Genomic DNA, 144,179 nt, shown 5'->3' with positions numbered 1-144,179 from the left:
CATATCCAACTCTATGTGACCCCGTGGGCTGCCGCATGCCAGGCATCCCTATACATCACCAACTCCCAGAGCTTGCTTAATCATGTCCATCGAGTGGGTGATGCCATCCAACCATCTCATCCTCTGTCATCCCTTTCTCCTCCTATCTTCAATCTTTCCCATCATCAGGGTCTTTTCAAATGAGACAGTTCTTCCCAACAGGTGACCAAAGTATTGGAATTTCAACTTCAGCATCAGTTCTTTCAATGAATATTCAGGACAGATTTCCTTTAAGATGAACCAGTTGGATTTCCTTGCAGTCCAAGGGATTCTCAAGAGTCTTCTTCAACACAACAGTTAAGAGGCATCAGTTCTTTGGTGCTTAGCTTTCTTTATAGTCCAACTCTCACATCCATACATGACTATAGGAAAAACCATAGCTTTGATTATGTGGACTTTTGTTGATAAAGTCTCTGCTTTTTAATATGCTGTCTAGGTTGGTCATAGCTTTTCTTCCAAGGAGCAAGTATCTTTTAATTTCATGGCTGCAGTCGTATTCTACAGTGATTTTGGATCCCCCAAAAATAGTCTCTCACTGTTTTCATTGTTTCCCCATCTATTTGCCATGAAGTGATAGGACTGGGTACCATGATCTTAGTTTTCTGAATGTTGAGTTTTAAGACAACTTTTTCATTCTCGTCTTTCACTTTCACCAAGAGGCTCTTTAGTTCTTCTTTGCTTTCTGCCATAAGTGTGATGTCATCTGCATATCTGAGGCTATTGATATTTCTCCCAGCAATCTTGATTCCAGCCTGTGCTTTATCCAGCCTAATATTTCGCATGATGTACTCTGCATTTATGTTGAATAAGCTCAATCACAATATACGGCCTTGTATATACTCCTTTCCCGATTTGGAACCAGTGTGTTGTTCCAAGTTGGGTTCTAACTGTTGCTTCTTGACCTGCATACAGACTTCTCAGGATGCATGTCAGGTGGTCTGGTATTCCCATCTTTTGAAGAATTTTCCACAGTTTGATGTGATTTACACAGTCATAGGTTTTGGCATAGTCAATAAAGCAGAAGTAGATATTTTTCTGGAATGCATGCTTTTTCGATGATCCAATGGATGTTGGCAATTTGATATCTGGTTCCTCTGTCTTTTCCACAGGGTTACTTTCTTCTGTGAGCAACTCTGGCATGCCCTATATGAAGTGACAATACTTTTACTGTAAGTTTCTTTAGGATGACAGTGTCTTGAATAAAGGCATCTCAAGCACAGAGGACAATGATATGGTGTTTTGAAATCTAGAAAAATATCTTTACCAGGCATATAATAAAAACAGTATGGTATTCTTTTGTCCATTGGAAACAATATTATGTATATATGTAGTCATCCTGGTTAAATTAAACCTTTTAGAGTGTACACTATTTGTCTATATTTATAATCCAGGTGACTCAGTTCAATCACTGGGTCAGGAACATTCCATAGAGAATGAATACTACCCACTCCAGTATTCTTTGCTGCAGAACTCCATGGACATGGGAACCTGGAGGGCTACAATTCACAGGGTTATAAAGAGTCAGACATGACTGAGAGACCAACACATATAAAGTGTTAGTCATTCAGTCGTGTCTGACCCTTTGTGACTCCATAGACTATAGTCCACCAGGCTCCTCTAACCATGGAATTCTTCATGCAAGAATACTCATATGAGTCTCTGTATCTTTCTCCAGGGAATCTTCCTGACCCAGGGATTGAACCTGGGCCTCCCGTGTTGCAGGAAAATTCTTTATCATCTGAGCCACCAAGTTAGCCCAATATAATTTGTATTGGTGATTGGGCTCATCCAACTGATCCTTTTCCTTTCTTTTTTTTTTTTTTCATAATTATGTAGATATCTTTATTCTTGAACCACAAACAACATTCACACAAAGGCTTCTTGGGCAAATTGTGAAAGCATTCTATACTCAGTAATCTCCTTCATATAATTTAAAAGTAAAAATTATGCCAAGAAAATGTGCTTGTATGTATGTCAGAAGAGATAAACATAAAAACTGAAATTATAGTTCAGTTGAAATAAATAAAATTTGACAGTTAAGCATTTATTTTTGTAATATTTCTGCTATAAATTGTATAAATTAGCATAGCTATATTAAACACTTTAAATTATTTCAAAATTGAACATATGTACTGTGAAATTGTCAATTTTTTAATAGTTAATCATATAGTATGACCAATGCAAGCATGTATTTCAGGGAAAATGTACATTTGGATTTTGTTGATATTTGGCAGTATTTTTGGTGGGATGCAGAAATCTGAGATACCCTCTGATTAGTTCCCAGCCTCATCTCTGAATTCAAACTATTTTAAATGTTTAATTTCACCAAAAAATGTTTATTTTAATCATCCTAGTACCACACATGATTGCCATTTTTCCTCCTTTCGAATCTCATATTTTTTGGAAAAAAATCAATCACATGATCACAGCTAACTACAGGGGAGGATGGGAAATATAGTCTAGATGGAATTTCAGAGGATGATGTCATGTTTGGATACACATGGTTTCTGCCTGTGGCAGAAATGCATTATCCAGTTCCCATCTATTTTTCCTGAAGCAACTCAGATCATTTCCCCCTGTTGCTTTTACTTGCAAGAATTTTAGCCTGTATCCCTAATGCTAAACCCATTCTCACCTCAGGTTTTGATACACACTGTTCCTTGGGCATTAACACATTATATCTAACTTCCATCCTTCATGTTACCTCTTAGCTCAAATACTATTTACAGAGATAATTCTATCTTGTCCACCAATAGGTCAATTTCCCCTAATACATGCTTGCAAAGCACTTTGGATTTTTACACATCAATACTTATCATGGTAGAGAACCATATTTTTGTGATTATTTTTATTTATAGTATCCTCCTGCCTTCATTAGATGGTGCTTTAGTTTTCTAGCATTATCATAACAAAATGTCAAGTACTGGTGACTTAACCACAGAAGTGCATTTTCTCAAGGTTCTGCAGACGGGACTTCCAAAGAAAGCTGTCCGGAGGCTTGACTTCTGAGGCTTCATTCCTTGGCTTTCAGATGGCCACTTGCTCTCTCTCACATGGTGTCTCCTATGCGCATGCATACCCCTGGTTCTCTCTGTGTCTCCATACTTCTTCTGGTAAGGACACAGGCCATGTTGGATTAGGGTCTATTAAACTGCCTCTTTTAACTTAATTACCTCTTTAATGGACCCAGATTCAAATGCAGTCATACTCTGAAGGCACTGGGCTATTGGGACCTCAACCAGTGAATTTGTGGGAAACACAATTCTGTGATAAACTCCACAAAGTCTGAATCAGTGATTTGCTTCCAATTGTGTCTCTAGCACTAGTATATCACTCAGCATTTAGTAGGTGCTCAATGTAAATGAATTGAATTAATGAAAAATGTAATGTCTAAATATTTGTGCTATTCACTATTTTTTTGTGTTACACTTTCTTTTTTATCTTATGTATTCACCAAAGGTAATTCTAGGAATCCCTATTATAAGATACATGAAAGACAATGTTATAAAGTTTACTAAGGGCTAAGGATATTTTATAATTTAGTAATTAAATTGATGTGCAAACCAGAATATATATAGAAAACATTCTTTATTAAGAATCAGATTATTTTCATTACAAGTAATACATGGAAGTTCTAGGTACAGTGATTATGAAAAGGGAATGAAAGTAATTAGAGGTCCTGATGGAAAGAAGATCAGTCCTTGGTGTTCACTGGGGGGACTGATGTTGAAGGTAAAACTCCAATACTTTGGTCACCTGATGCAAAGAGCTGACTCATTTGAAAAAATCCTGATGTTGGGAAAGATTGAGGGCAGGAGGAGAAGGGGACGACAAAGGATGAGATGGTTGGACAGCAACACTGACAAAATGGACATGGGTTTGGGTGAACTCTGGGAGTTGGTGATGGACAGGGAGGCCTGGCGTGTTGCAGTTCATGGGATCACAAAGAGTCTGACACGACTGAGCAATGGAACTGAGCTGAACTGAACTTATGGAAAAAATTTACTGTGATAAAACTATAGCCAAATAGGGACAACAGACTTACTCTGGTAACACCTGAAGCTCATTAACAAAATCAGAATTTGGAGAGTTGAGTGAAGAGAGCATTTCCTAAAATTCGTTCAGTTCAGTTGGTCAGTCGTGTCTGAGCAACTCTTTGCAACCCCATGGACTGCAGCACGCCAGGCCTCCCTGTCCATCACCAGCTCCTGGAGTTTACTCAAATTCATGTCCATTGAGTTGGTGATGCCATCCAACCATCTCATCCTCTGCCATTCCCTTCTCCTCCCACTTTCAATTTTTCCCAGCATCAGGGTCTTTTCAAATGAGTCAGCTCTTCACATCAGGTGGCCATAGTATTGAAGTTTCAGCTTCAGCATCAGTTCTTCCAATGAATATTCAGGACAAATTTCCTTTAGGATGGACTGGTTGGATCTCCTTGTTGTCCAAGGGAATTTCAAGAGTCTTCTCCAACACCACAGTTCCAAAGCATCACTTCTTTGGTGCTCAGCTTTCTTTATAGTACAACTCACATTCATACATGACTGGAAAATTCATAGCCTTGACTAGATGGGCTTTTGTTGGCAAAGTAATGTCTCTGCTTTTTAATATGCTGTCTAGGTTGGTCATAACTTTTCTTCCAAGGAGTAAGCATCTTTTAATTTCATAGCTGCAGTCACCATCTGCAGTGATTTTGAAGTATATAAAAATATAAATAAGTATGTTGAACACTTTTTTTTTCTTTTTGATTTTTTTTTAATTGAAGGTTAATTGCTTTACAGAATTTTGTTTTCTGTCAAGCTTCAACATGAATCAGCCATAGGTATACATATATCCCCTCCCTTTTGAGCCTTCCTTCCATCTCCCTCCCCATTCTACCCCTCTAGGTTGATACAGAGCCCTTGTTTGAGTTTTCCAAGTCATACGGCAAATTCCAGTTGACTATCTATTTTACATATGGTAATGTAAGTTTCCATGTTACTCTTTCCATACATCTCACCCTCTCCTCCACTTCTCCCCATATTCATAAGTCTATTCTCTATGTCTGTTTCTCCATTGCTGTCCTGTAAATAAGTTCTTGAATATCATTCTTCTAGATTTTGTATGTATGTGTTAAAATATGATACATGTATTTATCTTTCTCTTGTTGACTCACTTCACTCCATATAATAGGTTCTAGGTTCATCCACCTCATTAGAACTGACTCAAAAGCATTATTTTTATGGCTAACTAACATTCCCCTGGATATATGTACCATTCTTCTTTATCCAGAAATTATAAAGCTCTTAGAGGAAAACTTAGCAGAACAATCAATGATATAAATCAAAGAAAGATCTTTTCTGACCCTCCTCCTAGAGTAACAGAAATAAAAACAAACATAAATAAGTTGGAGCTGATTAAACTTAAAAGCTTTTTCACAGCAAAGCAAACACTAAGCAAGGTGAAAAGACAACACTCAGAATGGGAGAAAACAATAGCAAATGAAACAACTTACAAAGGATTACTTTCCAAAATATACAAGCAGCTCATGAAACTCAATACCAGAAAAACAAATAACCCAATCAAAAAGTGGGAAAAAAACAATTAAACAGATATTTCTCCAAAGAAGACATACAGATGGCTAACAAACACATGAAAAGATGCTCAACATTGCTCAATATAAGAGAAACAAACACGGATTTTGATAGTGAATAATTTTATCTCATTCCTGACAATGAGGAGGGGGGGTTTTCACTATCATTTCATTTCACTCACTCAGTTGTGTCCAGTTCTTTGTGACCTCATGAACTGCAGCACACCAAGCTTCCCTGTCCATCACCTACTCCTGGAGCTTACTCAAGCTCATGTCCATCGAGTTAGTGATGCCATCCAACCATCTCACCCTCTGTCATCCCCTTCTCCTTCTGCCTTCAATCTTTCCCAGCATCAGGGTCATTTCCGATGCATCAGTTCTTTACATCAGGTGGCCAAAGTTTTGGACCTTCAGCTTCAAGATCAGTCCTTCATATGAATATTTAAGGTAGATTTCCTTTAGTAATTATTGGTTGGATTTCCTTGCAGTCCAAGGGACTCTCAAGAGTCTTCTCCAACAACACAGTTCAAAAGCATCAATTCTTTGGCCTCAGTAAGTTTTCTTTGTGATCCAACTCTCACATCCATAAATGAGTACTGGAAAAAACATAACTTTGACTAGATGGATGTTTCTTGGTTAAGTAATGTCTCTGCTTTTTGATATGCTGTTTAGGCTTGTCATAGCTTTGCTTCTAAGAAGCAGGTGTTGTTTAATTTCATGGATGCAGTCACCATCTGCCATGATTCTGGAGCCCACAAAAATAAAGTTTGGGATTGTTTCCACTGTTTCCTCATCTATTTGCCATGAAGTGATGTGGCTGGATGCCAGGATCTTAGTTTTTTGATTGTTGAGTTTTAAGCCAGCGGTTTCACTCTCTTCTTTCACTTTCATCAAGAGGCTCTTTAGTTCCTCCTGGCTTTCTGCAATAAGGGTGGTGTCATCTGCATATCTGAAGTTATTGATATTTCTCCCAACAATCTTGATTCCTGCTTGTGCTTCATCCAGCCTGGCATTTCACATGATGTACTCTGCATATAAGTTAAATAAGCAGAGTGACATAATACAGCCTTGACATACTCCTTTCCTGATTTGGAATCAGTCAGTTGTTCCATGTTCAGTTCTAACTGTTGCTTCTTGATATGCATACAGATTTCTCAAGAGGCAGGTTAGATGGTCTGGTATTCCCATAGCTTGATGGAATTTCTACAGTTTGTTATGATCCACACAGTCAAAGGCTTTGGCATAGTCAATAAAGCAGAAGTAGATGTTTTTCTGGAACTCGCTTGTTTTTTCGATGATCCAGCAGGTACTGGCAATTTGATCTCTGGTTCCTCTGCATTTTCTAAATCAAGCTTGAGTATCTGGAAATTATCAGTTCACCAACTATTGAAGCCTAACTTGGGGAAATTTGAGCATTTCTTTGCTAGTGTGTGAGATGAGTGCAATTGTGTGGTAGTTTGAATATTCTTTGGCATTGCCTTTCTTTGAGAGTGGAGTGAAAATTGACCTTTTTCAGTCATATGGCCACAGCTGAGTTTCCAAATTTGCTGACATATTGAGTGCAGAACTTTAACAGCATCTTCTTTTAGGATTTGAAATAGCTAAACTGAAATTCCATCTCCTCCTCTAACTTTATTCATAGTTTTTCTTCCCAAGGCCCACCTGAATTCGCACTCCTGGATGTCTGGCTCTAGGTGAGTGATCACACCCTTGTAGTTATCTGGGTCATTAAGACCTTTTTGGTAGAGTCCTTCTGTGATTCTTGCTGCCTCTTTTTAATATCTTCTGCTCCTGTTAGGTCCATACATTTTCTGTCCTTTTTTGCGTCCATCTTTTCATGAAATGTCCTTTGGTGTCTCCAGTTTTCCTAAAGAGACCTCTAGTCTTTCCCATTCTAGTGTTTTCCCCTATTTCTTTGCATTGACCACTGAGGAAGGCTTTCTTATCTCTCCATGCTATTTTTTGGAACTCTGCATTCAAATGGGTATATCTTTCCTTTTCTCCTTTGCCTTTCACTTCTCTTCTTTTTTCAGCTATTTGTAAGTCCTCCTCAGACAGCCCTTTTGTCTTTTTGCATTTATTTTTCTTGGGGTTGGTCTTAATCACTGCCTTCTCTACCATGTCATGAACCTCTGTCCACAGTTTTTCAGGCACTCTGTCAGATCTAATCCCTTGAATCTTTACGTCACTTCCAATGTATAATCATAATGGATTTGATTTACTTCATACCTTAACAGTCTAGTGGTTTTCTTACTTTCTTCAGTTCAATTCTGAATTTTGCAATCACGAGTTCATGATCTGATCCACAGTCACTTCTTGGACTTGTTTCTGCTGACTCTACAGATCTTCTCCATCTTTGGCTGGAAAGAATATAATTAATCTGTTTTTGGTATTGACCATCTGTTGATGTCCACATGTAGAGTCTTCTCTTTTCTTTTTGGAAGAAGTTGTTTTTGTCAGTATCATTTAGTATTATGGATTTTAAGGTTTTTATTTTTCCCGTGGAGATGCCTTTTATATACATATATACTTTATCATACTAATGACACATTTTTGAATATCATTTTCTTTTATCAACCATGAGTTGTACATTTACATGCTTTTTCTGTATATGATGATTATATGCTTTTTTGTTTTTATTCTGTTAATACACTGCATGTGCTTAATCATTCAGTTGTGACCCCATGGACTGTGGCCCACCAGCTCCAATGTCGATGGGAATTCCTCAGGCAAGAAAATGAGTGGGTTGCCATTTCCTTTACTAGGGGACCTTCCAAACCCAGGGATCAAACCCAGGTCTTCTGCATTGCAGGCAGAGTCTTTATTCTCTGAGCCACCAGGGAATCCCTAATACACAATAGGGCTTTTCTAAAATGTTTCTAATATTATGTATAATAAATTTCTAGAAAAATATTGACTTTGTTTTGATGCATCATGTTGGAAATATCTGACGTTTTCTTGGGTTGAAGTTCTTAGTAAAAATCCCCTTAATATTTATAAGAACATTCAAATTTTATTTCTTTTTAATTTGATTTTTTCAGTTTGATTTGTCAAGGTATTTGTCCATTTCATCTGACAAATTTTTGTTTATATTATCTTAAATATTAAATATTTAGTGCATGCAAAATATTCTTTTCTGATTTTTAAAAGTTATATTGGATTAGTACTATACTCAGTTTTTTCTTCAGTAGCCATTGTTGGAGTCCATACACACAAAACACATACACATATATTTATACTAATATACTGAAATAATCACTGTTTAGTTTCTTTAAATTTCTTAATTTTATCTATGTGTTTCTTATTATTTACTATATTTTATGAATTATTTTGTGAATTATGAATATTTTGTGAAAGTGCTGCACTCAATATGCCAGCAAATTTAGAAAACTCACCAGTGGCCACAGGACTGGAAAAGGTCAGTTTTCATTCCAATCCCTAAGAAAGGCAATCCCAAAGAATGCTCAAACTACCGCACAATTGCACTCATCTCACACGCTAGTAAAGTAATGCTCAAAATTCTCCAAGCCAGGCTTCAGCAATACATGAACTGTGAACTTCCAGATGTTGAAGCTGGTTTTAGAAAAGGTAGAGGAACCAGAGATCAAATTGCCAATATCCGCTGGATCATCAAAAAAGCAAGAGAGTTTCAGAAAAACATCTACTTCTGCTTTATTGACTACACCAAAGCTTTCGACTGTGTGGATCACAATAAACTGTGGAAAATTCTGAAGGAGATGGGAATACCAGACCACCTGACCTGCCTCTTGAGAAACCTGCATGCAGGTCAGGAAGCAACAATTAGAACTGGACATGGAACCACAGACTGGTTCCAAATAGGGAAAGGAGTACTTCAAGGCTGTATATTGTCACCCTGCTTATTTAACTTATATGCAGACTACATCATGAGAAACGCTGGGCTGGAAGAAGCACAAGTTGGAATCAAGATTGCCAGGAGAAATATCAATAACCTCAGATATGCAGATGACACCACCCTAATGGAAGAAAGTGAAAAGGAACTAAAAAGCCTCTTGATGAAAGTGAAAGAGGAGAGTGAAAAAAATTGGCTTAAAGCTCAACATTCAGAAAACTAAGATCATGGCATCTGGTCCCATCACCTCATGGGAAATAGATGAGGAGACAGTGGAAACAGTGTCAGACTTTATTTTATTTTATTTTATTTTATTTGGACTCCAAAATCACTGCAGATGGTGATTGTAGCCACTAAATTAAAGGATGCTTACTCCTTGGAAGGAAAGTTATGACCAACCTAGAGAGCATATTAAAAAGCAGAGACACTACTTTGTCAACAAAGGTCCATCTGGTCACAGCTATGGTTTTTCCAGTGATCATGTATGGATGTGAAGGTTGGACTGTGAAGAAAGCTGAACGCTGAAAAATTGATGCTTTTGAGCTGTGCTGTTGAAGAAGACTCTTGAGAGTCCTCTGGTCTGCAAGGAGATCCAACCAGTCCATCCTAAAGGAGATTAGTCCTGGGTGTTCATTGGAAGGACTGATGCTGAAGCTGAAACTCCAGTACTTTGGTCACGTCATGCAAAGAGTTGACTCATTGGAAAATACCATGATGCTGGAAGGGACTGGGGGCAGGAGGAGAAGGGAACGTCAGAGGATGAGATGGCTGGATGGCATCACCGACTTGATGGACATGAGTTTGAGTAAACTTCTGGAGTTGGTTATGGACAGGGAGGCCTGGCATGCTGTGATTCATGGGGTCACAAAGAGTTGGACACGACTGAGTGACTGAACTGAACTGAACTGATGGATTATTTTCTAGCTTCTTCAAATTTTACTTATATTAATGTATTTCACATTTCCCTTTTAGTAATATATTCATTACATAATACAAGTTTTATTCTAATAATAGGCTTTGCTACATTCCATGAGTTTTGGTATGCTATATTTTATTATAACTTCATTCAAAATATTCTTAAATTGTATTGATTTTTTATTGAATCATAAGTTCTTTGCAAATGTTTCAATTAATATAAAAAATTGGGGGTTTTCACCTTGAGAATTTTATAACTACTTTAATATATTAAATATATGTACCCATGTATAAAATTTCAATCACTTGAAATAAGATGAGGCATAATGTTAGTAATCAACATGTTGTTAACTTCCGCCCACATGTACATTTGAAAATGCATGCAGTTACAGCTGTTGCATTCAATGTTCTACATATGATACTGATGTTGCATTCATTCATTGGCTTTCAAAATCTTGAATGTTTCTATGAACATTTTATTGTGTAACTGAAATAGCTCTTAAAAATTGCTATGATTACTGAATTTAACAGTAAGTAGTCTCTGCTGCATATATTTTTGAGGCCCTGTTATTACATACAAAAATTTGATCATCACATCATTCATTTGAAAGACTCCTTTTACATTATGAAATATTCCTTTACAAATCTTAACCTTCTTATATTAAAGTCTTTTTGGTACAGTGATTTTGGGAGTTGATCTTTCTTTGATATGTATTGTTCCATGTTTTGTTTTCAATCTTCCTGAATTATTAAATCCAAGGATTTCCTTTTATAGTGTCTGTGCACAGTTTTCTATTGATGCCTGATAAATCTCAGTAGCTCAGTCTGGACATGCTCAGTAGTCTAGACATGCTCACCTGATTTATCTACTTAAAATTGACTAGACTATTGTCAAGATTTTTGGCTGAGATGTATACTAAATTGAAGAATCAACAAAGAAAGAACCTACTTCCAAGCTCATTAAGGTTTTTGGTGGAATCATTCCCTTGCAGTTACAGATCTCAAGGTCCCAGATACTACTTGGTTATTGGTCACTTTCTTTTAAAAATTTCGTTTGTTGATCACAATCTCATAATTGATTATTTAGTTCATTTACATTTAATATAATAATTGATATATCTACAGGGTAGTGTTCCATGTTTCTAATTTTTGTGCTTTTTTTGTTGTTTGTTTTGTTTTGTTTCTACTCAAAATACTCTAGTATTTCTATCTTAATCTTACTATTTGAATATTCTTTTATTAGCTCATTGATATTATATGAATTATATCAGGTATGCTTGACTTCTTGGATTTTATTAGGTATTAGTGTTTTTATACTTTGTGGACAAATTAATGAGCTTACAACAACTTAAGTTTATTTTCATACTCAATTTTTGTGGATTTTTGTCATATTTTATGTATACATACATTTTTGTACATCATATAATGGTATTCTTAGTATTACATGTACAGGAGTATTCACTTTAGTTTGCCCTGATATTTACATCTCCATTCCTATTTTAAGGTAATTTTACTTGGGATTACTTTCCTTCTGCATGAAAATAATTATTCTTTGGAATATGCTTTTATGGAAGTTTACTAGAGGTAAATTCTTTAGTTTGTGTTTGAATGAAAGTGTATGTTTTTAAATGGGATTTTTGTATGCATATAAAAGGCCACACAAATCTGAGTTTTAGTTTTAACAGATTTTATTTTAACAAATTTTAACAAATTTGTGTAAAGTTTGTATCACGCATATGAGGAAGTTTATTGTTTCTTTAAAGGACTGTGGAAATCATTTTTCTTCTAGTTTCTCCTAATAGAGCAAAAATGACTTCTAAATGTTATTTCACTTTGCTTATCTCTTGAGGCCTATTTTCATGATAATAAACACCATAAAATTATAGCTATGAACAGTCACCAAAAATGTATACCAAATAAGAAACACTAAGGAAAAAGAGTGAAGATGAACTCTAGAGGCTATGATTTTTAGGTAAAATAAATTTGGAAAATAATTGAGCTATTCAGAAATTTCATCACACGAAGCATGACAAGATGCAGAATAGAAGCAAACCTTTTAGTTAAAGATATACTCTATTATGAAACATTGACAACTTTGGGACAAATAATATAGAAAATGATTATCCTTCAAAATTGTATCATAATTAAAATTACATGCCACACTTTAATTTCATATTAGCTTTTCTTTTCTTCTGTTGAAACTAGGGTCTATATTTGTATGAAATTTCAAAATGTAAGTGGTCTATGACTCTATCCTTATAGTCATAAAATTTTATGCAGGTTTACTGGAAACAAATGGATGAGTTTAGCAGGTTATTTTAAAATTATCAGAATAGAAGAGTTTTAGGGAAGATGGCAGAGAAATAAGATGGGGAGACCACTTTCTCCCCCACAAATTCATCAAAAGAACATTTGAACGCTGAGCAAATTCCACAAAACAATTTCTGAATGTTGGCAGAGGACATCAGGCACCCAGAAAAGCAGCCCATTGTCTTTTTTTTTTTTTTTTTTTACATTTACATTTCTGTTTTTTATTTATCAGAAACTCTTAAAGAATCCATCACTCTTAACAAATTGGGGATCAAGGGCAACTATCAGATTCTGTCTTAAATCTAAACTTGAGATTATTCTTTTTTTTTTTTCCATTTATTTTTATTAGTTGGAGGCTAATTACTTTACAATATTGTAGTGGTTTTTGCCATACATTGACATGAATCAGCCAAGATAAAAAGAGAGACAAAAGAGGGAAGGATGGAGAGCCATCCTGGGAAGGGAGTCTTAAAAAAGAGAGAAGTTTCCAAACACCAGGAAACACTCTCACCAGTGAATCTATGGCAAGTCTTGGAACCTCAGAGGGCAACATAATGGAGAGGATAAATAAATAAATAAATAAATAAATAATTAAAACCCACAGATTACATGCTTAAAGGCAACTCCCAGTGGAGAAGCAGTGCAGACGCTTGTACCTGCCACTAGCAAGCAGGGACTGGACAGGGAGACACAGGCTGCATTACTTAGGGTAAGGACTGGGCCTGAATGCCCTGAGGGCAATATGAGGGAACTAACTAGAGATTCAACCCAGACTGTGGGATAGCTACCCCGGGAAAAGCTCTAGCATAAGATACTGCCAGGCCCACTCACAGAACAAAGGACTGAGTAGAGATAACCAGCTGCAGACTGGCCCATCCCCCACTGGAGACAGGCAGGTGAAGACAGCCAGAGCCAGAAGGTGGCCCCAGAGAGGCATCATCTACCAAACTGCAAGCAGGCTTCATTGCTAACCAAGACTTCTTGGGATTCCGGATGGTCGACATCTTCCAGGAGGGTCGCAGCCAGAGATCAGCTCCCCAGAAGAGACACAGGGTACCTGAGAAATCACGCCGGTTGAACACCCAGAAAACCAAGCAGCTGGGATGGGGGAGGCTGGGGGCGACTGCGCTCGCCAAGCACCTGGTCACCTGATCTGCTCAACTGGGGAAGGGCACAAAACGCAGGCCCAATCAAATCTGCACCAGAGAACCCGAACATGAACGACTTAGTCCTGGCAAGGGCACTCAACCCAGGGCCCCCCTCAGACAGTTCCCGGCAGAGCAACCTAGAGCCTGAACAGTGTAGACTAGGAAAGCACACACGCCGTGAGCGGGGGCAAACCCAGTGTGGCTGAGACACTGTGCGCACTCCCCACACACGCCAGTGATATTTGTTTGCAGTGTTTCTCCCTCCCCACAGCATGACTGAACAAGTGAGCCTAAAAAAGACACCACCACCACTGTCCCCTTGTGTCAGGGCGGAAATTGCTGAAGAGGTCAGCAAACAGAGGAAGCTGAAATAAACAGAGGGAACCAATTTGGAAGTGACAGGTGCAATAGATTAAAATCCTGCAGTTAGCACTGACTACATAGGAAGGGGCCTATAGATCTTGAGAAGTATAAGCCGGATCAAGGGACTATCTGAAAATGAACTGACCCCACACTGTCAACAACATCAGAGAAAGTCCTAGATATATTTTTACTATTATCATTAAATTTTTTTTAAATTCTTTTTATTTTTAAGTCCTCAATTACTCCTTTAATTTTCATTTTTATAACCTACTATTACTTTGCAAAAAAAAAAAAAAAAAACACCCTATTTTTAGAGCAAACTTCATATATATAAAGCAAACTCTGTGTACCTTCTGGGTGTCACTCACTGTGGAGAAACATTTCATCATTAACCTAGGCGTTTTATCATTGGTGCTGTATAGATGGAGAAGTCTAGAGGCTACTGTAATTTTTGTGACTTTTTCTTTAATATTGTATTTTTGAGAATCTAACCTCTATTCTAGATTTTGAATCTTTGCTTTCTGGTGCTTGTTATCAATTTTGTACCTTTAAGAATCCCATCTTTAGTACCCATTCTTACTTGGGAGTGAGATTTCTGACTGGATTGCTCTCTCCCCCTTTGGACTCTCCTTTTTCTCCACCAGGTCACCTCTATCTCCTCCCTTCCCCCTTCTCTTCTCTATCCAACTCTGTGAATTTCTTTGTGTGTTCCAGACATTGGAGAACACTTAGGAAACTGATTACTGGCTGGATCAGTCTCTCTCCTTTTGATTCCCCCCTTTATCCTGTGGCCACCTCTGTCTTCTTCCTCCCTTTTCTCTTCTTTGTGTAACTCCATGAACATCTCTAAGGAATACAGACTGTGGAAAACACATAAGGAATTGATTACTGGCTAGCTTCTTCTCTCCTCTTTTGATTCCCCCTCTTCTCCTCCTGGTCACCTCTATCTCCCTCCTCCCTCTTCTCTTCTCCATGTAACTCTGTGTACCTTCTGGGTGTCACTCACTGTGGAGAAACATTTCATCATTAACCTAGGTGTTTTATAATTCGTGCTGTATAGATGGAGAAGTCTAGAGGCTACTGTAAGAATAAGCCTGAAAACTAGAGGCAGGAGGCTTAAGTCCAAATCCTGAGAACACCAGAGAACTCTTGACTCCAGGGAATATTAATCAATAGGAGTTCATCAAATGCCTCTATACCTACACTGAAACCAGGCACTACCCAAGGGCCAACAAGTTCCAGAGGAAGACATACCATGCAAATTCTCCATCAACACAGGAACATAACCTTGAGCTTCAATACATAGGCTGCACAAAGTCACACCAAACCCATTGACATCTCAAAACTCACTACTGGACAGTTCAGTGCACTTCAGAGAGAACAAATGCAGCTTCACTCCACCAGAGCACAGACACAAGCTTCCCTAACCAGGAAACCTTGACAAGCCACAAGTCCAACCCCACCCACAGTGAAGAATTTCCACAATAAAGAGAAACCACAAACTGCCGGAATACAGAAAGGTCACCCCAAACACAGCAATATAAATAAGATGAAAAGGCAGAGAAATACCCAGCAGGTAAAAGAACAGGACAAATATCCACCAAACCAAACAAAAGAGGAAAAGATAGGGAATCTGCTTGATAAAGAATTCAGAATAATGATAGTGAAAATGATCCAATATCTTGAAAACAAAATGGAGTTACAGATATATAGCCTGGAGACAAGGATCGAGAAGATGTAAGAAATGTTTGACAAGGACCAAGAAGAAATAAAAAAGTGTCAATATATAATGAATAATGCAATAATTGATAAACAAAAAACACTCTGGAGGGAACCAATAGTAGAATAATGAAGGCAGAAGATAGGATTAGTAAGGTAGAAATAGAATGGTAGAAATAAATGAATCAGAGAGGAAACAAGAAAATAGAATTTAAAGAAATGAGGACAACCTCAGAGACATCTTGGACAATGTTAAATGTCCCAACATTAGAATCATAGGAGTCTCATAAGAAGAAGACAAAAAGAAAGGCCATTAGAAAATACTTGAGAAGATAATAGTTGAAAACTTCTCTAAAATGGGGAAGGAAATAGTCAGCCAAGTCCAAGAAACCCAGAGAGTCCAAAACAGGATAAACCCAAGGCAAAACACCTCAAGATGCATATTAATCAAATTAACAAATATCAAACACAAAGAACAAATATTAAAAGCAGCAAGGGAAAAACAACAAATAACACACAAGGGGATTCCCATAAGGTTAACAGCTGATCTTTCAATACAAAGTCTTCAGGCCAGAAGGGAATGGCAAGACAGACTTAAGGTGATGAATGAAGGAAAAAAAAAAAAAAAAAAAAAACACCAAAAAAACTACAGCCCAGATTACTGTACCCAGCAAGGATCTCATTCAAGTATGAAGGAGAAATAAAAAGCTTTACAGACAAGCAAAAGCTGAGAGAATTCAGCAACACCAAACCAGCTCTCCAACAAATGCTAAAGAATCTTCTCTAGACAGGAAACACAGAAAGGGTATATAAACGTGAACCCAAAACAACAAAGTAAATGGCAATGGGATCATACCTATCAAAAATTACCTTAAATGTAAATGGGTTGACTGCCCCAACCAAAAAACAAAGACTGGTTGAATGAATATAAAAACAAGACCCCTATATATGTTGTCTGCAATAAACCCACCTCGAAACAAGGGACACATAATGTTCCTTGTGACTTTCAGTCTTCACTCACATAGACTGAAAGAGAAGGGCTGGAAAAAGATAGTCCATGCAAATAGAGACCAAAGGAAAGCAGGAGTAGCAATACTCATATTAGATAAAATAGACTTTAAAACAAAGGCTGTGAATAGAGACAAAAAAGGACACCACATAATAAACAAAGGATCAATCCAAGAAGAAGATATAACAATTATAAATATAAATGCACCCAACATAGGAGCAACGAAATATGTAAGAAAAATGCTAACGAGGATGAAAGGGGAAATTAATAATAACACAATAATAGTGGGAGACTTCAATACCCCACTCACACCTATGGATAGATCAACTAAACAGAAAATTAACAAGGAAACACAAACTTTAAATGATGCAATAAATCAGTTAGACCTAATTGATATCTATAGGACATTTTACCCCAGCACAATGAATTTCACCTTTTTCTCAAGCACACATGGAAGCTTCTCCAGGATAGATCACATCCTGGGCCATAAATCTAGCCTTGGTAAATTTAAAAAAAGAAAGAAAGAAAGAAAGAAAGAAAGAAATTATTCCAACCATCTTTTCTGACCACAATGCAGAAAGAGTAGATGTCAATTACAGGAGAAAAACTATTAAAAATTCCAACATATGGAGGCTGAACAACATGCTGCTGAATAATGAACAAATCACAGAAGAAATTAAAAAAAAGAAATCAAAATGTGCATAGAAACGAATGAAAATGAAAACACACCAACCCAAAACCTATGGGACACTGTAAGAGCAGTGCTAAGGGGAAGGTTCACAGCAATACAGGCTTACCTCAAAAAACAAGAAAAAAGTGAAGTAAATAACATAACTCTACACCTAAAGCGACTAGAGAAGGAAGAAATGAAGAACCCCAGGGTTAGTAGAAAGAAAGAAATCTTAAAAATTAGGGCAGAAATAAATGCAAAAGAAACAAAAGAGACAGTAGCCAAAATCAACAAAGCCAAAACCTGGTTCTTTGAGAAGTTAAATAAAATGGGAAGAGATAACATCTACTCTACTCAAACTCTTACATAAAATTGCATAGGAAGGTAAAATTCCAAACTTATTCTATGAGGCCACGATCACCTTAATCCCAAAACCTGACAAAGATGCCACAAAAAAAGAAAACTACAGGCCAATATCGCTGATGAACATAGACGCAAAAATCCTTAACAAAATTCTAGCAAACAGAATCTAACAAATATTAAAAAGATCATACATCATGACTAAGTGGGCTTTATCCCAGGGGTGCAAGGATTCTTCAATATCCACAAGTCAATCAACGTAATACACCACATTAACAAAATGAAAGATAAAAACCATGTCATCTCAATAGATGCAGAGAAAGCCTTTGACAAAATTCAGCATCCATTTATGATAAAAACCCTCCAGAAAGCAGGAGTAGAAGGAACATACCTCAACATAGTAAAAACTATATATGACGAACCCACAGCAAACATTATCCTCAATGGCGAAAAATTGATAGCATTTCACCTAAAGTCAGGAACAAGACAAGGGTGCCCACTCTCACCACTACTATTTAACATAGTTTTGGAAGTTTTGGCCACAGCAATCAGAGCAGAAAAAGAACTAAAAAGAATCCACTTTGGAAAAGAAGAAGTAAAACTCTCACTGTTTGCAGTGAGACTTAAGACTACACCAGAAAATTACTAGATTAATCAATGAATACAGTAAAGTTGCAGGATATAAAATTAACACGCAGAAATCCCTTGCATTTCTATACACTAACAATGAGAAAACAGAAAGAGAAATTAAGGAAATGATTCCATTCACCATTGCAATGAAAAGAATAAAATACTTAGGAATATATCTACCTAAAGAAACAAAAGACCCATATATAGAAAACTATAAAACACTGGTGAAACAAATCAAAGATGACACAAATAGATGGAGAAAAATACCGTGTTCATGGATCAGATGAATCGATATAGTGAAAATGAGTATACTATCCAAAGCAATCTATAGATTCAATGCAATCCCTATCACGTTACCAATGGTATTTTTCAGAGAACTAGAACAAATAATTTCACAATATTTATGGAAATACAAAAAACCTCGAATAGCCAAAGCAATCTTGAGAGAGAAGAATGAAACTGGAGGACTCAACCTGCCTGACTTCAGGCTCTACTACAAAGTCACAGTCATCAAGACAGTATGGTACTGGCACAAAGACCAAAATATAGATCAACAGAACAAAATAGAAAGCCCAGAGATAAACCCAGGCACCTACGGACACCTTATCTTCAACAAAGGAGGCAAGAATATACAATGGAGATAAGACAAACTCTTTAACAAGTGGTGCTGGGAAAACTGGTCAACGACTTGTAATAAAATGAAACTAGAACACTTTCTAACACCATACACAAAAATAAACTCAAAGTGGATTTAAAGATCTAAATGTAAGACCAGAAACTATAAAACTCCTAGAGGAAAACATAGGCAAAACACTCTCTGACATACATCCCAGTAGGATCCTCTATGACCCACTTCCCAGAATATTGGAAATAAAAGCAAAAATAAACAAATGGGACCTAATTAAAATTAAAAGCTTTTGCACAGCAAACGAAACTATAAACAAGGTGAAAAGACAGCCTTCAGAATGGGAGAAAATGATAGCAAATGAAGCAACTGACAAAGGATTAATCTCAAAAATATACAAGCAATTCCTGCAGCTCAATTCCAGAAAAATAAACGACCCAATCAAAAAAATGGGCCAAAGAACTAAACAAACATTTCTCCAAAGAAGGCATACAGATGGCTAACAAACACATGAAAAGAAGCTCAACATCACTCATTATTAGAGAAATGCAAATCAAAACCACAATGAGGCACCATTTCATGCCAGTGAGAATGGCTGCTATCCAAAAGTCTACAAGCAATAAATGCTGGAGAGGGTGTGGAGAAAAGGGAACCCTCTTACACTGTTGGTGGGAATGCAAACTAGTACAGTCATTATGGAGAACAGTGTGGAGATTCCTTAAAAAACTGGAAATAGAACTGCCATATGACCAAGCAATCCCACTCCTGGGCATACATGCCAAAGAAACCAGAATTGCAAGAGACATGTGTACCCCAATGTTCATCACAACACTGTTTATAAGAGCCAGCATATGGAAGCAACCTAGATGTCTATCAGCAGACGAATGGATAAGAAAGCTGTGGTACATACACACAATGGAATATTACTCAGCCATTAAAAATAATACATTTGAAAAAAAAAATAATACATTTGAATCAGTTCTAATGAGGTGGATGAAATTGGAGCATATTATATAGATTGAAGTAAGCAAGAAAGATAAATACCAATACAGTATACCAATGCATATATATGGAATTTAGAAAAATAATAATGATAACCCTGTTTGCAAGACAGCAAAAGAGACAGAGATGTATAGAACAGCCTTTTGGACTCTGTGAGAGAGGGCGAGGGGGGGATGGTTTGGGAGAATGTCATTGAGACATGTATGTTATCATATGTGAAATGGATTGCCAGTCCAGGTTCGATGCATGATGCAGGGTACTCCAGGCTGGTGCACTGGAATGACCCAAAGGGATGCGATAGCAAAGGTGGTGGGAGGGAGGGGATTCAGGATGGGGAACAGATGTATACCCGTGGCTGATTCATGTCAATGTATAGCAAAACCAATACAATATTGTAAAGTAATTAGCCTCAAAAATAAATAAAAAAAAAATAAAATAAATTAAAAAAATAAAATTATCACAAAAGACATCTTACTACTACCAAGAAAAGTAATTATTAGTAAAATAATTAATGTTAACTGATAGTCTACTATTTGTAAAATCTTATGTTGGAGCTTTGCATTAATTAAATTGTTGGATCTTCACTAAAGTTCCATCTGTGAATGTTATTCATTGATTATATTTAAGAGATGATACATATGGATTGAAGTCATTGTCATGGTGGCCAAAGACATTTCTCCTTTTAGTTCCATGAAGCAAAGTGCCTTTGTGGGAGTTGTGCGATCCAACACCATATACCAAGGGGCCTGAGAGTAACCTTGCACCTGTGTATCTGGTATTGAGAACATAGACCTTTCTTCAGACAGTGAAATCAATGGCAAAGCAAATCGGCCCCAATCCCTGTCTGCATAATTGGAAAGAATCCTGGAGAGGATATGCACAAAGACCAGAGAGAAACTGCAAAGTGCAGCCTTCTGGAAGAGATTGGAATAAAAGAAAAAAAAAAAAAAAGTTATAGCATAGCAGAAGAAATCAGAACTTTGTGGTGTTGGCCCTTCTCCAAGGCAACAGTGCAAGTGGCTGAACTATCAGAGAGAGTAGTGACATTTCCTACAGGGGAGAGGAACAGTGAGTAAGTGCCCCACCACCCAACCGGTTTGAGATTTAGCTGGAGTATCCAGTTTCTTTCCAGCAGTATCCAGAGTACTGAATTGGGTTCTCTATCTCTACAAGGTGGGAGGAGACCAGGAAAAGGTCAGATAAGAATATAAAAGGATATTAAAGAGACATGGTTCAAGGGAATGCTCTTGCACTGTTGGTGGGAATGTAAATTGATTCAGTCACTATAGAAGATGGTATGGAGATTCCTGAAAAAACTAGGCATAAAACCACCATATGACCCAGCAATCCCACTCCTAGGCATATACCCTGAGGAAACCAAAACTGAAAGAGACACATATATCCCTTTGTTCACTGCAGCACTATTTACAATAGCTAGAACATGGAAGCAGCCTAGATGTCCATGGATGAATGGATAAAGAAGTTGTAGTACATATACACTATGGAATATTACTCAGCCATGAAAAGGAATGAGTTTGAGTCAGTTCTAATGAGGTGAATGAACCTAGAACCTATTATACAGAATGAAATAAATCAGAAAGAGAAAGATGAATAACATATTCTAATGCATATATATGGAATCTAGAAGAATGGTATTGAAGAATTTACTTACAGGGCAGAAATGGAGAAACAGACATAGAGAATAGACTTGAGGATATGGGAAGAGGAGAGAAGAGGGTGAGATGTATGGAAAGAGTAACATGGAAACTTACATTGCCATATGTAAAATAGATAGTCAACAGGAATTTGCTATATGGCTAAGAAACTCAAACAGGGGCTCTGCATCAACCTGGAGGGGTAGAATGGGGAGGAAGATGGGAGGGAGTTTCAAAAGAGGGGGGATATATGTATACCTATGGCTGACTCATGTTGAGGTTTTGCAGAAAACAACAAAATTCTGTAAAGCTATTATCCTTCAATAAGAAAATTTTTAAAAAAATTAAAGATGCTTAATTAAATTGCTGAAAGTGAACACTGACATTGAATCATTAAGTTCATCATTAAATTGAATCATTAAGTTCAATTGCTCAATTGCTCAATTATCTAAATGGTGTCATGTACACCAAGAAGTAGCTTTCTAAGTTATATTATAAGTAAGCTGTAACATTTTTTATTGTGGAATTTTAAATCAAGAGATTTGACACTGTACCACAGATATGTTAATATTATTGGATAGAAATTTAATGTGAATCAGTAAATGTTAAAGAGAGAGAGAGAGAGAGATGGTTCCAATGAGAAAGAAAGTTGGATTGGGAATCAAAAATCCCACCACAGAAAGTCCCAGAACCAGATGGCTTATCTGCCAACTTCTACCAAACATTTAAAGAAGACTTAATGAGAATCCTTCGAAATATTTTTTTTTTCCAAAAAAAAATTAAAGAAGAGAGAATGCAGTCAAACATTTAAGAAACCCAGCATTCAGTTCAGTTCAGTCACTCAGTCATGTCCGACTCTTTGCAACCCCATGAACTGCAGCACACAAGACCTCCCTGTCCATCACCAACTCCCAGAGTCCACCCAAACCCATGCCCATCGAGTTGGTGATGCCATCCAACCATCTCATCCTCTGTCATCCCCTTCTCCTCCTGCCCTCAATCTTTCCCAGTATCAGGGTTTTTTCAAATGAATCAGCTCTTCGCATCAGGTAGCCAAAGTATTGGAGTTTCAGCTTCAACAGCAGTCCATCCAATTTTACTCTGATACCAAAGCCAGGTAGGCCACTACAAGGAAAAAAAAAAAAAAAAAGAAAGTGAAACTAGAGACCAATCTCTCAAATGAATAGAGATGCAAAGTTTTTCATCAAGCTATGAAAAATCCAACATATTATAAGGATTATACACTGTGGTACACTGTGACCAAGTGAAATTCATACCTTGGATTCAAATAAGCATCAATATATGCAAGCTAATAAATGTGACATACCACTACAATAAGTGAAAAATAAAAATCACACGATAATCTTAACAGAAGCAAAAATAGATCATGAAAACACATTTTTCCATGAAAAGCAAAAATCCTCTCAGTAGATGTGTCTAAAAGGAACATAAATCAGCATAATAAAGACTGCATATGACAAATTCACACCTAACATATTACTCAATGGTAAGAAATTGAAAGCTTTCCTCTAAGCTCAGGAATAAGACAAGGAGGCCTACTCTCATCACTCTTATTCAACATAGTAGTGGAAGTTCTAACTGGAGCAATTAGACAATACAAAGAAATAAAATGCAACCAAAGTTGAAAAAAAAAAAAAAGCAAAGTTGTCATTATTTGCAGATGACAGGGTCTTATATATAGAAAATCCTAAATAGTCAACCAAAAATACTATTGACTCTAATTTAAAAAATCAGCAAAGTTGCAGGATATTAAATCAACAGAGAAATTAGTTGTGTTTCTACAGACTAACACAACTTCTGAAAAAAAAAAAGAAAGAAAGAAAATAATCTGATTTAAAAATGTATCAAAAACAAAAACAAAGTTTTTGGAATAAATTTAAGCAAGGAGGTGAAAATTGCAAGATATTGATGAAAGAACGTGAAAAAGGTACAACTGAACAGAAAGATATTTCATGTTCATGGATAAGAAAAATTAACATTAGTAACATTTCTACACTACACAAAGCCATCTCTGGATTCAATATAATCCCGCAAACATTTCAATCACATTTTTTTGCAGAAATAGAAATTTATCCTACAATTTTTATGGAACTTTAAGAGACTCCAAATAGCCAAAGCAATACTGAGAAAGAAGAAAATTAGAGATATTGCTTTTCTTGATTTCAAGCTTTACTATAAAGCTATAGTAATTAAAGAATATAGTACTGACATAAAAATGTTTTTGTTTTTGATACATTTTTAAATCATAGGACTTCCCTGGTGGCTCAGTGGTAAAGAATCTGCCTGCCAATGCAGGAGACCTGGGTTCGATCCCTGATTTGGGAATATATCACATGATGCCACAGCACAGTTAAACCCATGCACCACAACTATTGAGCCTGTGCTCTAGAGCCCAGGAGCCTCTACTACTGAGTCCATGTGCTGCAGCTACTGAAGTCCACTTGCACTAGAGCACATGCTCCACAACAAGAGAAGCCACCACAATGAGAAGCCCTTGCACCAGAAAAAAGAGTAGCCCTTCATCTCTGCAACTTAAAAAAGCTTGCATAGCAACAAAAAGCCAGCACAGACTAAAGTTAAATAAGTAAAACTTAAAACACACACACACACACACACACACACACACACACAGTTCAAACCAGTGCAACAGAATAGAAAGTCCAGAAATACTCTCCCCTGCCCTAATCACTGATGATTGGTTAATATTTGAAAGCCAAGTCAAGAGCATACAATGGGAAAAGAATAGTCTCTTTAACAAATGGTGTGGAGAAAACTGGATGACCACTTACAGAGAAATGAAGTAGACCCTTTTCTTACACCACTCAAATAAATTAACTCAACGTGGATTAAAGACTTAAACATTTTTACTTAATAGGGTAAGATTCCCAGATGAAAATAAAGGGAAGAAATTCCTTGATTTTCGTCTTAGTAATTTTTTTTTTTTTTTTTTTTTTTTTGAGATGGGTCACTAAAAGCACAAGCAAAACAGCAAAAATCATTAAGTGGGACTAAATCTAGCTAAATACTTCTGTACAGGAAAAAAGACAAACAGTAAAAATAAAAAGAATGTATAAAATGGAAGAAAATATTTAAAACCATATATCAGATAAAGAGTTAACATACAAAATCTATCAAGAACTCATACAACTCAATAACAACAATGATACATCTAGTTAAAGAGTGAAGCAAATTAACTAAATAGGCATTTTTCCAAAGGAGATATCCTGCTAGCTAATAAGTTTGTGAAAAGATGCTCAACATTAATGTTACTCAGGAAAACACTAATTAAAACTACAAAGAAATATTATCTCACAGCTGTGGTTATGATTAAAAAGTCAAGAGATGAGTTTGATGAGGATGTCGAGAAAAGAAAATCATTGTACCTGTCACCGGGAAGTCAAATTGGTTTTGTTGTTTAGTCTCTAAGTCATTTTTGACACTTTTGTGGCTCCATGGCCTGTAGGTCACCAGGCTACTCTGTCCATGGGATTTCTTACACAAGAATACTGGAGCGGGTTGTCACTTCTTACTAGAGGAAACCTAAATTGAGAAAGACACCTGTACTCCAATTTTCCTGGCAGCACTATTTAAAGAGGTAGAACATGCGAACAACCTAAACGTCCATAGACAGTTGAATGGATAAAGAAGCCGTGGTACATATATACAATGGAATATTACTTACTGATAAAAAAGAGCACATTTGAGTCACTACTAATGAAGTGGATGAACCTAGAGCCTATTATACAGAGTGAAATAATTTATTTTTAGTTGGAGGATAATTTCTTTACAATATATGTTGGTTTCTGCCATACATCAATATGGAAATTTGAAATAAGATGCAGGGAGCTCAAAATCGGTTCTCTGTAACAATCTGGAGCCACTCTGTTCCAAAGAACTTTACCAATGTAAGGAAACAGTAATACAAGCAACCTCAAAAACCTGAATGATGACTTTTTGAGAATATGGTTGAAATTGATACAGTAATTTTGATATTTAACAATGTTTGGTCTGTGTGTTATATTTTAAAATTATACAGATTAGTGAAGCAAAAATCTATGCCCTTCTGGAGTTCACTGTACATTAGAGAAAATGGTTGTGTAACTCTAATATGACATGATGTGGGTTTAAATGTACATAACTATGAACTAAATTGGAAGAATTTAAAGTAAATTTTCCTGGGAATTAGATAAATTCTGAGAAAAAGCACAAATAATCTTCTTTTAGGAACACTACCAGAAAATTTCCAGATTAGCAGAAAGTAGATGAATATTTCAGAACTGGGAACAATAATGGTATCATGACCTGAATGTCCAAATTCTGTTTGAGAATTAGCAGAACGTTTATGTGACTAACATGTAAAGAGACAAGCCAAGTGATATGGGAAGAAATGAGAATAACATTTCCTAGGTTTTAAATGCCATTGTGAAATAAGATATGATTAGGGCACAATTTTCTGGAGTTACTGAACAATTTAATCAAAGTATTCTTGTGAATTTTTCTATAAATAAATACCATTTTTCCATACTTACAGTGGATTATGAGTAACACAATTGACAGATCACCGACTGAGACTGCATATATACTCTGGTGATTGAAGGATACATTAATTTCCTACATACCTGAGTTTATTCTTTTTCAATTTTTGAAAATTATTTACTTTTTATTGAAGAATAAATACTTTACAGCATTTTGCTGTTTTCTGTCAAACCTCAGCATGAGCCAGCCATAGGTATACATATATCTCCTGCCTTTTGAACCTCCCTCCCACCTCCCTCCCCAACCCACCCCTCTACGTTGATAATGACCCCCTGTTCTAGTTTCCTGAGCCATACAACAAATTCCCGTTTGGCTATGTATTTTTCATGTGGTAATGTAAGTTTCCATGTTACTCTTTCCATACATCTCACCCTCCCCTCCCCTCTTTCCTGGGGAAAGACAAACTATACTCATTCCTTGTCCATAAGTCTATACTTTATGTCTGTTTTTGCATTGTTGTCCTGTAAATAAATTCTTCAATGCCAATTTTCTAGATTCTGTATATATGTATTAGAATATGATATTTATCTTTCTCTTTCTGACTTACTGCACTCGGTTTAATAGGTTCTAGGTTCATCCACCTCATTAGAGCTGACTTAAAGGCATTCCTTTTTATGGCTGGGTAATTGGAAGGACTGATGTTGAAGCTGAAACCCCAATACTTTGGCCACCTGATGCAAAGAGCTAACTCATTGGAAAAGACCCTGATGCTGGGAAAGATTGAGGGCAAAAAGAGAAGGGGACGACAGAGGATGAGATGGTTGGATGGCATCACCAACTCGATGGGCATGGGTTTGGGTGGACTCTGGGAGTTGGTGATGGACAGGGAGGCCTGGCAGTGCTGCACAGTTCATGGGGTTGCAAAGAGTAAGACATGGCTGAGTGACTGAACTGAACTGAACTGAATATTCCATTGTGTATATGTACTGCAACTTTTTTATCCATTCATCTGTTGATGGACGTCTAGGTTGTTTCATGTTCTAGCTATTGTAAATAATGCTTCAATGAACAATGGGATACACGTTTCTTTTTCAGTTTTGGTTTCCTCAGGGTATATGCCTAGGAGTGGGATTTCTGGATCATATGGTGGTTTTATTCCTACTTTTTAAAGGGATCTTCATAAGGTCTTCCATAGTGACTGTATCAATTTACATTCCTACCAATGGTACAAGAGTGTTTCCTTTTCTCCACACCCTCACCAACATTTATTGTTTGTAGCCTTTTTGATGATAGCCATTCTGACTGGTGTGAGGTGATATCTCATTGTAGTTTTGATTTGCATCTCTCTAATAATGAGCTATGTTGAGTATCTCTTCATGTGTTTGTTAGCCATCTGTATGTCTTCTTTGGAGAAATGCCTGTTTAGGTCTTTCCCCCACTTTTTGATTGGGCTGTTTGTTTTTCTTGTATTGAGTTGTATGACCTGCTTATGTATTTTAGAAATTAATCCTTTGTCAGTTGTTTCATTTGCTGTTATTTTCTCCCATTATGAGGGTTGTCTTTTCACCTGGCTTATAATTTCCTTTGCTGTGCAAAAGCATTTAACTTTAATCAAGTCCCACTTGTTTACTTTTGTTTTTATTTCTGTTACTCTAGGCAGTGAGTCATAGAGGATCTTGCTTTGTATTTCATTGAGTGTTCTGTCTATGTTTTCCTCTAAATTTTAGAGTTTCTGGTCTTATACTTAGGTCTTTAATCCATTTTGAGTTTATCTTTGTGTATGGTGTTAGGAGGTTTTCTAATTTATTCTTTTACATGTAGCTGTCCAGTTACCCTAGCACCATTTATTGCAGAGGCTGTCTTTGCCCCATTGTATATTCTTGCCTCCTTTGTCAAAAATAAGATACCCATAGGTGCATGGACTTTCTATCTTTTTCCACTGGTCTACGTTTATGCTTATGTGCCAGTACCATACTGTCTTGATGACTGTAGCTTTGTAGTATAATCTGAAGTCAGGAAGGTGGATTCTTCCAGCTCCATTCTTCTTTGTCAACACTGCATTGGCTATTAGGGATCTTTTGTGTTTCCATATGCATTGTGAAATTTTTGTTCTAGTTCTGTGAAAAATGTCATTGGTAATTTGATAGGGTTCACATTGAATCTGTAGATTGTGTTTGGAAGTATAGTCATTTTCACAATATTGATTCCTTCTACCCAGGAACATGGAATATCTCTCCATCTATTTATGTCATCTTTGATTTATTTCATCAGTATCTTATAGTTTTTGGTGTACATTTCTTTTGTCTCCATAGGTAAGCTTATTCCTAGATATTTAATACTTTTTGTTGCAATGGTGAATGGGATTGATTCCTTAGTTTGTCTTTCTAATTTTTCATTGCTAGTATATAGAAATGCAAGTGATTTATGCATGTTGATTTTGTATTCTGCAACTTTTCTAGATTCACTGATTAGCTGTAGTAATTTTCTGATACTATCTTTAGGGTTTTCTATGTACAGTATCATGTCATCTGCAAACAGTGAAAGGTTTACTTCTACTTTTCCAATCTGGATTCCTTTTATTTCTTTTTCTTCCCTGATTGCTGTAGCTAGGACTTCCGAACTATGTTGAATAATAGTGGGGAAAGTGGGCACTCTTGACTTGTTCCTAATCTTAGGGGGAATGCTTTCAGGTTTTCACCATTGAGAATAATGTTTGCTGTAGGTTTATCATATATGGCCTTTACTATGTTGAAGTCGGTTCCTTCTATACTCATTTTTGAAGATTTTTAATCAGAAATGGGTGCTGAATTTTGTCAAACTTTTTCTGTCTATTGAGATTATCATATTGTTTTTTTCTTTTAATTTGTTAATATAGTGTATCACATTGGTTGATTTTCATATATATATTTAAATATTTACTTTTGGCTTTGCTGGGTCTTTGTTACTGTGTGATATTTTCTCTAGTTGTGGTAAGCAGGGGCTACTCTCTAGATGCAATGCATGGGATTCTCATTGTGTCAGCCTCTTCTTGTTGTGAAGCAAGGCTCTAGGGTGTGCAGATTTCAGTAGTTGCCATTTCTAGGCTCTAGAGCACAGGGTCAGCAGTTGTGGTCCAAGGCTTAGTTGCTCCATGGCATATGGGATCTTCCCAGACCAGGGATCAACCCTGTGTAACCTGCATTGGCAGGCAACTTCTTCACCACCAGACCACCAGGAAGCCCAGATACCTGAATTTAGATATCTTTACATTAGAAATTGAAAAGATCACCTGTAGGATTGTGGGAGCTCACCCTAAGCCTAAGGAAGAACATTGGACTTAAACACTAACTCAACAAAGTGTGGAAACCATAACTGATTACATGCTAGGCAGGCAAAATCTGTGCATATAGTACTAGCTTGTGTGGTAAATCACTTCAGTCGTGTCTGACTCTATCTGACTGTAGCCCGCCAGGCCCGCCAGGCTCCTTTATTCATGGGATTCTCCAGGCAAGAATACTGGTGTGGATTGCAGTGCCATCCCCCAGAGGGTCTTCCTGACCCGGGGATTGAGCTCATGCTTCATGTCTCCTGCATTGGCAGTCAGGTTCTTTACCACTACCATCACCTGGGAAGCCCAGCACTAGAATGAGGCACACTCTAAAATTAACTTAAACATATATAATGCAGATTAAATGAAGCATTCTTAGGAATAACAGATTTTAATTGCTATTCTTAACATTTATTTTGCAATTTTATATTGCCACAGTTTAGAATTATACATTGGATACCATTATTTTCATATCTCAGAACCTCTGAACAACTTAATACATTTTCAAATGAAGAGGCCTGAAGTGGAGGTTACTAATAAGACCCTTTCTGGATCCTCACAGGAATACTTCTCTTGAGCTTCTGCAGAGAAATTTTAACCAGCTTCCTTCTACAATTATAACTTGAAAAGTCAGTGATTTATTGGTTGATAGAGAGTTCAGTAAGGCACCACCAGTGGCCATCACCTAAAGGGTGCCCAGAAATAAACTATATAGGTGTAATATTCAAATGCCATTCCAAGCTATGGAGAAAAGTCCAGAAGCAGATGCATTGCCATATGAATAATCCCACTGTTTCAGGCTGGGATTCTAACATATCAGGCTATATTGGTCAGGTTACTTGTTAGAAAGAGCCAGAAATGAACAGAGCCAGACACCAGAATCTGATTCTGGCTATGACTGAGTGTAAAGAAGCAAAATCAGAAATGTAGACATTTCAATTCACAGTTCAAATCTGTAACCAGACCAAGAAAATTAAGCTGGTCAGACACTGGTTGCTGAAGCTCTGATAAGATGCTCTACTAAGCTGTTTTAGTAACATGTGGTTCATTCTGTCCCTATGGTATTCTAGGTACATTTTATTATGAACAAATATCTTATTCCATTGTGCTGTCTAATAGAATCAAAGGAAATCACATTTTTTTAGGACACAGAGGCTTTGTTTTATAGTCTAGATATGATTAATTTTAGTAGACAAGCTGGGAGAAATATCAAATATTAACTGAAAGATTATCATAGACTTACACTTGAAAAATAGAATTATGCTATCACATTATATGGAATATAAGATCAAAATATTATTAATAAACAAAATTACTTCTTACTCTAATATATGAATTCAATTTATCATTCAATGTAACTTTCTGCTTTGGGTGAATATTTTACTGAATATGTTTATATAAATGTCCTGCTGAGAAAATATAATGCTATTTTTATCATTCGGATTACTCACTTATCATTTTCATTTCCTGAGTAGATTGATTTCCAATTCTTCAAATTGTTATGATTTTAGAAAACAGAACACTTTTTCATCACATGCATTGATTACTTGAAGTTAGCTGCAGCTTCTAAAAGAGGAAAGATACATTTTCCATATGATTCAAACTTCTGTGGAAAAATTGCCTGCTCACTTTCACCTTCCATTTGATTTGCTGCATATAAACCTCATTAGTAGTCATCTGTGAAGTTTGTTATGAGAAGATAGAACAGGCCAACTTATATGAAACATGAGAACGATGAATGTGGTTTATTTTCAAGTTTCTCTCTTCTACCTGTGCATGAGAAGAATCACTTTGCATTCATTTAATTGTAGAAAAAAAATAAAATGTTCATGTACACAGGCCCACAAGAGGCATTTTGCTCATAATGGTTGAGATTCTATTTCCTATTTGTTTTAGAGACCTCCCTGGTTATAAGTTTTCTAAATCACAATCAAGGAAGAAAAGACCAGAAGAAATTTGAATATAATGGCTGGAACTTAGGTGAAAGAGTTTCAGTATGTATTTGAGTTCCTAATACGTGCAAAGCATTTTAATAAATAAAGTAGCAAATTCATTGTCCTAATAGATATTACACAAGAGGGATGCAGTGTTCTTGCCCCAAGTAGAGATAAACCTTGACTGAGATAATAAAATGGGTGCTAATTAGTCTCATTAATTTATCAATTTATTGAGTAAGTATTGAGTGCCTATTGTGAACACTCTCAGGTACACTCCCAAGGTATTTTTTTTCCTATTTCTGATTTATAATACCCTATCCAAACATGTTGAGATGATCCAGATGTCTTTCCTAAGGGCAGGGGGTATTTATGGTCTCTTGCACACACACAGAAATATACAGTAATGATAACAATAAACATCTAGGCAGGTGCCGGCACGGCTTTACCTTTGTCCCTTCAGACCCCTTTATTACTTTTGTGCACACTAGCCCCAGTGTGATTTCACCTCAAAGAGCCAACAACCATGTCTCTTTGCTGAAGGATAATCCGAGAGTGTTCATCTATCAAGATCAAATGCTATGGGACTTCCCTCGGGCTCCAGGGGTTAAGAATCTGCCTTCCAGTGCAGGGGGCATGGGTTAGACCCCTGCTCAGAGCACTGGGGTCCCACACACAACTAAAGCAACCAAGTCCACACACCACAGCTAGAGAGTAGCCCTTGGCACTGCAATGAAGACCCAACACAGAAAAAAAAAAAAAAACCCACAAAGATCAAATGTTCTTGTTTTCAGATCAACCACTAGTGAGCTTTATGCTATATCCTTCCTTCCTTGTAAGACTTTGATGAAACTTATATACAAATTTATGTTCAAAATTTTTTATATTAAGATCTAGTGTAAGCATATGTTTGAATTCCACATTATAAGATAAGACATGTAAACACATAAGGGAAAAAAATATAACAAGGTTTTTCCAGCTCTAAATGCGGGATTCCTCACTGCCCCACCTCCTCCACTAACTGTATCATTTAAGTGTCTGTTCATCTGTATCAGTTAAAATAGAAGGTCAACTAAATCCATCAATTATCTCATACAATAAGATGTCCAAGTTAATCCCCTTGGGAACTAAGATTCGTGCCAACTGTTCAGATAGATCCTGTGAAGCTGACTGATGGATCTTTCACAAACTAAGAATAGTAGTAAACAAGGTAAAAGAAGAACAAGCAAATAGAAAAATACTTGGTAAAGAGTGATTTAGCAGTGATTGACTTTCAGTTCAAAATGCTTGTTGTAAAGCAGGTTCTAAAAATTTATTTGTTTTAAGGCATTGAACTGTATTACTTCCCAATGTGTTTAACAAAATCTCCTTTCTGAACACTTTCAAATTATAAGGCCTTAAAATACAGAGTATTTTTAAAGATTTTAGCAAAAAGTCATGGCTTATAAAGAAACAATAGATGTCTATGCAAAACAATTTGAGTTTGTATTTTCAAAAAATGCTTGAAAACTTAACATTATGACAAGTGTATTATGCCATAATCTTTCCCATGAGATCTATGTGGGCTAGAGATAGCCCATCAGGCTGGAAAAAACTAAAGTTTCAATCTGGTGATAGAATTCTTAGATTCCTACTCTTGATGTTTTCATTATTGTTATAGAGATCATACTTTTTACTACTTCTAAATTTTCTGCTATTCTTTGATATTACATCTGGAGGATTTTATACTAAGAGAACAACATAATATCACATGCCAGGAAGAAAAATCTAAACTTTTAAAATGCTCATTAAATGCATCTTTCCACTAGTAATTCATACTTTGTTTTTTACTCGAGGGAAAATAATAACATAGAATATTAAAAGAGCAATTTTTAATTTATTCAGCAAGAGATGAGGAGTTCAAAAAATTCTGCAAAATTTATTTATATGTTCATATGCAAAGAAGGAGGGGGAAGAAGCATGGCTAAATAGACATGTCTTTAGTTTAAAAAAATATTGCTTGTTTCATCCTCCTCTGAAAATGTGATAATAAAGAAAATAGAATTGAAAGATTGCAAAGTGGTGTTTTCAAGAATCTTTAGCACTATCTTTATACTAAGGGAAATTTCTTGTTGTTCAGTTACTCAGTCATGCCCAACACTTTGTGATCCCCATGGACTGCAGCATGCCAAGATTCTCTGTCTTTCACCATCTCCTAGAGTTAGCTCAAACCCATTGAGTTGGTGACACCATCCAACCATCTCATCCTCTACTGTCCCCTTCTCCTCCTGCCTTCAATCTTTCTCAGCATCAGGGTCTTTTCTAATTAGTTGATTCTTTGCATCTGATGGCCAAAGTTAGTTTTCTTAAAACTTGAACATGGACAGAATAATGGAATAATGAACATGTGTATGTGTGCACGTGTGTGTGTGTTGAAGACTGTTAAAGTTTATTCTTTGTCAGCATGAACTGCATGATATAGAATATACCAGTGTTTTCAATGTTTATTATTTTTATTAAACTATTGTTTAAAAGTGCTTTGTCAGACCTCTAATCTCCCATCTGCATACTAAAAGCACACAAGCTATGGACCATTTAGTTATTAGCTGTCATAATGAGGTAAAAGTAAATATATTGGATTTTCTTAATCAAAATTACAATTTTTAACATTATTTTTCTATGGCATTTATCTTCAGATTAGCATGGCTCTTTTACATCATCAACTAACTTATTTTAAAATGAACAGATAAATAAAAATAGCTAAATGAGTTCAAGAACATAGAACTTGACATGTTCTATAAGAAATGTTAATCTAAAGTTGATTTTTTCTCATGCAAACAATTAGCAATTATTTATTTTTGATACATAATGCTGTAAGCATAATGATTTTTAAAAATTGATCAAAGACTTGAAATATGTCAGATTGCAATAGTTTAACACTCAGCAAAAACTAAAAAGTAAGAAAAAATTCACAAAAATCATATTTTTAAAGACAGTACAAGACTGAAATGCTTGAGAAGATATCAAGGGTATCTTATCCTACTAATGCATTCACATTTAGCTGTTATAAAATAAATGTATTAAAATACAATGAACAACAAGGAAAATTAGCTTCATGCCAACCAAATTTTGACTTAAAAAGAGTAGCAAAGACTTTTATGCCTTCTTTCACATCACTAAAACAGCCCATGTAAATCATTTAATAATCCTTTATTGAATCCAAGCAATATGTTAACTTAGAAAAGGAATATTTTTCTATTATTTCATGGTACCAGTTTTGATTCCAGCTGTGAAATGATTGTAATAAAAATAATATTATCATTTTGTCTTCAAAATTTGGATATAGTAACACATTATTCTGTATTCTCCCTTAGATATAGATTAAAGGGCAGGTAGAGGAAAAGAACTGGTAAATGTGCCAGATCCTGAGTGAAGTATTTTATGTGCATTTGTCTCGTTTGATCCTGGGAGAGACCTGACTATTAACTGTGAGCATTGCCCTGTAGCTATTAATGATTCTCAAAACCATCAGCAAGGCTGTTTTATAGTATCAATAAAAGTCCTAATTGCAACCATTTATTGAGTCCTCATTATGTGCCAGGCAGTCTACTTAGCATTTTACTTACATTATGTTATTTAAGTCTCAAAAAAAACTCAATATTCTCATAAAAATAGGAAAATAGAATCATAGTGGATAAGTAACTCAAACTAAGAGAAACTGAGATTCTTAGCAAGGCACATTTGACTCAAAAGATTGCTATTAGTTGCCACCCTAGGCCACTGCCCCTTCCAATCTTACCAAAGTCAGATGTAGCTATGACTAATCATGGAGACATGTGGAACTGGTGATGGTCTTATGACAAGCATGCTAGAAGCTATGCTTCTCTTTTAAACCAAGTATGTTAGGTCACTTGTGCACACATGTGTGTTTCTATGTGTAAAGGGTATTTAAATTTTGCAACATAAGAAACTCTTTTGTTGAGGTGATGAATTGTTTGCAGAAGACTGAGGATGAGAGATGAGAAAATCCCAACCAGGAAATGTGTTATCTTCTTCAGAGAGCTCATCAAAGACAAAGCCTAGGAAGAGTTATTTTCTATCTCTATGTATTTAAATATAGAATCAAACATATTTTTTATATATATCTTGTCATTATTAGATTTTATGAGATACCTATCATTTGAATCAGAAGAAATATATAAATATATATACATATATATATATATATACTCCTTGCATATATATACATACTATGCACCATTTATTGAGCCTCATTGTGTTCCATACATACATGCATATACACACATATGTATACACAATGCACATGCATCAAAAGTTTTAATAAACATGGAAATCAAGTATGTAACTTCTGAACTCTTATCCTGGTAAAGGAACAATAACATGAGAAAAATGAAAAAGAGAAGATACAAAATATTTCACTTACAGGAACACTCTTTAATTTTATAACCATTCAGTCAGAGGCAATGAAAAGAACCAAAATATATTAAAACCTTTGTAGTCTTATATTGGAAGTATTGTCCAAATCTCATGGATAAAGAATTTATAGATCACAGTACTGAGTATGTTATTTATATTTTACCCCTCTGTGGCTATTTTCTTATTTATCTAAAAGCCACTCAGTGATATCTCCCACTATCTATAATAATTTTGCCAGTACCACATTGTTGCTGTGAAGATTCAGTGAAACAATCTTGGTAAAATGTGTATAGGACTGTGCCTGCTCACATTAAGTGCAGAAGTACAGAGTGGTAGCTGGATTCTTTATGTTCACAGATTGAGCATAGCATCTGTTATACAGCCAATCTGCAATAAATATCTCCTAGGTCAGTGACTACAGAATCTGTAGGCATCTTACTCCCTTTATTACTTTCTTTTCTTGTCAAGGTCTTTTCTATTGGCCTGCAATCGGAGACAGAAGTTATATCTCTATAGTCTCTCTTTCATAACATAAGTTAAAAGTACTCCATATGTGTAAATATATGTGGGTTGATGAAATTGCAAGCACTTTAGAAATATGAACATTATTTGTAATTTTCTGAAATAATTAAGTGTTCTATTGTGAAACCTCCAGTTTTATATATTCCAGAAATGTTCTTTTCTTCAGATGATATACATAATTTATTAGTTTGTTTAAAGATATTCTATCACTTTAAATGCATTATATTGGCTCAGAAAAGAAACTAAATGAAAGTGATCAGCATAAAGTGTCTCATTCTATGCCATAGCCCTACTGGAAATGAGTGCAGAGGGGGAGAAAATCTGTTTGATCATCCCTGACTACTGGCTTATTCAACAATGATGGATACATGCAACAGAACCAGGGAGGGAGAAATACTGCTGCTTCTTCCATTAACTCTTTTCATATGAAAGGAATAGTTATTTCAACCTTTAAATATTGTCTTTGGGCTCCCCCAGTGGCTCAGCCGTAAAGAATCCACCTACAATGCAGGAGATGCATGTTCAATACCTGTGTTGGGAAGATCCCCTGGAGAAAAAAATGGCAACCCACTCCAGTATTCTTGTCTGGGAAGTGCCATAGACAGAGGAGCCTGATGGGCTACAGTCCATAGGGTCTCCAAAGAATCAGACACGACTTAGCAACTAAACAACAACAACAACAACAATGTTGTCTTTATAAATCTTACACTCTTTACCCATCCAACAGAAGAAAAAAGACATTCACCAAAAAAGCCCTTTATATAGGAGACATGAGCTCAGCAACTTGGTGCAACATTTTTCAGGGTGTTTATCTATGATTCCAGAGACCAGGAGTAAATTTCACCATTGGTATAATCTTGAATGATAGGAAAAGATAAATCAAATAAATGCCAAGTGTATATCTGATTCCTTCCTTAATGGTGTGCATTTCTTAGTGACAAGAGTAAAATTTAAAAATAAATTTTACAAATTTTTCACTTGGACTTCTTTAATATGATGAACCTGACCTACCATTGACCTTAATATTTGCATATTTCAAAGGAAGAAAAGTATTATAGTGGATAGATTCATTACAGCTTAATATCAGGGTTATTTTCATTTCATCAGGCCAATATAATTCTCATAAAAATAATAAATGTTGCATGCTCACCATAACATCATACATACAAATCTATTTACTTCTTCCCAAATGACCCATCACACAAAATTAAATGTTTCCTGTATTAACTGATGTATCACAAAACATTAAATATGACACAAAGTTCAATTTTTTTTTTCTACAAACAATCTATTTTAGGTACAAATTAATATATTGTGTGTGGAAATTATTATACCATATGCTAAATCAGTTAAATTTTATGTAACCTAACTCCTGGAATTTTAGGTATACAATCACCAATGATAAGTTTAGCAATGTTTAAATTTTTGTATTTAACCAAATACATATAGGAAAATAAATATGATGATACAATTCAGTTTTGAATTATACAATCAAAAAATCACAGAAAAATATTATCAAATTGAACTTACTGCCTTCTAAAAGAAAATAAACAATTACCAGGTTAGGGAAGTTGTAAAGCTATCAAATTAATACATCTAAATTGAAATGTAGAAGTAAATTTAAGAAAAAGCATTAATTCTTGATTGTTTTCTTTTTATTAAACATATGTAAAGAATATTTTTCATCACATTATTAAAACTATTACTAATTTACCCTGACAATGATTATACCTGCAAATATAGCACTAGAATTCCAAAATATAGTAATCCAAAATTAGGGAAAAATTATAAGAATATAATAAAAATGATGTATAATGCAATAAAATAATGAATAAACCTAAATATTTCATGTTTGAAAAAATAGGAAAAGAATATAATTGCTTAATTCATTTGTTTAGAAAATTCTTGAGTTACTGTTCTCAATACTGGGAAAATCCCTAATAAAACTAAAATTATATACCTCTAAAACTCAAGAAAAACAGTTAAAAAATCTTTTGAGCCAAGAAAATGATACAGAAAATTGCCTTTTTAGAACAGTAAAACATGAATAGATTCCCTCTACTAAGTGCAAAAAAATAGAGGAAAACAATAGAATGGGAAAGACTAGAGATCTCTTCAAGAAAATTAGAGATACTAAGGGAACATTTCATGCAAAGATGGGCACAATAAAGGACACAAATGGTAGGGACCTAACAGAAGCAGAAGATATTTAGAAGAGATGGCAAGAACACAGAAGAACTATACAAAAAACATCTTCACAACCCAAATAATCACGATGGTGTGATCACTTACCTAGAGCCAGACATCCTGGAATGCAAAGTCAAGTGTGCCTTAGGAAGCATCACTACAAGCAAAAAGCTAGTGGAGGTGATGGAATTCAGTGGAGCTATTTCAAACCTTTAAAGATGATTCTGTGGAAGCCCTGCACTCAATATGCCAGCAAATTTGGAAAACTCAGAAGGGGCCACAGGGCTGGAAAAAGTCAGTTTTCATTCCAATCTCAAAGAAAGGTAATGCCAAAGAATGCTCAAACTACCGCATAATTGCACTCATCTCACATACTAATAAAGTAATACTCAAAATTCTCCAAGCCAGGCTTCAACAATATGTGAACTGTGAATTTCCAGATGTTCAAGCTGAATTTAGATAAGGCAGAGGAACCAGAGATGAAATTGCCAACATCTGTTTGATCATGGAAAAGCAAGAGAGCTCCAGAAAAACACCTACTTTTATTTTATTGACTATGCCAAAGCCTTTGACTGTGTGGATCACAACAAACTGGAAAGTTCTTAAAGAGATGGGAATACCAGACCACCTTACCTGCCTCTTGAGAAACCTGTATGCAGGTCAGGAAGCAACAGTTAGAACTGGGCATGGAACAACAGACTAGTTCCAAATCAGGAAAGGAGTATGTCAAGGCTGTATATTGTCACCCTGCTTATTTAACTTATATGCAGAGTACATCATGATAGATGCTGGGCTGGATGAAGCACAAGGTGGAATCAAGATTGTTGGGGGAAATATCAATAACCTCAGATATGCATAAGATACCACCCTTATGGCAAAAAGCAAAGGATGACTGAAGAGCCTAGTGATGAAAGTGAAAGAGGAGAGTGAAACAGTTGGCATAAAATTCAACATTCAGAAAACTGAGATCATGGTATCTGGTCCCATCACTTCATGGAAAACCAATGGGGAAGCAATAGAAACAGTGACAGTCTTTATTTTGGGGTCCTCTGAAATCACTGCAGATGGTGACTGCAATCATGAAATTAAAAGATGCTTACTCCTTGGAAGAAAATTTATGACCAATCTAGACAGCATATTAAAAAGCAGAGATGTTATTTTGCCAACAAAGGTCCATCTAGTCAAAGTTATGATTTTTCCAGTAGTCATGTATGAATATGAGAGTTGGACAATAAAGAAAGCAGAGCACCGAAGAATTGATGCTTTTGAACGATGGTGTTGGAGACGACTCTTGAGAGTCCCTTGGACTACAAGGAGATCCAACCAGTCCTTCCTAAAGGAAGCCAGTCCTGAATATACACTGGAAGGATTGATGCTGAAGCTGAAGGTCCAATACTTTGGCTACCTGATGCGAAGAGCTGACTCATTTGAAAAGACCCTGATGCTGGGAGGGATTGAAAGCAGGAAGAGAAGGGGATGACAGAGGATGAGATGCTTGGATGGCATCACCAACTCAGTGGACAGGAGTTTGAGTAACCTCCAGGAACTGGTGATGGACAGGGAGACCTGGTGTACTACAGTCCATGGGGTTGCAAAGAGTCAGACACGACTGAACAACTGAGCTGAACTGAACTGATAATAAATGGAAAATAATAAGCTACAGGGAGAGAAATGCCACAAGATAGATGCAAATTCACATTATGGAAACTACTCATTTCAATGAAGGACTTGGGAAAAAAGCAAGAACAAAATAGTTAATGCATGTTTCTCATGTGAAATTAAATGTTTTTCAAAAATAATCAATTCTACTCAAATTAATGTACAATTTCAAAGAAATTGCTGTAACTAATACTCATTTCCATTTTTTTTTTTTTTTGCAGGAACTCTTGGACAAAATTTTCCAAAACTCAACTGCAAGAATAAGTGTCCTGTTTCACTATAGATAATATACATGTTTCGATGCTGTTCTCTCGAAACATCCCACCCTCGCCTTCTCCCACAGAGTCCAAAAGTCTGTTCTGTACATCTGTGTCTCTTTTTCTGTTTTGCATATAGGATTATCATTACCATCTTTCTAAATTCCATATATATGTGTTAGTATGTTGTAATGTTCTTTATCTTTCCGGCTTACTTCACTCTGTATAATAGGCTCCAGTTTCATCCATCTCATTAGAACTGATTCAAATGAATTCTTTTTAATGGCTGAGTAATATTCCATGGTGTATATGTACCACAACTTCCTTATGCATTCATCTGCTGATGGGCAGATCACCAGCCCAGGTTGGATGCATGAGACAAGTGCTCGGGCCTGGTGCACTGGGAAGACTCAGAGGGATTGGGTAGAGAGGGAGGTGGGAGGGGAGATCGGGATGGGGAATACATGTAAATCCATGGCTGATTCATGTCAATGTGTGACAAAACCCACTACAATATTGTAAAGTAATTAGCCTCCAACTAATAAAAATAAATGGAAAAAAAAAAAAGAATAAGTGTCCTGAATTTATCACTGCAATATAGACCTGCATTATTAAACAACACATTCTGCTATAAATTAATAATAACAGTGATAATGAGAAACATGTCCCAAACTCATTTGGGGAAAATCACGTCTAGAAACAAGACTTGAGGGATTTCCAATTTATTATATCACAAATATAGCATCTTCAAGAATGCTTTTAAATGATGCACTATAGTTTTAAATATTTATTTAAAAATTAGAAAATAATGCTATGTTTAAAAGTATAACTTCTCAGGTAAGAAAAAAGTATATATGCATAAAGATATATACTTTCTCTTCACAAACATACAACTAAGAATTAAAGATGCATTAGTTTAAACTCTGTGAAAAATCCCTATTCAGGAAGCTTACTGGGAGGGCTGTGGGGATTAACACTTGCAGGTTAATAATGAAGGTGGGACTATTCAAAAGGGAGAGTTCTATAGTTAAAAGCAAGCCCACAAGGAGCTCTGGGATGTGATGGCACCTGGAAGGCAGACCACTTGGCCTTTCTTCCTGTGTACTGATCAGTCATTGGGTGTGGTTGAAAACTGGGGATCTTAGACAAGGAAATATATTCCACCAAAGCCAGATCCTGGAGAGAGCATATAATCAGACAACAACATTGAATAGATATTTTGCTCTCTATTTCTTAAAACATATTAAATATGTTATCTATCTACCCATCCACCTATCAAACAAGAAATAAAAGTCAGACAAGACATGAGAAGATCTTTAATCATATTTGACAACTAAAATTTAATATGTAACTATGCTCTCAAATCAGTGAAAAGTAGAGAAATGCCATAGAAGAAAAATTGGTCAGGGATACAAACAGTTAATTCACAAAAAACTGGTCAATAAAGATAGGAAAAGACAGTCAAGATCAAAACTAATCAAATATGGGACACTTTTTTTTTTAAAGTGGTAACATGATGTTAGTGGTTGAGAGATGTTTGTAAAATAATTAGGAAACAAAACTGCAAAAAATTACAGAATGTATGATCCAGTATGTACTTAAACAGATAACTACGAAAACTTGAAATGATAACATTGATGACTTTTTATTTCACTGTGCATATTTTAACATTTATTTAATGATATTTTGATTTAAAAATATTTCCACTTTTAGTGACTCTTGATTTCTCTATGATAAGTCAACCAAACCTGTTGGCCTAGCACACTGAATACCAAGGATTCTGAAATCAGGGTTTGGCCTTTTGTTCTTTCTGTCCTGTCTCTTGCCCTCTTCAAGGGCCTTCATTCGTCTGCTGATGGGCATCTAGGTTGCTTCCATGTCCTGGCTATTATAAACAGTGCTGCGATGAACATTGGGGTGCACATGTCTCTTTCAGATCTGGTTTCCTCAGTGTGTATGCCCAGAAGTGGGATTGCTGGGTCATATGGCAGTTCTATTTCCAGAATTACTGTTTTATATGGACTTCCCTGGTGGCTTAGATGGTAAAGCATCTGCCTACAATGTGGGAGGCCTGGGTTCAATCCCTGGGTTGGGAAGATCACCTGGAGAAGGAAATGGCAGCCCACTCCAGTACTCTTGCCTGAAAAATCCCATGGACGGAGGAGCCTGATAGGCTACAGTCCTTGAGTCGCAGAGTCAGACACGACTGAGAGACTTCACTTTCACTTTTCATTTTCATCCTTAGATGACAATGCGCCCCACCCCGGGAAACTTCACCACAATCTACAGCCAAATCATAACTTGTGGCCCTTCATTCTCCAGCTAGTAGCCCTCTTCCTGGGCTATTTCCGATTCCTCAAGGCTGAAGGAGGAGCACCTCATCTTTGAGCTTGTTCACCCACTGACCACACAGTAAAGCAGTTGTCTCTTTACTCTTTGTCTTCTCAACTAGAATGTAAACTTCTGAGCAGTTCCATGACTCCACTTCACAAATGCATTGCATAAAGTTTCCCCTCTCTTCTGTGGAAGGCATTCTTCATTGCCAAGTGAACACACTTCAGACCAAACTCCTTTCCCTCACAGGTAACTGTTTCATAGTCTCTTTCTCTAGATCATTTCTTTGTGTCTCACTGGTATGAATGATAAAGAGGGCAAAAGTAACCCCCCCTCCCAAGATACTTCACTTTTACCCTCTTTATCACTCATACCAATGAGTTTCTGCATAAACCAGTGGCTATACTTTAGAATTCATTGCAGTGATTTAATAAATACTGATGCCTGGGATCTATTTACAGGTCAATTAACTTAGAAGCTCTGGGTATGACCTAGTTCTGCTATCTTTGAAATATTGCAGGTGACACCAAGGGCAGACAGGACTAAGAGGTGGTGCAGTGGTAAAGAATACGCCCACCAACATAGGAGATACAAGAGATGCAGCTTCAACCCCAGGGGCGGGAAGATCCCCTAGAGTAGGAAATGGCAACCTAACACACACTCCAGTGTTCTTTCCTGGAAAATTCCATGGACAGAGACCCTATCGGGCTATAGTCCATTGGGTCACAAGGAGTTGGGCATGACTGAGCAGGCATGAGCAGGTGATACCAGACAGGTTTGGGGATCATTTGATCTTGGTCAAACTCTCATTTCATTCAGTCCCATAGACTCCTTTATACACATATGCTGATTATTTCAATTATCCATTTTCCCTGATCCACATCTAACTGCCATGGGAAATATCCCTTAAAAGTCTAAAAATCTTTACTTTATTAAGATAGAACTCTGATTTACCCACTTAAAGTGCTCTCAGGTCAACAGTGGATATCTCTTATGAAAGGTTGTTTAGGCCCAAGCTTTGCAGTCTTCTTTAACTTCTCTCTCTCATTCTTGTTCTGTGTGAATCCATCAGTAATTTCTTCTGTTATTTATTTTTTATTTCATTACTTATATTCCTTTCCTCACACTTTATATAATTTTTACTGAAGTATAGTAAATTTTCAATTTATTTTTGTTGTTTTTTTTATTGAAGTATAACCACTTTACAATGTTGTGTTCGTTTGTATTGTACCGTGAAGTGAATCAGATATATATATATATACCCTGCCTCTTCTGCCTCCCTCCCCTCCCCTCCCGTCCCACCCCTCTAGGTCATCACAGAGCACAGAGATGAGCTCGCTGTGTTATATAGCAGCTTCCACTAGCTATCAATTCCATAACATTGCATTAGTTTCACATGTATAGCAGTGATTCAGTTATGTGCTGTGCTGAGTCTTTCCAGTCATGTCTGACTCTTTGAGACCCTATGCACTGTAGCCCATCAGGCTCTTCTGTCCATGAAATTCTCCAGGCAATAATACTGGAGTGGGTTGCCAGGTTCTCCTCCAGGGGATATTCCTGACTCAGAGATCGAACCCATGTCTCATTAGGTCTTCTGCTTTGCGGGCAAGTTCTTTACCACTAGCCTACCTGGGAAGTCTGATTCAGTTATACATATATTTAAATATTCTTTTTTTTTAATTGTTTTCCATTATAGGTTATTACAAGATACTAGGTACAGTTCCCTGTGCTATATAGTAAGTCCTTGTCATTTACCTGTTTTATATATAGTATATACAGTAGTGTATTTATGTTAATCCCATACTCCAAATTTATCATTAACTTCTGTTTGCTTCTTTTAAAATATATCCCCAATTTCATTACTTCTTAGCACCCTCATTATCAGCTAAGGCAGAATTTCTCAAATCTGGTATCAATGCACCTGGTCTGGGAATGGTTGCAGATGTGCTGAGATACTGATCATTTTAGCTTGCCCTGGTAGCTGGCAGAACCAGTGAGTTTTAGCCCCTGAACTTCTCATATCAGGTTTGGAGGTCTGTCTGAAGCTACCATCAGGGAAAGCTGACTACTATAGTACTTTCTGATGAAGTCCCCTTGTTTTGATTTTCAATCATCTGCAGTTATTTTCAAAATGGCAAATAAAATGATATTTGCCAATGATAACTGGTTGTAACACTGCCATGCCCAAGGATTTTAGTGGGCTCCCATCACCAAGGGCCCTGCCTATGCGTCTAACTTCGTCTCTACAACTCTTCCCCGGAGACACTCTGCTTCTTGCTGACCTTAGAAAAGGCCACACTGGTTTGTTCTGTCTTACATGTTGTCAGTCCTCTAGACCTGTCCTGGCCCATTCCCCGCATTTTCTTGAGGTGTCTGCCTTATGATGCTACTCAGAGTCTTCTGCTACACACATCTTCCCCTTATCACTTATTATCTTTCCTCATGGTGTGATATATGTTAATATGAATTTGTTTATGAAGTTTATGCGCCTTGACATAAGAGAAACTCAGTAAATGCAAAGATAGTCACTGCTATATCTCATCATTTGGAAGAGATGACACCAGTAGTCACATTTTGAATAAATGAGTGAATGGATCTGATCATCAAGCATAGTTCTCCCTTCCTTTCTAAAACTGTCTAAATATTGCCTTTTACTGCCTCAGAATTAGGAACTAGACACCAATGCTAAATTGATTTTTTGTTCTTATTGGCTTCAGAACTATTAGATGAGAATAAATAAAATATGCTCTCCGCATAGAAGAAAAGCTAAAAAAGCTAAGATTTCTTAATTAAATTAGAGATGAAAGGACTATTGAATGTTGATTTTCTAAATCAAATTAAATATAGTCTTTACAGAGGGACCACAATAGTCAACTCCTTCAGAATGTTCACATTATATTCTTGGAACAGAAAAAGAAATTGTAAATAATTTATTGTGTTCAAGAGATTTCTTTATGTGCCTGACACCCAAACTCTTTTGTTATTAAAATTTTTATCTAATAGTAATGTATTGATTAAATTTATATTGACTAAATCATAAAGACATTTTTTATTCTTTTGTTCTTTACAAACATAACAAAGGTAAAATTTGAAATATATAAATATCACATTTTATATGTAAAGTGATATTTGAACAAATAGACACATATGAAAACTGTTGAAAACAATTAGCAGATGTATTAAACATATTTTAAATGTGATGTATATCTAATATAGGTATGAGTTAATGCTGCGATAATTATCTTTTAAAAATTAAATACCAAGTAAGACTAGTAGATAATTAAACTTTATTATTCAGGCTTCATTTTAATTAATAGAATAGTCAAATGATACTCCCAGAGTCTTATCTTAGCTTAGATTGTAACTGATCTTTAATTATTTCAATAATTATTTACTTCCCTATTTGACTATCTACTCTACACACACACACACACACACACATACACATATACTTGGATTTGTTACTAGTAGTCATAATTGAATATATTAAATCACATGCCCATATTTTTAATACTTGATTATATCAGTATTTTATGGAAACATAGTCTACATAATTAAATATCATTTATTCAGCCATTTCTTCACCAAACACAGAATTGTTTCCAGAACAAAGTTATGTTCCATTTTAGAAGTTTGGTTCATAAGGAATTTTATCTTTAATTCCAATATTCTCCTTTCATTTCAAATATTATTGTTCTGGTCACAGATCATAAATTAAAATAAGTGAGAGCTATATCAATTTCAGTTTTTTACATCTTCTACTATCCCTTTTGCTAGTACCTAATATGATTAAAATGCTTGGTTTTTATGTTAAATCTTAGTTTTCACTGAGGGCGAAAGAATTGATGCTTCCAAACTGTGGTGCTGGAGAGACCCTTGAGAGTCCCTTGAACAATAAGGAGATCAAATGAGTCAATATTAAGGGAAATCAACCCTGAATATTTATTGGAAGTACTGATACTAAGCTGAAGCTCCAATACTTTGGCCACCTGATGCCAAGAGCTGACTTATTGGAAAATACCCTGATTCTGGGAAAGATTGAAAGTAGGAGAAGGAGACACTTTGAGATGATTAGATGGCATCACAAATTCAGTGGACATGAGTCTGAGCAAACTCCAGAAGACAGTGAAGGACAGAGGAGCTGGGCGTGCTGCAGTCCATGCGGTTGAAAAAAGTGGAATACGACTGAGTGACTGAACAACGACAAAGAAGTTTTCACTCTATAGAAATTTGCTCCCTTTATTCCAGTACACTGACTTCTCAGATGGTAGATTTGAGAAGTTTATTATAAAGTATTGAGAGAATCAATGTAGATTTTCTACATAGGAAGGGAAATGTGATGAAGAGAATAACTATGTTCACTTAATAAAAGTGGCACAAGGAAAAATACACCTGTATATGTAAATATGTGTGTGTACAATTGTGCATATGTACACACATATATCATAAGCTAACACATTCAGAAGACAAGCATAAATTTTGCATATTTATGATGATATAACTTACCCTGAGGAAATGGCTTCACAATAAACCTTGACAAGTGGTCAGTTCAGTTCAGTTAATTTCAGTCACTCAATTGTGTCTGACTCTTTGTGCCCCCATGGACTGAAACATGCCAGGTTTCCCTGTCCATCATCATCTCCCAGAGCTTGCTCAAGCTCATGTCCATTGAGTCGGTGATGCCATCCAACCATCTCATCCTCTGTCATCCCCTTCTCCTCCCACCTTCGATCTTTCTCAGCCTCACGGTCTTTTCAAATAGGTCAGTTGTTCCCTTCAGGTGGCCAAAGTATTGGAGTTTCAGCTTCAGCATCAATCCTTCAAATGAATATTAAGGACTGCCTTCCTTAAGGATTGACTGGTTGGATCTCCTTGCAGTCCAAGGGACTCGCAAGTGTCTTCTCCAACACCACATTTCAAAAGCATCAATTCTTCAGTGCTCAGCTTTCTTTATAGTCCAATTCTCACATCCATCCATGACTACTGGTAAAACAATAGCTTTGACTAGATGGATCTTTGTTGGGAAAGTAATGTCTCTGCTTTTTAAGATGCTGTCTAGGTTGGTCATAGCTTTTCTTCCAAGAAGCAAGTGTCTTTTATTTTCATGGCTGCAGTCACCATCAGCACTGATTTTGGAAACTTAAAAAATAAAGTATCTCACTGTTTCCACTGTTTCCCCATCTATTTGCCATGAAATGATGGTACTGGATGCCATGATCTTAGTTTTCTGAATGCTGAGTTTTAAACCAACTTTTTCACTCACCTCTTTCACTTTCATCAAGAGGCTCTTTAGTTCCAGAAAATCATCTCTTGACAAGTGTAGAAGAGCTAAGATGTTATCATCAGATGGACCAGATAGCATTTATTCTAAACAGTGTTAATGTGAAGAAAAGGGCAACTGGTTTATTTACAAAATTGATAAACTATAATGTCTAGCCAAGAAAAATCATGAGACATTTATGAAAAGAAAAATTTTCAACTCTGTGGATGATCATGTATGTGTGAAGTTCAGGTGAAGGAAAGATCACAAAAGGACTACTGATAGTATTTACTTCAGAAATATATGTGACTATATACTTAATATTTTGTACATGAGGCTCTTATTTTGAAATTAATAAATTCATTTCTGTTGATATTAATATCATGCTGATATATTATTATTAGAAGAAAATCAAAACCATTAAACATTGTGGTACAACAGAGAAGTCTCAATTCTTGCTAAACACATTTAGTAAAGAATTATAAAATATTTTATCAACAATGAATATTACATATAGTGATCCTTAAACAACAATTTTAAATAATGAGGATAGTTGAGTGGAAGCACATGATACATTGATCACAGAGTTTTATTGAGCAGAAATGTAAAATCATTTACATCTCAGTGAAAGGAACTAGATTGTAGAAAACTCTTAATGTTCTTTATATGAGATGATTCATGACAATTTAATCCAATCAAGAAATAAGTTTGTATGCACTCTTCTTTTTTTTCCCAATGTTGAAATCACTTAGTCAAAATTTTGCATTATAACTTCAGGTGGTTTTTATTTTATTAAAAATGTAAAAGTTGCCTGTTATGAATACAGCAAAAATGAGTATTTTATGGTAGCAAATCTTTTTTTTATAAAATATTAATATGAATTAGTTTTTAAATAAAACTCATATCAAGTCACTCTTTACTGAAGCCTTTGAAATATTAAACACTGGAACAATTAATCTGCCATTTCACTGAGCTCACAGTCATAAATTCTTGTTGTGCAGTTGCAGTCATATCAGACTCTTTGTGACCGCAACACACCAGGCTCCCTTGTCCTTCACTATGTCCCAGAATTTGCTCAAATGCATGTCCACTGAGTCAGTGATGCCATCCAACTGTCTCATCCTCTGTCACCCCATTATCCTCCTGCCTTCAATCTTTCCCAGGATCAGGGTCTTATCCAATGAGTAGGTGCTTCACATCAGGTAAGAAAAGTATTGCAGCTTCAGCATCAGTCCCTCAAATGAATTTTCAGGGTTGATTTCCTTGAAGATTGAGTGGTTTGATCTCCATGATGTCCAAGAGACTCTCAAGAGTCTTCTCCAACTCCCCAGTTTGGAAGCATTCTTTAGGATTCAGCTCTCATATCCATTGATGTTAAGTTCAGAAAACCATAGATTTGACCATAAGGACCTTGTTGGCAAAGTGATGGCTCTGCTTTTTAAAATGTTTTCTAGATTTGTCACATCTACTTCTGCTTCATTAACTACACTAAAGCCTTTGACTGTGTGGATGACAAAAACTCTGGAAAATTATTCAAGAGATGGGAATTCTAAACACCTTACCTGCCCTCTGAGAAATCTGTATGCAGGTCAAGAAGCAACAGATAGAACCAGACATGGAACAACAGACTGGTTCCAACTTGGAAAAGGGGTATGTCAAGGCTGTATATTATCAACCTTCTTATTTAACTTATATGTAGAGTACATCATCTGAAATGCAGGGCTGGATGAAGCACAAACTGGAATCAAGATTGTTGGGAGAAATATCAATAATCTCAGATATGCAGATGACATTATGGCAGAAACCCTTATGGCAGAAAGTGAAAAGGAACTAAAGAGCCTCTTGATGAAAGAGAAAGAAGAGAGTGAAAAAGCTGGCTTAAAATTCAGCATTCAAAAAATGAAGAACATAACATCTGGTCCCATCACTTCATGACAAAAAGATAGGGAAAAAATGGAAACAGTGAGAGAGTTACTTTCTTAGGCTACAAGATCAATGCAGAAGGTGACTGTAGCTATGAAATTAAAAGATACTTGCTCCTTGGAAGAAAAGCTATGACCTAACTAGACAGTATATTAAAAAGCAGAGACATTACTTTGCTGACAAAGGTCCATCTAGTCAAATGCATGGTGTTTCCAGTAGTCATATGTGGATGTGAGAGTTGGACCATAAAGAAAGCTGAGCACTGAAGAATTGATGCTTTTGAACTGTGGTGTTGGAGAAGACTCTTGAAAGTTCCTTGGACTGTAAGGTGATCCAAACAGTCAATCCTAAAGGAAATCAGTCCTGAATATTCATTGGAAGAAATGATGCTGAAACTGAAGCTCCAATAATTGTATGTGAAGTACTGACTCTGGAAATGACTCTGATGCTGGGAAAGACTGAAAGCAGGAGAAGTGGATGACATAGAGTGAGATGGTTGCATGAAATTACCAACTCAATGGACATGAGTTTGAGTGAGCTCCAGGAGATGGTGATGGACAGGGAAGCCTGGTGTGCTGCAGCCCATGGGATCTCAAAGAGTTGGACTCGACTGAATGATTGAACTGAACTATGTTTGTCATAGCTTTTCTTCCAAGGAGCAAGTATTTTTTGATTGCATGGTGGCAGTCACCATCTGCAATGATTTTGGAGTACAGGAGTATAAAGTCTAGTCACACTTTCCATTGTCACCCCACCTATTTGCCATGAAGTTATGGGGCCAGATGCCATGGTCTTAGTTTTTTGTTGTTGTTGTTATTAACATTTAGCCAGCTTTCACTCTCCTCTTTCACCTTTATCAAGAGCCTCTTCAGTTCCTCTTTGCTTTCTGACATTAAGGTGTTGTCATCTGATATCTGAGGTTATTGATATTTCTCTTGGCAATCTTGATTGCAGCTTGTGATTCATCCAGTGTGGCATTTCTCATAATGTACTCTGCATAGAAGTTAAGTAAGCAGAGGATAATATACAGCCTTGATGTACTCCTTTCCCAATTTTGAACAAGTTCATTGTTACATGTCTGGTTCTAAATGTTGCTTCTTGAACTGCATACAAGTTTCTCAGGAGGCAGGTAAGATGGCCTGTATTCCCATGTGTTGAAGAATTTCCCATGTATTTTTGTGATCCACACAGCCAAAGGTTTTAATATAGTCAATGAAGAAGAAGTAGGTGTTTTTCTAGAATTCTTTTGCTTTTTTTATGATCCAGCAGATGTTGGTAATTCGATCTCTGGTTCGCTTGCCTTTTCATTGAGCTCTCTGTAATAAATTCTAACCTTGTATTATATTTATAATTTACTTGATGAACTGTACCATACTTATTTGGACCAATAGATGCCTCCCCCAAGGGACCATCCTTTGAATGTCATATTGATATTCTCACTCACAATATACAAGTAGAAAAAAGGAAAAAAGAAAAAAAGAAAAAGCCCAATGAGTCTATTTCAGGTCAAAATAAAATTAAGCTATGTTGCAATAGAGAAGCTGGGATTGTCTCATATTATTTTCACTTCTTCGTTTAGATTTTTTAATAAACAATAAACTAGATAATTGGTGGCAAAACTAATAGGAGACATTTCCCAGTGAATCTTTACCTGTCAAGAAGGTGTTGACTTTGACTGAGTTTGAGCTGACTTAGAATTTCTTCACACCAGGGTTTGGATCTTCATTCTGCCACTTGGGCAATGTGATCTTAGCCTTGCTATTAACATTTTCCATCAATAACTTGGCAATCACAGTGATTGATTCTTCAAATGTAGAATTAATGATATCACTCATCTAATTAATGTTTCACTGGTTTCCTAGGACCATATAGCAAAATTCAAACTTTTATCATGGCTTCTGAGGCTAAAACTGGGTCCTAACAATGGTCCTTCCTCATTTTTGTGCTTTCCCCACCTACTATGTGCCAGGCAAATTGGCAACTTCGGTTTCTTGAACAGCATCAGCTTGTTTCCTCACCTGTGTCCTTAAACATTATTTCTCTTCTATCTAGAAATCCCTTCCCTACGCTGTTGATAATTGTTGGCTTCTCATCATTTGCTTTTCAAATCAAATCTTTCAAGGCAGGCTTTCCTGACCTATCTTTTTAAAATGCTTTTTCTGTGACCATGATTCTTTATCTTACACATTTGTATTTCCTTGATAGATTCTCACACAGCTAACACTTTTTAATTTATTTATCTACTTATAATTTTATATTCTATCAATTCCTCTGGACTCTTTTGAGCCATCAGGGAAGATATCATGTCTATTTTGCACTCTCAGCTGCTAGTGCAGAGTCAATTCCCATTTGGGGGTATAATTGAACACAGATTGACATGTTTATTGAACTCATAATTTCCTCAGAGACTGTTCTAAGGAATAAATGACTAAATGCATTTAGATAATTCTTCACACAATAGGTACTCAAAAACCACTATGCAGAAGCATCATGTGAGTGATAGGAGGAAGAATAAAAAGAGAAGCATGTTTATAGCAGTTAAGAATGTAGGTTCAGGAGGAGAGACAACTTCACCAAGTATTTATTGCCTTTGACTTCTTATTTGACCTCGGATCGTCACTCAGTTTTTCTGAGAATATCATTTTTCCTCAGGAATTGTGGTTTATAATAATAATGATATCTTACTCAAATGACTATTGACACACAAATGAGAAAGAAAATACATGTAAATTCCCTACTACAGGGACAGGTATAAAACAAACATTTAAAGAATCTTTATTTTTTCTGTGATTTTATTATAACAGTAACAATAGAATTGGTGCTCTTAACCTTTTGTGTCAGGACTTTTTTATAGTTGATGATGTAATGTTTTCAGAACATATGGGTTTTGCTATGAAAATAAAATAAAAGTGGAAATTAAATGAAATATCCTAATGATTTGAGTATTTATAATAACAGGAACCATAAATTGAGGCTAGATCAAAACAAATTTAAATATACAGAAAACTAATTCTAGAACTTGTTTTTAAAATTATTTTATTTTATCTCATTTTAGGTGGTATCTGGTCCCATTATTTCATGGTGAATAGATGGGGAAACAATGTAAACAGTGAGAGACTTTATTTCTTGGGCTACAAAATCACTGCAGATGGTGACTGCAGCCATGAAATTAAAAGATACTTGCTCCTTGGAAGAAAAGTTATGACCAACCTAGACAGCATCTTAAAAAGCAGAGACACTAGTTTGCCAACAAAGGTCCATCTAGTCAAAGCTATGGTATTCCCATTAGTCATGGATGGATGTGAGAGTTGGACCATAAAGAAACCTGAGCTCTGAAGAACTGATGCTTTTGAACTGTGGTGTTGGAGAAGACACTTGTGAGTCCCTTGGACTGCAGGGAGATCCAACCAGTCAATCCTTAAGGAAGTCAGTCCTGAATATTCATTTGAAGACTGATGCTGAAGCTGAAACTCCAATACTTTGGCTGCCTGAAGGGAACAACTGACTCATTGGAAAAGACCCTGATGCTGGGAAAGATTGAAGGCTGGAGGGGAAAGGGATGATGACAGAGGATGAGATGGTTGGATGGCATCACCAACTCAATGGACATGAGTTTGAGCAAGCTCTGGGAGATGGTGATGGACATGGCGTGCTCCAATCCATGGAGTCACAAAGAGTTGGCTATGACTGAAAGGCGCAACTGAACTGAGGCCACATGAAAAGCTTGTGGGATGAGTCTTAACCAGTGGACCATCAGAGAAGTCCCTAGAACTTTTTTTTTTTAAGTTACCAAGATTGTTCTTAAGTTTTTAAAGGCAAAATTACACTCTATATAATTCTATAAAAAATATATTCAATTACTTTTAACTATTATTTTCCAAAACTGCATTAATTTATTTTAATATAAAATTTTCACTGAAGAATATGGATAAATATTGTGTAGCATATTCATAAAATGAAACATCATAAAAATTTAACTTAGATGTAACCTCATCCATCAGTGATGAATGATAATATGTTAAATTATTGTTTGTGGGTTTTTTGTTCTATTTAAAATTTATTTGAGTTCACAAATATTTTCTGAGTTTTTTCTCTTGTCTGCTCAGATATAACATGAAGCAACCTTTATTATTTTTAGTATGCAATTTTGTTAGGTTTGATATAATATTGGGTCATATAACTGCCACCACAGTCTTGAAATGGGAAACTTATCCCCTTCAAATATCCAGTCCTCCTTGGAAGCTAGGCTTCCCCACATAGCAAGCCCTGTGATTATTTTGTTACTTGTCCACATTGCTTTTCCTTTCTCAGAATATTATACACAAATAGAGTCATAGAGTCTTATTTCCTTCACTAGCATAATGTATGTGAAATTCGTCCCTTTTGTGTGACAGATTTTAGTTTTTATACTGAACTTACATTGCCTAATGAGCTAAACTTACTTATTAGTTATTATTCATTATTAGTGGTGTTTTAGGATTCTTTCAGATTTTATATAGCCAGTCATTACACCTGAATATATATTTTACATATCTTTTTACAAACCATATATCTTTTATAAGTTTTTACTTTCTTTCTTAGCTTGGCCAGTATGATGTTGATTAGAAGTGACAATTTGGGGGAAAAACACTTAGTCTTTCATATTATGCATGATGAATATTTTGTAGACTTCTTTTATCTGGCAGAGGTTAGATCTCTATCTAGGATTAACTTATATTAAGGATGCAAGCTATTTTACTGGAGATTTTGTCTAAACACATGCTTGAACCTCAGTATTTTCCACTTTGTGCTGTGTCTGAGTTATCTCCATACTCTTGCTTTTTTCCTGTCCTACCAACTAAAATCACTTTATAGTTGATCTTTATTAGCCTGGAAGAAAGGGGTAGAAGAGGATTCTTTGCTATCCTGATTAAGACTCAGCCTTAGAGAGATCTTCCATCTCTGTGTCTTGGGATTGGCGCCTAAGTGATCTTGCCACCTATTCTCTTCTGTAACTGCCATTCTTATGTTCCAGACAGGCACCTTGAGAAATGTGTCCTCACAGAACATTCAACATTTTCAGAAATGGATTAAGCATGAGTGTCAATTTTACTTGTGCTTGGGAACTGCATAGCTTTATTAGTTCCTTATCAATTTGTTAAAAATTTTAGATGCATTCTTGCCAAAGTCCAGAAGTGTACATCCCGAATAAGAATATATATATATATTCAGCTCAGTTCAGTTCAGTTGCTCAGTCGTGTCTGATTCTTTGCGGCCCCATGAATTGCAGCACACCGCACCTCCCTGTCCATCACCAACTCCCAGAGTTTACTCAAACTCATGCCCATCAAGTCGGTGGTGCCATCCAGCCCTCTCATCCTCTGTCGTCCCCTTCTCCTCTTGCCCCCAATCCCTCCCAGCATCAGGGTTTTTCCAATGAGTCAACTCTTCGCATGAGGTGGCCAAAGTACTGGAGTTTCAGCTTCAGCATCAGTACTTCCAATGAACACCCAGGACTGATCTCCTTTAAGATGGACTGGCTGGATCTCCTTGCAGTCCAAGGGACTCTCAAGAGTCTCCTCCAACACCACAGTTCAAAAGCATCAATTCTTCAGCGCTCAGCTTTCTTCACAGTCCAACTGTCACACCCATACATGACCACTGGAAGAACCACAGCCTTGACCAGACAGACCTTTGTTGGCAAAGTAATGTCTCTGTTTTTTAATATGCTATCGAGGTTGGTCATAACTTTCCTTCCAAGGAGTAAGCCTCTTTAATTTCAAGGTTGCAGTCACCATCTGCAGTAATTTTGGAGCCCCCCAAAATAAAGTCTGACACTGTTTCCACTGTCTCCCCATCTATTTCCCATGAGGTGATGGGACCAGATGCCATGATCTTAGTTTTCTGAATGTTGAGTTTAGGCCGTGACATTAAATTTGCAAGAGACACAGGTTCAATCCTGGAGTTGGGAATATCCCCTAGAGTAGGAAATGGCTACCCACTCCAGTAATCTTGCCTGGAAAATTCCATGGACAGAGGAGTGTGGTGGGCCACAATCCATGGGGTCGCAGAGTTGGATGCTACAGCACACATGCTTGTCTTAAATGTTAGTTTAGCTTGTCATCATGAGAGCATAGACGACAGATTCCAGTAAAGTTAGGCATTTTCAGATTTTCTGTTGTTTTAAGGATGGGAGCAATGTTCTTGCCAGATATCTAATACTGTGGTGAAAGTATTATTTTCTTCTTAAACTGTGTTTTTGGCCTTTATATTTAGATTTATGGTATACTTTGTAAAAAAAAAAAAATTGTATAAGCTGTGAGTTAGGAATTATTATTATATAAAACAATCCAAAATTTTCTGTAGAGTCTACTGTTGAAAGAATTATCCTTTCTCTATTGCATTAGGAGGTACTTTTGTCAAAATCACCTGACCATATATGTGACCAATCTAATTAAACTCTCTAATATGTTCTATTGACCCATATTTCTTTTGCTATGGTCAGTAAAATACTGTATTGGTTAGCATCAATGTTTTGTAGTAGTGATACCAGATAGTGTAGATCTTTTAATTATTGTCTTTTAAAAACCTGTTAGCTAGTCTAGGCTATTTAAATTTTTATATAAATAGCAGAATCAGCTTGAAAATATATATGAAACTTTGTTGTGATATTTTTATTAGGATTACATTGAATCTACAGACCATTTAGAGAGAATGAGTATTATAAAAATAATAAATCTCTGGTCAATCCTAAAAATAATAAATCATAATCACTCTCTACCTCTTCTTCTTTGGTCTTCTCTAATTTCTTTCAGTGATGCTGTGCACAATTTGCAAATTATTATTATTTTTTTTTAATTTGCCCCTAAAAATTCTAAATTTCTGATGTTAATGAATACAAAATTTAAACTATCAATTCCACATTTTTAGCCAGTGTAAAGAAATAGACTTGGTTCTTGTATACTGACCATGTATCCTGCAAACACTTTAAATGCAATACATTCAGTATTTCTATTAACATTTCTATTACCTTTTTTATGGATTTATTATGGTTTTAAACCTGGATGATCATAGCTTATTTACAGAAAAACAGTTCAGTACCTTAGTTTCCCATCCATTTTTTCCTGCTTTATTTTACTGATTAAAAATTTTTCTAGATATTGAATAGAAATACTGAGAGGGGACATTTTTCCTGATACCCAATCATAGGGAGAATTTATCACATATGTAGACTTTTCAAAGTCTCTTAGAATAGTGTGATTCTTATCTATAACTTTTTGGTTTGTTGTTAATATGGGAATTAAGATTTTTGATAAACTTGTTTCTCAAATGCTTATATGTTTTCTACTTTTACTTCTCTCTTTTTAAAAATATTTATTCTCTTTTTTCCTTTTTTTTTCATTTTGTATCTTAAAAAGAAGTACAGGTGCTGATATTTTTGCACTTTATTTTATTGTATTTTCAACTATCTTACTTCCATTTTTATCGTTTTCTTTCTCTCTCCTGAAATTCATAATGTCTTCACTTGTTATAGCCAAAATTTCTAGCAAAATTTTTACCTATTATGGAAGCTACTTTACATTATTAGTCTGTAACTATAACAGGTTCAACAAAAATTGCTATTCTATTAACTATTTTCTCTCCCTTTTTTGACTGCTTTGCATGTCATATAATCTTTTTTTTTTTTTCAAGGCAATTTCTTTTCAGAAAAATATAACCAAATGCTGCTTGTAATACTGTTTTTTTTCTTTTTTCTTATAAAATGAAAAAAAAATATTTCTTTCTTACTTTTTTTTTTTTTTTCAATGAGTGCAAGCCCTTTTATTTTGACTGGTTTCAAGGCCCAGTTGCTAATCCTATTGGTTACACTAGATTGCTTTGAGATTAATCCTATTGGTTACACTAGATTGCTTTGAGCTTGTCTGGACCATGTTTAGCTTTAATTTAGATATAATTAGTAAAACTGCCAAATTTTAGAGCCATTACCTTTTAGTTGGTTTTGCAGTATTTGAGCTGGGACAGAGTCCACATCTGATTTATCTCTGATTTTTTATCCCCTCCTTTACTTGTTTTTAATGTTAAAACTTCGGGTTGAGGACAAAAATGGAAAAATTTGGAGGTTAAGAATTTTTTTTTTTTTGCATACAACTTTTCCAGATTCCAATATGCCCCAGCAACCTATCCTGCCATCTATTATTTGGATGTATTTTTCTCAAGTTTTCAAAATAATTTCACCTATACCAGTGTATTTCTCCACTGTCTCCTATTGTGCGTGCATGCATGCTCACTCGTTCAACCATGTCTTACTCTTTGTGATCCCATGGACTATAGCCTGCAAGTCTCCTCTATCCATAGGATTCTCCAGGCAAGAATACTGGGGTGGGTTGCAGTTTCCTACTCCAGGGGATCTTCCCAACCCAGGGATCAAACCTCCATCTTTTAAGTCTTCTGCATTGCCAACTGGTTTCTTTACCACTAGTGCCACCTGGAAAGCCCCTTCTGATATTTAGATGAGCTAATTACCCCATAAATGGAAGTTGCCATGGGTTTCTGCTGCCTACCAAGGGCTGGTTTAGTCTCTGAACTTCAGTTTGTCTGAGTTTTCTAATACTCTCAGTTTTTCTTAGTTCTGAGAAAACTACATTATATTAACTTTTGTCTGAATTTTTCTTTCAATACTATATGTGTTACAAATAGTGAAACTATATGCATCTTGCTCACTGTTAGTCTCATAACATGTTACATAGTGGTTATAAATAATTTATGTTCACAAATATCATTATAAAAGCTTGGTTACAAAAAGAATGTGCATTTAGTTATATCAAGCAATAAAGAAGATTTCCACCTAAGACTAGTGCAATAAATATTGTATAAATAGCAATCAAATAATTACCCACAAAAAATAAAATCATGATTTTTCAATTAGATTGTAATATTAATTTAAAAAATCATGACTGTCTAAGATGGTGAACTTAATAAATGTGGTGTGTGATCTGACTGCCCTACTGACCAGTAGTTCCCTTTCATCTTTTTCCCTCTCATCAGGCCTCCTGACTCCCTGAGACACAACAATAATGAAATTAGGCCGATTAATAAACCAACAATGTCCTCTAAATGTTTAAGAGTCAGAGGTCTCTCACTTTAAATCAAAAGTTGAAAATGATTAAGCTTAGTAATAAAAGCCTAATCCAGAGCAGGACCCGAGTCTCTCCAATACCAGGAAGGCAGACAAAGGTGAGGAAGCTGCAGAAGAAAAGCTTGAACTAACAGAGGTTGGTTCATGAGGTTCAAGAAAAGTGCAGGGGGAAGCAGTAAGTAAGTGGTGATGTAGAACCTGCAGTAACTTTTCCAGAAGATGTAGCTGATAGAATTAATGAAGCTGCACTAAATAAAATTTTTTTTATGTAGATGAAACAGACTCATGTTGAAAGAGCATGCCATCTAGGACTTTCATACCTAGAGAGGACAAGTCAATGCCTGGCTTCAAAACTTCAAGGACAGGCTGAATCTCTGGTAAGGGGCTATTGGAGCTGGTGATTTCAAGTTAGAGCCAATGACCATTCACTATCTGAAAATCCTAGGGCCCTTGAGAATTATTCTAAATCTACTTTGCCTATTCTCTGTTAATATAACAACAAATCTCTTTGACAGCACATCTGTTCACAACATGGTTTACTGAATATTTTAAACCTGATGAGAACAACTGATCAGACAAAAAGCTTCAAAATATTACTGCTCATTGACAATGCACCGAGTCATCCAAGAGCTCTGGTGGAGATGAACAATTAGTTTAATGTTGTTCATATGCCTGTTCACAAAGCATCATCCTCAAACCAATGGATCAAGGAGTCATTTTGACTTTAAAGTCTTATAATTTGAGAAATACATTCTGTAAGGCAATACCTGGAAGAATGTGAGTCCTCAGATGGATCTGGGCAAAGTCAATTGAAAAAATTTCTGAAAAGAGTTCACTATTAGAACATTCATGGTTCATGGAAAGAGATCAAATTGCAGCATTAACAGGAGTTTGGAATATGTTTATCCCAATCATCAAGGATAACTTGAAAGAGTTCAAAATTTCACTGGAGGAAATAACTGCAGATATGCTAGAAATATCAAGAGAAGTACTGTTAGAAATAGAGCCTGAAAACGTTAATAAATTGCTGCAATCTCATGATAAAACTTTAACGGATGAGGAGTTGTTTCTTATGGGTGAGTAAAGAAAGTGGTTTCTTGAGAGAATCTACTCCTGGTGAAAATGCCATGGAAATGATTGAAATGACAGTGGAGGATTTAGAATATTACATAAACTTACTTGATAAAGCAGTAGCAGATTCTGAGAAGATTGATTCCAATTTCCAAAGAAGTTCTACTGTGGGTAAAATGTTATTAAATAGCACATATGCTACAGATAAATTTTTATTTAATGAAAGGAAGAATCAGTTGATGCAGCAGATTTCATTGTTATCTTATTTTAAAAAAATTGCCACAGCCACCCTAACCTTCAGCAACCTAGATTTTTCAGCAGCCATCAACATCCAGGGAAGAACCACCCCATCAGCAAAAAGATTAAGACTATCTGAAGGTTAAGATCATGGTTAGCATTTCTCAGCAATAAAGTACTTTTCAATTAAGCAATGCAAATTGATTTTTTAGATATAATTCTATTTTACACACTTAATAGTCTAAAGTGAAAGTGAAAGTCATTCAGTCATGTCCGACTCTTTGCGACCCCATGGACTATATAGACCATGGAATTCTTTGAGCCAGAATACTAGAGTGGGTAACCTTTCCCTTTTCCAGGATATCTTCCCAACCCAGGGATTAAACCCAGGTTTCCCGCATTGCAGGCAGATTCTTTACCAGCTGAACCAGACTAAAGTATAGTGAAAATAACATACACACACTTTAAAACTAAAAAATCTGTGTGATTTGTTTTATTGTGATATTTACCTCTTTGTGGTCATCTGTAACTAAACCCACAAACATCTCAGAAGTATGTGTGCCTATAAAACAAAAGTCAATTTCTGAATCTGCTTGATGTAATCACTGGATCCCAAATCACCACTTTCCTCTCTCTGCCTGCCCATTCTAGGTAATCGCTATACTTCACATGTCAGTCACTGAAACCCTCTAATTAAGTGACTATTAAAGTCTGTTGTTACTTATTTCTAGACTGCTACTTATTCCTAGACTGCTACTTATTCCTAGACTGCTGCGTAATGGTTGCTAGCTCATTGGAAAGAAGGATAACAAAGAAATGTGTTCATTTGTATATGTTTTAAATATATTAAATAAAGTGAAATAAGCAATCAATTAGCAAAGGAGAGAAAGAAAAGGAGAAAAAAAATGCATGTAAATCCTGCAATTTTATATTGATGTTCAGAAGAAGTATGTTAAGGGAAAATAAGATATACCTCATGGAAAGTGGTTCACACTAAATTATCACTCAAACCTTTAATTAATTAGCAATCACTGCATTCATAACCACTTATGATACTAATAAGTAATGAACATAAATCCTTATAAAAACTCAGAAGAAGCATATGCTTTTTCAAATTATAAACTCAGTACATACTACTAACTTCCTAAAATATGAACAGTAAGAAGTTTGGATGCCAAACTTTTCAACTAGCTAAGAGGTCTATCCTATTAAGAATTTATATTTTTAGTTTTCCAATAATGTTGTATATGTCTTTTTAATTTCAATTAAATACCACCAATTTTCTCCATTTTATAAAACTAGACTACATTACAAAATAGGTTTTCAAATTATAAACTCAGTACATACTACTAACTTTCTAAAATATGAACAATAAGAAGTTTTGATGCCAAACTTCTCTGTTAGCTATGAGGTGTATCCTATTAAGTACTTTTAGTTATATCTGTCTTCTTAATTTCAGTCAAATATTATCGATTTCCTCCATTTTTTGAAACTAGAATACATCATAAAATACTGAAAATGTTTATTTTATAAGATAGTGTGCATTTCCATTACAGGCAAAACATCACAAGTATAACCATAATCATATCTTCTTTGTCTTTTTAAGAGATAAGAATTTTTAGGATAAAATCTATGAAGAATTTTCAAATACTGGAGAAGAAGATGGCTACCCACTCTAGTATTCTTGCCTGGAGAATTCGATGGATGAAGGATCCTGGCAGGCTACAGTCCATGGGGTTGCAAAAAGTCGGACATGACTGAGTGACCAACACACATAAGCATACATAAGCATAAATGTCCATACATTGTGAAAACTACTCTGAATAATCATTTCTCTCTTTAGTCTTTAAAAATAATACAATGTGATTATTATCCAATCTCACTTTCTTTCCTATTTTTATTAATCGATGTTACTAAAACTATAATAGTGAATTATCTTCCTTATTTTAGGTTTATATGGTGTGTCTACATTTTTTTTTTTTTCTCTTTGAGAATCTACAAACCAAGAAGTTTCAAAGAAATACCTGAGTAACTGAGATCAGATGAATAGGAATGTAATCATAATAACTAAAAAAAGCACCAAAAAGTCATATACTTGAAATGTCATATTCCACTGATAGCACTAACTTGTTTTTCTAGTCTTAGCAAAATATGCAGGTGCTCTGAACCTGTTTCTTCACATGAAAATGTAGGATTACTAAGTAATCTTTGATATAAATTCTGTTTGCAGACATGATTATAAGTTTTACCAGGTATAAGGTATGACTTTGATCAGAAGTAAAAAAGCATTCTAACTTTGTCAATTTTCAATTAATTTTCTGGTTTGAATGACAGTTGCTTTTAAAAATAAGAATAAAAAGTCAAGCTTTTTATTAAGATGAACAATATCAACAGTCAATAAATTATTTCTGTCTATTATATTTTTCCTTGATAGATTTTTTTCTTACATATGTAAAACTTGTTAGCAAAATTAGTTATTTAAAATTATACATTTTCATTTATAATTCTGTAAATTGATAGTCATACAGTGCATTAAGAAACCCACTGCGATGAATGATTTGATCAGTTACTACAACATTGGCCGTTAATTTGCTTCTTTATAAAAAATATGGCAACAATTTGAGAATATTTTAGAATATGTTATTTCTTGAATACTCTTTTATAATGAAAGATGCATATGTTAGGGGAGTGTAATTTCCTCAGTTCTGTCTCGTCATAACAAAAATTTGAAATGACGGACGTTAAAGCCCTCTGCACATCACAGCTCTTGGACTGTCCACATTATAGCTCTTGGACAAATCAGTTTTATTTCGAAAATAAAAGAAAATACATCCTCGAGGCGTGAGGGTATGCTAACCTAAAAGACTGAAGAGAAGAGAGAGAAAGAGCGCATGCGCTCATGGGAGAGAGACCCCCTCAGCCCTTTGGCTCCTCTTTCTATATGTTTTTTTTTTCCTCCCTCTGGGCCTGCCTATGTAAATTGGGCTAGCCAGGAGTGCTGTTTGTTCTACCTGAGGTTCTCACTCTGTTCCTCAGACCTTCCTTTGTTCTATTTTTGTGGGCTTTTCCCTTCTTTGTCTTTTAACCATCGCCATCCTAGACTCCTTTTTCCTATTCTAAATACCTAACACATATTTCAAGTTAATGTAATTATTAAACATTAGAAATATATGTTCAATTAGTAAAATCTATGGTTTTTTTTCAGTAATTATGTATACATGTGAGAGTTAGGCCATAAAAAACAGCTGAGTGCTGAAGAATTAATGCTTTTAAATGGTGGTGTTGGAGAAGACTCTTTGAGAGTCCCTTAGACTGCGAGGAGATCAAGCCAGTCAATCCTAAAGGAAATTGATCCTGAATATTCATTGGAAGGACTGATGTGAATGTGAAGAACTGACTCATTGGTAAAGACCCTGATGCTGGGAAAGATTGAAGACAGGAGGAGAAGGGGATATGAGAGGTTGAGATGGTTAAATGCCATCACCGACTCAATGGACATGAGTTTGAGCAAACTCTGGGAGTTGGTGATGGACAGGGAAGCCTGGTGTACTGCAGTCTATGGGGTCACAAAGAGTTGTACACGACTAAGTGACTGAACTGAACTGAAGTGATTAAGAGTAATGCTATATCCTAAGTACATTTGGCACCAACTGGATAAAAAATGAATGTAGAACTGTATATATTTAATATTATGTCTAGTGTAATGCTAGTGATAATTCTATGAAATTACTATTATAATCCTCCTCTTGTAGAAGAAAGTAATATGCAATAATAGAAATTAAGTTTTAAAGTTAAATAGCTAGAAATTTCACAGCTGAACTATGGACCCAAGTCTGCATTATTTTACCATGTGAACTCTCATCTAAAGTTCCTCCAAGAGTCACAAGAATGTAGGGAAGTTAAAATAGTACAAATTCTCTATTTTAAAGTTGAGAAGTCTGAAAAAAATAAATAAATAAAGTTGAGAAGTCTGGAGATGGCCAAGAGATGCCAAAGGGTTAGCTCAAGGTCACACAATGAGTAATTGCAATATTTAAAGAAAGAAGGTTACTCATTTTAGGCAACCCATTAGCTATTTCGTGTACATAATGTCTCTTTTCATTGTATTTATTCATAGTAATTATATCATTAATCACACTGATAAAAGAAAGAAATAGCAATAATTCAAGCCAAAGTTCTATAGAGGCATTTTTGAAATCATAAAGAAATCATAAATCATAAAGAAAAGTTATATTCTAAGAAATTGATGTAGTCAGGTATGCTATGCGCTTGTTACTTTGGTTGTTTCAACAGCTTAATCCTATAAAATGGCCAAGTCCAATATATTACTAAGCAAAGATACTGTTTCAATAGTCTCTGATATTACTAATTATTATAGCAAACCTAGTAAGCTGTCATCAATTTAGGATTTTGTTTGGGATATAATCACAATAAACTGTGCCCCATTGTTCCTGTTCTCTCCTTATATCTTGTTTTAAAAAGAAAAAAAAAAAAAGTTTATCCTATAGTCCCTTATTTACAGTCAAGTACTAGTTCTATTTAACTTTTTTCTTAAATCTTTGTTTCTCACCATGACTATTTCCAAAGAGAAAGCTCAAGTGTCTTCCTTTTTTTTTTAATTGAAATCCTTATATATTACAGTTAAAAATGTATCTTTCTTTTATTTTAAACTTTCAGCCCTTTGGACTTTCCCTCTTATACTGGCATTGAAACCTTCTTAATCATTGTATTGGTTAAGTTTCTGTTAGGAACAACAACCAGTTTGGGTAGCAAAGAGCTTTTTACTTGACATTAGTTTGCTTACCGCATAATTGGAAGGATGGAAACAATTATTGACAAAATTTTTAAAACATCCCTCTGCTCCCTCAATTACACTGCCTCTGCTAAGACTGCAAAGGCTGCTCATCACTGCATGAAAAAGTAAGAAAGAAACTTGGCCATGTTGGCTCAGCAAAGACATATGAACATCATCGCCTCTGATATACAAAATGGCAACAGCATGAAGCCAGAAACCACAATACTGCATTGCTCCTGTGAATATGAGCAAAATACTCCATGTACTTATTCCAGTTTTGCATATCAATAATACTCATTAGCTGTATACTCTTAGCGATGCTTAGTTGCTTAGTCCTGTCCCAACTCTTTGTGACGCCATGGACTGCAGCCTGCCAGGCTCCTTTGTCCACGTGTATTGTCCAGGCAAGAATACTGGAATGGGTTGCTCTGCCCTTCTCTAGGGGATCCTCAAAACCCAGGGAGCAAATCCAGGTCTCCCACATTGCAGGCAGATTCTTTACCAGCTGAGCCACGAGGGAAGCCCAGTACCTAAATCATATTCAGAATTTTAACTACAAGGAGGTTGGATATGCAGTTCATAGCTTTCTAGGAGCTATTGTGGAAAAAAGACACTAGTAAGAATTTCAAAGGAGAGTTGAGTAAGTCACTTCATAACATCCATTGGTGTTCTCCATATTTCAGTGTTAGAATAATTTCTGATAGCTTCCTCCACCCACTTGCTATCCTTCTTTGTCATACAAGGCACTAACTCCTACACATTCTTCCTTTATCACATCTCACATATTTGACCTTTTCTTCCATTTCTACCACTTCCCCATAAGTCTTTTTGAACTGATTTCAATACTATTTTAAAGCATACTTACAAGTCTTTCATCTAGGATTTTCTCAATGCAATAGTTTCACTAACATGCCCTTAGATAATCTGTAATGAGTGTCCATTTTCAAAGAAATCTAACTATGAGAACTCCACCTCTCTCATCATTGAGTTCTAGTATTATTTCTGGGTTGCAGTGCAGCATACAAACCTAACTGCTGGAGTCCCCCAAATACCTAACACACTTCTTCCTTAAGCCTGAGGAATTATAGAATTATATATTGCTCCCTTTGGCTGATTAACTACACCTATGAGAAACCTAAAACATTGGATCATGATAAAAGATTAAGAAGTTGTTGTGTATATACACAATGGAATACTACTTAGCCATGAAAAGAATGAAATAATGCCACTTGCAGCAACATGGATAGACCTACATATAATCATACTAAGTCAAAAAGAAAAAAGACAAATACCATAAGACATAGTTTATATGCACATTCTAAAACATGATACAGATGAATTTATTTATGAAACAGAAACAAACTCACAGACATAGAAAACAAACATGGTAAAAGGGCATGGGGGAGGTATTACTTATGAATTTAGGATTAACATATACACACTACTATATATAAAATAATCAACAAGTTCATACTTTGCAGGAAAATATATTCAATATCCTATAATAAGCCATAATGGAAAATAATATGAAAGAGGATATATAATATGCCTAACTGAATCACTTTGCTTTATACCAGAAACTAACACAGCATTGTAGATCAACTATACTTCAATAATTTTTTAAAAAGTATCATAAAAATTTGAACCTTTTACACATTTATTTCTTTATATGTGACATACTCAAAGTATGCCCAATATGTCTATGGAGAAGAGTATAAATATACAACACTGATGATCTCACGATATTTTCCTAAAATATGACAGAAGAATCTTAAATTGTGAAATTCGTATATGCCCATTAAATTTAGTGACTTCTGCTTAAAGAATGTAATGTCATTATGCTTTTTCCCTTTATAAATTTTATTAAAAGATTATTTCACCAATATACAAACATGGAACTAATAATATATTACTGAATAAATGGTTTTTACTTTAAATTTTAAGAAATTTATAGCAATTGCACCGTACTAAGTAGGCTTTTGTCTTATTATCATTTAGTTCAGAAATCACTGATACATCTTCTTAGATAGTTTTCTATTACAAATGTTTTGCACTTATAATTTTAATGTCTTCAATGGGCTTTATTAGAGTTTATTTTTCATTTCCTTTTGTAATCAGTGGATTGTGGCTTGTGTCTCAATGTAGTCCACCACTTAGTCAAAGATTTTGATTTTCACAGTAATGCCTTGTGGAATAAATCCCTCTTATATTAGTTATAGAAAAATACCATAGACTGGGTGACTTACCAAGATCCAGGTACCGGCCAATCCAATTGCAGACAAGGGTCCTCTTTCTGGCTGGCAGACAGCTGCCTCCTCACTGTGTCCTCACATGGCTGTGTCCTTGCATTTGAAAATCATGGTCTCTCCTCTTCTTATGCAGATTCTAGTCCCACTATGGGAGCCTCACATTCATGACCAAGTTACATACCAAAACCTCACCTCAAAGTACTATTGCTCTTGTGATTAGGGCATCAAAACATTGATTTTGGGGGGACGCAGACATTCAATCTACAACACCCTCCTCCCGCACCCCGTGTTGACTTTTGCTGGATGTGGAAGCTTCATTCATGCTTGCTAGAGACCACTGAAATAAAGGAGAGGATGGTTTGTACAATCCTCACATCTCACTAATATTAATAGAAGTACACCTTTGGTGCACACTCTTCTGCCTTCAGAACGGCTGTTGGGACCTCTGCTATGCTGCTTCACTTCACTGCTCTGTTCCCTGTTCTTCCCCATGGAGTCCCCTCTTCCCCCTCAAATCACCCATGGCTCTGCCCTGCTGAATTCCACTGACTTTGTGTTTTGTTTTTTTCTTTTGATCTATATTGGATTCTGTCACATCTTATATTTTATATTTTTATCAACTGAATTTCTGCTTTATTTTCACTTTGAAAACCTATTTTGATACTATTTCTATCTTAAATTGTAGAGAATCCATAGAAATATACTTAACTACAATAATTTCACCTTCATGCCAAACACTAAAATCTTATGAGACAAATATAATCTCCTCCTTTAGGAAGTTTATGGGATCGCATCAAAATCAAACATCAAATTAACAATTTAAAAAAAAGTGATCAGTAGCTCCTTTGGTTAAATGTAGACTCTGGGAACACAAGACACATCCACCTGTATCCCAGTTAGATGGTGCTCTACCAACTAGGAGATTTTCTAGAAAAACATCTAATTAGAGAAAAAAACTAAATGACAGAGAGTCTGAAACTAAAATGGAGAAAACATGAAATTTGTCAAGAGTCAGGGCTACATTGGTGAGGAATATAGATGCCAATAAAGGAAACAAAAATTGTGAGAAAATAATGAGTGTGGTACATTCAGAATATATAGTTGCATGGTTATGAGTGTCAGGGTATGTGACTAAAAATTTAGGCAAAAACTGAACATTGAAGGTACTTACATGTTATTCTTATGTGCTTGCATTTATAAAAAATTTAAGTATATTTCTAATATCTTTATCTGGGAGGAAACAGGAATGACACAATCTTATTTGTGGAGTTGTCAGACAGATTAAGCTTAAAATAAATGTCTGTGATATCTAAAGAGACAGGTCCGATGGCTATTTGAATTTTGGCTCTAAGATCTGAGATCTGGGCTAATGGTATACATTTACTACCCATTAGCATATGTGTTCTTTTGAAGTTACAGCTATCTATAAAACTGTACTGGAAAACATGCTGAGAATGAAAAAAAGTGAAAGCATAAAATGAAAAAAAGAAAAAAAAAAGTGAAAGTATAAACTCTAGGGAAACTGTCCCATAGTCCAAGAATTTACTCACACTTTTATGTAATTGCTAATTTTATTTTTGACACCACAAATGGAATGCATCCTTTTTTTTTCAAGACATTTCCTTTAAAATCTTTTCCAATAATCACTTTTTTAGGAAAAAATGTCAAACTATGTCTTTCATTATAAAATCTTACCTTTGCTCTTGCCAGAAAATTTTTTCATTATGTCACCATTTTTGGCTTTTGATTAGTATACAATTTCTAAATGTGTCAGATCAGGTCTTACTATTCTAATGCAGAAAATTTATTTCCTGTTCTAATTACTAATTAAATTCTGATTCTCCAGTCTATAGAGCAAGTAGAAGACACGTAGTGGAAAACTCAGAGAGAGTTTATTTGTATTTCAGGATGTTTCAGTTTCTTTTTGGCAATTTCCAGTCCCATAAACTGTTTTTGGAGTCTAAGATCTATAGAATAAGTGCATTTTTAGACCATTGTTTATATTTTGCTTTGTCAATTGCTCATTTTCACTAGGTTAATGTTGCCCTTTATCCACAACCCTGAAGTTTTCAAACATACATCATGAATTCCACCAAAGTAATTACAGTTCCATGAAAAAGAAAGTTAAAGTTAAAGTTCTTTGGGCGAGGGTTACCCAGACTATACAATAACATATACCAGTTTTGAAATACATGTATAATACATGAATATGAACAAAGTTCACTTAAAAGTTAATATACATTTGCATGTAAGATATACTTCTGAATCAACATATAAAGCATCCAAATTAGCAGCTTTGCAAAATGTTTACAAACAGAAAAAAAGATGACTAGAAAAATCAAAATGTTTCATTATAAGACATTGTCCTATTTTATTATACATGTTTAAACCTACCACATTAAAATTATCTTGCTTCTTTGAAAAAGATCTACTGATTAGTACTCAAGTTTAAATTCCAAGTGCTCATTATTGCATTACTTGATGAACACAGATTTGAAATGCAAAGTGGTAGTTTGTTTGAAATGATGAAATGAGCCAGGTACTTGTAATTTTATTTACCAATATGGCTTTGTATGTCATGCAATAAACTAAATAACAAATTTCTTTATTTTGCCATTTTGTCAAGAGTATTTTTAAAGATTTTATGTGACTGCTAGTAATATTCTAGGAAGCAGTATAATTAATTTTGGTATATCTGCTTATCTTTATAGTGAGAATCAGCTATAATTAAAATTGAAAATTTCCATGCCCCTTCCAGTTATGGTTGCAAACAATTTAGAACTTATGCATAGTCAATAACCATTGACGAAGATCTGGGAATAATCAGAATAAATAGTGTATGCTCCCTACTTTAAGATAATTTGTTCTATTAGCAGATAAAAATCTGGAAGGAAATACTTGGTGTTCTACAATGCCACTATCAAAGTGTTATGAAAATCCAAAGAAGGGAGATATTCTGCCTCGGTCAGATGGTGGGATGAGTTATTGATGTGGGATTTATAAGGGGAAATATCTTAATTGAGTTATAAAGATGAATAGTAGGAATTTTCCTTGAGTGAAGAAAGGGGAGAACATTAGACAGAGAGGTGAACATTGATTCTTAATCAAATCAAAATAACAGAAACAAATTTTGTGGAAAACCCACACAATAAGCCTTATATTTTACCCATTTTTCAACATAATAAAAACAAATCTGGATGTAGGTGCTTCATCTACACAATTACTTTCACTTTCTAAAAGAAGAAAAAAGGAACAAAAATGGAGGGGAGTTAGAGAAAGAAGAAAGGAATAAAGAGAAGAAAATAACCATGGGCTTGATTCTTTCTATGAATTGGGAATTATTGTTGGGGTTTTATAAAAACTGTCTGAAATGATCTTTCCACACTGGTCACCTCAGTGGTGGAAGTCAATACAACATGGTAAAACCAACTTCTCTGATTTTGAAACCAATGTTCCCAATTACTTTGTGGGGTGTGTGTGTGTGTGTGTGTGTGTATCAACAAAGGATACTTTGTTAGAGGAAACTGAAATGGCTCACTTTGACAGTAATTTGTATATTTTATGACAGGGGATCCTGGTAAGAAACATTAAACTATCAAGCCACCATCAACTGTAAAAATTTGGGAAAGGTCAAAGGAAGAGGGGAGATACCAATCTGTGTGTCCTATGAACTTCCCAGAATCTTTCCTCTGGAATCCTTCGTTGAGGCATGCATGTGCCAAGGCAAGGCCCTGGAGTCAGAATGATTGCCCAGAGACAACCTGGAAACTAACCCCGTCACCATAAAACCCAGAACTGCTAACCACAGGGCAGAGGAGTGCCCCTCCGTTTCCTTACCCTCCTGCTTTCTGCCCAGGCATCCCTTCCCAATAGTCACTTGTTCTGTCAGAACAACACATTTCTGAGTGTTAGACAAAAGTCCACTCTTGGGGCCTGCAAGGGGTTACCCTTCTTGCAACAAATTTATTATATTTCTTATGTGTGCTTTGAGATATTATGAATCCAAGACGTGTGTGTGTGTGTGTTCATACACATGAGCACGAACTTGAACTAAGTTTATGGCAAGAAGAGTTTTAGGTAAACTATTTTGCCTAAAATTGGAGTTTGTGTGTGTGTTAGTAGCTCAGTCATGTCCGACTCTTTGTGAACCCACGGACTCTATCCAGCCAGGCTCCTCTGTTCATGTGATTCTTCAGGCAAGAATATTGGAGTGGGTTGCCAGTTCCTTCTCTGAAACTGGAGTGACTCCAGCTTATACATTCTTTTGTGATTTTCTAGGAACAGGGAGCTGAGTGTCATACTACCAGCAAAAGACAGAGAGAAAAAAAAAAGGTTTTAAAAATTATGAGGGTATTCCAGGATAACAGACAGAAAATCAATCCCAATTTCCACTAAATTTCTCATGTAAAATTATTCTAAACACACATTGGAATGCAAAATTATTGACTATTTCCTTTTTAATTAAAGTTAATAATTCTAATTATAATAGATATATTAATAGTAGGAACATTAAAATATGAATTATGCAGTTGTGATCTAAACATTATCCAGAAGTCTTGGAATGTATTAAGAAGTCTTTCAGAAATACGAGGAGACTTTCACAATTTATAATTTTTACTATTAGTAATAGCCATCATATTTTATTCCTTGAACCCTCCAAACTGGTTTTTCCTCACTCTTGAAAAATAAATTAAAAATAAAATCAGAAATTTAAAATGTTATTGTTCAATATGAAAGGGCATAGGGAAATACACACAGTATGTTATTAATTATAAGATTGAAAACCAAAATAAATTATGTTATATAATCTTCCTTGCCTTCTATTACAATGGAAATGTGACCCTGCTTCTACAAAAGACAAACCTTTATGCTGTGTCCTGGATCCACTTGATGATACCTCCAAAGGCAAGTTTTCCTCTAGCTACCCCCTTTTTCAACTGTATTATTGACTCCTTTCTTCAGATTAATTTCCATCAGCATTGAAATGTACAAGACAATCTTGACAAGATTGCCTCCATTGTGTGTGCTCTTGAATCTATCCAGTTCATCTTCTGATTCTAGTACTCTGCTAAAATTACTTCTGTTAGGTCACCAACTGCAATCTTGCACAACATTCTACTTGGATACGTACTTGTCTTAACTGTTTTTCTATCACATTCTTATTTGCTATTTTCTCCTCTCCTCTCATTATCTTATTAGGCATGTATTGTGGGAAATCCAAGAATTGAAATTTTCAGTCTTTTTTATCTGCTTGCCACCAATTAACAATGATGTGATTCTTTTCTATGTCATACACATTTGACAGATATATTATTATTATTTTTTAACACTGTCCCAATTTGAATCCTATTTCTTTTTTTTTTTTTTTATTTTTTTAAATTTTTTTATTAGTTGGAGGCTAATTACTTCACAACATTTCAGTGGGTTTTGTCATACATTGATATGAATCAGCCATAGATTTACACTTATTCCCCATCCCAATCCCCCCTCCCACCTCCCTCTTCACCCGACTCCTCTGGGTCTTCCCAGTGCACCAGGCCCGAGCACTTGTCTCATGCATCCCACCTGGGCTGGTGATCTGTTTCACCATAGATAGTATACATGCTGTTCTTTTGAAACATCCCACCCTCACATTCTCCCACAGAGTTCAAAAGTCTGTTCTGTATTTCTGTGTCTCTTTTTCTGTTTTGCATATAGGGTTATCGTTACCATCTTTCTAAATTCCATATATATGTGTTAGTATGCTGTAATGTTCTTTATCTTTCTGGCTTACTTCACTCTGTATAATGGGCTCCAGTTTCATCCATCTCATTAGGACTGATTCAAATGAATTCTTTTTGACAGCTGAGTAATATTCCATGGTGTATATGTACCACAGCTTCCTTATCCATTCATCTGCTGATGGGCATCTAGGTTGCTTCCATGTCCTGGCTATTATAAACAGTGCTGCGATGAACATTGGGGTGCACGTGTCTCTTTCAGATCTGGTTTCCTCAGTGTGTATGCCCAAAAGTGGGATTGCTGGGTCATATGGCAGTTCTATTTCCAGTTTTTTAAGGAATCTCCACACTGTTTTCCATAGTGGCTGTACTAGTTTGCATTCCCACCAACAGTGTAAGAGGGTTCCCTTTTCTCCACACCCTCTCCAGCATTTATTGCTTGTAGTCTTTTGGATAGCAGCCATCCTGACTGGCGTGTAATGGTACCTCATTGTGGTTTTGATTTGCATTTCTCTAATAATGAGTGATGTTGAGCATCTTTTCATGTGTTTGTTAGCCATCTGTATGTCTTCTTTGGAGAAATGTCTGTTTAGTTCTTTGGCCCATTTTTTGATTGGGTCATTTATTTTTCTGGAATTGAGCTTCAGAAGTTGCTTGTATATTTTTGAGATTAATCCTTTGTCTGTTTCTTCATTTGCTATTATTTTCTCCCAATCTGACGGCTGTCTTTTCACCTTACTTATAGTTTCCTTTGTAGTGCAAAAGCTTTTAAGTTTCATTAGATCCCATTTGTTTAGTTTTGCTTTTATTTCCAATATTCTGGGAGGTGGGTCATAGAGGATCTTGCTGTGATTTATGTCAGAGAGTGTTTTGCCTATGTTCTCCTCTAGGAGTTTTATAGTTTCTGGTCTTACATTTAGATCTTTAATCCATTTTGAGTTTATTTTTGAATCCTATTTCTTATAAAATTTTTAAGAAAAACCTCAGTCATTCATAGGCTTTTTTTTTTTTTTCCTTTCCTTTGATACAGCTTAACTGAAAACTGTCTGTAGGTTAGGATGGCCAACTACAGGCACATTTTCATTGGAATCATATCTAGTGTCAATCTTGGTTAATGTGGATGAGGAACAATCATGGGTGTGGCCCTAATGGCTCCACAGGTTGGGAGACTCAATCCTGGAAAACAGAAAAGGAGCTGCATTTGCTTTCAAGAAAGCCTTACTAATTTTTCCTTGTAAATATCTCCACTAGGGAAAATCTTTTAATCAAAAATACATGGTCATCCTTTGAAAAAAGTCCAAAATGTCAGTTCAGTTCAGATACTCATTAGTGTCCTACTCTTCGTGACCACAAGGATTGCAGCGTGCCAGGCTTGCCTGTCCATCACCAACTTTCAGACCTTATTCAAACTCACGTCTATCGAGTCAGTGATGCCATCCATCCATCTCATCCTCTGTTTTCCCCTTCTCCTGCCTTCAATCGATCCCATCATCAGGATCTTTTCCAATGAGTCAGTTCGTCCCATCAGGTGGCCGAAGTATTGGAGTTTCAGCTTCAACATCAGCCCTTCAAATGAATATTCACGACTAATTTCCTTCAGAATTGACTGGTTTAATCTCCTTGCAGCCCCAGGAACTCTCAAGAGTCTTCTCTAATACCACAGTTCAAAAGCATCAATTCAATTAGCACTCAGCTTTCTTTACAGTCCAATTCTCACATCCATACATGACTACTGGAAAAACCATAGCTTTGACTACATGGACCTTTGTTGGCAAAGTAATGTCTCTGCTTTTTAACATGCTGTCTAAATTGATCAAAGCTTTTCTTCTAAGGAGCAAGTGTCTTTTAATTTCATGGCTGCAGTCACATTCTACAGTGATCTTTGAGACCCCCAAAATAAAGTCTCTCACTGTTTCCATTGTTTCCCCATCTATTTGCCATGAAGTGATGGGACCAGATGCCATGATCTTAGTTTTCTGAATGTCGAGTTTTAAGCCAGCTTTTTCACTCTCCTGTTTTGCTTTCATCAAGAGGCTCTTTAGTGCTGCTTTGTCCTCTGTCATAAGGATGGTGTCATCGGCATATCTGAGGTTATTGATATTTCTACCAGAAATCTTGATTACAGCTTGTGCTTCATCCAGCCCGGCGTTTCACATGATGTACTCTACATATAAGTAAAATAAGCAGGGTGACAACATATAGCCTTGATGTACTCCTTTCCTGATTTACTGTGTTGCTGCTCTGTTGCTCCATGTCTGTTGCTCCATGTCTGGTTCTAATTGTTGCTTCTTAACCTGCATAAATATTTCTCAGGAGGCAGGTCAGGTGATCTGGCATTCCCATTTCTTTAATAATTTTCCACAGTTTGTTGTGATCCACACAGTCAAAGAATTTGGCATAGTCAATAAAACAGGAGTAGATGTTTTTTTCTGGAACTCTTGTGCTTTTCAATAATCCAACTGATGTTGGCAATTTGATCTCTGGTTCCTCTGCCTTTTCTAAATCCAGACTGAACATCTGGAAGTTCACAGTTCACATGTTGTTGAAGACTGGCTTAGAGAATTTTGAGTATTACTTTATTAGTGTGTGAGATGAGTGCAATTGTGAAGTAGTTTGAATGTTCTTTGACATTACCTTTCTTTGTGACTGAAATTGACAATTTCCAGTCCTGTGGCCACTGCTTAGTCTTCCAAATTTGTTGGCATATTGAGTGCAGCACTTTCATAGCATCATCTTTTAGGATTTGAAATTGGAATTCCATCACTTCCACTAGCTTTGTTCATAGTGATGCTTCCTAAGGCCCACTTGACTTCACATTCCAGGATGTCTGGCTCTAGGTGAGTGATCACACCTTCATGATTATCTGGGTCATGAAGATCTTTTTTTGTCTAGTTCTTCTGTGTATTCTAGCCACCTCTTCTTAATATCTTCTGCTTCTGTTAGGTCCATTCCATTTCTGTCCTTTGTTGTGTCCATCTTCCTGAATATTCATTGGCAGGACTGATATTAAAGTTGAAACTCTGATACTTTGGCTACCTGATTTGAAGGACTGACTCATTAGAAAAGACCCTGATGCTGGACAAGATTAAAGGCAGGAGGAGGAGGGGATGACAGCAGGTGGACTGGTTGGATGGTATCACCAATTTGATGTACATGAGTTTGAGCAAGCTCTGGGAGTTGGTGATAGACAGGGAAGCCTGGCATGCTGCAGTCCATGGAGTCACAAATAGTCAGACATGATTGAGAGACTCACCTGAATTAATTTATCCCTTCCGTCCTTCGCCTCCCTTGCCTGGCTGATTTTATCCTTCTAATTCAATACAGTGTGCCAGGCTATGCTTTCTGTGTTATTTAACAACTTCCCACTGTCTGGTTTACCCTTGATAGTGTTTATAACTCAATGATACTTTCTCAATTTTTCCTACCCCCACCTTCCCCTGCTCTGTCCAAATGTCTGTTCTTTACTAGATGCATCAGTACCATTTTTCTAGATTCCAAACATATGTGTTAATATACAATCTTTGTTTTTCTCTTTCTGACTTACTTCACTTTGTGTAACAGGTTCTAGTTTCATCCAACTCACTACAACTGACTCAAATTCATTCATTTTTATGTTTGAATAATATTCTGTTTTATAAATACACCACAACTTCTTATCCATTAATTTGTCAATGAACACCTAGGTTGCTTCTATGTCCTGGATATTGTAAATATTGTTACCATGAACACTGGGGTACATGTAGTCTTTAGAATTGTGGTTTTCTCAGAATATATGCTGAGTAGAGTGATTGCTGGGTCATATGGTAGATTTATTCCTAGTTTTTAAAGAAATCTCAAACTATTTTACATAATGACTGTGTCAGTTTATATTCCAACTTACAGTGCAAGAGGATTCTGTTTTCTCCACACCCTTTCCAATAATTGTTTGTAGATTTTTGATGATGGCAATTCTGACTTGTGTAAGGTGACCTCATTTTAGTTTTGATTTCCATTTCTCTAATGAGGAATGTTGAGCATTTTTACATGTATTTATTGGCCATCTGTATGTCATCTTTGGAAAAATGTCTGTTTAGGCCTTCTGCCTATTTTTTTGATTGGGTTGTTTGTTTTGATTATATTGAGATATATGAGCTGCTTATATATTTTGGAGATTAACCTATTGTCAGTTACCTCATTTGCAATTATTTTCTCCCACTCTGAGGGTTGTCTTTCTTCTTGGCTATGGTTTTCTTTGTTGTGCCAAAGCTTTTATGTTTTATTAGGTCACATTTCTTTATTTTTGTTTTTATTTCCATTATTCTAGCAGGTGGATCACAGAGAATCTTGAGAGATTTCTGTCAAAGAGAATACTACTTAAGTTTTCCTTTAAGAACTTTAAAGCTTCTGGTCTTACATTTAGGTCTTTAACCCATTTTGAGTTTATTTTTGTGTATAGAGTTAAGAAGTGTTCTAGTTTCATTCTTTCACAAGCAGCTGCCCATTTTTCCTAGCACCAATTATTGAAGAGACTGTCTTTTCTCTATGTATTTTTGTCCTCCTTGTCAAAAGATAAGGTGCCCATAGGTGTGTGGGTTTATCTGGGCTTTCTATCTTGTTCCATTGGTCTATATTTTTGTTTTCATACCAGCCTAACATACTGTCTAGATGACTTTAGCTTTGTAGTATAATTTGAAATCAGGGACGTTGATACTTCTGGGTCATTTTTCTTTCTCAAGTTTGCTTTGGCTATTCAGTCTTTTGTGTTTCCACAAAAGCATAGTGATTTTTTTTGTTGTTCTAGTTTGAGAAAAATGCCATTCATAATTTGATAAGGATTGTATTGAATCTGAATATTTATTTGGATAATATATTCATTTGACAATATTGATTCTTCCAATTCAAAAACATGGTATATCTCTCCATCAGTTTTTTGTAATCATTGATTTCTTCATCAGTGTCTTATAGTTTTCAAAATGTAGGTCTTTTGTCTCCTTTTCTTTTCTCATTGCCAAGACTAGGACTTCCAAAACCCATATTGAATAATAGAGCTGGGAGTATGCACCATTGTCTTTTTCCTGATCTTAGAGAAAATGCTTTCAGATTTTCAACAATGAGAATAACATTTGCTGTGGTGTTGTCATATCTGACCTTTATTATGCTGTGGTAGTTTCTTTCTATGATAATTTTCCAGAGGTTTTTACCATAAGTGAGTATTGTATTTTGTTGAAAGCTTTCTCCACATCTATTGAGATGATCGTATGGTTTTATCTTTGTTTATTAATATTATGTATTATATTGATTAATTTGTGTATGCTGAAGAATATTTTCATACTGGGATGAATCATACTTGATCATGATGAATGATTCTTTTATTGTGCTGTTAGACACTATGTGATATAACTTGCTAAAGACTTTTACATCCATGCTCATCAGTAATATTGACCTGTAATTTTCTCTTTTTGCATGTGATATATTTGTCTGATTTTCATACAAGCACAATGGTGGCCTTGTAGAATGAGTTTGGGAGTTTTCCTCTTTCAGAAACTTTGTGGAAGTTTGAGCAGGATAGGTGTCAGCTCTTATTTAAACTATTGATAGAATTCACCTGTGAAGGAATCTTGCCCTGGCCTTTTGTTTGTTGGAAGATTTTTTATTACAGTTTCAACTTCAGTGCATGTGATTGATCTGTTCCTATTTTCTACTTCTTCCTAGTTCAGTCTTGGAAGGTTGTACTTTTCTGAGAACTTGTCCATTTCTTCCAGGTTGCCTATTTTATTGGCATGTAGTTTTTTGTAGTAGCTTCTTATGATCCTTTGTATTTCTGTGTTGTCTGTTGTAACTTATCCTTTTTTATGTCTAATTTAATAGATTTTAGTCTTCTCCTTTTTCTCTTGATGAACATGGCTTATAGCTTATCAACTTTATTTTCTCAAATAACCAGCTTTTAGTTTTATTAATCTTTGCTATGTTTTCCTTCATTTCTGCTCTGATATTTATAAATTCTTTCCTTCTACTAATTTTCAAATATTTTTGTTCTTCTTTTTCTAGTTGCTTTAAGTGTAAGGTTAGGTGGTTTATTTGACTTTTTTTCTTGTTTCTTGAGAAATGCTTATATTGCTATAAACTTCCTTTAGCACTGCTTTTACTACATCTGATATGTTTTGAGCTGTCATCTTTTCTCTGTTGTTTCTGGATATTGCTTGATTTACTCTCTGATTTCTTCAGTGACCTCTTGGCTATTTAGAAATGTATTATTTATTCTTCCTGTGTTAGCGTTTTCAGAGTGTTTTTGGTTTTTTTCCCCTGTATGTGATATCTAATCTTATATCATTATCAGAAAAAAAAAAAATACTTGATACAGTTCCAATTTTCTTAAATTTAGCAAGGCTTGATTTGTGACCCAAGATGTGATCTATCCTGGAGATTGTTCCATATGTACTTGAGAAAAAAAATTGTATTCTACTGTTTCTTGATGAGCTATCATATAGCTATCAATTAGGTCTATCTCATTCAGGTGATGGAAAGGGAGGCCTGGCGTGCTGCAATTCATGGGGTTGCAAAGAGTCGAACACGACTGAGTGACTGAGCTGAACTGAACTGAACATACATATAGTTCAGTTCAGTTCAGTTGCTCAGTCGTGTCCGACTCTTTGCAACCCCATGTACTGCAGGATGTGAGGCCTCCCTCTCCATCACAAGCTCCCAGAGTTTACCCAAACTCATGTCCATTGAGTCGGTGATGCCATCCAACCATCTCATCCTCTGTCATTCCCTTCTCCTCCTACCTTCAATCTTCCCCAGCATCATGGTCTTTTCAAATGAGTCAGCTCTTCGCATCAGGTGGCCAAAGTATTGGAGTTTCAGCTTCAACATCAGACCTTCCAGTGAACGCCCAGGGCTGATCTCCTTTACGATGGACTGGTTAGATCTCCTTGCAGTCCAAGGGACTCTCAAGAGTCTTCTCCAGCACCACAGTTCAAAAGCATCAATTCTTCTGCACTCAGCTTTCTTTACAGTCCATCTTGGTTGTAGATTTTTTTTTTTTTTTCTTTCATCACTTTATGTATATCTTGTCACTCCTTTTGGACCTGCAGAGGTTCTGCCAAAGAGCAACTGTTAACCTTATGTGGATTCCCTTGTATGTTACATATTGCTTTTACCTTGTTGCTTTTAATATGTGTTTCTTTTTAATTTTTAAAATTTGATTAATATATTTCTTGTCACTTTTTTTTTTTTTTTTTTTTTTTTGAGGGGGTATGTTTATCCTGCATAGGACTCTCTGGGGTTCCTGGACATGGATGATTATTTCTTTCCAATTTTAGGGAAGTTTTCAACTATAATCTTCTCAAATGTTTTCTCATACCCTTCCTTTTTGTCTTCTTCTTCTGGGACTTGTATAATCTGAAAACTGGTGCACATAATGTTCTCCTAGAGGGCTCTGAGACTGTCCCCATTTCCTTTCATACTTTTGCTCTATTCTACTCTGCTTCATTTATTTCTACCATTCTATCTTCCAATTTACTTATCCATTCTTCTTCCTTAGTTATTCTGCTATTGATTCCCTACAGTGAATTTTTAGTCTCAGTTACTATGTTGTTCATTGTTAATTATCTGTTCTCTATTTCTTCTTGATACTTATTTGTTTCTTGTATCCTCTTAATTTGTGATTCCATTCTATTTATCTATGCCTCCATTTTATTTCTGAAACTTTGGATCATCTGTACTATCATTATCCTGTATTTTTTATCAGGTATACTGCTTACTTGTTTAGTCTTATTTCTTATTGTTTTGGCCTTATTTCTTTGTTTGGTCTGGTGAGCTTTTAGCATGCTCCTTCATCTGGTGCACGTTTCTCTGTCTTTTCATTTTGTTTAATTTGTTTAATGTGTTTCTGATCTTTCTGCATGCTGCTAGGTTGTAGTTCCTCTTAATTGTGGAGCCTGCCTCCACTGTGTGGGGCTGGGCCAGCACCTTGTGAAAGTTTCTCAGTGGAGGGGACTGGCTCCTGTGTTCTGGTGAGTGGAGCTGGATCGTCTCTCTATAGGTCAGTGTCACTCCCAGTGGTGTATTACGGTATGTCTGTGAGTTTGGTATGACTTTGGGCAGTCTATCTGCTAGTGGATAGGGTTCAGCTTCTGTTTTTCTAGTTGTTTTGGTGTGGGGTGTATGGCACTGGAGCTTGCTACTTTGGATTGGGTCACATCTTGATGTTGAGATACAGGCCTTTGGGAGAGCTTTTGCTGATTAGTATTCCACAGGGTCAGGTGTTCTCTGATGACCCGATGTCCTAGATTTGTGTCTCCTATCTTGAAGGTTCAGGCCTGACTGCTTGCTGGAGCACCAAGACTTCATGGGCCACACAGCACAGAAGGGAAAAATTAAGAAATTGGGGGGAAAAAAATCAAACCAACCCACAGACAGAAAAGAGCAAATAGACAAAACTTTAACACAATTGATAAAAATCAATATTAATCAGATAGGAAAACAGAAAGAAATTTACACTTACCAAAAGAAAAAGAGAAAGAACAAGAAAAAAGGAACCAAAAGAGAGAGATGCAGAGAGGGAGAGAGGGCGATTAAACCAGTGAACAAACCTATAAATAAAAACATAGACTAAAAACTAGAGTTACAAAATACAAAACTGAAAAATATGGGAAAAATTCAATATAATGAAAAGGTATTGTAGAAATTGGGGAAAATAAAATAAAATGAATGTATTTAAAAATAAAAGCATCACAAAAGGAAAAGGTAAGCATAAAATTAAAAATGAATTAATGAGATAGGAACAATTGTAGAACAAAATGAACAAAAATGTTTATACATATTTATAGAAAGAATAGAAGTAAGAAGATCATTATCCTGTGGATGTCAGCTGTCTTTACCACACAATGAGTTCCAACCAATCTGCCTACTCATAAAGTCCTCCAATATTTCTAGGAATGTCTCTGGGCCTGCTATGGGCACTGTGTGATCAACTCTTACTCAGATCTGGCCTTACTCCACTTTGTCCTTGCTTCCAAATTCCACAATTGCCCCCAAAATTCAGTCTCAAGCTAACTATAAGAAGTTAACCTGTTGTACATGCTGCTGCAGAGGTGAATTCCCTTCTTCTTCTTTGGTCACACAGCCCCTGGTATTGAGCTTTGGTTTTGGCCCCACTTCTGCTTGTAGGCTACCATCTGGCATCTGATACCTACGCAGACAAGAGGGAGCAAATTTCTCAGTCAGACTGGGAAGAGGGAGGAGTATAGTAGCCACCATGGGATGTGTGTGGTGTGCCTGAAACAATAGAGACCTACGGGAAGTTGCCACAGTCTGAGGTGAGTTGTGTGCTCTCCCAGGGGAACTATCATTGTTTTTCAATGGTGCAAAAATGAAAACCTGATGATACTGGCACAAGATCATGTTTTCATGAATATTGCAAATTTGATTGAAACCTATTTATTGTTAAAATTATCAATCTAAATCTCCCATATTTCTATCAGAAGATTTTTTTTCTAAAATATTCTTAAGATCAATAAGGTAGAAATTGGAATATTTTATTATTGTACTCTATGCAATTTTTCTATATACTTTATTACCTTTTAATCATGCCTTGATACAAATATATATTTGACATTATTAAATATAAACATAATAATTTGGAACTAAATGTGTTACCTTCTCTACTCATCTCTTCTTTCGGTGAATGAATGTTGTTGTTGCATTCCAAGTAATATACTAAAAAAAGGGGACATAAGATTGAATAAGATGAACAGAATCCCTATCCTCATGGAATTGTTTTACTGGAAGTAAGACATAGATTAAAAAAACTAAATATTCAGAGTGTAGCACGAGGGCAATCAGAATTGCCAACATCAAATAAACACTGAAGCTATCACCTTGTATGCTCTTAGGACACAGGTGACAAATTTTTAAAGCACTTTATATTGGTATTATATCCAGCTAAAGCAAAACAGGACTTAATGCCATAAGAGATAACATTGGCCAGAGGCAGAATTTGTTACTGCTAATTCCCCATCCTTCACTAGACACTTAACAGCTTAACTTCAAAAGACTTCTGAGGAGAGGAATAATTTTGATGAAAATCCAGATAGAAAGATAGATCTATAGGTCCAAAATAAATACTCGTTTGAGTGCTCTAATTAAAATAGCTTTATAAATATCATTATAGTCAAAGACATCATCTTGAAAAAGTTGTAAATAGCCTTAAATTTTCCTGTAAAAATGGAGATGAACAGGGTTAAGTTAATCATATAAGTAATCTGTCTGGATTCTGAAATTGACAAACCTCACAATATGGAGGAATAAAGAGTTACATACCCTCTATTTTCATATCTATAATATGGATAGCTTCCAGGAATTTGGTCATATCATTGAACTTTCTGAGAAGACCTCATAGAAAAAAGGTAAAACATTTTATTTAAATTATAGCACACTGTGTGGCTGTCAGAAAAAAAATGTTTATATACATACCTTTATATGTGTCTTATGTTTGTATGTCTGTATGTATACACCTATTGAACAAAAGCAAAGATAGACACACATATACATTTTTGGGAGCTTTTCCTGCTTTTACCTTCTTAATAGTATACCAAGAATATATTCATCATTTATTACAAATATCATTGACTTTCTAGGAGTTAGAAAACAATGATTATTTGAATAAGCTTTGTGCCATGAAAGATACACTCAGTATATCAAACACATACGACTTTTTAATCTTTGCTATTAGAGCAAAATGAGATTTAAAACTAGACCCATGCTGCATAAAGATCATGCAAATAACGTTTTAAATAAATAAATCGACATGTCTCTATGGCTCAAGACATGATGAATACAGTGACTGAAATTTCCTGTTTGTTTTATATCTTAAGATATCAAGAGTGTGTTCTTGTTTATTTAATATATTCATTATAATAATAGCATTATTGTTTTTTTCAGGTAGTGAACTATTACTGGTTTTCTTCCATGAGATTGCATTTATCTTCTCAGGTTAGTTGGAAGGATAAAAATTCAGATAATATTTTTAGAAAAAATGAGTAAAATATTTATCTTTACTCAGTATGAAGAATTGAATACATTAAAATTTACCTTTGTGGGATTTTCAACTTGTTATCTATTGTATTTTGTGGCTGCTCTAGGACACAGGCAATCATCCAGATTCTGAAGCTAGAATTGCTCAACTATGTGTTAGCTATCTAATGCTAGACAGACTTGGTAAAATTGAAACAAGAAAGTGTCTACTTTGTAAAGTATTAATAGTTAATAAGAATTAAGTGAATTAATGCATATGAAGCACTTATAGTGCCTGGCATATGATCAGTAATCTAGATATACTGGCTGATACTGTTCCCAAGTAGTAAAAGGAAAATGTCTATTTTCCATATTGGATATAATGGTAATTAAAAAAAAAAATCTTTGAATTTATGTTGCTGTTTCATGAAGTGTTCTGAGGTGATACTTCTAATTTGCAAGGTATACTTTTTTAAAATGTACTTTCCATGCATAGATAAATAAAGAGGTAGAAAGGAGACACAACTAATCATATTCCTAAATTGCTTCTTTGAATAACCTTCTGGCACAGACCCAAACTCAAATTCATTTCTGTATCCTCTGAGCATAAACATCCCTCATCTTGAAGTCACTACTTTTAATGTAGCTTCAGGCACTTTATGCTGCTGCTGCTAAGTCAGTTCAGTCGTGTCCGACTCTGTGTGACCCCATAGACGTCAGCCCACCAGGCTCCTCCATCCCTGGGATTCTCCAGGCAAGAACACTGGAGTGGGTTGCTATTTCCTTCTCCAATGTGTGAAAGTGAAAAGTGAAAGTGAAGTCGCTCAGTCGTGTCCGACTCTTAGCGACCCCATGGACTGCAGCCCACCAGGCTCCTCCATCCATGGGATTTTCCAGGCAAGAGTACTGGAGTGGGGTGCCATTGCCTTCTCCTCAGGCACTTTATAGCTTCAATCACAGATGACTTGAAGAGGTGACCCTTAGGGTTTGAAAGCTCTAAGTTCTTTAAGTGTTTCTCTGATAAAGGCAATTCCTTCATCCCTACCTATTTCCTTCTAGGCAACAGGTCTTGGTGTTACCTTAACTTTTAGCTAAAACTCTGATTTAAATCTGACTTATGTTTCTCAGAATTTCCTCAGGAAATTATAAAGCTTATACAAGAGACCCTGTGGTCCTCTCATTCCTCACTCCCAAGTCATATTTATAAAGTTTAGAAAAATGTAGGGAATTCCTTGGCAGTCCAGCAGTTAAGACTCAGCACTTTCACTGCTGGGGTCCAGGTTTAATTTTAATTCCTGGTCTGGGGAAGGCTTGGAAAAATGTAGAGGAAAATCCCATAAATTCGCATTTGTACAATTTTGTTACTTTTCACTGAAACTAGGATACACTGTTATACCATCAGTATGCTTTTCATAATATCTGTGTTTCATGATATACCTTCACTTTATTGTTGTTTTTCAGTAGCTCAGACATGTCTGACTCTTTGCGACTCCATAGACTGCAGCACAGCAAACTTCCCTGTTCCTCACCATTTCCTGGTGTTTACTCAACCTCATGTCCATTGAGTCAGCGATGCCATCCAATCATTTTGATCTCTGTTTTCCCCTTCTCCTCCTGACTTCTATCTTTCCTGGTCTCAGAGACTTTTCTAATGAGTCTGCTCTTCACATTAGGTGGCCAAAGTATTGGAGCCTCAGCATCAATCCTTGCAATGAATATTCAGGGCTGATTTTCTTTAGGATTGACTGGTTTGATTTCCTTGATGTCCAAGGGACTCTCAAGAGTCTTCTCTTCACCTTAGCGTTGTTCTATCAGGTTTAGGGGAACCACACTTAGGTAAATTTGTTGATAAAGCCAATTATTTTATATTATTATGTTAAAAGCAGAAAACTTTGTTATTTCAGAATTATTATATACATATCATAGCATATTTTAAAAGCAACAAGTAGTCCAAAAAGTGACTACCATAACACTTGAAAAATATTCTGTGTCACAGATTATTGTTATTTTTATTAAGGAAAAGGACCAATATTATTTGAAGTAAAAATAAAATATAGAGATATAATATAGATGGAAAAGAAGGCAAATTTCCAGTGTACAGAGATAACAACTGCTAATTCTAAAAACATACTTGACATACAATATATTTATGATATATTTAAACATATATTCATTATATATCAAATAACAAGTATGCAATGTGTTAATAATATGTTCTATGATTTGTGCTCTGTTGTGACCTTCTTTATACAATGAATAATATATATTAACCCCTTTCTATATTTTTGAAATACACTTTGAGAAAATTATTTAGTTATATTTATATTCCATATGTTACTTAACCATTTCTCTATTGTGGAATTAGTTGTTTACTGTATTGCACTCTAATTATAAGTGATGTTGCAATGCATATTATTACTCATAAATTTTTATACTTCCTTTTGTTCTGATTTAAGACATTTCCTAAAAGTAGACATTGAAATCAAAAGACTTAGACTTAGTAATAATTTGATTAAATGGTAATAGGTTATAGGTTTGAAGTGAGATTTATTTATTTGGATGTGTGAAAACAAGAGTGATTGTAGAAGATTTGGAAATTTGGGGCTTCCCTGATAGCTCAGTTGGTAAAGAATCCACCTGTAATGAAGGAGACTCCAATTTGATTCCTGGGTTGGGAAGATCCACTGGAGAAGGGATAGGCTACCCACTCTAGTATTCGTGGGCTTCCCTTGTGGCTCAGCTAGTAAAGAATCTGCCTGAAGTGTGGGAGACCTAGCTTAGATCCCTGGGTTGGGAAGATCCCCTGGAGAAGGGAAAGGATACCCACTCCAGTATTCTGGCTGGAGAATTCCACGGATTGTATAGTCCATGGGGTCACAAAGAACTGGACATGACTGAGTGACTTTCACTTTCATAATGTGGTCAGTTAAGGTTTATTTAAATATTTTAATATATAATAATTGTTATGTGTGTATATATGCATGTGTGTGTTTCTGTATGTTTGTGTGTGTGTGTGTGTGTGTGTGTGTGTGTGTATATATATATAAAGAGAGAGAGAGGGAGAGATGAAGAGAGGTACAATATATCCATATTTTATATATATATATATATATATATATATATAATAAAATGTATATTCACCCTTATTATTCATTGTAACTGTGTTCAATACAGTTACAATGAACTCTGAATTAATTAATACTGAACCATTGCTCCTGGACATAATTAGGTTTCTGTGAGCCTCTGCTTGTAATTTTCATAAATTTCATTAATCAATCAATACATGACACTGTCTTAGGCATGCTTCTTTTAAAAATCATTCTGTTTAATATATATTGTTGATTCATGAACACTGAAATAATACTCAACAGCAGTACTGCTCATGCTTGAATGAAGTTTATGTAACAATATTTTCTCAGTGAAATATATCATAGACCTCTTGCACTTAGAAAAATGCACAGCATTTCAGCACTATATTTGAGAGCCATTTTAAACAATGAAATAACTAACAAAAAGTGTGAAAAGGTGAAATGACAAATAAAATTTTAAAAACTATATCTTACAGTATTAAAGATTAAGAGAGTTCAAGCAAGAAACCATAATGCAGTCTTTTCTTACCTCAGCTAGCAACTTGAGTATCAGGCAACTCAAATTATTTGCTACATGACATATGTCTGAATCACTGTGAAATTATAAGAATATTGATTTGGGGATTAAAAAGTAAATGTTAGCAAGTAAGTAGATGGTAAAAATGGAATCCAAAAATAATATGGATTTACTTTAGAAATTTATGTCAATACTGACAAACAGAGAGAAGCGATTTTATGTCTAAATGTGGTATGTGTGTGGACATGCATGCTCAGTCGCTTCAGTCTCATCTGACTTTTTGTGATTCCCCCATAGACTATAGTCTGCCAGGCTCCTCTGTCCGTGGAATTCTCCAGGAAAGAAGACTTGTGTGGGCGGCCATGCATTCCTCCAGAGGATCTTCCCTACCCAGGGATTAAACCCAGGTCTCCCACATTGCAGGCAAATTCTTTACTGCCTGAGACACCAGGGAAGCATTCCCCCACTGCCCACCACCACAAATGCTTTAACGTGTGGCCAAGCTCAGCAAAACTCTGCTTAGATTTTCAGTATTCATACCGAATCATGAGTTTGGCTAATACCAACCACTTCTTTTTTAATACCTGCAACATAGTTTTGACAAATTACTCACTCATGACTAACTTTGTTGGTCCAGAAGCTTTATAAATAAAAGAAGGACAACAAAGTCCATTTTAATCTGTATGATTAACACTCACATTCTGATTAATTTTTACTGAAGATATACTGAATGTAAATTTCTGGGGAAGGAATCTTTACAGAATATGAACATGGTTAAAGCATTACATTATGCATTGACTTCACAAATTAACTTTCAGAAAGTTGGCAACAGTGTACATTTCCACTACTGGTCAATGAGAATATATTTTGTTTTCATTTCATTCTTACTAAAACTTTTAATTTGCAATTTTGTAATAAAACATATTAAAATTAAAGTTTTCTTATAAATAGTTTGAACTTAATGAATTATTGGATTTTAAATATTTTTCAATAAATTGCTATTTTTTGTCTTCCTAAGATTTCCATTAGCTTCCTTTGTTGTGCAAAAGTTTTTAAGTTTAGTTAGGCCCCATTTGTTTATTTTTGTTTTTATTTCCAATATTCTGGGAGGTGGGTCATAGAGGATCTTGCTGTGATTTATGTTGGAGAGTGTTTTACCTATGTTCTCCTCTAGGAGTCTTATAGTTTCTGGTCTTACATTTATATCTTTAATCCATTTTGAGTTTATTTTTGTGTATGGTGTTAGAAAGTGTTCTAGTTTCATTCTTTTACAAGTGGTTGACCAGTTTTCCCAGCACCACTTGTTAAAGAGTTTGTCTTTTTTCCATTGTATATCCTTGCCTCCTTTGTCAAAGATAAGGTGTCCATAGGTATGTGGATTTATCTCTGGGCTATTTTGTTCCCCATTGATCTATATTTCTGTCTTTGTGCCAGTACCATACTGTCTTGATGACTGTGACTTTGTAGTAGAGTCTGAAGTCAGGCAGGTTGATTCCTCCAGTTCCATTCTTCTTTCTCAAGATTGCTTTGGCTATTCGAAGTTTTTTGTATTTCCATACAAATTGTGAAATTATTTGTTCTAGTTCTCTGAAAAATACCGTTGGTAGCTTAATAGGGATTGCATTGAATCTATAGATTGCTTTGGGTAGTATACTCATTTTCACAATATTGATTCTTCCAATCCATGAACATGGTATATTTCTCCATCTATTTGTGTCCTCTTTGATTTCTTTCATGAGTGTTTTATAGTTTTCTATATATAGGTCTTTGTTTTTTAGGTAGATATACTCCTAATATTTTATTCTTTTTGTTGCAATGGTGAATGGTATTGTTTCCTTAATTTCTCTTTCTGTTTTCTCATTGTTAGTGTATAGGAATGCAAGAGGTTTCTGTGTGTTAATTTTATATCCTGCAACATTACTATATTCATTGATTAGCTTTAGTAATTTTCTGGTAGAGTCTTTAGAATTTTCTATGTAGGGGATCATGTTGTCTGCAAACAGTGACAGTTTCACTTCTTCTTTTCCTATATGGATTCCTTTCATTTATTTTTCTGCTCTGATTGCTGTGGCCAAAACTTCCAAACTGATGTTGAGTAGTAGTGGTGACACTGGGCACCCTTGTCTTGTTCCTGACTTTAGGGGAAATGCTTTCAATTTTTCACTATTGGGGATAATGTTTGCTGTGGGTTTGTCATATGTAGCTTTTATTATGTTGAGGTATGTTCCTTCTATTCCTGCTTTCTGGAGAGTTTTTATCATAAATGGGTGTTGAATTTTGTCACAGGCTTTTTCTGCATCTACTGGTTATCTCAATGCAGATGGCTAACAAACACATGAAAAGATGCTCAACATCACTCATTATAAGAGAGATGCAAATCAAAACCACAGTGACGTACACCTACATGCCAGTGAGAATGGCTGCTATCCAAAAGTCTACAAGCAATAAATGTTGGAGAGGGTGTGGAGAAAAGGGAACCCACTTACACTGTTGGTGGGAATGCAAATTAGTACAGCCACTATGGAGAACAGTATGGAGATTCCTTAAAAAACTGGAAATAGAACTGCCATATGACCCAGCAATCCCACTCCTGGGCATACACACTGAGGAAACCAGATCTGAAAGAGACACATGTACCCCAATGTTCATCAGAGCACAGTTTATAAGAGCCAGGACATGGAAGCAACCTAGATGCCCATCAGCAGACGAATGGATAAGGAAGCTGTGGTACATATACACAATGGGATATTACTCAGCCATTAAAAAGAACACATTTGAATCAGTTCTAATAAGATCGATGAAACTGGAGCCCATTATACAGAGTGAAGTAAGCCAGAAAGATAAACACCAATACAGTATACTAATGCGTATATATGGAATTTAAAAAGATGGTAATGATAACCCTATATGCAAGACAGAAAAAGAGACACAGATGTATAGAATAGACTTTGGGACTCTGTGGGAGAAGGCGAGGGTGGGATGATCTGAGAGAATAGCATTGAAACATGTATATTATCAAGTGTGAAACAGCTCACCAGTCCAGGTTGGATGCATGAGACAAGTGCTCAGAGCTTGTGCACTGGGAAGACCCAGAGGGATGGGATGGGGAGGGAGGTGGGAGGGGGGATCGGGATGGGGAACACATGTAAATCCATGGCTGATTCATGTCAATGTATGGCAAAACCCTCTACAATATTGTAAAGTAATTAGTCTTCAACTAATAAAAATAAATGGAAAAAACAAAAAAACCCACAAAACTACAGCACAGAGGTACTGTTTAAAACATTAAAAAAAAAAAAGAAAGAAAAAAGAAAAGTTCTGGAGATGTACAGTGGTGATGGGTGCACAACATTGCAATATACCTACAACTACTGAATTGTACACTTACTATTGGTTCAGATGGGAAATTTTATGATTTGTCACTTTTTCCAAAATTAAAAAAAAAAATAATTAAAAAAAAAAAAGATTTCCATTAGCATGTTGATGATTAAGATTATAAAATTCAGCCTGGTTCTTTTTTTTGCTAAAATGGGGAATTTTACTTCTATTTATTTTCTGAATTGATCTATGGACTTAGAAACAAGCATGTACTTAATATATATTATTCTCTCTAAATAATACACAATTTGAGATTTATTTTATATGTCAGTACCTCTAGTTTCCTTATCCCAATTCTCTCCTACAAAACAAAAACAACAAAAAACCTTTGGATCAAATATTTACTATAGCTACAAGCAGAAGATTTACAAAAAGTATAAACCACTGCATATTCGAAAATTAGGAAAAGTAACATAAAGGTAAAGATGTTAAGGTAAAGGTAAACAAATTAAAAATTGATTTTTTTCTTCAACTATTTTTTAATCATCATTTTATAAGAATGTAGCTCTTAGTTCTCAGACCAATTCCTGCCAGTTCCTTTCCTGCCACATTACTAGTAAGAGGTTTTATACCATTTAAAGTTTTACCTCCATCTAGTATCTAAACTAATATTAAACCTCTGTGGTTGCATACTTCCAGCATCATTACTGGACACAGAGTCCAAAAATGTATTGCTCTTAAATCAGTGTTAGAATACTTACTAACCATGCCCTGTCATTTCCTCAGCTGACCAGAACTCTTCCCCAGAAATCACACCATGGTATCTCCTTGTAATTTCTTGTATGGGATCCTATTTGTATCAAAGCTGACCTCATTTCACTAACTCTTACCTTACCCATGAAGGTCATCTTGAATCATGATCTTCAGAATATTCTTTTCTAATATCTTCAGCTCAAATATTTAAAGTATTAGTTCCATCATACTACACGTTTCCTTACTTTATTTTATTAGTACAGTGACTATCTGTATCACTCGTTCATTTACATTTTGATGCCTCTATTATTATCTTGAGAATAATACTTATTGTTGTTGTTCAGTGACTACAATGTGTCCAACTCTTTGGGATCCCATGGACTGCAGCATGCCAGGCTTTCCTGTCCTTCACTATCTTCTGGAGTTTGCTCAAACTTATGTCCATTGAGTCAGTGATGCCATCCAATCATCTCATCTTCTGTCACTCACTTCTTGTCCTGCTCCCAATCTTTTCCAACATCAGTGTCTTTTCCAATAAGTCAACCCTCCACATCAGGTGGCCAAAGTATTAGAACCTTAGCTTCAGCATCAGTCCTTCCAGTGACTATTCAGGGTTGATTTCTCGTTTGATATCTTTACAGTCCAAAGGACTCTTGAGTCTTCTCCAGCACCATAATCTGAAAACTTCAATTCTTCAACATTCAGGCTCTTTAGGGTCCAATTCTCACAGCTGTACATGATGCAAAGACAGGCACAGTAAGGGACAGAAATTGCAAAACTGAGAAGCAGAAGAGATCAGTAAGAGATGGCAAAAATACACAGAAGACCTGTACAAAAGAAGATATTAATGACCCCGGTAGCCATGATGATGTGGTCACTCATCTAGTCAGACATCCTGGAGTGTGAAGTCAAGTTGTCTTTAGGAAGCACTGATGCCAATAGAGTTAGTGGAGGTGATGGAATTACAGCAGAGCTGTTTAAATCCTAAAAGATAATGTTACTAAAGAGCTGTACTCAGTAAGCTAGCAAATTTGGAAAATTTACCAAAGTGCTGCACTAAATATGTCACCAAATTTGGAAAATCCAGCAGTTGGCTACAGGACTAGACAAGGTCATTCTTCGTTCCAGTTCCCAAGAAGGACAGTGCTAGAGAATGTACAAACTACCAGACAGTTTTACTCACTTCCCATGCTAATAAGGTTAAAATCCTTCAAGCTAGGATTCATCAAAACCTGAATTGAGAACTTCCAGATTGAAAAACTGGGTTTAGAAAAGGCAGAGAAACTAGAGATGAAATTGCCAACATTCATGGGATCATAGAGAAAGCAAGAGCATTCCAGAAAAACATCTACTTTGGTTTCATTGACTATACTGAAGCCTTTGACTGTGTAAATCATAACAATCAGTGGAAAACTCTTAAAGAGAAAGGAATGGCAGACCATCTTACTTGTCTCCTGAGAAACCTGTATATGGGTCAAGAAGCAACAGTTCGAACATTGTATGGAACAACTGACTGGTTCAAAATTGAGACAGGAGTATGACAAGGCTATATATTTTCACTCTGTTTATTTAACTTATACACAGAGGACATCAAATAAAATGTTGGACTTGATGAGCTACAAGCTGGAATCAAGATTGCCAGGAGAAATATCAACAGCTTCAGATATGCAGATAATACCACTCTAATGGCAGAAAGTGAAGACAAACTAGAGTGGCTCTTGATGGGGGTGAAAGAGAAAAATGAAAAATGGCTTAAAACTCAACATTCAAAACTCTAAGATCATGGCATCTGATCCCATCACTTCATGGCAAATAGAATGGGAAAAGGTAGAAGCAATGACAGATTTCCTCTTTTTGGGCTCTCAAATCACTGTGGAAGATGACCACAGCCATGAAATTAGAAGACAATTGCTTCTTGGAAGGAAAGATACTATAAACCTAGACAGAGTATTAAAAATCAAAGACATCATTTTGACAACAGAGGTCTGTATAGTCAAGGCTATGGTCTTTCCAGTAGTCATGTACAGATGTGAGAGTTGGACCATAAGAAGGCAGAGTGACAAGGAACTGATGCTTTTGAATTGTGGTGCTGTAGTAGACTCTTGAGAATCCCTTGGACAGCAAGGATATCAAACCAGTCAACCCTAAAATAAATCAGCCTTGAATATTCATTGAAAGTACTGATGCTGAAGCTTAAGTTCCAATACTTTGGCCACCTAATGCAACCAGCTAACTCACTGGAAAATGCACAGGTGCTGGGAAAGATTGAAAGCAGGAGAAGATGGCATCATAGGATAACATGATTGGATGGCATTACTGATTCAATGGACATGAACTTGGGCAAACTCCAAGAGATGGTGAGGGACAGGGAGGCCTAGCATGCGGCAGTTGATGGGGCTGCAAAGAATCGGACACAACTTAACAACTGAAAAACAACAACAACATAATTACTGGAAAAAAACATAGCTTTCACTATATGCACCTCCTTTGGGAAATTGATGTCTCTGCTTTTTAATACACTATCTAGTTTTGTAATATCTTTACTTTCAAAAAGCAAGTGTCTTTAAATTTCATGGTTGTGGTCACCATTTGAAGTGATTTTGGAGCCCAAGAAAAGAAAATTTGTCACTGCTTCTACTTTTGCCCCTTCTGTTTGAGGTGAAGTGTTGGGCCCAGATGCCACAGTCTTAGTTTTTTAAATGCTGAGTTTTAAGGCAGCTTTTTTACCCTCCTCTTTCACCTCCATCAAGCTCCTCTACACTTTCTGCCATTAGGGTGGTATCATCTGCATATCTGAGGTTGTTTACGTTTCTCCTGGCAGTGTTGATTCTAGTTTGTGATTCATCCATTCAGACATTTCATATGATGTACTCTGTATACAACTTAAATAAGTAAGGAATAATGTCATTTGGCATTTAATCATGTGTTAGTATATACAAAATATAATTATAGATATAGATGCTTTTAAAAATGTTTCATCCATATAGCACATAGTCTCTCTCTCTCTGGAGCAAATGTGTATAATGTACAGGGTTACCTGATATCTCTCTCCATAGCAATTTGATCATGTTTGCTAATGGCTCCATGTATAAGATCAGGGTTTCTTTATCTCAGGCTGATTTACCTATAACACATTCTACTGAATGTGTTAGGTCACTTGGCACTCATCACATTAACACTGAAGATTGGGGTTTAAGGCTTCATCACAGTAATGTTGCTCTGACTATAACCAGTGCAATTAGTGATAAATTGTCTTTTGTCTCCAACCCCCAAATCTTGTATCTTCTCCCTATATCTATGAAACTTGGAAGATAACTTGCTATCTTGTAAGTATGGCACAATCTCAAGTCTTACCTAGTTTGCCAAGATAGATTGTACACAAAATTGCTAGACTCTTCAAAATAATGGTATCTAAACTTTTAGATTGTTTTTATACAAACAGTTTAATTTAGTCTTTACCACACCTCTGAAATGTAGAACTAATGCTGTTAACTTTAAATCATTATATAGAGGGACTTAGTTAAACTCATTGAAACCTAACTTTTTATTTGTGAAAATGATACTACCTTATGAGATTTTATGCAAAGTAAAATAGTTGATAAACATAAAATGTTTAAGAGTAACTACCACAGAGTTTGTCCTTAATGTGTGTGTAAAATCACACCCCCCATACTTTATTCTGAGATATTATGGTTATCCAATTACTTATTCAAGAGGTTCTCCTTGATCAATCTTTGTATTGTGCACTCAAATATTTATTTATGCTATCAATATATTATTCATATATAATAACATGATTTTTTACATTTAGCTTTCTTAAATGTTTATGTAAGTTGTAAGCACTTTGAGAGCTGAGTCTAAACCATATGCAGTCTATTTCACTACCAGAATTCATGATAATATCAAGTCTGCATTGGGGATTAATGTCTCATAAGTATACCCTAAAATCTAAATATATTCTAAAACCTCTTCATATTGGTCCAGTGAATAAATAATTTTGGACTTATTTATTTTAAATTGTTTTATAGATCAATTTTTTATAATTGTTTTGTGTTTTTTTTTCTTTCAACACTTTAGGAAAAAATATATGGATGTTTATTTGTAGAAATGTACAGAGAATGTTGCCTTACATCAGAAAAACTTTCACAAAGTAATTGTTCTTGTGATACATATGGTAACAAAGATGTCCAAAAAATCTGGGTTGCACAGGTGACTTTCTCAAACATAGTATCATAGAACAGGAAGTTAGTAAGATGAACACAAGAGAGTTATGTTATAATGTAAACATCATCAATGTAATAACAACTAGGAAATAATATTCCTGGAAATGACACACATTTTTATCTAATTCAATTTTATGCTTCTACTTACTTATCTGAATGCTAAAATTTTATTTAATTTTACTTGGTTTACTACTGGCAAAACTTTAAAAGCAATTTTAAAGTTAAAGAGTACACTTGTATTACATATGTAAATATAGGTGTCTTACATCTGTGTGTAGTTGCTCAGTCGTGTCTGACTCTTTGTGACCATATGGACTGTAGCCCACTAGGCTTCTCTATCCATGGGTTTTGCCATGCAAGAATACTGGAGTGGACAGCCATTTCCTTTTCCAAGGGATCTTCCCTACCAGGGATTGAACTCACACCTCCTGCATAAGCAGGTGGATTCTTTACCACTATACCACCTGCAAGTTCTAGCTTATATCTAGAAATTCTATATTTTGAAAATTTCCAGAATTATATGAAATAGTATTAAGCATAAAATAGAGAGCTACTACTTGTTTTTTCAGTATGCCAAGTAGAAAATAGGTACACAGAATGGAAATATAATTTAATTAATCTAAAGTAGGAATACATGAAATTAGTCCATCAAAAACATAATTTAGTGAGAAATAGCATAGACCATAACTATTTAAGATTCTTCTTATAGATTAATCTTGAAATTGAATTGACACTAAAATTAACTTCTTGTTTTCAGAGGACACGACAATTAGTTTTGAAGAAAACATATCCTTTATATTGATGTGTTGGAAATTATCAAAATCAGAATAGCATTTAAAAAATTTCAATATAGTTGCAATAAAATTATTAAGTAAATAATTTCCATATCACATAGCAATTTTATAGTTTTTACTAGCTCTTTTCAAAAATTGAAAAAATAATGATTTAGATACTCAATTTCATGCATGTTCTATACAAACAAACTGTAATATTTGAAGTGAGTGAGCCGAAGTGGAAACAATGCACAGTGTGGATGTGTCTGGTGGTGAAAATAAACTTCATTGCTGTAAAGAACAATATTGTAAAGGAATATGGAATATTAGGTCCATGATTCAAGATAAACTGGAAGTGGCCTAACAGGAGGTGGCAAGAGTGAACATTGAAATTTTAGGAATCAGTGAACTAAAATGGACCACATGGGTGAATTTAATTCAGATGACCATTATATCTACTACTGTGGGCAAGAACCCCTTAGAAAAAAATGGAATTGCCCTCATAGTCAACAAAAGAGTCTGAAATGCTGTACTTGGGTACAATCTTAATAATGAAAGAATGATTTCTGTTTATTTTCAAGCCAAACCATTCAACATCACAGTAATCCAAGTCTATGGCTCAACTGCTAATGCCGAGGAAGATGAATGTGAATGGTTCTATGAAGATATACAAGACCTTCTGAAATAACACCCAAAAAATATTCCTTGTCATCATAGGAGACTAGAATGCAAAAGTAGGGATCAAGAGATACCTGGAGCAACAAGAGAGCTTTGTTGGAGTAAAAAATGAAGCAGGGAAAAGGCTAAGAGTTCTGCCAAGAGACTGCACTGATCATAGCAAACATCCTCTTCCAACAACACTAGGCGACTCTACACATGGACCTCATCAGATGGTCAATACCAAAATCAGATTGATTATATTCTTCACAGCCAAAGATGGAGAGGCTCTACCTGGTCACCAAAATAAAGACCGGGAGCTGACTATGGCTCAGATCATGAACTCTGCATTGTGAAATTTAAACTTAAATTGAAGAAAGTAAGGAAAACCACTATACAATTCAGGTATGACCTAAATCAAATCCCTTATGATTATATGGTAGAAGTGACAAATAGACTTAAGAGATTAGATCTGATAAAAAGAGTGCCTGAAAAATTATGGATGAAGTTTGTAGCACTGTCCAGGAGGTGGTGATTAAAAAAAATCCCAAGAGAAAGAAATGAAAAAAGGCAAATTGGTTGTCTGAGGAGGAATAAAAACAGCTGAGAAAAGAAGAGAAGCAAAAGGCAAAGGAGAAAAGACAATATATGTCCATCTAAATGTAGAGTTCCAAAGAAGAGCAATGAGAGATAAGAAAGCCTTACTCAGTGATCAACACAAATAAATGGAAGAAACAATAGAATGGGAAAGACTAGAAATCTCTTCAAGAAAATTAGAGATATCGAGGGAACATTTCATGCAAAATGGGCACAATAAAGGACAGAAATGGTATGGTTCTAACAGAAGCAGGAGATATTAAGAAGAGGTGGCAAGAATACACAGAAGAACAGTACAAAAGAGATCTTCACTACCCAGATAAACACGATGGTGTGATCACTCACTGAGAGCCAGACATCCTGGAATGCAAAATCAAGAGGGCCTTAGGAAGCATCACTATGAACAAAGCTAGTGGAGGTGATGAAATTCCAGCTGAGCTACTTCAAATCCTAAAAAAAAATGATGCTGTGAAAGTGCAGCAGTCAAAATACCAGCAAACTTGGAAGACTCAGCAGTGGGCACAGAGCTGGAAAACATCAGTTTACTTTCCAATCCCAAAGAAAGGCAATGCCAAAGAATGTTCAAACCACCACACAATTGTATTTATTTCACATGCTCGCAAAGAAATGCTCAAAGTTCTCCAGGCTAGGCTTCAACAGTATGTGAACCAAGAACTTCCAGATGTTCGAGCTGGATTTAGAAAAGGAAGAGGATCTAGAGGTCAAACTGCCAACATCCATTGGATCATAGAAAAAACAAGAGAAGTCCAGAAAAAGACATCTATTTCTGCTTCATTGACCATGATGAAGGTTTGACTGTGTGGATCACAAGTAACTGTGGAAAATTCTTCAAGAGACAATAATACCAGACCACCTTACCTGCCTCCTGAGAAACCAGTATGAAGGTCAAGAAGCAACAGTTGGAACCAGACATGCAATGATGGACTGGTTCCAAATTTGGAAAGAAGTATGTCAAAGCTGTATATTTTCATCCTTCTTATTTAACTTGTATGCAAAGTGCATCACGAGAAATGCTAGGCTGAATGAACACAAGCTGGAGTCAAAATTGCCAGGAGAAATATCAATAACCTTAAATATGCAGATGACACCATCCTTATGGCAGAAAGCCAAGAGGAACTAAAGAGCCTCTTGATGAAAGTGAAAGAAGAGAGTTAAAAACATTGGCTTAAAGCTCGTTCTAAAAGCTAATATCATGGCATCTGTCCCCATCACTTTATGACAAAAGATGGGGAAACTTTGGAAACAGTGAGGAATTTTATTTTCTTGGGCTCCAAAATCACTGCAGATGGTGACTGCAGCCTTGAAAATAAAAGACACTTGCACCTTGGAAGAAAAGCTATGGCAAATCTAGATAGCATTTTCAAAAGCAGAGACATTACTTTGCCAACAAATATCTGTCTAGTCAAAGCTGTGTTTTTCTACTAGTCATGTATGGATGTGAGAGTTGGACTCTAAGGAAAGCTCAGCACCAAAGCATAGATGCTTTTGAACTGTGGTTTTGGAGAAGACTCTTGAGAATCTCTTGGACTGAAAGTAGGTCAAACCAATCAATCCTAAAGGAAATCAGTTCTGAATACTCATTGGAGGAACTGGTGCTAAAGCTGAAGCTCAATTACTCTGGCCACCTGATGCGAAGAGCCAACTCATCAGGAGAGGTCCTGATGATGGAAAAAATTGAGGGCAGGAAGAGAAGGGGACAGAAGAGGAAATAAAATTGGATGGCATCACAGACTCACTGGAGATGAGTTTGAGCAGGCTCTGGGACATTGTGAAGGACAGGGAAGGCTGTCGTGCTGCAATCCATGGGATCACAAGTAGTCTCACGTGACTGAGTGACTGAATAACAAAATATTAAATGATAAACCAATACTCTATGATGAGAAATAGAGCACTCTGTCAAAGAACAATCTATTAGTATCTATAACATTTACAGCAGAGATTTGATTTTTGACTTAGTTAATTTTTTTATGAATTGCACAATACTAATACTCCAAAAACTAAGATCATGGCATTTGGTCCCATCACCTCATGGGAAATAGATGGGAAAACAGTAGAAACAGTGTCAGACTTTATTTTTTGGGGCTCCAAAATCACTGCAGATGGTGATTGCAGCCATGAAATTAAGAGATACTTACTCCTTGGAAGGAAAGTTATGACCAACCTAGACAGCATGTTAAAAAGCAGAGACATTACTTTGCCAACAAAAGTCCGTCTAGTCAAGGCTATGGTTTTTCCAGTGGTCATGTATGGATGTGAGAGTTGGACTGTGAAGAAAGCTGAGCACTGAAAAATTGAAGCTTTTGAACTGTGGTGTTGGAGAAGACTCTTGAGAGTCCCTTGGATTGCAAGGAGATCCAACCAGCCCATCCTAAAGGAGATCAGTCCTGGGTGTTCATTGAAAGGACTGATGCTGAAGCTGAAACTCCAATAGTTTGGCCACCTCATGAGAAGGGTTGACTCATTGGAAAAGACCCTGATGTTGGGAGGGACTGGGGGCAGGAGGAGAAGGGGGCCACAGAGGATGAGATGGCTGGATGGCATCACCGACTCGATGGACATGTGTTTGAGTTAACTCCAGGAGTTTGTGATGGACAGGGAGGCATGGGGTGCTGTGATTCATGGGGTCGCAAAGAGTCAGACATGACTGAACACCTGAACTGAACTGAACTGAATACTTCGAAAGAAAATGAAGAGATCATTCTAATACATATAAAAACATATTGAATTAATTTGGAGGATTATTGTTTTTGAATAAATATCTATTTATTATGGATAATAATCTTGCAAGTAGGTGACATTATTTAACTCATAGTTCTGGTGTGTCACTACTAGGCAATGAATATACCATGATATCTTGTTTCTTGTGTAATAAGAAAAATGTACATTTTTAGAGGAAACAAATCACAATTAGTTGTAAAATGTGCAACAGATGGTAGAACTTATAATCTTTCCATCAGACTAATATTTTACTGTCTGCAGTTTGAAATTTGCTTTTCCCAAAAGATGGTGTTGGTTTGAAGCCATATTGACAGCTGGTACTTTCCTAATGTAGTTAATTTGATATACCTCATCTATTAAATCCTGTACATTCTCCAAAATAACAGATGACAATTGTATTGACCACCTGGGAAAAGGCAATTTCAATAGAAAGAGAAAATGGATCTCCTGTTTTGGTGATTTTACAGTTATGTTTTCTATCTGGGGTGACATTATTAATTACCAGCAGTTTATTTTGCTTTAAAAAAGTACACATTTTGAACCTAGACAATGATTAAGAATAATCTATGGACAGCTAACAGATGTTTTACTTCCCATAATTCCTAAATATGTAAAAATGTTTTTTTGAATATCAATTCAATTGAACATTTTCAGTATATGCTTTACAGATATTACATTAAATTACCAATTAGATAATTAATTTATCTAATTTTGAACAACATATATCTCACAGAGTGTTGAATGGCACCTAATTGCTTACATAAAAACTTGATTTATTTTTCAGAAAGTAAAACTATTCTTTACAACACAGCATAATATGTGATTCATTCAGGTTGAATAAAATGTATTATGGATTTCTTTGGTTTCAGCAAGACAAGCGATAATACATAATTAAGACAAGAGAAAACTAAACTATAATGACATTAAAAGTATATGCTACAAAACTATTATTTTAACTTGCTTATATCACTGAGAATTGGATATCTTTCTAATAGAATCTTCCTGTGTCATTGCAAAACTATTCATAAGACTCATATGTATTTGGGGATTTACAAAAACTCAAGGTCAAGTACAGTGCATGAGACAGTGTGCTCAGGGCTGGTGCACTGGGACAACCCTGAGGGATGGGATGGGGAGGGAGGTGAGAAGGGGGTTCATTATGTGGGACACATGTACACCCATAGCTGATTCATGTGAATGTATGGCAAAAACCACTACAATATTATAAAGTAATTAGCCTCCAATTAAAATAAATACATTAATTTATAAAAAAGAGAAAAATATTAAATAATAAAATAATGATTTTTCTTATATGATAATATTTATTATCAAAATTTTCAAAAATATGCAAAATATATTTTAATCTTAAATGAATGGTAAGACAACAATATAGATACTTTCAAACAGTAGGAGACTTTATTAACTAATATCAGATATATGTTCAAACTAATTGATTTTAAATTGGAAGAATCAATATTGTCAAAATTGCTATACTACCCAAAGCAATCTAGAGATTCAATGCAATCCCTATCAAGCTACCAACGGTATTTTTCACAGAACTAGAACAAATAATTTCACAATTTGTATGGAAATACAAAAAACCTTGAATAGCCAAAGCAATCTTGAGAAAGAAGAATGGAACTGGAGGAATCAACCTGCCTGACTTCAGACTCTACTACAAAGCCACAGTCATCAAGACAATATGGTACTGGCACAAAGACAGAAATATAGATCAATGGAACAGAATAGAAAGCCCAGAGATAAATTCATGTACCTATGGACACCTTATCTTTGACAAAGGAGGCAAGAATATACAATGGAAAAAAGAAAATCTCTTTAACAAGTGGTGCTGGAAAAACTGGTCAACCACTTGTAAAAGAATGAAACTAGAACACTTTCTAACACCATACACAAAAATAAACTCAAAATGGATTTAAAGATCTAAATGTAAGACCAGAAACTATAAAACTCCTAGAGGAGAACATAGGCAAAACACTCTCCAACATAAATCACAGCAAGATCCTCTATGACCCACCTCCCAGAATATTGGAAATTAAAGCAAAAATAAACAAATGGGACCTAATTAAACTTAAAAGCTTTTGCACTACAAAGGAAACTATAAGCAAGGTGAAAAGACAGCCCTCAGATTGGGAGAAAATAATAGCAAATAAAGCAACAGACAAAGTAATAATCTCAAAAATATACAAGCAACTCCTAAAGCTCAATTCCAGAAAAATAAGACCCAATCAATATATGGGCCAAAGAACTAACAGACATTTCTCCAAAGAAGACATACAGATGGCTGACAAACACATGAAAACATGCTCAACATCACTCATTATCAGAGAAATGCAAATCAAAATGAGAATGAGGTACCATTACACGCCAGTCAGGATGGCTGCTATCCAAAAGTGTACAAGCAATAAATGCTGGAGAGGGTGTGGAGAAAAGGGAACCCTCTTACACTGTTGGTGGGAATGCAAACTAGTACAGCCACTATGGAGAACAGTGTGGAAATTCCTTAAAAAACTGGAAATAGAACTGCCATATGACCCAGCAATCCCACTTCTGGGCATATACATTGAGGAAACCAGATCTGAAAGAGACACGTGCACCCCAATGTTCATCGCAGCACCGTTTATAATAGCCAGGACATGGAAGCAACCTAGATGCCCATCAGCAGACAAATGGATAAGGAAGCTGTGGTATATATACACCATGGAATATTGCTTAGCCATTAAAAAGAATTCATCTGAATCAGTTCTAATGAGATGGATGAAACTGGAGCCCATTATACTGAGTGAAGTAAGCCAGAACGATAAAGACTGATACAGTATACTACCACATATATATGGAATTTAGAAAGATGGTAACGATAACCCTATATGCAAAACAGAAAAAGAGACACAGATGTGCAGAACAGACTTTTGGACTCTGTGGGAGAAGGCGAGGGTGGGATGTTTCAAGAGAACAGCATCGAAACATGTATATTATCTAGGGTGAAACAGATCACCAGCCCAGGCTGGATGCATGAGACAAGTGCTCGGGCCTGGTGCACTGGGAAGACCCAGAGGAATCGAGTGGAGAGGGAGGTGGGAGGGGGGATCGGGATGGGGAATACATGTAAATCCATGACTGATTCATGTCAATGTATGACAAAAACCACTGCAATACTGTAATTAGCCTCCAACTAATAAAAATAAATGGATAAAATAATAAAAAAGTATGTGAAAAAAAGATGTTGAGAGGGGTAAGATTGTTTAAGTGATCAGTAATGTTGTTATGAGAATATTTATGTGAAGTCAAATGAAGGTCTCTCAGTCATGTTTGACTCTGTGACACCATGGGTTGCAGTGAACCAGGCTCCTCTCTCCATGGGATTCTCCAGGCAAGAATAATGAAATGGGGAGCCATTCCCTTCTCCAGAGGATTGTCCTTACTCAGAAATCGAATTCGGGTCTCCCATATTGCAGGCAAATTCTTTATTTTCTGAGCCACCAGGGGAGCCCTGTGAATATTTATATATGAAGCTAAAATATCATATTCATTTTTATGACTTAATGTAACTAAATTATAGCATTTGAGCTTTACATTGGTTATCGCTTATCAGAATTTTAGTGTTTATATCATATGATATATGAAATAAAATGACAATAAAAATTTGTTTTAACCAAGTGGTAGATGCTAATGTTCAATAAAGTAATTGATTCATACAAGAATATATTTACTCCAGGTTTTTCAACTGAGGAGATATAATCAAAATGTATTGATTAATAACAGCTGTTATATTAGATAATCTTTAATCACTCCAATTCAACATTTTCTCCAGTGTTTAAAATTCCATTTAAGCATATAATTAAATTAGATACCAAGGTTACTTCATGATAGTATATTAAATTTAATATTAATTTTAAAAACATTAATAGTAGTTAAACTTGTGGAAAGTTACTTTTTCTCACCTCTACAAAAAACTTAATTTGAACTAAAATGATACCTTATATTTAATGTACAATTATCATTGTATGTACTTAAATATATAATTGAGTATATAATTTAAATAATTTAGATTGAATTCACAATTATGCACTGCACATTAAAATTCAATGTACAACATTGTGCAAGAACATGTGAAATTCAAAAAGAATAAAATAACAATATACATATCAGTCAGTCAGTTCAGTCAGTCAGTCGTGTCTGACTCTTTGCGACCACTTGGACCACAGCAGGCTAGGCTACCCTATCTAACACCAACTCCTGGAGCTTGCTCAAACTTATGTCCATCGAGTTGGTGATGCTATCAAACCACTGCATTCTCTATCGCCCCCTTCTCCCACCTTCAATCTTTCTCAGCATCAGAAGTTTTTTCCCAATGAGTCAGTTCTTCACATTAGGTAGCCAAAGGATTTCAAATTTCAGGTTCAGCATCTGACCTTCCAATGAGTATTCAGAACTGATTTCCTTTAGGAAGGACTGGTTGGATCTCCTTGCAATCCAAAGGACTCTCAAGAGTCTTCTCCAACATCACAGTTAAAAGCATCAGTTCTTCAGTGCTCAGCTTTCTTTATAGTCCAACTCTTACATCCACACATGACTACAGGAAAAACCATAGCTTTGACTAGATGGACCTTTGTTGACAAAGTAATGTCTCTGATTTTTAGTATGCTTTTTATAGGTTTGTCATAATTTTTCTCCCAAAGGGTAAGTGTCTTTTTATTTCATGGCTGCAGTCACCATCTGCAGTGATTTTGGAGCCCCACAGAAATAAAGTCTTTCACTGTTTCCACTGTTTCCCCATCTATTTGCCATGAAGTGATGGGACCAGATGCCATGACCTTCATTTTATGAATGTTGAGTTTTAATCCAGCTTTTTCACTGTCTTTCACTTTCCTCAAGAGGCTGTTCAGTTCTTCAATTCCTACCATAAGGGTGGTGTCATCTGCGTACCTGAGATTATTGATATTTCTCCCGGCAATCTTGATTCCAGCTTGTGCTTCATCCAGCCCAACATTTCACATCATTTACTCTGCATATAAGTTAAATAACCAGAGTGATAATATACAACCTTGACATACTCCTTTCCCAATTTGGAACCAATCTGTCATTCTATGTCCAGTTATAACAGTTGCTTCTTGACCTGCATACAGATTTCTCAGGAGGCAGGTTAGGTGTTCTGGTATTCCCATATCTTGAAGAATTTTTCACAGTTTGTTGTGTTCCACACAGTCAAAGGCTTTGGTGTCATCAATAAAACAGAAGAAGGTGTCTTTCTTGATATGTGTATAACATATAATATACTTTTCTGGATATGCATATAATATGAATAAAACAAATAGTAAAAAGATGCATTTGTATAATGCTACATCTCAGAATCCTTGCAGTTATTTAAGTTAATTATCATAAAATTATTATTTAGCATAACCTCTATAGGAATGAGAAAGCAGGACTCAGAGTTGAAATATGATTCCAGGTAGTGGGTGAAATATTATTATTGTTGACAAAAGGTTGCCTTTACATTTAGGGTCGAAATAATTTGTCAGTTTAATAGTCTGTAGAAAGAGTTCTTCTGACATGGTGAAGCAAACCAACTAAAGTCTATATTCCTCACTTACTCTAAAACTTCTATGCAACCTGCAAAAAGGAATTACAATAAATAAAGCTGAGCAGTAGAAGAGAATCAAAACTCAGAGAATAACCTACAAAGTATGTGTTTTCCACTGTTTTCCCATTTTATTTGAAGGGTTTTCTGTGAGGGCATCACTAGCTTCAGTTGTGGGAAAAGCAAATGAGTAAAGATAGTGGTCCAATTTTTTCACCAGAAGAACCAGAAATAAAGATACCGATAGAGCAGGTCGTGAGCAGCAGAGGAGAACTCAGAGAGGAAAGTGTGCACGAGTGACACAGTAAACACACTGAAGACTGAATTCCTATTTGATCTGGTCCATGTATCAGATTAAACCCTGAATGAAAATCATATGGAACTGATCCAAAACAGATTTAAGAATAGAATCTGTATTTAAACTGGAGTCTATTTTCAGATTAAATGAGTAAATTGTATAGAAAACATACAAAAACAGTGTAGCAAAATCTTCAAAACCTGAGCTGAAATTGGAACCCACTCAGGGGAGATCAAACTAGGACAAACCTAAGGAAATGAACCATGAATATTAATTGAAATGACTGATGCTGAAGCTCCAATGCTTTGGCCACCTGATGTGAAGAGTCAACTCATTGGAAAAGACCCTAATTCTGGGAAAGATTGAGAGCAGGAGGAGAAAGGAGTGACAGAAGAAGAGATAGTTGGATGGCATCACTAATTCAATGGACTTGAGTTTGAGCAAACTTTGGAAGATGGTGAAGTACAGGGAAGCCTGGCATGGTGCAGTCCATGGAATCACAAAAAGTAAGACAGGACTTAGCAACTGAACAACTGGGGAGGTAAAAAATAAACTTTAGAAAAAAACAAACAATATGTGTTGATTCATACCACACATTCAAATACAGAAACAAAAAAGGAGTTGTAACAAGATTGGAGTCTGTAAAATATAACATTCAATATATTTCAGATGTAATACAAAATCGCTTAACATACAAAGAACCTGCCAAATATTATCAACTCCCAAAGGAAGGACAGTCAATAGATGACTCAGCTGTTGGAATTGTCATAAAAATCATTTAAACCAGCTATTATAGTCAAATTATATTATGTAGTTATAAATATACTTGAAATAAATAGAAAGATAAATGTTGTAAGTAAGGGGAAAAGTCTGTAAGATTTTTGTAGCTATGGGACAAAAAAATACAAATATCAAAAATAATATATCCTTCAGATATATGTAGAAAAATAAAGATAATAGAGGGTGGAATCAGAGAATTTTAAATTTGATGAATAATAATTCTCCAAGTTTAGTACTGAAAAAGAGAGAGGAAATGAAAGATGAAAATTAAATGAGCAAAACTACAGAAAAATATAAAATATTAATATTCTAATATAGATTTTCAGAAGAGGAGAAAATTTGATGTATTAAAATATATTTGAAGAAATAATAGTGAAAAATTCTAATATGGTGAAAGATAAGTTTATAGATTGAAGAAGCTCATTGAATTCAAAAAACAGGTAAATTAAAAAAAAAAAAAAAGCCAGGCATACATGTCATGCCTGGGTGACTGAAAACCAATGATTAATTAAAAAAAAATAAAAGCCTTTGGAGGAAAATAAAAAAGAAATGTAAAAAAACTTAGAAAAATTACAATGAAATGATACCAAATTCAAATAACTCAAAAGAAAATGAGAATGAAGTAACAGAAAACAAAAGCAAATAAGATAAAAAGGAAAGTATTCAAGTAATAAAACTATTCAGCTGACAGTTTAGGGATGTGAAATAGTCCTTCTAACCATAGGTGTTGTGATAATTGGATATTAATATACACAATTTTTAAAAAATGGACTTACCTTTCCTCATTCATGTTTAAGTGTTAATTAAAAATAGATCTAAGTTCTAAATTTAATAGATTAAACTATACAAATTTTAGAAGATAATTTAAATTTGTGACATTGTATAACACTATTTTTTAAGGTGTGACTTCAAAAGGAAATACAGCTCCAAGAAAGATGTGTATGTTATGTGTACGCAAGTGTATTAAATATTGAGTATCCAGACTACATATAGGACTTTCACAGCTCATCAGTAAGATGATAATTAACCCAATTTAAAATTATCAAAAGGCTTGAATACACATTTCACAAATGAGGATATACAAATAGTCAATAGGCACATACAGTTGTTTAATATAAATAGTCACTCAGTTCAGTTCAGTTGCTTCAGTTCAGTTCAGTTCAGTTCAGTCGCTCAGTCGTGTCCGATTCTTTGTGACCCCATGAATCACAGCACGTCAGGCCTCCCTGTCCATCACAAACTCCTGGAGTTTACTCAAACTCATGCCCATCGAGTCAGTGATGCCATCCAGCCATCTCATCCTCTGTCGTCCCATTCTCCTCCTGCCCCCAATACCTCCCAGCATCAGGGTCTTTTCCAATGAGTCAACTCTTCGCGTGAGGTGGCCAAAGTATCGGAGTTTCGGCCTCAGCATCAGTCCTTCCAATGAACACCCAGGACTGATCACCTGTACAATGAACTGGTTGGATCTCCTTGCAGTCCAAGGGACTCTCAAGAGTCTTCTCCAATGCCACAGTTCAAAAGCATTAATTTTCTGGCGCTCAGCTTTATTCATAGTCCAACTGTCACATCCATACATGACCACTGGAAAAACCATAGCCTTTACTAGACAGAATTTTGTTGGCAAAGTAATGTCTCTGCTTTTTAATATGCTATCTAGGTTGGTCATAACTTTCCTTCCAAGGAGTAAGTGTCTTGTAATTTCATGGCTGCAGTCACCATCTGCAGTGATTTTGGAGCCCCCCCAAAAAATAAAGTCTGACACTGTTTCCACTGTTTCCCCATCTATTTCCCATGAAGTGATGGGACCAGATGCCATTATCTTAGTTTTCTGAATGTTGAGCGTTAAGCCAACTTTTTCACTCTCCTCTTTCACTTTCATCAAGAGCCTTTTTAGTTCCTCTTCACTTTCTGCCATAAGGGTGGTATCATCTGCGTATATGAGGTTATTGATATTTCTCCCGGCAATTTTGATTCCAGCTTGTGCTTCTTCCAGCCCACTGTTTCTCATGATGTACTCAGTTGCTTAATCCTGTGCAATTCTTTGTGATCCCATGGACTGCAGCAACCAGGCTTTCCTGTCCATCTATCAACTCCTGGAGTCTGCTCAAACTATGTTCATCGTGTCGGTAATGTTATCAAACTATCTTATCCTCTTGCCTTCATTCTTTCCCAGAGTCAGGAGCTTGTCCAATGAGTCAGTTCTTTCATCACATTGCCAAAATATTAGAGATTCAGCTTCAACATCAGTCCTTCAAGTGAATATTCAGGACTGATTTCCTTTAGGATTGACTGGTTTGATCTTGCTGTCCAAGCGACTCTCAACAGTCTTCTCTGACACCACAAATCAAAATTATCATTCTTCGGTGTTCAGCTTTCTTTATGGTCCAACTCTCACATCCATACATGACTACTGGAAAAATCATAGCTTTGACTAGATGGACTTTTCTTGGCAAAGACCTTTCTTGGCAAAGTAATGTCTTTGCTGTTTAATATGCTTTTTATAGGTTCATCACATATTTTCTTTCAAGGGGTAAGTGTCTTTTAATTTCATGGCTGCAGTCACCATCTGCAGTGATTTTGAAGCCCAAGAAAATAAACTCGGTCAAGTTTTCTACTGTTTCCCTATATATTTTCCATGAAGTGATGAGACCAGATGTTATGATGCTAGTTTTCTAAATGTTGAGTTTAAGTTTTTCACTCTCCTCTTTCACTTTCATCAAGAAGCTCTTTAGTTCCTCTTCGCTTTCTGCCACTAGGGTGGTGTCACCTGCCTATCTGAGGTTACTGATATTTTCCCCTGCAATCTTGATTCCAGCTTGTGCTTCATCCAGTACAGCATTTGACATGATGTACTCCTCATACAGGCTTCCCTGGTGGTTCAGATGGTAAAGCGTCTGCCTGCAATGCGGGAGACCGGGGTTCGATCCCTCAGTCGGGAAGATCCCCTGAAGAAAGAAATGGCAACCCACTCCAGTACTCTTACCTGGAAAATTCCGTGGATGGAGGAGCCTGGTAAGCTACAGTCCATGGGGTTGCAAAGAGTCGGACACGACTGAGCAACTCACCTTCAATCCACATATGAATTAAATAAGTAAGGAAAAAATATACAACGTTGACATAGTCCTTTCCCAGTTTGGAAGCAGTCTGTTTTTCCATGCCCATTATAACTGTTGCTTCTTGACCTGCATACAGATTTCTCAGGAGGCAGCTAAGGTTGTCCAGTATTCCCATCTCTTAAACAATGTTCCATAGTTTGTTGTGATCCACACAGTCAAAGGATTTAAGGTAGTCAATGAAGCAAAGGTAGATGTTTTCCTGAAGCTCTCTTGTTTTTCCTATGACTTAGTGGATGTTGGCATTTGATCTGTGGTTCTTCTGCCTTTTCTAGATCCAGCTCGAGTATCTGGAAGTTCTCAGTTCAGGTACTCTTAAAGCCTAGCTTGGAGAATGTTGAGCATTTTGTTGCTAGTGTGTGAGATGAGTGCAATTGTGTGGTAGTTTGAACATTATTTGGCATTGCCCTTCTTGGAGATTGGAATGAAAACTGACCTTTTCCAGTCCTGCAGCCACTGCTGAGTTTTCCAAATTTGCTGGCATATTGAGTGCAGCACTTTCACAGCATCATATTTTAGGATTTGAAAGAGCTCAGCTGGAATTCCATCACCTCCAGTAACTTTGTTCATAGTGATGCTTCCTAAGGCCCACTTGACTTCCATTCCAGAATGCCTGGCTTTCGGTGAGTGATCATACTATTATGATTATCCAGGTCATGAAGATCTTTTTTGCAAAGTTCTTCTGTGTATTCTTTTTTTTTTTTTTTTCTTTCTTCTGTGTATTCTTACCACGTCTTCTTATAATCTTCTGTTTCTGTTAGGTCCATACCATTTCTTTCTTTTATTCTGCCCATTTTTTTTTTTTTTTTCATGAAATGTTGCCTTGGTATCTCTAATTTTCTTGAAGCGGTCTCTAGTATTTCCCATTCTATTGCTTCTTCCATTTCTTTTCATTGATCACTTAGGAAACCTTTCTTATCTCTCTTTGCTATTCTTTGGAATTCTGCATTCAAATGGACATATCTTTCCTTTATTCATTTGCCTTTTGCTTCTATTCTTTTTCAGCCTTTTATAAGTCCTCCTCAGCCAACCATTTTACCTTTTTGCATTTATTTTTCTTGGATATGGTTTTGATCACTACCTCATGTACAGTGTTACAAACCTCCCTCCATAGTTCTTCAGGCACACTGTCTATCAGACCTAATCCCTTGAATCTATTTGTCACTTGTATTGTATGATTGCAAGGGATTTGATTTAAGTCATACCTGAGTGGTCTAGTGGTTTTCCCTAATTTCTTCAGTGTGAGTCTTAATTTCATAATACAGAGTTCATAATGTCAGCCACAGGCAGCTCTCGGTCTTATTTCTCCTGATCATGCAGAGACTCTCCATCATCATCTGCAAAAATATAATCAGTCTGATTTCAGCATTGACCATCTTGTGATGTCCTGTATATAGTTGTCTCTTGTGTTGTTGGAAAAGAGCATTTTCTATGACCAGAGCATTCTCTTGGCAAAACTGTTATCCTCTGTCCTGATTCATTTTTGACTCCAAGGCCCAGTTTGCCTGTTACTCCATGTATCTCTTGACTTCCTACTTTGCATTCCAGTCCCCTATGATGAAAACAACTTTTTTTTTTTTTTTTTTTTCTTTTTGGTGTTACTTCAAAAAGGTCTTGTAGGTCTTCATAGAACCATTCAACTTCAGCTTCTTCAGCATTATTGTTGGGGCATAGACTTGGATTACTGTGATATTGAATGCTTTGCCTTCCAAACAAACAAAGATCATTCTGTCATTTTTGAGACTGCCCCCAAACACTGCATTTTAGACTCTTGTTGACTATGAGGGCTACTCCATTTCTTCTAAGGGATTCTTGCCCACAGTAATAGATATAGTGGTTATCTAAATTAAATTCACCCACTCCAGTCCATTTTAGTTCACTGATTCCTATATGTCGATGCTTACTCTTGCCATTTCCTGTTTGACCACTTCTAATTAGTCTCCAGGGAAATGAAAACCAAAATCATGAGATAACACTTCACATATACTGGGATGGCGATCAGCAAAAATATAGAAAACAGCATGCTTTCACAGGGCTGTGGGTAAATTGGAATCCTCATGCATTGTGGGTGGGAATGTGAAATGTTACAATCTCTTTGAAAAACATTCTTGCAGCTCCTCAAAAAGTTAAACAAAATTATCACGTGATCCAGCAGTTCCTCTCCTAGGTATACAATCAGGAATGTACTATGTGCCTAGACAAAAATATACATAAATATTCAAGAAGCATTATGCATACTATCCCCAAATTAGAAGCAACCCCAATGTTCATCCTCAGATGCAAGGATAAATGGAAAGTGGAATATCCATATAATGAGATATTTTCCAGTCCTAAAAAATATTGGAGTACTGATAGGTGCTATAACATGGGTAAACTTTGGAAAACATGGTAAATAAATAAGGCAGGTACAAACGCTTACCAAACTTGGAAAACAAGCTAAATAAATGACAGGTACAAAGCTCACCCTTGTGGCTCAGCTGGTAAAGAATCTGCCTGCAATGGGGGAGACTTGTGTTCTATTCCTGGATTGGGAAGATCCCCTGGAGAAGGGAACGGCTACCCACTCCAGTAAAACTTTATTACACGAAAGCTCTGAGTGATCCAGCCTCATCTCTGGCCCTGGATTGAATTTGTCCCCTCTGGAGGCCAAGAATCCCGGCGTCTTATCATTCAGCAACAACCTTTCAAGATCCCCTGGAGAAGGGAATGGCTACCCACTCCAGTATTCTGGCCTGGAGAATTCCATGGAATGTATAGTCATAGGCTCATAAAGAGTCAGACATGACTGAGTGACTTTCAGTTTCACAAAAGCTCACAGATTTTGTGATTTTTATTTACATAAAAAGTCCATTTTGAAAAGTCATGGAGGCAAGAAGTATTGTTTCCCAGGGACTGGCGAAAAGGGAAATTGGAGTCACAATAGGTTTATTTTTAGGGTGATGAAAAAAATGGGGGTGATGAAAGTACCATGAAAGTTCCTCAACTTTGTGAATAAACTAAAAACCATTAAATTTTACATTTTTTGTAAAATTTTATATGTGACCATATCACAATAAAAACGAAAATGAAATAAGCACAATATTTGAATATGAAGATTTTATTTAAGCCCAAACTATGTATATCTACAAGAAAATGTCAATGAAGAGGATTAAATTAAAGAGGATTCTTAAATGTAAAAGCATATAAAGGGGTAAAGTGGGCAAAATAATCAAAATAGAGCACGAGTTGTGACCAAGTTAATATAAGATCAAGCAGACTTCAAAAAAATATGAGTATTTTTAGCAATAAAGAGGAACATAGCATCTTGACAAAAGATAACATTTATGAAGAAACATATCAGTCTTAAATGTTTGTGTGTGTGCATTCATGCTGAGTCACTGCAGTTGTACCTGACTCTGCAACCATATGGACTGTAGCTACTAGGCGCCATTGTCCGTGGCATTCTCCAGGCAAGAATCCTGGAGTGGGTTGCCATGCCCTCCTCCAGGGGGATCGTGCAGATCAGTGACTGATCCCAGATCTCTTACACAGGTTCTTTTTTAACAGTTGTAATAAGCTTTGTTTACTTATATATTTATTGATATTTACACAGTCTTTTATTTTTTTTTCTTTTTAAAACTTTATTTATTTATTTTAATTGGAGGATAATTACTTTACAGTATTGTGATGAGTTTTACCATACTTTGCCACTAGTGCCACTATGTACCAAGCAATATATACTGTTACTTAACTTTATTTCCAGATTTAGATAACAATCTCTGAAATGAAAAAGCCAGAAAGAATTTAGAAGTAGGCTACAATATCTTGTGTTTAGTCCTATGGGAAATGTCCAGTTCATTGATTGGAGCCATCATTGAAAATCTGTGAGATAGTCATTGATAAACTTCAGAATTCTGATATTTACTCGTGAAACTTAAGCATGGAAAGAAAACAAGGAAGGCTTCATGTTAAGTAGTATGAACTGTTTCAGATATTTACTGTAATTTCCCAAATAAAGTATACCACAGAATTAGCCACATATCTGACTGATATCAGGAAAAATATGCAATTATATTAAAAATACAATAAATGAAATCAGGACTTTTTTTTTTTTTTTTTTTTTTTTTTTTACTATTAGGGTTCAAAGAATAGTGCATTATGACATGTGCAAAATGAAAGGAAAGACAGCAGGATTATAATTTGCTAAGGTATTTGTATGACATCAGATTTCCTCCAGGCTTAGTGTCTACTAGTTTTTGCTTCTTTCTTTATTGAAATGTAATGACTTACCATATTACACTAGTTTTAGGTGTACAAATAGTCATCTTACATATTTACACATTACAAAATAATCACCACAATAAGTCTAATTAGTGCTACTATAAATTTATTGTGATATGTTGACTCTAATCCCTACACTGTACATTAGATTCCCAATACATATTTATTTTGAAAATGGAAGGAAATCTGTAGTGCCTAATCTCCCTCACTTATTTCACTCATTCCCCAAACTCCACCCCTCTGGCAAACACTACTTTGTTCTCTGTACTTGTCTGTTTTGTTGTTGTTGTTGCTTTTATGATTGACATTTAGTTCTATTTTTTTAATTGCACATATAAGTGAAATCATAAAATATTTGTCTTTCTCTGACTTATTTCACATAGCATAATACTCTCTAGGTCTGCTCATGTTATGACAAATGGCATAACTTCTTTCATTTTTATGGCTAATATACCATTATAGATAGATAGATAGGTAGACATCACCTCTTCTTTATTCATTCATCTATCGATGGACATTTAGGTCACTTCCATATATTAGCAGTTGTAAATAATTCTCAATTGAACATGGTCATTGCTGTTTAGTTGATAAGTCATGTCCAACTCTTTGTGAACCAACTAGGCTCCTTTGTCCATGGGATTTTCCAGGCAAGGAAACTGGAGTGGGTTGCCATTTCCTTCTCCAGGAGATCTTCTGACCCAGGTATCAAACTCAGGTCTCCTGCACCACAGGCATTTTTCTGCATTGCAGGAAGATTTTTTACTAACTGAGCCACCAGGGAAGCCCACATGGGTGTATACATATTTTTACATTGGTGTTTTTGGTTTATTCAGAAAATACCCGAAAATGAAATTGATGGATTGTATGATCTGTTTTTAAATTTTTTGAGGAAACTACATATTATTTTCTATAGTGATTATACCAATTGACATTAAAACAAAATTGCCAATAAGATTCTCTTTTTTCCAAATCTTCATCAATATTTATTGCCTTATTTTTGATAATAGCCATTCTGAAAGGTGTAATGTGGTATCACCCTGAGATTTTTTATTTGTATTTTCCTGATGATAAGTTATTTTCATCATCTGTTCATGTATCCGTTTGTGGCATGTCTTTGGAAAAAAATGTCTATTCAGTTCACTTGCCCCCTTTTGAAATCTTGTTTGTCATTTGGTGTTGGGAAATTGAGGTCTTTTGTGCTTCTGAACAAAATTTAAGTTTCTGTGTTCTACTTCTGGAAAAAATACTATTGGTAACTTGGTAAGAATTGAATTAAACCTGTAAATTGTCTTTTATAGTATAGTCATTTTAGCAATATTATTCCTTCCAATCTATAAGATCACAGTACATCTTTCCATTTATTTATGTCATCTTCAGTTTCTTTTACCTGAATGTCATAGTTTTGCAAGTACAGACCTTCCTCAATAGTTACATTTACTGCTAGATATTTTATTCTTTTTGATACACTTGTAATTAGGATTGCTTTCTTAATTTCTCTTTCTGAAAGTTTGTTTTTTAGTGTATAGAAACATGACATATTTCTTTATGTTAATTTTGTATCTTTCAAGTTTACTGAATTCACTATTAATTTAAAATTTTTTATGGCATTTTTAGGATTTTTTATATATATAGTATCATGTCATCCTCAGAGACAGTTTTACTTCTTCCTATCCATTTGGATGATTTTTAATCATTTTTGTAGTCTAATTATTGTGGCTATAACTTCCAGCATTATATTTAATAAAGGTGGTAAGAGTAGAATTCTTGCCTTCTTGATTTTAGGGAAAATCTTACATCTTTTCAACATTGTGCATGATATTGACTGTAGGTTTGCAATCTAAAGCCTTCATTATGTTGACAGAGGTCTCCTATATACCCACTTTGTTGAGAATTTATATCATAAATGAAAGTTGAAGGTTTTCAAAAGTTTTTTATGCATCTAATGGTTTAGTCAAAAAGTTCATTTGAGATTTTCCATAACATCATACAGAAAAATTCGAATTAACTTTTGGCCAGCTCAATATTTAGATGATCATGTGATTTTTATTTTTCACTTTGCTAATTATATCCAGGTGGTATATCATATTTATTGACTTAGAAATAGTGAACCTTCCTGAATTCCTTGGGATAAAATCCACTTGATCATGCCATATGGTTCTTTTTTTTTTTTTTTCTGAATTTTGTCTGTTAATATTTTATAGATAAGTTTTGCATCTATGTTTATAAGTGATATTGGCTGCAAGTTTTTGTGTTGTCCTTTTCTTATTTTGATATCAGAGTTATACTGATGTCATAAAATGAGCTGAGAAACATTTTTTTCCTCTACTTTTCTGTAATAGTTTGAGAAGGATAGAAGTTAACTTTTCCTCATTGCTTGGTAGAATCCACCTGTGAAGGTCCTGGATTTTTTTTTTTTTAATTGCTGATTCAATTTTATTATTGATGTTCAGTCTGTTCACATTTTCTACATTTTCCTGGTTCAATATTGTATGTATAAATGTGTGTTTTTTTCTAAATTGTCCACTTAATTGACATAATTGTTCACAGTTAATCTCTGATTTTTTTTTTTTTTTTTGTGATGAAAATTTCAACTTTTTATGTATAATCCCTGTTTTTGTTTTTGTTTTTTTAATTTGGTCTCCTTTCTCTATGTGTTTGTCTGTGTGCATTTCCTTGAGACTGGCTAATGGTATATCTTTATTCTTTGTTTTTTTGAAGAACCAGTTCTTAGTTTCATTGATCTTTTCTATTGTTTCCTTAGTATCTATTTCATTTAATTTTGCTCTGATCTTTTCTATTTTCTTCTACTAACATTGGATAATGTTCTTTTAATCTGCTAGACCTTAGCATGAAAGGTTTGTTTTTGTTCTTCAGTCACTCAGTAGTCTACACTCTTTGCAAACCCATTGATTAAGCACACCAGGCTTCCCTGTCCTTCACTATCTCCCAAACTTTGTTCAGACTCATGTGCATGATATCATTGAATCATTTCTCCTTTTTCACCCCCATTTCCTTCTGTCCTTAATCTTTCCCAGCATGATAGATATTTTCCAATGAGTTGGCTCTTCATATCAGGTGGCCAAATATTGGAGCTTCAGCTTCAACATCAGTCCTTCCAGTGAATATTCAGGACTGATTTCCTTTACGGTTGACTGGTTCATTGATCTTCTTTTGTCTAAGGGACTCTCAAGAGTCTTTTCTAACACCACAGTTCAAAAACATCAATTCTTCAGTGCTCAGCCTTCTTTATGGTCAAATTCTCATATCTGACATGATTACTGGAAAAATCATACCTTTGACTCTACAGACCTTTATTGGCAAAGTGATGTTTCTGCTCTTTAATATACTGTCTAGATTTGTCATAGCTTTTCTTGCGAAAACAAAGTGTCTTTTAACTTCATGGCTCCATTCACTATCCTCAGTAATTTTGGAGCCCAAGAAAATAAAATTTGTCATTGTTTCCATTGTATGTCCATCTATTTACCATAAAGTGATGGGACTGGATGCCAGGATCTTAGTTTTTTGAATGCTGAGTTTTAAGCCAGCTTTTATCTCTCCTTTTTCATTTTCATCAAGAAACTCTTTAATTCCTCTTTACTTTCTGCCATGAGGCCTGTGCCATCTGCATATCTGAGGTTATTGATATTTCTCCAGGCAACCTAGGGTCTACCTTGAGTTTCATCTAGTCTAGCATTTCACATGATATACTCTGCATGTAAGTTAAATTAGAAGGGTGACAATATACAGCTTTGACACACTCCTTTCCCAGTTTTGAACCAGTCTTTTGTCCATGTCTGGTTATAAATGTTGTTTCTTGATGTACATACAGGTTTATCAGGAAGCAGCTTAGGTGGTTTCATATTTTCATCTTTCAAATAATTTTCCAGTGTTTTTGATCCATATAGTCAAAGGCTTTAACATAATCAATGAAGCAGAGGTAGATTTTTTGCTTGTTTGTTTGTTTTTTCTGTAATCCCCTTGCTTTTTCTATGATTCAGATGATCATGTGATTCAGAGGATGTTGGTCATTTGATCTCTGGTTTCTCTTCCTTTTCTAAACACACCTTATACATGTGGAAGTTCATACTGTTGAAGACTTACTTGGATTTTGAGCACTACCTTGGTAGCATGTGAAGTAAGTGCAATTTTGCAGTAGTTTGAACAGTTTTTGGCATTACCCTTCTTTGGGATCATTTGTTGACTCAGACTGTAAAGAATCTACATGCAGTGCAGGAGCCCTGTGTTTGATCCTTGAGTCCAGAAGATCCCCTGGAGAAGAGAATGGCAAGCTACTCCAGTATTCTTGCCTGCAAAATTCAATTGACAGAGAAGACAGGCAGGCTACAATCCATGGGGTCATAAAGAGTTGGAAATGACTGAGCAACTAACTTGAAAGGATAGATTATTTTTTTCTTGTTTCCTTAGTCAGACTTGTATTGCTTACAACTTCATTCTTGAACTGATTTTGCTATGTCATATTGATTTTGAACAGCTGTGTTTCCATTTCCATTTGTCTCTATTTTTAAATTCTTGTTTGACCCATTGGCTGTGTAATATGATTTTAGCCTCCACGTGTTTGTGTTTTTTGCAGTTATTTTTTCTTGTAGTTGATTTCTAGTATTATATTGTTGTAATCAGAAAAGATTCTTAATGTGATTTCATTATTACTTAATATATGTGTCCACTTTTGTGGGCTAGTATATAATTTTTCCTAGAGAATGTTTCATGTGCATTTGAAAAAACTATGTATTCTGCTGCTTTTGGATGGAGTTAATGGGAGTGTTTAATTCTCTTCCTATTGTTTTGTTAGTATCAATGTCTCTTGTGTTGGTTGATATTTGCTGTATGTTTACCTTTCCCTATGTTAGGTGTATATATATTTACAACTGTTATATCTTGTATAGACTTCTCAAACATTGTGTACTGTCATTTGTCTCTCATTACTGTCTTTGTTTTAAGCTCTTTTGTCTTATTTTAGTATTGCTACCTTAGTTTTCTTTTCCTTTATTTGTATGGAATATAATTTCCCATTCCTTCAATTTCAGTTTGTGTGACTTTTGATTTCAAGTGAGTCTCTCTAGAATATTTTTAAATGTTTATCCATTAAACAATGCTATATATTTTGTTGGAGCATTTTGTGTATTTATTTTTAAACTACTTATTGATAGGTATTGCTATTTTGTTATTTTCTAGTTGTTTTGTAGTTATTTGTCACTTTCTTCTTTTGCTTTCTTTCCTTTTGATTTGGTGATTCTTTAGTATTTTTTAGCATGGATTCCTTTTTCTCTTTTCTTTGTATTATAGATTTTTGTCTTGAGGTTGCCATAAGGTTCATATATAACTGTATTTATATTATACATGCATATTTTAAGTTGATTACTTTAAGTTCAGTTGTACTCTAACAACCTTGCATTTTTTCCTACCCAGCTTCCATGGTTAAAGCTTTTGACATTATATTTTAATTTATTGGTTATATATCCCTTAAGTATGTACTGCTGATATGTATGAATTTACTACTTTTCTTTTTAGCCTTTCTACTAGTTTGAAAAGTGGTCAGTCTATGATCTTTACTGCACATTTGCTTTTATTAATGAGCTTTTTGTTTGCTTTTCCTATCATATTTTTAGTTTTTATTTTTTCTGGTTAGAGAAGTTCCCTTAATACTCTTAAAGAACTGGTTTATTGGTACTTAATTCAAAACTTTCACTTGTCTGTAAATATTTTTCTTTCCTTCAAGTGTGAATGATAGCCTTGCTGGGTAGAATATTCTTGCTTATAGGTTTTTTGTTTTTTTTTTTCTTTCTTCTTCTCTCCCCCCACCCCGCCCCCACCTTTTTCATCATTTTAAATAGATTGTGACAATACCTCTGGTCTGCAAAGTTTATGCTTAAGGCAGTTGAGAGCCTTAAGGGAATTACTTTGTATATAACTGACCACTTTTTTCTTGCTGCATTTAAGACTATATTTTGATCTTTAACTTTTTCCATTTGATTACAGTGAGTCTTCATATGGTCATCCTTAGCTTTATCTTGTTTGGGACTTTCTGTGGTTCCTGAACCTAAGCATATGTTTCCTCTCCCAAGTTAGCAAAGTTTTAGCTATTACCTTCAAATAAGTCTCTGCCCCTTTCTCTTTTACTGAGACACATGTAATACCTATTTTAGTATTCTTCTGTTGTTTCAGACTCAGTATTAAAAATTCTGTTTCTGTTCAATTTGGGTGATTTCCACTACTTTGTCTTCCAGGGTTGCTGGTTGATTCCTTTGTATTATATAATCCACTGTTGATTCCTTCTAGTATAATTTTTACTTTAAGTTATTTTATTCTTTAGCCCCTTTTGCTTTTCTTCTTTATCTTCTATACCCTTGAAAAATTCTCACTTTGTTAAAATTCTCACATTCTTCTCATGCATTCATTGAGCATCTTTATAATCATTAACTTGCACTCTTCATTAGGTTTATTGCTTATCTTCATTTTGCTTATTTTTTCTTGGAATTTGTTTTATGTTTTGTCTGGCATGTATTCCTCTGTTCCCTTATTTTGTCTAATTCTGTCTGCTTATTCCTATGCATTAGGTAAGTCAGTTACATTTCTTGATATTAGACAAGTAGTTTTATGTAGAAGATGTCCTATAGGACCCAGCAGTATGTGCCCCTCTGGTCACCAGAGGTATATACTCTGTGGACTCTTCTGCTGAGGTGTAGCCAACTACTGTGAGCACACTGGCATGCAGGACTGGCTATAATCCCTGTGGCCTGCCATCCCACTGCTGGGCATTATTGAGTCCTGGCACAGTTGGTTACATAGCCCTTGGACTCCTGGGTCTTGCACTGACCCCCTGTTGGACAGTGCTGTGTCTTGGCACAGTTGTTTTCAGGGCTTAGGGTATCTCCATCTAGGGATGTCTTGCTGATGGATGGCTAAGTTCCCAGAGCTAGTAGGCCAGGTGGAGGCCATCAAAATAACACCTAACAACACCATGCCCTCACGGCAATTCTCGAAGTGAACTAATCATAAAAGCTAAGACATTTCATTTAAATGTAATTACTTAAATTGAAAGAGCAATTAGTTTCATCCCTTCTAAATCCAGAAAGGTCTTAGTTTCAGTATGATCACTGCCACCATCACCTCTAGCTGACAAGAAGTCTAATTTTTTTTGAAAACTTGAGATGGTCTACTCAGAACATTTGCCAAGTTTGTGTGTTCTTGAGTTCTTTTTCTGCCTCACTCCTCTTCTCTGTTAATGTGCCTCAGAAATTTCAGTTGCCTCAACCTCCTCCACTCTGCCTTCTCAACTTAGCAGAATGGATGCCACTGACAAGAAGTACCTGCATCAGGAAGCCTTGCTGGTGTCAGGGCTCATCTTATAAGTTCTCTTCTCCAAGTAATAACAGTCCTTCACTCCCTGATAAACAGTATCCAAAAAAAATCTGCTTCATGTATTTAGCTTATTTTTATTTTTACTCTTACTATAATTAGTGGTGTGCTACATGGTTTATCACAGCCAGAGGTAGACAGCTATGGTTGCTATTTTCCAGGGCAGTCGGGGGGAGTGGGGGTGGAGGGGGTGGAAGGTCACTACTAAGTAATTTGAAAATTCATCTGGACCTAGATGAATTTATATCTCAGAGAAATCTTTGTTTGCTGGCTGTACAGTCTCTCCCTGGTAATTTTATGACACTCACAATAATGTAATAAGACTGTATGATTTTATCTTTAGATTCCACTTATCACTCAGAAATTAATTGTCTGAGGAGACACACGTGTTGACAAAGCAGGAGACTTTATTGGAAGGGGCACCCAGTCAGAAAACAAGAGGGGAAGGGATCAAAGAAAGACTGCTCTGCCCCCTGGCTCATAGTCTTGAGTTTTATGGTAATGGGATTAGTTGTCTCTGGCCAATCATTCTAATTCAGGTTCCTTCTTGGTTGCACCCATATCACTCAGTCAAAATGGATTCCAAGGAGAAGGATTCTAGAACATGGCAAGACATGTGACCTTTCCTTTTGACCTTTCTTGAATTCTCTTGGTTGGTGGAGGCTTGGTAGTTCCATGTTTCTTACCAAGACCTCCAGACACAAAATAACTCACACAAATGGTTGTTATAATGCCTGCAGGGTGGGTGATTTTGGTCATTGTTTCCTCTACAGTATGAGTTTAATAGCATTATATTTTCTTGATTATACAGTGTGCATTTTCCAGCTATTAGTGATGCTAAAATCATGTATCACCTGAAAAATCTACTGCATTTGATAACAACAGTTGTCCAGGTGGTAGTCATGTCAAAGATATCATTGCCTGGCATGTAGGGCATTAGTTGTTATTCTATGGTTGGGCAACTATAACCTCAAAGTTCTTCATTAAGGGGCCTTTTGAGTGAAGACTATGAGTGCTGGTTGTTTCCTGAGAATGTTTTAGCAGCTTCTGGTAGGTTTATGAAAGCCTTAGGTATAACTTGCAGAACTGATATCATCACTTTGGAGGAAAGCCCTGGAAGAGAGCAGAAATGCACTGCTCTGAGCATTGTCTATATTCTCAATGACTTTGAGGAAGGAAGTATGTGGTGAAAAAATATAGACATCTATTAACCTGAGATGAAAATTATCTCAGTCAGAATCTGGAAAAAAAAAAAAGTTTGAACAACTTTACCCAACCTGTCTTTTATATTTTCCTTTTTACATATGCACAAGAGCACTACATTTATATCTATATATATATGAATGATTTTTTTTTTCATGATTACTTTTGTTTGTTTTTGGCTGTGCCATACCAGATCTTAGTTCCTAAACCAGGGATGGAGCTTTTGCCTTCTGCAGTGAAAGTGCAGAGTATTAAATACTGGACTGCCATGAAAGTTCCAAGCACTACATATTTTTAAATCTATTGTTGAATGAGCCCGATATGACTTCTAATGAGTATGAAATGACACTGATAATATATTTTAATTCATTATTTTTGATCATTATTTTTTCTTTCTAAATGTTACCAAAGTTATATTCAATTGCATTTTAAATATTTTAAATATGTTATATCTGTGTGTTTATATATAAGAAACTTAGAGTCAAAATGAGTCCTTATTTACCATAGTTATTCTCTCTACTTTCTGCAAATAGTCTTCTCAAGGCCTTCCTCAGTAGACAAGGTTAAGAAAATTCTGTAAATATATTGTCAAGTGACCAATAAATTTTTGAAAATTAAAGATGGCTACTGAAGATTTCCATAATAAAGTGAAAATCTAAGAAACTAAATATTCTAGAACAAGTTAATCAAATCAGAGCCACCAGTCATACCCAAATGATATATATTAAAATTATTAATATATAAATGTATTAATTCCAGACCTCATGGTCATATAAATGCTTCACTTCTTAAAATAGTATCCTAATACTTATCTCTTCTTTCAAAACGTTTAGACATAAGTTAACATTCTTGTCATCTTTTCTGTATCTTTGACCAGTTTCACACACTGTATTGAAGGTTTCCTTAAAATGATATCTTTGAGCTTGTTTAATAGCTGCCTGCAAGCCTTTACTTTTTTCAGAGTATCTGCTTGTCCTTTGAATCAATAAGAGTTGAGAAAATAAAACATGAATATGCCCCCCTGTAGGTGTCATTTTTGAAATACTGTATATGGAGTTTGTGTCTGTGAATCCTAGTACTACTTATTAAGAGAGTAAATGGGGTCATACCTTGAACTGAACTGAAATGCTTGTGTACATTCATATGCAAGCATTTAAATACAAATATACTTCAGAATAATGGAGTTATGAAAAGCACTATCCCCAGGGTGCAGATATATCTGATATATGCAACTAGAAGATGCAGTGAAGCCTGCAGTATGCTTTCAGAGAAACTTTTAGAGTAGATAAATTGTTCTCAAATAGATTTTCTGTCTTTTATAATGAAGCATCTAAATCCTACTTCACTTTGTATTGTCTCAGTCAGATATCAAGTATGCTATTAAAACAATAAATGCAAAAATGCTTAACACCATACATATTAATACCCAAGTTTAAGTCTTCCACATGCTATCCAAAGGTAATATATTTTTATGAATTTAGATATAGATATTTAGATATCAATGTAGATATTTTTCTACTGTATAGATCTGTGTAAATGCAGGATCTTTGAGACTCTCACTTTTCTTTAAAGAAGTGTATTCCAAACTTTCTGAGTGCATTCCCTTAAGAAGTCTACGACAGTCACTACAGAGATAGAATTACAGAACACACTGAATTTTTGTGAAAAATGATAATTTACTATTTGGACATTTGCCGAATAGAAATCACTCTGTGTAATAATGACTTTACTTCAAATTTGTTTCCTGTTTCCTCTATTACATATTTCTGAACTCCGGCATCAGGGATAAGTCTACTTATCAACTTCTTTGATAGGGTCTCACCTAAATTTTTAATTATCACTTATAGTTGAATCAAAGCCATATTCATGTGAAGTGAAGTTGCTCAGTTGTGTCTGACTCTTTGCGATCCCATGGACTGTAGTCTACCAGGTTCCTCTGTCCATAGAGTTTTCCAGGCAAGGGTACTGGAGTGGGTTGCCATTTCCTTCTCCACTTAGTTGTGTCCTACTCTTTGTGACCCCATGGGCTATACAGTCCATGGAATTCTCCAGGCCAGAATACTGGAGTGGGTATTCTTTCCCTTCTCCAGGGGATCTTCCCAACCCAGGGATCGAACCCAGGTCTCCCACATTGCAGGTGGATTCTTTACCAGCTGAGCCAGAAGGCAAGCCAAATACTGGAGTGAGTTGCCATTTCCTTCTCCAGGAGATCTTCCTGATGCAGGGATTGAACCCAGGTCTCCTGAATTGTAGGCAGCAGCTTTACCGTCTGAGCCACCAGAGAAGTCCTAGTTAATGAATCAAACAATAGCCAAGAGTGGGATCTAAAATTATTTGCTTTATAATGAGCTGTAGTATGTTTTACTTTAATCTTTCTGAATTTTGGGTGTTCAAATTTCTTTAAGATAAATATACCACAATGAGAAATAATTCAGTTTCATAAAGAGACAAAAATCTACCCAACTTCTTTATCTTCTGCCTATATTATTTTTATTTTACTTAATATTATTAATATTATTCTAGTATTTTAAAATATTTCTTAATCTCATGATGAAAATCTCTAAAACAACCAAACTTCATGATACTACATGCTAACTCTCACCCTATCTTGAGTATGAAAAATATAAAATAAATAAGCTCTTGTTATTCAGCCGCTAAGTCATGTCCGACTTTTGCGACCTCATGGATTGCAGCAGGCCAGACTTCCCTGTCCTTCACTATCTCCTGGAGTTAGCTCACATTCTTATCCATTGAATCAGTGATGCTATCTATCCATCTCATCATTATTTGCTCTGTGGTATTAAAACGCTTAATGTAAAGCTTTCTGAACTTGCATAAACCAAATCTTACTCATGTCAATAGAGTCATGCTGTAGTCTTTGTGAAGCCAACATTCATATGAATTATAAAGTGAAAGTTGCTCAGCCGTGTCGAATTATCTGCGACCCCATGGACTATACAGTTTCTGTAAATCTTCCAGGTCAGAATACTGGAGTGGGCAGCTGTTCTCTTTTCCAGGGGATCTTGCCCATTCAGGGATTGCACACAGGTCTCCTGCATTGCAGGTGGATTCTTTACAAGCTGAGCTACCATGGAAGTCCATAAATTATAAAGAAAGGCTTAAATTAAGCAAGTTAAAATTAAAATATTTAAATATGTGCCACTAGTGCTATCTAATGGTGATTAAAATTATTTATTAAGTGGTATTATTAAAATAAAGTAGTAAAATCAAATTAATTAAATTATTAAACAATAAAATTATTAATTAAATGGTATTTGAAGATAACTGATTATATTCAAAATGAAAAATTGAGCTTTGCCCATTTGAAATGGTTTTCCATACGAGAATAGATTTCTCTATTTCTCTTAAGTATTCTTCCCACCCTCTCCCCAAAACCTCTATGCACTCATTTGAGACATGAAATGCATTCACATAATCTAGATTCACCTTATAAATAGCTAATCTATCTAAGATTTTGTTATTTGTGCTAGCACTGGTATAGTAGTTCTAGGTTTATCATTGTATTTTATTGTTATAGATTCCCACATAATTGTTGGTTGGTTTCTTTTCACAATTAACATAATTATTAGCCAAAAGCTTATCATTTGCAAAATATGAGAAAATGACATTATATAGCATAGATAATATTATAGTGCTTTTACCACTTTATTTCTTTACTGTATTTGTTCATTCATTTTAAGGTTTGAATTAATCTTTCAGAGTAACTAAATATACAAATAAACTTTCAGACCTTATTAATATATTTGTTAATAATATTTTGTTCCTGTTGCCAAATTTAAGAAGCCAGTACAGTAAGCCAACCTGAAAAACAATAATAAATGGAAAACTAATGTCCACAGTTATTATCTGTCATGCAAAAATATTTTAATACACTTTAAAGGATTGAGTCAAATCATTTTTTATGAAGAAAGAATCATCAGTGACATTAATTATATTAATGAGCTTAATATCATCTAGCTCTTAGATCCCTTGTCCTCTAAAGGATTGGAAATGCTGTACTCATTAGTATATCAAATATATATATATATTTGGCATTTTTACTGATAGGCTTATATATAGAAAATAGTACCTCTCCTAATTCATTGATGGGCAAATTGAGGAAATGCAAGCTTCACTGCCCTACCTGGGATCAGTGTGAGACTTATTGGCATAAACCGTACAGAAGAATGCTTCTAAATCACATGCTTGTATGATGGCTCTTAGTGACATATTTTTTGTCCTAATTTTGCACATTATATAATTTTTCTATGAAAATTATGACTAAAAGACCTTTTGAAAATTGAATTCTGTAATGTAAAATTGCTAATATTGGGTTTCACTTTTCACTTTGGCTGGGTGACTACAAAGTATTTTGTTTATCTGATACATTTTAATCAAACATAAAGCATAAGTAACAAAATATCCGTGCTTTAAATTCAGCTATGCTGCTTATCTGAGTTAATATATATATATATATATATATATATATATATATATATATATATATATATATATGGATAAAAATATAGCTATAGTCCTGAGTCAATGTACTTAGAAAGGATTTTAGCATAGTCTGCCTCTGAGTAATTTAACAGTTTGTGTTTGATTCCTAAAAAAGTATGTTTGAAATTTGACTGGATTTCTCTTATTCAATCCATCTGCCTCAATAGGGCTTGTTTTTAACAAGGAAATTAAGGTTTTTATTTTTTCCCTTGAGTAATTGAAAATAAGTTATACTCCTAAAGAAAATTACTCTTATACAAAGTGTGGCTTAAGATAATTGCTATTGTATAAAGGAAGAAAAGAAAAGACTATCAATTTTATAAAATGAATAACATATTATTTAAATAAAGATTTTTAAAAAGTGGACATAACCTAGTGAACTCTCAACAAAAACAAGCATTTGGTGTACTAGGCATTAAAAGCATAATAGCTTCGTTCAGTTGAGATTATTTGGACAGGCACAAAAATGGAAAAAAAAAGAAAAGGAACAGTGATTCATATTTCTAAAATGTTCTAGAGAAATCAGAGTAGGAGTCTTAAAACCTGCCTGCTATTTTTAAGAATGAATGCAGATGGTAAATCACAGAAGTGATGTTAATTAATCCTCTCAATGAATACCTTGGCTGGATTCTGCCCCCACCCCCTCACCCCCTTTTTTGGTGCTTGATATAGTCTTTTAAAAATTCACGGATCTTACATTAAGTCTGTGGTTACTTTCTGAGAAAACAATACATTTACTTCAGTAGCGTCACCCTCTTGCATGCGTGCTAAGTCGTTTCAATCGTGTCTGACTCTGTGCAGCTCTCTGGGCTGCAACCTGCCAGCCTCCTCTCTCCATGGGGATTCTCCAGGCACGAATACTGGGGTGGGTTGGCCCTGCCCTCCTCCAGGAGATCCTCATGGCACAGGATTGAACCTGTGTCTCTTACATCTATCTGCATTAGCAGGCGGGTTCTTGACCACTAGCACCATGTGGGAAGTCCATCACCTTCTTATGCGGGCTCAATTCTCTTACACACTCTGACACCCTAACTTCTATTAATCAGAAACTTCTGTGATCTCAAATTCTACTTCTCCTCTAAGGCCATTACATGCAATGTCTTTAGTAGTAAGGTAATATTCTGATTTGTTTCGAACAGAAGGGACAGAACAAAAAAATGACATGTGTCCTTTGAACAGAAAAGGGACATGTGTGAAAGTTTTGTGAAGCATAAAAAAGTCTGGAGTTCAATTAATTCTATTATAATTATATAAATTTGCTTAGTAGGTTGGTGCAAAAGTAATTGCAGTTTCTGCATTGTTGAAATTTTCCTTTGACATTGGAATACATTCTTAAATAAATGTGGTTATGTTATATCATTTTAATGTGCATTTGTCACTATGCTTTTTTTTTTTTTTTTTTGCTAATGACATTACTTGCTGTGTATTTTATGTTTATTTTACACTATGGAAATAATGTTAGAAAAAAAGCAAATTAAAAGCAGCTTCTTATTCAAGTTTGAGTCATAAAGAAGAAGAGACAACTCACAACAACAACATCACATTTGGCTCAGGAACTGCTAATGAGCATATAGTGCAGTGGTGGTTCAAGAAGTTTTGCAAAGGAGATGAGAGTCTTTAAGACGTGCATATCGACTGACTTGACTGACCTTTGGAAATTGACCAATCGAGAGCCATCATTGAAGCTGATCCTCTTATGACTACATAAGAAGTTGCTGAAGAACTCAATGTTGACCACTCTAGAGCTGTTCAGCATTTGAAACAAGTTGGAAAGGTGAAAAAGCTCGATAGGTGGATGCCTCATAAGTTGACCAAAAATTTAAAAAATAAAATGGTATTTAAGTGTCATCTTCTCTTATACTATGCAACAACCACAAACCATTTCTCGGGTGGATAGTGACATGACAGAATGTTGATTTTATACAACAACTGGCAATGACCACAGCTCAGTGTTTGGACTGAGAAGAAACTCCAAAGCACTTCCCAAAGTCAAACTTATACCAAAAAAAGTCATGATCACTGTTTGGTGGTCTGCTGTTCAGTTCCAGTACTGAAAACTACAGTGTCAAGGTGACATTGGCCAACAGAAAGGGCCCAATTCTTCTGCACAACAATGCCTGATCACATGCTGCAGAACTAACACTTCAAAAGTTGAATGAATTGGACTAAGAAGTTTTGCCTCATCTGCCATATTCACCTGAGCTTTCGCCAGCTACCACTTCAAACATCTTGAAAATTTTTTGCAAGGACTATGTTTCCATAACCAGCAGGATGCAGAAAATGCTTTCCAAGAGTTCGTCAAATCCCAAGCATAGATTTGTTATGCTACCAACCCAGGGATCGAACCCAGGTCTCCCACATTGTTTTCTGCTACAGGAGTAAACAAATTTATTTCTTATTGGCAAAAATGACTGATTGCAATGGTTCCTATCTGATCAATAAACATGTGCTTGAGCCTAGTTATAATGACTTAAAATTTATGATCTGAAGCTGCAATTGTGTTTGCAGCTAACTGTACACCAACCTAATAGCTTTAACAAATGTGCTCTAGAATACACATTACCTGTGATGGTTCTCCCAAGGTCCTTGTTCCTCTTCATTAGAGAATATTCTACCAGTTTTAAAAATAACAACCTGTTAGTTGGTTGCAACTCTCAGTGTGAAAAATGTATAAAAGGGATTACAACAAACAACAGCAACAACAACAAAAAAGTTTATTTTTGTTAGCATCTATTAAAAAATTGTTTTCACAAAATTATATACAATGCTACTGGGTCCAATATACCTTCAATGAATGGCATATTACAACTGTGAAAAGAATTGCTGTTATCAGGACTAAGTTGTAATATAATTTTAATAAAGTCATCAATATATTGTTTGAATATATGTTAAAAATATATATACACACATATATATATATATATATATACATATATGTATATATATAATTTGTTCTTCTCTGTTTTGATCTACGAATGGAAACTAGCCATTACCTTCAAATAGAGTATCTTTCCCTTCTATTTTCCCAATACTAAATCTGGTATTTAGTATACTTTCCACCATGTCATGCTAACCTGAGAGTATGGAGAGTCTCATATCAAATAAATTTTCACAAATATTCTTTCACAATATTCGCAAAAATGGACAAAGTTAACTTGACCTCCTTGAATAATGGCCTTGACCTCTCAAACTAGAGTGAATAATATATATGCACATGTACATACACATATATGGTGGGTCTGTGGTAAAGAATCTGCATGGCAAAGTGGGAGATGCAGTTTTGATCCCTGGAGAAGAAAATGGCAACCCACTCTAGTATTCTTGCCTGTGAAATCCCATGAACTGGAACCTGGGAGTTTACGGTTCTTGTGGTACTGTAACAAAGAATTGGACATGACTTATATATATATATATGCTGCTGTTAAGTCACATCAGTTGTGTCTGACTCTTATGCACTATAGCCTACCAGGCTTCTCTGTCCATGGGACTTCCCAGGCAAGAGTACTGGAGTGGGTTGCCATTGCCTTCTCCATATATATATATATATAATTTTCTTTGAGATTTAAATGAACCAAGTCTAAACACACTGTAAACACCAAATGAATTTTTGTTAGTTCTCTTACTCATTGCTGTTTATGTGAATTTTTTAAATTATATTTTTCTTCTCAGTTCTGTCAGTTTTAAAATAAAAACAAACCATCAAATTAAATTTAAAATTATAAGAACTAGGTTTAGATTCCAGCACTATTTTTCACACTGAATAAGACTGCAAGGCAAGGTCTGTAGTCTCTTCAATATTTTAGATTTCTCATGTATATGATAGTTTTTGTAATACTTAACAACTGAATTGTGACAATTAAATAAGAAACTTTATTGATAAACTAAAAATGTGCACCTCCATGATGAAGAATAACCTTCTGTGAACACATTCTAAGTTGTACAATAAAAAAGCATTTTCTCTTAGATTAAAATATAAAATATTATATGCTTTGTAAATGTCACATTATTAGGAAGAAAGTATGTGGATATACTTTTATAGTTCTTGAAGACCTAATGGAAATTGCATTTTTTAATTTCTCAATCTGTTTTGCTTTTATCATGTCTTTCTAACTAATTTCTCTTTCATGTAATCGTAAAAATACATATGAATATTCTGAGCTAAAATTTTTATGTGAAAATAAATTATTTCATTGTATATTAAGCAATTTCTATCCAGATCTGTATGTCCTTGATATTCTTCTAAAAACTTTTATATATGTGTGTACTAGCATGAAAAAAGAGGCATGATGCCTATTCTCATAGATTCTATACTTTAACTAGAAATAAACATACATATCTTCTAAAATTATTATAATTGCAAGTTACACAAATTGAAAATATACAGGGATATGGAATTATATAACAGGAAAAAAAAACTGATTCTAATTGAGATGACCAAGAAGTTCATACTCAAAGAAATAAAATTTAAGCTAAGAGTAGAAAGATCAGTAGGATTGGGTTGGGTTTGAGTAATGAGAGAGAGAAAGTTGTTTCTGTTTATGGAAAAATCATAGCTCCCTCTTTTCATGATTATTGGTATGGCAACGTTAGCAAACCAGACTGGGATGTCTTAGTATGCAAAAATGATTCTTCAGTGTTATCGTACCATATATACTGTTATAACCCAGAGTTGATCAGTACCACTTCTATTTTGAAATAGCATAGACTACAGCTCCTAGTGTCAAACTATTTGCAACTTAGTTATGAGAATCATACTGTATATAATGCAATATAATCATGCAATTCAAGAAAATGTATGTTATGTGGTAAGAGATTGATACTTGATAAAAATTGGGAGGAAAGAAAGAGATAAAATGCCAGTGCATAGGGATTTATGAATATGTCATTTGCTTAGATTAATATAAGATTCATATAAGAAATAACAGAAGCTGAAAGTCAAAAGACAGGTCAGTTCAGTTCAGTTCAGTCAGTCATGTTCGACTCTTTGTGACCCAATGAACTGCAGCATGCCAGTCTTCCCTGTCCATCACCAATTCCCGAAACCTACTCAAACTCACATCCATCCCCTCCGTGATGCCATCCAACCATTTCATTCTCTGTAGTCCCCTTCTCTACCCATTTTCAATCTCTCCCAGAATCAGGGTCTCTTCCAATGAGTCGGTTCTTCGCACCGGGTGGCCAAAGTATTGGAGTTTCAGCTTCAGCATCGGTAGTTCCAATGAATATTCAGGACTGATTTCATATAGGATTGAATGGTTGGATCTCCTTGCAGTCCAAGGGACTCTCAAGAGTCTTCTCCAACACCACAGTTCAAAAGCATCAATTCTTTGGCGCTCAACTTTCTTTGGAGTCCAACTCTCACATCCATACATGACTACTGGAAAAACCATAGCTTTGACCAGACAGATCTTTGTTGGTAAAGTAATGTCTCTACTTTTGAATATGCTGTCTGAATTGGTCATAACTTTTCTTCCAAGGAGCAAGCATCTTTTAATTTCATGACTGCAAAAATAAATAAATAAATAAATAATAATTTCATGACGGCAGTCACCATCTGAGTGATTTTGGAGTGGCCAAAGATAAAGTCTTTCACTGTTTTCATTGTTTCCCCATCTATTTGCCATAAAGTGATGGGACTGGATTCCATGGTCTTAGTTTTCTGAATGCTGAGTTTTAAGCTAACTTTTTCACTCTCCTCTTACACTTTCCTCAAGAGGCTCTTTAGTTCTTCTTCACTTTCTGCCATAAGGGTGGTGTCATCTGCATATCTGAGGTTATTGATATTTCTCCCAGCAATCTTGATTCAAGCTTGTGCTTCATCTAGCTCATGAATAGCACAAAAAAGACAGTTATCTGGCCACATATCTTGAACACTATCCTGTAGTTAGTGACAAACTACTGAAGGTTTTAGAATCTGTTCTAAAAGCCATCATGAAAAAAAAAAAAAATTCTCTGATCTATAGAGATTGCTCAGTTCAGCAATACCAGTGTAAAACTATGCTAGCATTATATAAAACAAAAGTTATTTTTTTCAAAGTACTCCAATTAATAAAGACAATTAATCATTCTTAACTACATGCTATTTTATTTACATGTAATCAATGATTCTACATTTTAATGGATATGATTATTGCATAGAAACGGATACCTAGTTGAAGTTCTACAAATTATTTTTCACTTCAAAATATTTGACCTTCTTTCCAAGACTGGTTCCAAACTGGGAAAGGAGGACATATAGTTTGTGAATTGTCCCCCTGCTTATTTAACTTAAATGCAGAGTATTTCATGCAAAATGCCAGGCTGGATGAAGCACAAGCTGGAATTAAGATTACTGGGAGAACTCTCAATAAGCTCAAATATGCAGATGACACCACCCTTATGGAAGAAAGGGAAGAGGAACTAAAGTGCCTCTTGATGAAAGTGAAAGAGGAGAGTGAAAAAGCTGGCTTAAAACCTCAACATTCAGAAAATGAAGATTATGGCATCTGGTCCCATCACTCCATGGAAAATAGATGGAGAAACAATGAAAACAGTGACAGAGTTTATTTTCTTGGGCTCCAAAACCACTGCAGATGGTGACTGCAACCATGAAATTAAAAAGCACTTGCTCTTTGGAAGAAAACTATGACCAACCTAGGCAGCATATTAAAAATCATTATTTTCCCAACAAAGGTCCATCTAGTCATAGCTATGGTTTTTACAGTAGTCATGTATGGATGTGAGAGTTGGACTATAAAGAAAGCTGAGCACAGAAGAATTGATGCTTTTGAACTGTAGTGTTGGAGACGATTCTTGAGAGTCCCTTGGACTGCAAGGAGATCCAAGCATTCAATCCTACATGAAATCAATCCCGAATATTCATTGGAAGGACTGATGCTGAAGGAGAAACTCCAATAATTTGGTCACATGATGCAAAGAACTGACTCGTTGGAATAGACCCTGATGCTGGGAAAGATTAAAGAAAGCCAGAGAAGAAGACAACAGAGGATGAGATGGTTGGATGGCATCACCAACTCGATGGACATGAATTTGAGCAACCCTGGGAGTTGGTGATGTACAGGAAAGCCTGGGGTTTCATGGGGTTGCAAAGATTCAGGCACGACTGAATGACTGAATTGAACCTTCCTTCAGATCTGGAAAAATGGAAATAAGACAATGATTCAGATCTCAGGTGATAGACCTCTAAAGACTATAAAGGTGACCTCCACTGCTTTTCTGTCATTGAGGGATATCATCCTCTCTCAATTTTATTAGGATTTATTGCAGTGCATGAAAATATATGTTTTACCTCTTCTTCCCTAGTTTTTAATATATTGTACTATGTAATGTAGTCATAAAATAAAGCTTTGTATTATGTAACTTGGGTGCCCAATGCATTGTTCCAATTTTGCTTATAGCCACTGAATGGCACATTAACAGCTAAGTGGACTAAAATTAAAAAGCAATATTAAAAAGTAAAAGTCATATTTATCAGAAAGAAGATCATTTTTCCTACCATGTTTCTGATTATCTCCTAATAATTAATTTGAATATCCTCATAGATTAACACAAAACTACTAAAAGTTTGAATTATATGGAGAAAAATTATTTAGAGCAATAGGAAAATTTAAAACAATTTAAAATCATATTTTCCTTAGTGAAATATTATCAGTATTAGAGAGATGAATGCAGCCTAATGTGTGGAAGGGGTGTGAATGCATTTTTAAAAGATTTTAAGATCATAGTCTGCCCATAGGAAATGAAAAAAATATATAAATTTTTTCACTTGGTCAAATAGGAATGCAATTTTTCTTTTTATATTTTCTTTTGTGTTTTAGCATTTGTCATACAGAGAGCTCAGACAATGGAGATAATCTCACACATACAGGTAACAATGAATAATTTGACAATGGTCAGTTACATATGTAGTATGTTCTAGAGGAGGAACAATATAAAATTTAGTATCATGCCTCACCATTTTACAATAAAGGCAAAGTTAAACAAAACACATTATCTAAGACAATATGGAGAAGTGTGACTCTAATTAAAGTTTATGAATAATTCCAGATCATTCACAGTTCCTTTGAGTAATTATTTCTATTTGAGATCCCTTTTACAGTGTACTACTAAACATTAGTACTTTCTGACAATTTATTTGCAAGTGATTTTAGAATTTAAATATGTACAAGTGCACAAAAATAATGCATGTCTATGAAATTTCATAAAGTTGAGAAATCTGCATAACCAGCAAAAATAGAAGAAAATAAAGCTTTGTAAGAATGCTCGCATTGTCCCTCTTTCTATCTCCTACCAGAACATAAAGAAGAAGATACAGAAGCTTTGTAAAGAGTATGCAGATAAGGAGAAAACAATCACTATGTCATCAAGCAACAATGGAAGGAGAGATCTCTCCACCTGAATTAAAGGTTTATTTAAAAGATAATAAGAATAAGCAGAAGATGACCAGGTTCAGATAACTCAGAAATGCATGCAGAAGTGTTGTTTTCATGCAATTGAACTTATTTTGTGATCTTCCAGGTGCATCCCTGAAGTTATTTTGTTCTATAATTGTATTAAAAAATACTATAATTGCAAAACACTTTAAAGTCAACCTTCTAAAATGTAAACCATACTAAATTACATCAAAGGTAGGGGTAATATATGTAGAAGGAAGAAATACAAGAAAGCTGAGATTCAAACTATAACTTTGCCTAAATTGGTAGACAAACCTTATTTCCAACTCACATTATGTATCATTACAGTAAAGCATGAAGCTTGGACGTATATAGTATAGATATTGTCAGTACTAATCATCGAGTTTACTTTGGGCAACAAAGTCCACCATTTTTATTATTGTTTTTGTTTGTTTTGTTTGTTTGTGGGTTTCATTTTATATATATATATATACATTTCAGTAAGAAATGAAATTGCAAAGCAGGACTGTGGAGTACCAGGAAATGCTGGATGAGCAGAGCTTATGGAGTACAGAATCATTGCTAGTGCAAAGACACTTATACAAGGAGTGCTGGGTCTCATGGGCCATAAATGAACAGTATGCACTAAAATAACTGCAGTTAAGATATACTGTGGAGTGAATCACTTTAATACAAACTTTGTCCCTTCCACAATTAGCTCTAGAACTTGATGTGAAAAAAACATTTTCCTCTGCTAGTGGTGTTATAGGCATATTGGAAAACTGAAAGATCATTGAGTTCTCATAAATATAGCATAAATGAATGAACCGCAGAAGTTCATTCATTTCTCTATTGTGCCTGTGATATGTTTCAAAATAATCATTAAACCCTCAAATACAGCCACTGAATTGAAGACTGGAGATCAAAATTAGATATATATTCCAACTGAATGGAGATTCTAAAATATCAGTTAACCAAGCATCTAAAACAAACAAAACAAAAAGAAAAACCTGACTTCTCACCACCTTCTATGTCCATGGACCTTTACCACCTTCTTTTAAATTTGGTTTCCTCTTTCTTTGGCATAGAAGCAGGAGTAAGAAAACTACCATGTTATTATTGGTGTGTTTGCACATAGCTTTTGTAATTTTTATCAGAATCTTCTAAACTTATTTTCCTATAGTCATAACTTTTCATTATTTTTACTTCAGGCATAAGGAAACAAAGTTCTTCCTTCAAGAGAAAACAAAAATCAATATATGCAAGCATTTAAACTCTGTGCTTTCTTACTAAAATATGGATGGGTGTTCTCAAAAATAAACTTTACCTTAGCATGGTCAATTTTTGGTTTCAAAACTTGCTTAATTTAATAAATTTATGCTTTAGTAAAACTAGAAATTACTCAAAAGTATCAAAACAACTTAAACAATGTCATTGGTTTTAATAATATACTGAATCGTAAAACGTTATAAATAACATAAGAAAGATATATTTTACCAGCATATGATAAGACTAATCTGGCAGAGTGACCTTAGTATACTGTAGAACCAAACACTGTGTCTACATCCTAACTCTTTGTTACGTGATCCAATACTTGGGGGATGTAAATACATATTATATATAAATTTTTGAAATGTTCAATTTATGAATATATGTATATACACACACACACACACATATATATATAATATATATATACACATACACACAAGGAAATATCCCAAGATCTAAATATTTTAAGCCTATATGTATTACTTTTAGCTTAATTAATTTTGTATTCTGAGAATTGGAATATTTTCTGCCATGTCAGTAAACAAGGGTGTCATATTCATCAGTAATTGCAGCCCTCCAATGTGAGCTAAGGAACTTTGAGAGAACTCCAAAATGAGAATATCTGCCATTAAGCAGCCATCAGATAATAGCCACTCCCCAAATTGAGCCATGAGGAAGGGAATCTCAGGATACGAAACCCAGTTAGCTGATGTGCAAATCAATGAAAGATTTCAGTGAGCCCAAACTCTTGCATTTTTCCAATCAAAGAAAAGCACTGAATTCCTTAGCTTGGGGGAGGTTCCCTGATAGCTTAGTTAGTAAAGAATCTGCCTGCAAAGCCGGAGACCCCGGTTCAATTCCTGGGTCAGGAAGATGCACTGGAGAAAGGATAGGCCACCACTCCAGTATTCTTGGGCTGCCCTTGTGGCTCAGCTGGTAAAGAATCCACCTGCAATGAGGGAGACCTGGGCTCAGTCCCTGGGTTGGGAAGATCCCCTGGAGAAGGGAAAGGATACCCACTCCAGTATGCTGGCCTGGAGAATTCCAAGGACTCTATAGTCCATGAATTGCAAAGAGTTAAAAATGACTGAGCAACTTTCACTTTCACTTTTCTTAGCTTGGGATATCTGGTTTTCTTTAATTTACAAAAAACAAAAACAAAAAAAACACCTTTCCCCATTCACACTACCTGCCCTTTGTTGCTAAACTTCTATGCAACCTGGATCCTCCCGCACCTCCTCAGAACAGTTCTCTCAGGTTTACTTGAGATGCTGTCTTCCAGACTTAAAGTCCTAAAAATTTCCACCAAATAAAACATAACTCTCAGCTTTTAGGATGTAATTTTTTTTAAGTTAACAATTATGTTAACATGTATGTTAAAATACATTCTTTAAAAATTAAAAAATTGTGTTTAAAGTTTGAACTTTATATTATTTTTTAAAAAAGAAGAGATATTTTTCATCTTTCACATCAAAATATTAGTGCAATATTATTAGTAATGAAGCTGTTAACCTTAGATTGGGACTTGAACCCACATGATCAGAACTTGAACCCACCTAAAACCCAGCTTGGAACTTTAACCCACATGACTGGGACTCAAATCCAGCCAAACACCAGAGTACTTGATTTTAAGACCTAATGAAGTTCAGGACCTTGATGTCTCATTGCAGAAATAATTCAGTTCAACAAAGTGGTAGGTAAGAAGTGGATTTATTTAGAGAAAAACATTCTCCACAGAGTGTGAGCCATCACAGAAGGTGAGTCTCACCACCTCGAAATTTGGCTTGGTTAGCTTTTATGGTCTGGGTAATTTCCCAGGCTAATGACTGGGAGAATTATTCCAACTATTTTGAGGAAGGAGTGGAGTTTTCAAGGAACTGGGTCACTGCCCACTTTTTGGTTTTTTGATGGTGCCTTGGAACTGTCATGGCTTCTCTGAGTGGGTCATTTACCTCGCCAGCTGAGGATCAAGGTCTTGTCCAAGTTGACTTGTCTGCCATATTGGGCCCATTTGATTCTAATCAGTTTATATTGTATCCTTGGGCTATGTAATTCTTTCTAAAGTTGTGCCTTGCTGCCTTCCCTCCTGTTTCAGCATTGTATATAAATTTATAAGATCATTTATAAAAACATAAAACTGATATTTATTTAGCATAATTTAATTTAACACAATATAATTTAAAATACAAATGTTGAGAGTTAAATGTCTTGATTTTTTTGTAAAACTTTATGAAAAGTATTTTAAAGAGTGTCTGCCTTTTTCTCATTTTATGAGTTATGATATGGAGAGAGCTTCATTTCTATGTCTTCATGAACTGTGGGGCTTCCCAGGTGGTGCTAGTGGTAAAGAACCCATCTGCCAATGCCGGAGACACAGGAGATGCAGGTTCGATCCCTGAGTTGGGAAGATTCCCTGGAGGAGGTTGTAGCAACCCACTCCTGTATTCTTGCCTGGAGAATGCCCATGGACTGAAGAGCCTGGGGGGCTATGGTCCATAGGACCGCAGAGTTGAGCGTGACTGAAGCGACTTAGTGTGCATGCACGCATGTGAATTGTTACACTTTTTTCTAAGTTTGGATTAGTTTTCCAGTATTGCATTCTTTGTGATTTCAAATTCAGGAATTATCTCTGAGAGTTCCTTTGATGTAAGAAATTTGCCTTGTTACTATCTCTGAGATATTTTATTTTTAGTTACAAACATCTATCTTAACTATTCCTTGGAATCTGGTTGTAAATTTCACAGTGGCAACATTATTTACATTAGTGGCTTAACCAGATAGGTAATATTAATCAAGGTATTCCATCTTCTGAATTCATGAAACCAATCTTTGTTGGTAAAAAATAATAATAATAATAATAATATTCCCAAATTCTCTTTCAATCTCTTTGTAATTCTCATTTTTTTCACTTTTGCAACTGACTTTCATGCTTTGACCAGAATTCGAGCCAAAGAGATGGGAATTTTCTTTGTGGAAGTATTTATTCCAATATAAAAGTACCTACTCCATTTCAACTATGCCTTCTGTTCCTAGTGTAATGTAAACTAAAACATATTGAAGAGTTTACCCTGTTTTAATATTCCTCAGACTTTTTCAATACAGTTCATATCTTAATTTTATGCAGGCCTAAATCAAGTCCTATATTTGCTTTATTGTAGCAAATTTAAAAAACTTACTACAATTAATTTCACTTCTAGAATTGTCAAATTTTGTCTCTGTGCTACACTTCTATCCATGACAGTCAATTTCTTTCTTTGATAATCCATTTCCATAAAATATCTAGAAAGTTCCCAGTAGGAGACAAGGGAGTAATACAATGAAATGCTCTGCTGTCTGTGCATGAACTATATAACAGATGAATAGTGATCATTCTCCAAAAGAATTTGAAGAAGTGACATGATTAGTTACTACAAAGATGGGTATTTGTTATTTACATATTGATTCATGGGCTAAATATTTAACAGGAAAGTGCATGCTTTATGCAATTCTTTATAGCTAATATATTATTTTAAAATAAATTTAATAGTGTTGTTGAGGGACTGGTTTTATTTTATTTAAATATAATTCTGGTATATCATGATCATTCAAAGTTTTGAATGCTATACACAACATATAAGCTTCATAATCTATACAGCATGAAGGCAAGGAAATGATTAAACATAAAATAGTTCATTACATTTTATTACAGGACTATATACAGTGTGTTATCAGAATCCAAGAGAGAAAGCAGTAGCTGGAAATGTCAAAGAAGATAAAAAAAGATGATAGTTAATAAGTACTTTAAATAGCAGGATAGGATCAAACACTTCTATATTCAACTTTAAATATTGTTTAGAGTAATATCAAAGCATGTTTTTATGGATACTTCTAAACATCACACTGTAAATTACTAAGCATTAGATATCTTAGAGATCCCTGGGGAGCAAAAAATTGAGTAGCCAAAGCTTGAAAGAAAAGGACATTGGGTGAGCTCAGTTTTCTTCAGTTCTTGTTCCTTACAGAAATTTACCAATACATAGAGATGGGAGCTGTGAGCCTATGAAGTTGTTTGAAAGAGGTGGTGAGTAGTTATGGCCCTAAAATGAGTTTTCCCACAGTTTTACATGTTTGGGAGAGAATAATTGGGTTCAAGGACAAATCAGTTATGGAACCTCTGGTGTATACCCCAGTCAGGATCCTGGAAATGATATAGTCTTAATGTACTTCTCTAGTAGAAATTAAGCAAATGAACTAACACAGTCAACCATAATACAGCTTTAAACAGTTCTTTCAAAAAAAAAAAGGATTTAAATGATTGCTCATGCTCTAACTGGCAGCCATATTGAACAATCAAATTCATTTTAGGAGAAGGTAATACTAACCAGAGTGTGCATCATTGTGATAAATGTTTTATTCACTATATATTGTATTGGAATAAAATTTGCATGTTGAATGATAAGAACAAATGATTAAAAACCAAGAGAAGAATATGAAGAGATAAACACTGAAATTCAGACACTGAGTTACAATAAATGTGATTAATAAGTACACAAAAGATTTGTGATCCCATGGACTATATAGTCCATGGAATTCTCTAGGCCACAATACTGAAGTGGATATCCTTTCCCTTCTCCAGGGGATCTTCCCAACCCAGGGATTGAACCCAGTTCTCCCACATTGCAGGCAGATTCTTAACCAGCTGAGCCATAGGGAAGCCCAAGAATGGGTAGCCTAGAGTGGATAGCTACCACTAGAGTGGGTAACCTATCCCTTCCCAGCAAATCTTCCTGACCCAGGAATTGAACCAGGGTCTCCTGCATTGCAGGTGGATTATTTATGAACTGAGCTATCAGGGAAGCCCATTTAATTTATAGATAATTTTATTAGAGAGCTACATTCTAGAAACTAATAAGATGGACTTCTAGTTTTAGTGTAGAAATGTGGGAGCTAGGTAGAATGTCACTCCCATCCATAAAACAAGGCAAAAATGGAAAGATGACAAAAAACTCCTCATGAACATATGAAAAAAATTGAGGTCACAGGGCAGATGATCTGACAAAAATGTGGACAGTGACAGAAGTCTTTAGAAAGTGATGGGGACTAAACATGTGTTTACCTGGGGCTTGTGCTGCTTAACACCATATAAGTATATAGAGCAATCAAACTAGAACAACATATAGGTCTACTGGAGACTTAAATGGACTTCCTTTACAGGGTAAAAGCTCTGAAGACCACAGAAGCCTCTGGTGCTCATACCAGCAGAAAACTCCAAATCTTGTATTAAGAAACAGAATTCATTACCTGAAGCCAAACTCTTGAGTAGATTAACAAGCATCTCACACTAAAACCAAAACAAGATGAAAGTTGTACTAGTCTCTCTCTCATATATGCACATATCATGTAATATTTTCCCAGATTTCAAAAATAAAATAAAAAATAAATCAAAAAGTAAGAAAAAAAGCAGAATCTGAAAACACAGGGAAATAACCAGAACAACACTCAAATGGCAAAAATACTAAAACTATCAGAGAGGAAATTCAAAATAATTGTGATATTTATCTTAAAAGTGCTAATGGAATAGGCAAACAACATGCAAACTCTGATTGTTCACTTCAGCAGAGAGATAGAAACTACAAGAATCAAATGTGATTGCTAAAAATGAAACAACCTATTCAAACTAAAATACTGTCTTTGATAGACTCAGTCATTTACCGAGCAAGGAAGGAGTGAACATGAGTTGACAGAGAATGCCAGAATTGAATTCTATGAGAAAATATAGGGTAAAAACAAACAAAACAGAAAAGAATATGCAATAGCTGCTGGCCAAGAGCAAACCATGACATTATGTGTCCTGGAATTTCTGAAGAAGAGAAAGAGTAAATAAGGAAAATGACATATTTGAAGAGATTATATTTGAGAAATAACCAAAATTAATGGCAGACATAATACCACAGATCCAACAGTCTCAAAGTACACCAAGCATGATAAATACAAAAATAAAAACAAAACCAAAGCAAGAAAACTGAAAACAGAACACATTGATGCACATTATATTTTAACTACTGAAAACAAAAAATAAAATCTTGAGAAATAATTTCATATAATCTACAGAAATTTTCCAAACTTAAACCATGAGGCAAGTAGACAATGAAGTGACAGCTTCATTCAGTCTTGAAAAATATGTCCAAACATAATTATATATCCAACAAAAAAGTATCTTTAAAAGAGAAGGAAGTTTGCTTTTATCAAACAAATAAGAGCTTAGGAACTTTGTTCCACCAAGCATATACTACAGGATATGCTTAGGGGAATTTTTAGGTGGAATAAATTTTGCATACATCATAAACTTGGATGTTTGCAAAGAAGTGAA

Source organism: Cervus elaphus, chromosome 28, assembly GCF_910594005.1.
Source record: "Cervus elaphus chromosome 28, mCerEla1.1, whole genome shotgun sequence".
In the NCBI taxonomy this organism is placed as follows: domain Eukaryota; kingdom Metazoa; phylum Chordata; class Mammalia; order Artiodactyla; family Cervidae; genus Cervus; species Cervus elaphus.
Note: the sequence above shows the minus strand (reverse complement) of the source record.